We start from the raw sequence: 144,179 nt of genomic DNA on the forward strand, positions 1-144,179 counted from the left end.
TGAGAAGAGATCATCTCGGCAGCTGGCTGAGATAAAAGCTGTTAGCTGCGGAGGTACAGCGTCAGGAGAGGGTGTACTTTATTTCAAGTCCATCACAGTGACTGAAGGGGGAAGTTCATACTTGCCAACTCTCCCTGATTGTCAGGGAGACTCCCTGAAATAGTTGCAATCTCTCTGAATCCCTGAAGAGTCCAGCAATCTCCTTGATTGCACCTTACCCCCATTATGTAGCTGTTATATACTTGAAAAAAAAAGTAACAAATTTGAGATATATACATGCAAATGATATAATCAGTGCCATTTCCCTGCATTGGTTATAAGGCACAATGATCCCTATGGCTACATTCATTTTAATATAAGGTTTCTTGTGGGCACTTATATGGAACCCCTTGTAATACACATGAGCGAGCCCTAGCCCAGTGTGTTTTCATCAACAAATAGATCTTACTAACTGCTTTAGGGCTCATTTATATTGGGCTGAAAGTAAATTTTATGACACGCCCCTCAGATGTAGCAGTACACGCCCACTTTACCGCCGCGCTCATAGGTGTTGCTTTCACAAGTTTCCTGAAATGCTTTTTCAAAAGTAGGCAATTATGGGGAAGTTACCATACTTCACTAAAGCATACCTCCCAACATGACCCTCTCCAGGAGGGACACAATACTCTGGTCCTGGACTTCCCTGGTAAGAGGCGGGGCTACAGCACAATTCAAAATTCAAATAGGGGTGCCACACCAACTGTCATTTCACACGCTGCCAAACACCACTGGCTGGGACTCACTGGCATTTGGTGTGACTCTCCTATTTGAATTTTGGACTGTGCTGCAGCCCCACCCCTGGAGCCACCATCAATCATAAATTACCAGGGAAGTCCAGGAAAAGAGCATTGTGTCCCTCCTGGAGAGGGTCATGTTGAGAGGTATGCTAAAGCCCTTATATTAAATTAGCACACTGAAATCCTATAAGTGACAGAGCTGGGGGAGTAATCAATCTGAGTTGTAACAGAGCAGTGGAGCCTAGCCTTGTTCTTCCACCTATGGATACTCAGTAGCGTCACAAGGGTGGGTGCGGGCCTCACACGGGTGTCACCCGCCAAGGGGTGACATCAAGGTGCAGACTCCCCCTCAGTGACAGGAGCCGGGTGCTGCACTGTATAATTATGCAGCTCTCGGCTCCTGACACTGTGAGGGAGCCAGCCGGCACTAAACGCACCTCCGGCACCCCACCCCACCCCCTGCCTCCAGGCCATGTCCCTTCCTGTGAGGCCATGCCCCCTTTTGTGACACCGTGGGAAGGGACGCCACTGTGGATACTGTATTCATGCCAGCTGCAGGGAGCTCCTTACTGAGACTAAAATATAAAGAAGGGAACTAAATATATCAACTTATACAGTAACTAGAAGGCCAAATATATCTACACAAAACTACCAGATAACTGCATACATTGGAGCAGCAGTTGCAAACCTAACTGAAATTGGTTAATAAGTGTGATTATAAGTTTAGATCACTCTGAAATATAAATGTGCCTTCTGTAATATCAACTGTAAAAGCTCAATGTTGGTACAGTATTCTGACTCCATTTCTGCAGTAACACAAAGTATTTAGGCATACTTACCAACTTTTGATCTGTCCTAACCAGGAGAAGCCCGGGGAGAGGCAGCAGTCGAGCAGTGATGGGGGCTGGACAAGACCATTTGCATTATTAGCCCCCCCCTTGTGGTAAAATCCCGTAAATTATGCATAGTTTAATAGGGGGCGTGGCCAAATGACACGATTATCAAAGAATCGCATCATTAAGCCTCGCCCCTTAATGATGGACCACCGATTTCAGGTAAGTTTCTACCCACTTCACTAGGAAGTGGGCAGGATGCGGGACGAGTGCCTACACTTCTGGGGGTGCGGGGGGCTACCTGAAAAATTGGAAGCCCCCCGCGACTTCCTGGAGTGTAGGCATGTATGTATTTAGGATCTCAGATTTCTGTTGCATCAAAAGGAACCCCTTAGAGATTTTAAGTCCTTTATCACCCAGAATCTATAACATCTACAGTAGGAAGAAGGGAACCACTTGTTATTTTGGGACCTTATTTCCTTCTGTATACAGCTAACAGTTAAAGTTACAGTACCAACGGTATTAAGAAGTGGTAACTTTTATGGAGACATTGAAAGGTTATTTTAGGAGTTTCCTTGTGTTTTGGGACTCACGAATTCTGAGTGAGACTGTTATTTTTACCTTATTATAGACTCAGGTTCATGCTACTACTTTGCTCAAAATTTGTGGGTCAATTTTGATCTGAAATTGCACTATTAATACTGTTTGCTAATATTGTCGGTGCAAAGAAATATTGTCATTGTTGTGTCAAAAGAATACTTATAAATGTTTAAAGAGTGGTCGAAGTGGGAATTTGGAAGTGGGGGTATGGAAAATATAAGGTTGTACCTACAGTATGTGCGCGCCTGAGGCGTGCGGCAGGGAAAGGGGCGTAGCCATTTAAAAGGGGTGTGCACCTTTCTCCTCAGTGTAGTGTACCACATCATAGTACCCCTTATAAACATTATGCCACAGAAGTAGTGCCCCTTATAGTGTTCACAGTAGTAGCGCCCCCTTTGCAATGCCCACAGTAGTGCCCCCTATGCAGTGCCCACAGTAGTAGTGCCCTCTATACTTTCCCCACAATAGTAGTGCCCTCTATACATTGTCCACAGTAGTAGTGCCCACTATACATTGCCCAAAGTAGTAGTGCCCTCTATACATTGCCCACAATAGTCATGCCCCTTGTAGTAGTGCCCATTATACATTGCCCACAATAGTAGTAGGGCTCATGAAAAATCAAACCACAGATTTGCCACCCCCCCACCTAACACCCTTCTCCCCTTATTAAAAATAATGCCCTACACACACACACTCACTACAAAATGAAAAATAATGCCACAAATACCCTCTCATTATACATCTGTCTTCCCTTTTTATTAAAATGTATGGTTCAAATCTATTCTTCCTTCCTTCCTCCCTCCCTCATTGCAAATAGTATAGTAGACCTCAGATCTATGAGACGACCTAACAATAGACCCTACTGTACTTACCCTGCTGCAATCTCTTGTTGTCTTGTCCTACAGCCTTCTGAATTCTGATTGGTGGTAGCTCCAGCCATCCACCAATCAGTGTGGGGAGACAACCCACTACTTTGATTGGGGGATGGGGGACTAGAGCCATCCACCAATCAGCATTCTGGCAAACACACCTGGATGCTGCGGCTGCAGGACAGCTATGTGACAGGCGGCAGGGAGACAGAGAGCTCACTGGCTGCTTTCACTGAACGGAGCGGTCCGGGAGCTTCTTCTCTCTGTCTCCCGGGTTTGTCCTCCACTGAGCGGTGTCAGTCAGTGTAGCGGACGGAGGCCTGTAGTTTTCTCTCTCAGCGCTGTGGCTGTAGCCACGCCTTCGCCCTTGATCTGCTCCTTGGAAGTTAGTTAGAAAAAAAAGTAGTGCTTTAAGTGCCGGTATGTCATACCTTTGCATACCGGCACACTTCGAGCACTGCATTTAAATACTGTATACATCATGTCTCTGTGGAGTATTTACTAACCTGTATTGGAGAGGCTTGTTATATCCGAAAAGAAGAGATCCTGCAAGGAGATAAAGAAGGTTTAAACTGTTAAGACCCCTTACTGTATACCACACTATTACACCACACACTATACTACACTAACTTCCTTTTGGCACCTGAGTTCGGGTTTACCCAAGCAGACCCAATTAATACATTTAGCTTGGATGGAGGCACTGGAGAATCCGCAAAGTACATTCTGTTACGGTAACTAACTCCGTTGAAAAAGGGGGTTACATAAATATCACCAAATCGGGGCAAGAGACTAGAAACATGGGACCAGGGGCGTCCCCTCTCTTCCCCTCCCCTCCATCTTACCTAAGCGGCCAGGGCACAGACTGTCAGGGGCTGTATTGTATAGTAATAGTCTGCACAGCTCCTGCACCGTACGGAAGGGGAAGTGTAATGTGCAGTGTTTTATCTTAAAGACCGCACATTACACCTCCTCCTCTGTGCGGTGCAGCCTATTACTATAAAGCTGCACAGCCCTGACAGTCCGCGGCCGCTACGCCATTGAAATGTTTTTTTGGGGGCGAGCCGCCCCCTTGTCCCACCCGCCCCTTTTTGGGATGACAGGGCATTCCCCTCAAAATAGAACAGTGCCGATTAAATCAGGTCAGTTGGGATGTATGGTGGGAATTGGTATGAAATACCGCCGACCGCATGTCCGGCGGTTCAATTCCCGTCAGCGGCAGCCCGACAGGAGCAGAGTGCGACGCAGCGGAAGCCCGACAGCGCTGGAAATCCCGATCGTGGATAGGTAAGCATCCACTAATCTAACCCCCCTAACCCTAACCCTCCTTAGGGGTGCCTAACCCTAACTTCCCCCCCAAGTGCCTAACCCTAATCCCCCCTCTAAGTGCCTAACCCTAAGTCCCCCCCGGGGTGCCTAACCCTAACCCTCCCTCCCCCTAGCCTAACCCTAACCCTCCCGGGGGGGTGCCTAACCCTAAGTCCCCCCCGGGAGCCCTAAACCTAACCCTCCCCCACCCTGCGGCTGTCCGCGCGCGGCGCCCGGCATCACTACGATCGTGATGCCGGGCGCCGGTCTCCCGGCGTCGGGGAAATGCGGACGTCTACATCTAGACGCCTGGCATTTCACCCTTGCAGGGATAAGACAGTCGGGAAGCCGGCTGCTGGTATTTAGGCAGTCGGCTTCCCGATTGCCTCCCGTATGGTGTAACGGTGAACATTTTAGCTCACTATAACAATGGGGATAGCTGATTTGGCAAAAAAACCTACTTACAGCAAGTAAATAATATCATTCATCTTCTGTCCGCTGATGGAATTTATTTGAATTATAGCTACTGTAACTAACACAGGAATGTCCTAAAACTTAATGCATAATCTATTATGAAACACAGTAACAGGGTTAAAAAAACTAAAGATGAATAATAATATTTTCCATGAATACCCAGTTAACCGAGAAAGAGGGAAACAAGAAAACGCTCTTTTCTCACATACAGCCAGAAATGTGCATTAAAATCTATTCATGCAAGAAAAGGAGCAGTGTAAAAATCACAGCATTTAAAATCAGCTTATGCGGCACAAACTTAGCCAATTCTATAATTTATCAAGCGTTGTTATAAATGTCATAGTTTCCAGCCGCTGTCGGAAGCCTGCCAAGGTCAGTTGTGGAGAAGAGGGAAGAGGAGATGTATCATTTATAACTGACCTGACACTGGTCAACTTTCCAGTGGGAAGAGAACCTGTCACTGGGATGCCTGGTGCCAACGCACTTGGCACAGTATGTAGTTACCAAAATACTAAAAATAGGCTTCTCTGTGACCCTGGTGTCCCAGGAGAGAGTATATGATATAGCATAAATTGTATGCACCATGCTTTGTCCCCCAGATGAATTTGGGTGGAAGTGAGCATGGCCGAGTCTGTTCACACCAATAGGTCATCTAGGGCACCATGGCTTAGAGGGCACCTAAAGCACTGAAAGTGACATCCAGTAATAGCCTGCCACTTGTGGGTGTTGGATGAGATCGCTCTGCGCTGCCTCCTCCTGTGTTGCTGGGACCCCGTAGTGCTGAAGTCGCTTCACAGCGCAACCTCCGACCTGGCCAGTCTGAATGTGCTACTGCACACGTGCTGCATCTCTGCGCATTTTAAGCTAAAAGATTCAACTTATTGCCACCTGCACTGACATCAGCGGCCACTCCGGGACTTTTATGTGAGCTCACGATGGGATTTTCGGCCACCAGGGGACTTTGCTTGGAGCTGCACTTCATATGGAGCCTCACTAAGGAACACCTCTCTCTATGCTGCACATTGGTAAATAGTATTCCTTCACAATAACGTGCAGTATTAGGACGTCAGTAAGCCCATTCAGCTTGTATTATGTTTGGGCTGTAATAATTATACACATAGGCCCGTATTCAATTTGAGCTGAGCCGCGATACTTTTTTGGCTCTGGACTTTTTGCAGGTGGAAAAGTATCGCGCGCATGCCTGTGTATCGCTGTATTCAATTTGAAAGTAGGTGAAAACAGGACCCGCGAAACTTAAACAAGCGGAAAGTACTGTCAGTTTTGGGGAAATCAGCCTGAGACCCCCCAAAAGATGCTCTGACATGGGGGTTCACCATGGTACCCCCGATATGGCTTGCTGAAGGTATTTAGTGTTTTTAAACAGGCTCTCTAGCTGCTAAATAGCGTTTTTATATATGTGATGCTGAATAGTATTCCGGGGTTTTTTTTGCAGAAAATAACAGCAAATTTGGGGTACTTGTAAATCGGGGCCAGCATATTTTAAGGTTGCTAAAGTTAAGCTGAAAAAATTGTGAAAAATCCACCTGCCGCAAGCACTTGCAATGAAAAAAAAACACCTGGGGCATACTTGGGGACCCCCCCAGAGTCAAGTTCGCTAGTTTTTAACTTTGTCCCCCAACATTTTTTTTCGCCCCCAAATTCAAAGTGATTTTTTGGGGTGTCCTTAAGTGTTTTTTTTTTATTTTTTGACACAGTTTGCCTTTGGTGGACTGTCTGAAGGCTGCACGGGGGTTCCCGCAACGTTGCACCCCAAAACCCCAAAACTTTTTTCCGCCTGCTATTCATAGGCGAATCTTTTTTGCCTATTACATTGCATTCACTTTCCGCCTAGGTGGAAAGTCTTTCAAATTGCATACGGAGTAAGATCAAAACAGGCTCGAAAATGACGTCATCGGCGAAAAGTTTTTTGCCAAAAACACGCAAAAACAGGCTTTTCGCTCCAAATTGAATACGGGCCAAAGCCGGAGCTAACAGTGCATTTAATTGTTATTTTTTAAACAGCCGTTTTTCAGGACATTTATTGTTTGATACCCAGTGGCGCCCCTCCACTGGGTGACACCCGGTGCGGTTAGCAGCAAAGTAGTTTGTGTGGTCTTGCAGGTCGGAGGCGTGGCCTCACTGGTAGGGGGAGTGGCACTTTGGTGTCACACCCCTCTTGTGACGCCACTATTGATACCATTTACATTTTTAATTGACAAACATATCTTTTAAGTACACATTTGTATGTTTTGCATTGTGCGATCATTTGTGGGTCATTAAATGGTAATTTATTCACACGTGTCTTGATTTATTTTCTGTCATGCCAGTACTTTTTCTTTTGTAACCATCACAGTGCCTCACATTGATTTTTGATTAATCACTTTCAATATTTGTTTAAAGAGTGTCCATGGACTCACAATTTTTGAGATACAAAAACATTTTCCATGTAAAAAGTACCAATTACTAGCACCTGAAAATTCTGGTATTTTAAACTCAAGTTTGTCAATAGATTATGGGCCCAGGAGACCAAGAAAGCAGCTTCAGTGATATGGAATAAAAGAATGTGAGTGAGCATAGAAAAGGCCTTTATTATTTCTAAGGGTGAAAATGTACATTTCAGAATCCAGTATGAACTTTGCCAAGTTAGTGTGTTCAGAAAAATTCACCATGCATTTAAAAAGTTATGGAAGGTCACTAGCGATCCTGGGGATAACCCCAAACCAGATGATGTGGTTAGAGCCATGGGGACCATAGGCTTAGCTGTAGGACATCATGTATAATTCATCAGTCACGGGAAGGTGACAGCACACATAACGTGGATAGCTTTGTAGATGTCTTATGAAGACAAAGGCTTAATGAAAGGAATCAACCTGAGGCACACTCTGTACTGTAAGCTATTCGTGTCCAAGAATGTGAATGAATATATAGATAGGATGCTGTCTATATCTCAGCAATTGACATCAGTAGGCATCCAAGTAGATGATGAGCTTGCAATGGCAATACTCCAAAACCTTACACCAGAGTATGGTTTCTTAGTAGTAGCTTTGCAGTTATGTACTGTACTATCAATGGTGATGGTATGAGATAAGCTACTGCAGTTTCAAGAGCGTGTTCCTGTTGAGACTAATGCTGAGAATAGCTTCAAGTGTCACAAAATAGGACATAAGGCCTCAGAATGAAGAGCAAGTGAACCAAGTGGTACTTCATCATGCACACATGACAGAAAGAATGTGACAGTATTAAATGTACTGTAGCTGGTAGTCACCACAGAGATTGCTGGCACATGGAATCAGGAGCCACAAGGCACTTCAGCTATAATCAAAGTTAGTTCAAGTCACTAAGCTATGCCAAAAGTCAGGACAATTACTGTGCACATGAGGATCGAGGGCAAAACACTTATCACTGACATAGAAGATCTACTATTTGTGACTTTTCTAGACACCAATCTAATTGTCATCAGTTTGCTGGAGAAGAAGGGATAAGAGGTTGAATTCACAAACGGACGGTGTGCTGTGTACAATAAAATAGGGACTGTAATTGCAACGGCAACCCAGTGCCAACAACTGTACAGACACTGAGGAGTGTTGTGCGATGACGGCTTCAAATTCCAACCAGTCCATGGAGGCTTGTTTGAATGGAGGGCCTGGATCTGCAGCTCCACCCATCCCATTGTTAATCCGGCCCTGGTGCCGGAATCCTAGTCTGAATGTGCTACTGTGCATGCGTGACAACTCCATGAGTCTTCAGCTCCATGGTCCATACAGGAAAGATGTGTCCCCAAAAGTCTCCTCAGAGAGACTGCTTTTATTACAGGAAAGACCCTGCACACGCCACTGTGTCACCACTGCTGTATATATAGGTGTTTGAAACTCTACTGCTATCACTGTTTGTATGTATACAGGTATGTGCTCCCCTATACACACACCACCTGCATTGACCCTGAATGTTCCTGGCTGGATCTGCAGAACCTTCTGTATCATGTATCTACTGTGTTAACCCTGTGCTATTCTGCAACTCATTCTACTGGGTTATATAAACCTCAACCTGTTTAAGTTATTCGATGTTTGGACTGACCTCCATCACACATTCCTGGCACCAGAACAGGATAGTATTGCCGGCGGCTGTATAGCCACCGGTTCAAATCCCAACAGCAGCTGGCCGAAGGGAGGAAATCCCAACAGCGGAGGTAAGTACAGCTAATCCCCCCCCCCTAACCCTCCTTTAGGGGTGCCTAACCATAGCCTCCCCCAAGTGCCTAACCCTAACCCCCTTTTAGTGCCTAAACCTAATTCCCCCTTCCTAAACCCTAAACCTAACACTCCCAGGGGTGCCTAACCCTAACCCCCCCTTCCCCTAGCCTAACCCTTCCCGGGAGGTGCCTAACCCTAAGTCCCCCCAGGGAGCCCTAAACCTAACCCCCCCCCCCACAGCTAAGACGACGGGCACCCGTAAATTACCTCTTTTGGGTCCGCGTCATTCTGCATTCCGGCATCGGGATTGTGACCGGCGGTCACATAACTACATCCTGCTGGCACCAATATCGACATCTATAGTATCTGCCAATAGCGGCCACCGGCATGATTGCGGCAAGATAGTCACTAGATTTAAGGCAGCAAATAGTTTTACACTAAAACCAGCTGCAGTGCCGGATGATTAGGTAGAATGCTTCTAAGTTGCCCTTGGACCTTCTGCACAGACACAGCATTGGTCCTGTAGAATCCCCAAAGAATATGCAGAATCAGCTCTTCCATTAGACCACTGGCAGGACATATGCCCCTTCCCCTCATTCAGTGGAGTGAATAGGAAACATTTATTCTCCATACTTGCAAGGCTGGGACGCTTTGAGGTTCCTCCTGGCTGAATGGTTGTCAACGCAACCTGGTGGGTTACAAAGTTCCCCCATTTGTAGAAGTTGTTTTCATAATGTATTTTCTTTCAATTGCCATAGGTCACCTTAAGGCAAGGAGCCCCATCCTCACCTACCTGCTAGCCTCGGGTATACCGCATGTGAACAACAAGATATCAAATGCGTAAGGTTTATATGCGTTCTCAGTGGCGTAACTACTGCGCCCATGGTGGCTTGGGGGCGTGGAGGCTTGTGGGGGGACGTGGCTGCAGATTCCATGCGGACTAGCCGTCCGCATGAAATCTGCAGAAAACAGCCCTCCCAAAATGGCCGCCGCCAAGGAGGAGACATATGCTAGAGGTCCTACTGGAGCGTCCTACCTCTAGCATATGTCAGTCGCCCAGGCAGGGCGGTAGTGTGGATGGCAGATAAGTGCTGTCCGCACTACACTACTAGCAACAAACACATAGCCGCCGGCGCCGGCAGCTGTATGTTTGTTTTAGCAGCCGATGAGAGTCTGTCAGACTCTCATCTGCTGCTGCGCCCACTGCGGGAGCTGGGCTTCCGGCTCAGTCATGACGTCTCTCCCATCATGCAGAGCGGGCCGGCCCGGGAGGAAGCTGCACGGAGGAGCATGCCAGAGCGGGGATCAAGGTAAGCAGAGATTTCTTTCCTTTGTGTGTGTGTGTGTGTCTGGCCGGGGGTGGGAACTGCACTGCTGGGGGGACTATCACTAAGGGCACTGCTGGGGGGGAGGACGAACTACTACCACTAAGGACACTGCTGGGGGGGAGGATTGACTACTACTAAGGTCACTGGGGGGGACTACTACTACTAAGGGCACTGCTGGGGGGGAGGACTACTACTAAGGGCACTGGGGGGGACTGCTACCACTAAGGGCACTGCTGGGAGGAGGACGGATTACTACTAAGGGCACTGCTGGGGGGGACTACTACTAAGGGCACTGCTGGAGGGCACTACTACTAAGGGCACTACTACTAAGAGCACTGGTGGGGGTACTACTAGGAGCACTGCACACTGGTGGGACCACTACTGGGGGACACTGCATAGAGGGGGATTACTACTAGGGTCACTGCTGGGAGGACTACTAATGGGGGCACTGCTGGGGGGGACTACTACTGGGGGCACTGCTGGGGGGGACTACTACTGGGGGCATTGTTGGGGGGGACTACAACTGGGGGCATTGTTGGGGGGGGACTGCAACTGGGGGCACTGCTGGACTACTGGGGGGGACTACTACTGGGGGGCATTGCTGGGGGGGACTACTACTGGGGGCACTGCTGGGGGGACTACTACTGGGGGCACTGCACTAATGGGACCACAACTGAGGGCACTGCATAGGTGGGGATTACTGCTGGGGGCACTGCATAGGTGGGGGACTACTACTGGGGGCATAGCTGGGGGAGGACTACTACTGGAGGCTCTGCTGGGGGGGACTACTACTGGGGGCACTGCTGGGGGGTTAGGACTGGGGGCACTATATAAGGGGGACTACTACTGGGGGCATTATGTAAGGGGCACTGCATAGGGGGACCACTACCTGGGGCACTGCATAGGGGGACCACTACTGGGGGCACTGTATAAGACCCCTGACAACGAGCAGGTAATTTAAAAGTAATTAGAAGCCTTACTGTGGGACATACAATGGTGTCTGGGGGCAAATATGTAAGTGGCACTTTGGTAATAGACATTACAGTGTGTGGCATAATGTTTAATGGGCATTATGGTGTGTGAAATAATGTGTAAGGGGCATTATGGTGTGTTGCATAATGTGTAATGGGCATTACTACAAGGAGGTAAAATACTGTAAACTGTCTAGGGGGGGTGGGGGCACATTTTTAACTTTATAGTTTATAGTTACGCCACTGTGTGTTCCCACAAGATGATTACATTTGTGTCCTTTGACACAACCACAACACCACAGTTTTGAGGTTTTAGCTAAATCTGCTGAGTAATAATCTATTACTGTATATCTGTGTTTTGCAAAGGTTATTCTGTGTTTTAGAGTATAGTGTACTGAGGCATTTGAGAAACTGCCATTTCCATAGTTATAGCCAAAGAGTTGCTGCAGCGGCAAAGATAAAGAAGACTGTTTAACTACTGGGAAAAAGTTTTTGCCCATTGCATTTGCCTATTAATTTACTGTATTGCTAACTACAGTGTTGAAATTGCTAATTCCTTTTGTGCTGCAATCTCCTGATATACTGTATGTACTGTATGGTGATCATTATTTTCATACAGTGATCTGTCCTGGACCCATGTCCTCCTACCCCCTTTAATAAATCTATTTGATCATTCTATTTACCAAGGATGTCACATTGGGGGAAATTCAATTGAACGCGATACTGAATAGCGACGGGAGGGACTCCCAAAGCTATTCAATACACTGCACTGTTTGGTCGCTGTTTGGTCGCATCCCCTGGGGATACGAAGAGAGATCCGACCAATGTGCCGGGCGCGCAGCTATTTTTCTGCATAGCACTGCGCTAACAACCGTGCGCCCGGCACTTTGGTCAGGGAATGCAGGTTAACGCGCCTTAACACCCTTGTTAAGGCGCGATAGGTGGGTTAACTGGCAATTCTCTGACCACACAGTGCAGTATATTGAATAGCTTCAGGAGTCCCTCCCATCGCTATTCAATAGTGCGTTCAATTGAATTCCCCCATTATGTCATGTTACTGTGTGCCTGGGACTTGCCTCTCTGCTACAGCCTGAGGCGAATAAACCTCATTGAGTCACTGGTGACCGGGTCCCAGTGTAGGATGGGATGTCAGCTGACTGGAGCCATGGAGGACATCACCAGAGCCCCGATCACTGCAGGTAAGTTTAATTAAGTGAGGGAAGTCGTGATTGCCGTGGGCTGGGCTTAGTGGCGGGGGCCGGGCTTAGCGGCGGGACTTAACGGTGGCCTGTCCGCGTATGTGTGGGCACTTGTCATGGTATTTTTTGCGAAAATACCGTGATTAGTGTGCGGAGGGGATTTGCAGTGACAGAGCTTTATCGCAAGCTCTGTCCCTGCAAGGGATTTTTAGTAAATCCCTGTGATATTGCCTGAATTCGCAATGCGAATTCAGTCAGTAATATCACACTACAATCAGCATTCAAAATGCGGATTGTAGTAAATAGAGTCCTAAGTGCTCAGTACACCAGCTATGGTGGTGGCGTTATTAATGACAGATGAAGGCACTGCTGAGGGCAGCACAGTTGGTGTAATGGTTAGCATTACCGCCTTACAGCACTGAGGTTTTGATTCCCACTACAGTCCTAACTGTGTGGAGTTTGTATATTCTCCCTGTGCCTGCGTTGGTTTCCTCCGGGTACTCCGGTTTCCTCCCACACTCCAAAAATATACAGTTAGGTTATTTGGCTCACAGCAAAAATTAACCCTATTGTGTAAGTGTGTGTGAGCATGTGGTAGGGAATATAGATTGTAAGCTCCACTGGGACAGGGATTTAAGTGAATGGACAAATATTCTCTGTAAAGCGCTGCGGAATATGTGTGCGCTATATAAATAACTGGTAATAAATGAATAATAAGTCTCTGATTTCTCCATGGTCTGCCCTTTCATACACTTTGGAGCCCCAACATCACTGCCTCATAAACTTAGCCGAATGTTGGAAAGTACAGTACTATCATCATTGCTACTTAAAGGCGATATGACCATACTTAAGAAACTAAATGATAAAATGCTTGTTTGGGAAGCGCTTAGAAGTGCAGGACTGAATGTTTATGTAGCCATATGTGGGAGTAATTAGGAATAAGAGTAGATGATAAATCTTACTGCACGCAGCCACATTACGGCTGTACACAGTAAGATGTTGAACCAGCTCTAATAGGAGGAACATATGTTACAGCCCTATTACTCATGCAGGACTACTTTACCCCTCATTTGATTTGCAAAAGTAATATTTATACAAAGTGAGGTGTTTTGACTACGTTAACTGGGGCACATACTTTATTAGTTCCCTGTGCTTAAAGGATTACAAATGTCAGGATTACAATCTATCAAGCTCTATGTTCCAAATGAGATTCAGCGTGGTCATAATATATTGTGATTTGCAAAGGATTATGTATTGATCTTTAAAGTAAAATGGGACAGTAAATCCATAAAAATAGCACAAAATGTCACGTAAATGTGCAGTGTAGCCGTGCGTGTCGAGCTGCAGCGTTCGGAGAGTAACTTGAGGCATCAGCTAGAGCAAATCTGCTGAAATTAGTTACGCAACGAGATCATCTATAGATTAAAAAAAAAAAAAATCAATTTTATTAATATGAAAATGATGAACTCCAGAGAGGTTACTATTATAGACAATCGTTTCCAGGATCATTGGGCCTCTGCTCTGCGTATGAAGATTTTCCGAATGTGAAGGTTTATACTCACGTTGTAGGCCACAGTCTGGACTGCGGAATGGGTATTGTACAAACTGTCATTGATTACAGATGAGAAAATCGATTAGAGCGATTCTTAAATTGGATTCAGTGAATCCTTTTTTTTTTCATTTGGACCACATTGAGTCAACAAAACAAGAAAAAGGTTTTACAAAAAATATTAATAATATGAATAAAGTAATTGGGAAGCACCAGCTCTGGGAGGGTGGGTGTCAGGGACGTTCAGTCAGGGTAGGCAGGGGAAGCAGAGCCTCCCCTGTCATACTCCTGAGATTTGTGATTAGAATAATACAAAGAAGATATTTATAACTTATAAACATCTTCTTTGTTTATTGTAATCATTTTTATAGTTAACACTCACCAGCTTTGTGGAGCTCCCTGGGACATGGAGACAAGAGATGAGGCAGCAACAGCTCAGCCTCGCTTCTGTATAGTCAGACACTGCTTGCAGAGCTGGGGGTGGGGCCCCACCACGGGCAGTAAGCTGCACAGAAAGAGAGCTAATAGAGGCATGCCTCTGAATATGGGGGCATGCCTTGAGCACTGATGAACACCTTGGATGTGTCACATGACCAGGAAGTGCACTGCTTTGTTTAGAGATCAGAGCTCAGTCAGCAGCTGCAAGAGAAGACACAGTGATGCAGGTAGGAAAATCAATAGACACTGAAGCTTAGTGTAGTGAGGGGAGAGTTATAGCGAGTAGGGGGTGAAACAGGCTCCAAGCACTCAGACTCATCTCCATGTGTGCCTCCCCAGCCATTGATCTCACCACACAGCACTGGTGGGCGTTTTTATTGGCCCACCCTCCTGTTCATGGCCACACCAATCGCTGCCTTGTGCTCCCCCAGTGCCACCCATTTGAAAAGGCGGAATGTTTATATTAGGCAGCAAGATCCAATGAACAATTCTGGGATGAGAGGTGCAAATTATTCACAGTAGACATTTCTCCAACACCAAAAGAATCGATTATAAAGTTGCCCCACATGGAGCAAGAACTACAGCAGTTACTGGGAGTCCAGGTGCAAAAGTATATTTTGTGTACCCTTCCTTACCTTCTTTTCCATTCTCCTCTCCATAAGAAGTCCGGGGAATAGTTGCAGCTGGCCAATTTGGGGGCAGGGGCAGGCTTTTTACATCATTAGACTCTGCTCCATCAAACGCAGTTAAATTGTGGGTCTGTGGGGAGGGAGCAGGGATAGAACTGTGTGATTTGCGTTATTATAGCTCTGCCCCCTTCATACAGACCCACAATGTCAGGTATTATCACTCCACCCTGCCCACATTCCCAGGAAGTGGACAAGATGCGGGAGGTATGTCCCCTGGGACCCACTCTTCCGGGGTCCAGGGGACATACCAGAAAAATCGGGAGTCTCCCACACATTCCTGGAGATTAGGTAAGTATGCCTTATACCCTCTCACCTCTATCCCAAACAACAGAAAACAATAGTACCCTTTTATCTGTTTATTTCAGGTCTAAAAAAAACAAAACCCCCCATATATTATTTGTATATATGCAGATAGAGTGACCAGTGCAATCCCATAGATATCACATATCATAAGTCTTATCAAAATATCTCAGTAAAGTATGCAAGAGATCATTTTTGTTTTTTTAAGATTAATATGTAAATGTGGCCGCTCCTTGGTGCTCCAGTCTGTCAGCTAGAGGTGATTTAAGTAGGAAGACGCTGCAAGGACTTAGGTTAGTAAGGAAATAACTGGATTTATTGACTGTATATCAATGCTTTGCACTCACAGGTACTGTAACTTCTCAAATATTTTGAAAAAGGTCCCGGTGAGGTTGATGTACTGTAAATAATAAATCCACTTTATTAAAGCTACTGTACCTACACACCCTCAGGGCTTCCCTTCTCTTCTGTTTTATAAAATTACCAACATTCTCCTTAGACTAATTATACACAAGGAGTAAAAGATATCATTATAGTTATCCCTTGTGTATAAGAAGAAATCATTAATATCCACTGACATACAGTATATGCTATTCAATCCAGGCATAAATTAAAAATTGTCACTCTGCGTAACCAACAATGTAAAGGCACACATCCACTAGAAGACAGGCAAACGTCCGCAATATTACGACATTGTAATCGTGCAGTCGTTTGTCAGTCTGTGATGAGCCTACACTGAACGAGCAGTCGGTCAGTACAGGCTCATCAATCATCTGCTAACATGTTGAACCTGATGTTATCGTCAGGTTGTACAACATGTTTGCCCGATGATAGATGTCTAAATGACCAACGGGAGCGCGCATCGCTGGTCGTTTTAGACATTTTTTTAAATTATCTGCAAACAATCTACAGACGATTAATGAACGATTCAACGATAACGATATCGTTATCGATCATTCGCTCAATTTAATCGTCTAGTGGATGTGTGCCTTTAGTTCTGTCAAATCTACAGCAAGCGACCTCGTTGCTGCACTGCTTGTTCCTTCTCCATTCTTCAAGAATTCTTAGAGGGGTTTAGCAAAATTTTAAGTACATTTTTGACTCACCATAATAGCCACCTTTTGCAGATATACTGTTAAAGCTGGATCCACTCATGGTTTTCATTCTACAAAGGAAATCAAATACTGTTCTTCCCAACACTGTTGCAGAAGTTCCCATAAATTTGTTGCACATGTAGGTTGCTTCTGTCCCGTTCATCCCAAACCAGCTCCATGAGGTTTAAGGGGCAGATGTCCTAAGCCTCGCAGAGAGATAAAGTGAAGAGAGATAAAGTACCAACCAATCAGCTCCTAAATGTCTTGTTACAGGCTAGATTTGAAAAATGGCAGCTGGGAGCTGATTGGCTGGTACTTTATCTCTCTCCAAGTTTTGATGCATCACCCCCAATGTCTGGATACTATGATGGTCATTCCATGATATGAAGCCTACCGTCTTAGGGCTCTATGGGGTTTCTATTTACTAAGCCTTGGAGAGAGAAAAAGTTGACGGAGATAAAGTACCAACCAATCAGCTCCTAACTGTCATTTTCCAAACACAGCCTGTACAGTGACAGTTAGGAGCTGATTGGTTGGTACTTTATCTCTGTCATGTTTATCTCTCTCCAAGGCTTAGTAAATAGACCCCTATGTATCAAGCAGTGAATAGCGTGCTTGGGGTGTCTTCAGGGGGCTGCTTGTTCCTCATCCTCCCCAAACTTTCTGCATTTGCCTCCCTGTGTCCCCAGGGGCCCTCCCTCTGCTTATCCCCCTTCCCATGCTGTTTCTTCCTCTCCCCAGACTTCTGTACCTGGAGCTCCGGCTTTACACCCTATGTTTTTCCCTATGTCTCTTTCACTACCCCTATCTACCATTCATCTGTCCTATCCTCCCTCCCTTTTGCCATCCTACTCTTTTCCTTACTGGACACCAGCTCTTGCAACCACATTCCCCCTGGCAATGCGTATACCCTCCTTCCCCAGTGGTGTCTCAATGGCCCCTGAACGTGGCCCAGTCAGGGCCGATGCAATGGTTTCCAAGCACCCAAGGCAAAGCTCCATAGTACTGGCCCTGCTCCCCCCAATATCCTCTCACCCAACCACTCCCATAAAGACTTGACGATTTTATGCTATTGTGCTGCGCACACTGTCCTTGAAAATTAAACTGAACATATAATGAACGTCAGAGGAACATCTCAGCTGTATTCAGTATATCCACCTGTCCATGGTATAGCTCAATGTAATCAGACTTCTCAAGGTAAAAGACAATTTATGAGTTTAAAGGAAAATGAATCCTTCTGTGTAAGCAATAATTCAATTTGTTTAGGCAATTAGATACTCCTACAATATTCTGCACATAGTAATGACATCAATGGAAATTAGGCATTTTTAACATATACTGTATTCAGAGGTAGAAAGCCAGCCAACATATCAGTGTCAGGGCTCTATTTATTAACATTATTTTTACTAAAATAAAGTGAAAAAGGGTGTTTTCACACCCTTTTCACATTATTTTAGTATCACCTACAGTTACTAAAGCGTAATTGGAGTACAATTCGCAAAATTCTGCTCCAACCCCTAAGTATCACTTATTTTTAGTAAGCAGATAGCATTTCCCATAATTGTAATGGGAAATGCGATCTGTGTGCAAGTAACTAAAAATCAATTGTGAAAAAATACCGGGAAAAGCCCTGTGATAATAACGTCACCTGGAGGTGGCATTATCCAGGGTCTCCCCCGGTTACCGGACTCCTGCTCTGCTATAAAGGGGAGAGCAGATCCCGTAGCCAGCCCCAGTAATCAGCTGTGTGGTCTAAACAGACCACACGCTGATTCACTGTAAAAAAAAGTTAAAAAAAAGGTAAAACCCCCCCAAACTTACCTGATTCCAGGGACTGGAGTCCGGGGCTCCGGCTGATGTCCTCTCTCCGGTCAGCTAGTCTCCCATGCTGCACTGTGGCCCGGTCATCACATGACAGGGTCCCAGTGCAGTATGGGATGTCAGCTGACCGGAGGACATGGAGGACATCACCGGAGCCCGGATCGTGCAGGTAGGTGTAATTAAGGGAGACTGGGGGTCACAGGGGGCGGGGCTTGATGACAGGGGCGGGACTTAGCGCCGGGGGGGGGGTAGCAGCAGCAGCCGGTCGGCGCATGTGTGGGGCACTTGTCACAGTATTTTTTTGTGAAAATACCGTGACTAGTGTGCGGAAGGGATTCGCAGGGACAGAGCTTTATCGCAAGCTCTGTCCCTGCAAGGGATTTGTAGTAAATCCCTGTGATATTGCCTGAATACGCAATGCAAATTCACTCGGTCTACTTTACCAATGTGGCTACAATCTACTTTACTAATCTACAAACTACAATCTACTTTACCAATGTGGCTTGTAGTAAATAGAGCCCATAGACTGGTATATACAGTAGTTAAATAAACATCACTAAGGTATATGCTATTTCCAGCAATATACATACTGTATATTAGGGGTGAGCGGGTTCGGTTTTACTCGGATTTACTCGGTTCTTATCGCCACTTTACCGCAAATTCGGATTTATTATATTGGCTATCCAAAACACATGATAGGCGATAGCCAATAAAATGCTGTTTAAAGATCCGAGTAAATCCGAGTAAAACCGAACCCGCTCACCCCTACTGTATATGCACTTCTTATAACTTAAATAGGTAAATTTGTTTATATGTCACAGTGAAAGGTAAATTGAAATAGAGGGCCTTATTCAGCAGCGATGACCGGGAATCTGCGCAGACGCCTGTCCCGTTCTGCGCATGTGCAGAACTTGTCTGCGATCCCACACGCAGACTGCCATTGATTGACAGTCTGCTGCCATTCGTGGGCGGGGAGGGGGCGGTGATGGCCTCCGTTTCCTCAAAGATGTGTCAATGCCGTTGGGGGGGGGAGGTAAGAGACCAGGATCTCCTTCGGCCCATGGGTCCCATTAGCCGGCCGATGTTTTGCAGAGCATCAGATGCTGCGTTGGACAACGCAGCTCGGATAAGTAATGCAGCAGGAGGCGTGACCTACTGCGCATTACCATATCTGCAAGGATCGCACTTGCAAAGCTGGTGGGAGCTTCAGTGCCAGTCGCTGTGCGCTGTCAGCACATGGAAGCGGAGAGCGGTCCAACAATGTCTCTGATTTCAGGAAGTTGAAGCTGCATGCATACTAATAGCAGAAGTGCCCCCTCTCACTGATAATCCCATCCCCCAAACCAGCCCCCCCCCAGCTCCACTTACCTGTTCCTGTATCTTGCAGTCTCAGAAAGCATATTCCGCGCTGCTGGTGAGGACTCGGAGGATGAACCACTGGGCAGTGTAGGGGAAGATTCCTGCACAGCTGTGGCCCACCTCTTGAATGGTAGGAGATGCTAACTGCCAGACACCTTGCCTGTCTGCTCTGATGTCCCTGCGATCATGATGGACAGTAGGGGCAAAATTTAAATGGGTGGGGGAGCTAATGTGCAGCAAATGAAGAAAGGGGAGAAGCAAGGTCAGGGGGTTGTGCAGCGCTGGCCTCAATACAGCACATGACAGGTCAGTCATGTGACTGTTGGTGATGTGGCCAGTCTGCTCTGGACCAGGAAGGAGAAAAGTGCAGGCAAGGGTAACTGGCGGGTAAGATTTGCTACCGCTGCCAATATTATGTAGATGAAGGATGTCTCTCTCAGAGACATCCTTCATTTATGGTGTTGGCAGACTCAACGGCGCCCTCACAGGAGCAAACACCCTAAGCAGCTGCCTAAAGCTGACTAATGGTAGCGCTGGTCCTGGGCCCAGTCACCTTTTCAGCCCCCGTGAGGTCCTTTTACCTGGCTGCTACCCCTACATCCTCTACATTGCTGCTCCTTGCCGAGGTCCTGCTCCCACCCCAGAGCCCCCGCCCTGACCACCTCCACGCCTTCCGTTGCTCCACAGGTTTCGGTTGTTAGTCCTGTTTCTCTAGTTTCAGATGCTGACTCCATGTCATTTGGTGGTTCTGAGGTCGGTGCATTTTGTGTTGCTGGTGCTTTGATGCGCGTCAAGGTGGCCCCTCTATGTGTTGAGATGGCCCCTCCGCGGGATGTAGATAACATGGCGATCCCCACTCCACCTGGAGGTGGTGAGTATGGTCTGCTTGGTGTTTATAATTCCATGTCTGTATCTAGCCCTAGTTCACATTTTTCAGGTTCCCCGGAGTGGCCGCGCAAGAATGAAGTATCCCTTGAGGAGCCATTTTGAAGACAGCGCAGTAGTGCACTCCACTGCAATGACTCCCCAAGCTTTATCCACCTCAGCGTTTGGCCTGTTACGGAAACAGACTGAGGTGAGAGGAGGGGGGGGGGGAGAGAGGAGAGGGGGGGTGATTGGGAGATGTTTGCTTACCTGCTGTAGTCGAGTTGGTCCGGTGCTGCACATGCACTGTCTACGGCTCTCAGTCACAGCTGGCACTGGTGCAGCTGTCACTCAGCGCACCATCAGCGGGTAATCAGTGGCGTCTGTCACCTCACCACTTCAGTGATAACACTTTGCCCAGCCTCTCACTGCACACCTGCGGTACCTGGTTGCACTGTACTCCTCCGCCTCAACTGCACACAAGCAATCACAAACACACTGTCCTGTTGATGACTTGTCTCAGTTTTCGTGTGTAATGGCTCCACCTGGGGGCCGCCTCTAATATTGCAATGTCCATGGGGTTCTGTCAGAGCCAGGGCTATCACATCGCCACCCCTTAAGTGCTGGCCCTTAGCTGACGTATTTGGTGTTGCAGCAGAAACAACATCAGTGGTAGATGTCTATTTTAGTGTACAAATGTTCTTACTGCTTTTCATTTTTGATGACAGCTCTATAAAAAAAATGCTCAAATAACCGCCACCGTATAGTAGAAAATATTATGCATGACATTAGTGTCAAGTGGGGCATGAAGGAATACATTTATTATTCTGAGTAAATAGTATTTCAGGCTCCTGCTACTCATCAGGGAGGTATAACATCAGCACCATAGCATAAAATGCCATGATATGCACTTATCTCCTTTTGATAGATACTCCCCAGAGAAATTCTAACTTCATTTCGGAATACTTTTGGACAAATTCCTGTATGGAGAAGGTAAACTCTTGCGCTTACAGAGCAGCAGACACATACACTGCAGTACATTGTTAATAACACGTTTAAAAGGCCAAATAATGGCTGAATCGGTTATAGATTTCCCCCCCAGGCCTTGCAAACTTCCAAACAACCTGGTATTTTGCAAAAGATTAAACTTGGGTCCTGAGGCATTAGAAAAATCTTCCTAAAAAGCACTATTTGCACACTCTGGGCTCTCTCGTTAATCTGGAACCCAATGTACCTTAAAATGAAAACCATTCTGCAAGGAAATCTGAGTTTTTGGCAAGGATTCAGCCAAAGCCTTGTACAGCCTTGGCCAAAAGTTTTGAGAATGTCACAAGTATTGGTTTTCACAAAGTTTGCTGCTTCAGTGTTTTTAGACCTTTTTGTCAGATGTTACTACGGTATACTGAAATAAAATTACAAGCATTTCATAAGTGTCAAAGGTTTTTATTGACAATTACATTAAGTGTGTGCAAAGAGTAAATTTTTGCAGTGTTGACCCTTTTCAAGACCTCTGCAATTCGCCCTGTCATGCTGTCAATCAACTTCTAGGTCACATACTGACTGATGGCTGCCCATTCTTGCCTAATCAATGCTTGGAGTTTGTCAGAATTTGTGGGTTTTTGTTTGTCCACCCGCCTCTTGAGGATTGGCCACAAGTTCTCAATGGGATTAAGGTCTGGGGAGTTTCCTGGCGATGGACCCAAAATTTTGATGTGTTGTTCCCCAAGCCACTTAGTTATCACTTTTGCCTTATGGCAAGGTGATCCATCATGCTGGAAAATGCATTGTTGTCACCAAACTGTTCTTGGATGGTTGGGAGAAGTTGCTCTTGGAGGATGTTTTGGTACCATTCTTTATTCATGGCTGTGTTCTTAGTCAAAATTGTGAGTGATCCCACTCCCTAGGCTGAGAAGCAACCCCACAGAATGGTCTCAGGATGCTTTACTGTTGTCATGTTAGTATGCTCCTCTAAATCAGGCATTATTAGGGGGTATATTTACTAAAGTGAGAGTTTTTAGGAGTGGAGATGTTGCCCATAGCAACCAATCAGATTCTAGCTATTATCTTCAAGAAGGTGCTAGTCAAATGTTAAGTATAATCTGATTGGTTGCTATGGTCAACATCTCCACTTCTAAAAACTCTCACTTTAGTAAATTTACCCCTAGATGTATATATACTGTTACCCAAGTCCAGTGTCAGACTGGGGCATAAAGGGCCCACCGGGGAAATGCAGTGATAGGGGCCCATGCTTAAGGGGTGTGGTCATCCACCAGAGGGGATGTGACCAGCCACCACAGTGGCTTGGCAAACCATTTGGCAAATATTGGTTATTTTAGAAGAAAACCAAGAAACAATGATTTTCAGTGGTCCTGCTCAACAAGGTAACTGACCCCCAATAGAGTAACAATGTACAATTCAGTGCACAGTCTGGAACATGACCTCTAGGGAAAGGGGTGGGGCCCCCAGGCAGTGGGGCCCACCGGGGATTTTCCCTGTATGCCTGTGGGCCAGTCCGACCCTGCCCAAGTTGGCTTCTTCATGTATTGTTACATTTCCATATGTGTAATTATGGATCTCTGTGTACAGAACTACTATCCAGCTTTCCCATTTACTCTAGTCCTCCCTGTGTTGTTTAAATAGATGAGAAACAATTTAGCATATTTATAATGGGTACAGGGTGCGCAGTGGGCCCCTGGGGCTCACCATGCACTTGTAATAGTTGTGTGCTGTGCAGTAAGTAACCCCTATGTAATCTGCCTGTGGTGCCATTTTACGGGCGATATTGTCAGAAAGATGATGCCAGCGGAGGGATTAACCCAGACTCTTGCACTGTGCCAGCCAGAGCCTTTGCTATCTTCTGCGCAATGCCGGATTATGGTAGGGTAGCTGAGCGATTGCTCTGTGGCCCCAACATACAGGGGCCGTCACAAATAGCATCAGGAGTTGGGGGGTGCCGGGACCTGAGGGGGCGGCTCGTGGGGGCTGTCTGAGACAAAAATGCTTATCATGCTTACTGCTAGCGATGGCCGTAGATTTTATTAGACGTGGTTACCGCTGCACCAGCTATTATTTATGTATACCTGCTGCAGCCTTCTCCTCTCTGGCTGTCATCAGTGTCATCAGCTGACTCTTCCCGCTCCTCCCCTCTCACACAACCAATTATGCAAGCTCCGCCTCCCAGGCTGTACAAGAAGAAGAACGAGGAGTTGAGTGAGCAGGAGTCAGCCAGGCATGCAAGGAAACTTACCAATGGCTTCTTGGTGTGTGATTGAGCTATTGGGTGCTGGGGAAGAATGGGTGCCGGGGAAGAATTGGTGATGGGCAGGGAGTTAATGGGTGTGTGGTTTAATGGGTCTATAGGGGGGGTTAATGAGTGCTGTGGGTAAATGGTACTGAGAGGGGGGTTAATGGCTGCTGGGAGTGAATGGATTGAGTGCTGAGAGTGAATATTAATCCATATTAATAGATGCTGGGTGGAGAGATTAATGGATGCTGAGAGGGGGTTAATGGATGCTGAGAGTGGATAAATAGATGCTGGGTGGGGGGGAGAGGTTAATGGGTGCTGAAAGGGGGGTTAACAAGTTCTGGCGGTGAATTGACTAATAGGTGCCTGGGGTGAATTAATTAATGGGTGCTGGGTGGGGGAAGGATAAAGGGTGCTGTCAGTGTGGACAAATGTGTTAATGGGTGCTGTGAGGGTGAATTGATTAATGGATTCTTACAGAGGAATGGGTCATTGGATGCTGAATGAGGGAAGGAACCGGATGCCGAGTAGAGGTGAATTAGTAAATGAGGTTGATGGGGGGGGGGGGCGAAGGTTAATAGGCATATTGGGTGCTCTGGTTCTACAACAAAGTGTAATACATTAACAGACTGGATGTACGTATGAAATATGACTCCCAGCGACTCACTCACTTTGGTACACATGTAAGTGTGGTTTTATATAAATGGATTAAAAGAGGATACCGAGGAATTAGGAGCTGATCATAACCTTTGCCTAGGGCACTTAGAGACCTCGCATCGACCCTGGGTATGGGGGCACGCTGCAACTACCCATTTCAAATGTCTGCAGTTCCCTATTAACCACTTAACTGATGATTTTTCCAGCAAAACCGGTCAGAAATTGCCGAGTCCGCGGGAGAGTGTTATGAAACACCCCTGTATAAGACTCCTACTGAGATCTTCTGCCTATAACAACAACCCGTGGTTCCCAGAGAGTTGAATACACTCACTGGTACTTAGGCTGCCACCAGGTCTTAAGCTCAGGCAGTAGGGGCTTATACAATACCAGGTTGATCGCAGGATATTGGCTGGAGTAGATACAGATACTTTAAAATGTCAGGGTAATTGCAGAATCAGAACCAGCATCCACAGAGTTAATTGCAGGACAGTTAGTCTGCCTCCTTCACCCCCTAAAGTGTACCTGGTGTCTGAAGCTGCTGTAAAAAGGAAAGTCGCGATGATCGCTATGTTCCGGATGTTATAATTGTGAATTGACCCCCCCAACGCCACTGTATGTCCCCCCCCACCGCTGCCGCAGGTGTCCAGGCAGACTGCTGCTGCCCCCCTCCGCGCTGGCAGTGTCGCACACAGTGTCGCAGCCGCCTGTGTCAGTCCCGGTCTTCCCATGTTTGCCCGCTGCTCAGTGTCATCCCGGCCGTGGCCCTATTGCCATCCCGATTCATGTAACTTCCACCTTCCCGTGACTGCTGCTCCTCCTCCTCAAGTTCCCTCCGCCTGTAATTAAAGTTCCTCTGCCGCCACCCCTGCATAGGCTCAGTTGCTCTGAGGGAGCCAGTGACAGCCAGAGACGCCGAAGGTAAGTAAATACAGCTGGAGGGATCATTGTAGATGCCCCGGAATAGCCCTGCTGAAGCTATTTGGGGTACTTAAATGCTCTCATTAGCTGCTAAGTAGCGTCTTTGCACAAATGAAGAATAGCATTTAGCAGTTTTTTTCTGGTGAAAAATCGCAAAAGTGAGGTTTTAAAAAAATTTAAAAAACGCACCTTCAGCAAGCACCTGCAATCAAAAAACCACCTCGCCCATACTTGCAGCCCCCCCTAAAGTCTATTTTGCTAGTTTTTAAGTTTGTACCCCAACTTTGTACTTTTTTGCCCCCTTTTTCAAAGTCATTTTTGGGTGTTCTTTAAATATTTTTAGGAATTTTTTGACGCAGATAACCTTTGGGGACATGTCCTTAGGGTGCAGGGTGGTTTCCCCACCTTTGCACCCCAAAACCGCAATTCTGCACTTTTTTCCGCATGGTTTCATAGGCAAATCTTTTTCGCCTATGCCAACGCATTGACTTGCTGCCTAGGTGAAAAGTCTTTGGAAATGAATACGGGGATAAGTTTTCGCCTGGCAAAATGACGTCACCGGCGAAACTTTTTCACCAAAAACGGCTTTTCGCGTCTAATTGAATATGCCCCGTCTGGGTACACACCTAAAGATTTTCTGTCCAACACTCCAACTACATGATTGGTTGGAATGAAAACCTGGTAAGGTATGAAAGCAAATGACAATCAGCAAGTTGCTCCCAAATGACGGAAAATGGACAAAAACTGTTATTTGAACAAATTGTTTAGATCAGTGGTTCTCAAACTCGGGGCCTGATTCAGAGCCGCTCGCTCTGAATCAGGGCCGGGCTTATTTATTTTTGTAGCGGCCTCTCGCATAGCTGCGGGTGACCACTCACAGCTATAGCGAGAGGCCATGATGATGGTCGCGATGGTCTTGCGATGAGACCCTTGTGGTAGGGTCTCGTGGCCGCAAGCCCCAGAGAGATTTCGGCTCTAACAGAGCCGGAATCTCTCCACTGACATCACTCGTGATGTCAGTGGGGCCGCCCCCAAATGGCAGGCGTTCTCATGGGAACGCCTATGTTTGGACAGCCACCCCCTCGGCCCGCCCACCAAAGGGGGTGAGCTGTCACTCAACATCGACAGCTTTCCCCCTTTGGTGCGAGACCCGGAGCGACGGATTGCCCGTCGCTAGCCGGGTCTGGCGCATGCACACGACGGAGCCGGCTCCGTCATGCGCTGTGAGCCACCATCGACCCGGTTGCGAGCGCTCAGCGCTTGCGACCGGGTCTGAATCAGACCCTCAGTCCTCAGGACTCCACACAGTTCATGTTTTTCAGGTCACCCAGCAGGTGCACAAGTGAATTCATTACTCACTGACACATTTTAAAAGAATCACAGCTGGAGATAATTATTTCACTTGTGATTCTGTGAGGACACCTGGAAAACATGCACTGTTTGGGGTCCTGAGGACCGAGTTTGAGAACCTATAGTTTAGATCAAACATTTCACAAACTTGTCTGACGACCATTTTATTCTGTTTCCTGGCATTTAGGAGCAAATTGCTGATCATCAGTTACTCCCATACTTTACCAGATTTTCATTCCAACCAGGGCCGGACTGGGACTAAAAATAGGCCCTGGCATTTAAAGCACACAGGCCCACCTCGTGTCAGCATCTGGGTCCGGGCACAGACTCCTCCCCTTACTATTCCTGACTCCTCCCACCTTCCCATCTATGGCTATGCTCTTACAAATATAATTAATATTAGAACAGCATACAAGTGCACATCATTCTCTGTATTCAAACACACACAACACAGCTCACCCTGCAGGGGATTCATACATGTGCCATAGTCAGACATTTGGTTAGTTCTGTTAGCTAAAGCTGGCACTTCATTGGTGTGGGCCAAACACAGAGATGATTTTATGCACGATTTGGCTGATTGCGACACGTCAGAACGACAAATCGTGCAGTGTGTACCCTCAATGTCACTGATGATGCGTGGTCCTGCGCATCGTCGGCGCCATCACCCATCGGATCTGCTGCAGGTCTGACAAGCAATATAGGCCCTCATTCAGAGCCACTCGCAAACAGCAGTACGCTCGTTGCGTTCCGATGTTGACTAACCGCGCATGCGTCGGTGTAACACTGCGCATGTGCGTACGGCAGATTGCGAGTTTTTTTGGTCTCGTTCGTCAAATAGCGTACAGGAAGTGACATGTCAAATGTGATTGACAGAACAGGGCATTTTTGGGTGTTGACGGGGGTGGAGATGGAAAAACGCAGGCGTGGCGAGGCGTTTTTGGGGAGTACATACATTAGCAGATGCGAGCGTAAAATGTGTTCGGACCGACTCATACGTCACTGGATGATCCTCTTTCCCTTCAAAATGCTCGCACAGCTTAGGGTCTGGATTACTCGACCACATTGACGATGACCTTCTCCACCGTCCCGGGACTCCACGATGTTGTTGCGATTAATCGCGGGTGGTCAGAAAAGCAATTAGTGTTGGATTGAAAACCGGCTTGGTATGTGTTTTGAAATCAGTTTTGGGGATAGCACAAAAGCGTATGCAGGTGGAAATCATAGCTGCTAATGTCAGGATGACACAATCAATTTGCGTACATTTGTGGGGGTTTATTTTGGCCTCACTTTGGTGGTTAGGGCCTATTGTAACAATAATGTCATCATGTTTTAATTTTCTCACCTTTTTATTTTTGCCTGTTGAATTTGCCTCGTTATGTGATTTTTTAAACGTTCCTTAAAGAGCCCTTTTTTTTAAAAAATTGTTTGTTTGTTTTTGGCAAGTTTTTGCCTTTTGGGCCAGGATTAAATGTAACCCATTTGTACAATAATGTCACAATACAATGTCAGATTTTTGGCGTAAATTTATTGGTCAAACCAAAACTAAAATAATAAAAAATTTGGGGACATCTTTTTTTGGCAAAGATCATTTCCAAAATCAAACAAATTGGCCCAACATAACTGTAGACATAAACGTACAACAAAAAATTAAAAACATTTCACAAGAAAGGAGAGGGAAGTTTTGACCAGAAAGGAATATGAGCCAAGCACAGAAGGAGTGTGGGAAAAGTCGCCATTGCTGTCACCGTTTTTTCACCTGTTTGGATGGGGGAGGGAGGGCGCCAGACCGGGTCCGGGATGTCATCGGGCTGGCCTGTCCAGAGGCAGATGTTGTGGCCTCTGGACTAGGCACAGGGCTAGGCACATTTGGAGGATTGGCTGATGTTGTGCCAGAGGTGGAGGATCCTGATGTTCCGGCAGGAAGGGAGGTCGGCTCCACCATGTGCTGGCGAACGAGCTGCTCCAGGGCATTGGCGATGCGGATGTTGGCCCTTGTATTTTCCGCCAGGGCCTGACCAATGGTCACGTTGGCCGCAGCATTTTGCTCCAGGGCCTCAGCCACCCGTAGCAGACTGGCGTCCATCCTCTGCAGAATCTCCGTATGGAAATCCGATTTGAAATTGAGTTCTGTGAGGAGGGCCACTGCCTGCGAGGGGGATTGCCCTGGACTGGCTTCTGCAGGGTCCTCAGCCGGATGTACTGGTTCCTCCCCTGCAGAGCCAGCAGAAATTCGGCGGCCAAGGCTCCCCTCTGGAGCAGACTCATCCGCCTGTGTCTCTGTTAGGAAAAATGAGAAAAGACTCACATTAGAATCTACATATTGGCCCACTAACATTTCAGAGTTGGTGACATCAAAAGATTTACCTGGGACAACACGAGGAGCCGCAAAGTCTGGCATGTCCGTATCCATGTTGGACACGCCAAACACCTCCACAGGCTGCACACACCCCTGTGCAAGCTCTTCTAAATCCGTCAACTCCAATGACACAGGGGTGGGACCCCCACCTGTCCCCCTTGCATGCCTAGCCCTCTCCGGGAGTTTTTGCTTTAGGCGATATTTGAAGTCGGCCCATCTGTGGGAAAAAATGGAAGCCATTATCCTTTTGTTTAAAATGGTGTTTGTTTTTAGGGGGGGCAAGTGTTTACTTACCGCCGTTTGACATCCCGGGCTAGACGGACATAATCACCCACCCTATTGACAGCAACGGCTACCTCTTCCCACATTCTCCACTTCTGGCTTATACTCATATTCCTGTCTGCCTGTGGCAGGATGTCCACACACTTCTGAATCAAAACCTCCATCTCCTTTCTTGTGAAATGTGGCTGCCTTTTTTTTTTGGCAGCTTTGGCCGGAATACTGGGCCCAGCAGCCTCTTCCATGTCAGCCTCCTCACCTATTTGTGTAAATATTCAGATTTCTCAAATTCACAACTTGCCCAATCTTATGTTTCAAATTAATCATTGATACAAAATGCATGAAAGACTTACCGCCTGACTCTTGGCCATTGTTTCCCTGGTCTGTAGCCATGTCTGAGGTCCAAACAAGAAATACACCAGAATTTAAATGTGTTTTGGTGACATATTTATACATGCGTCCTTATTTTGCGGCCGCATCATTGATTGTGCGTTCCTATGATCCCTCCTTAATTTGTGCGGGAAACGAAACACTATTTATGGCTTGGTGTGTCTCGAGTCGAGGTGGCGTTTTTGGATTGTTGGAGGTTACCTTGGTTGGAGTTTCTTGTTTGCGGATAAAGGAGTTGGCGTTTGGAGTTTATTTTGTTTGCTAGATTTGCATTTTTATTTTCCGTTCTCTTTTTTGGTATATATTTTTTTGGCCTCGTTTCTTGATTTGGTAAGTTTTGTGAAGTCTAACTTTGGTACAATTGGTGTCTCATTGTGTTTCTTCTTGTTTTTAATTTTTGGATCCATAATTTCATATCTTTTAGCTTTTTTTTAATTTCTGACCCAAAGACCTTTTGATTTGGAATCTTATATATTTGCTCAAGGTAAGTCCATTTTTTATCTTGTATTTGCGAACTAATTAGCGCATTTTTACTACTTACTATTGTGACTTGTATTTGCGAACTAATTAGCGCATTTTTCTCAGTTTGTTTATTAACTTGTATTTGCGAACTAGTTAGCGCATTTTTAAATGCTTATTAATCCTGTTACATTTTTGGTGGTTGCCCATTGGCTTTTTTGGCTTACATTTCAACCCATTTTGATGTACTGTGTGCAATGTCGTTTTGCTCTTTGGCCAAATGTGTTTCGCATATTTTAAGTTTTGTCTATCACAAAATTTAGAAACATAAATGCACACACTAAAATTTTTCAAATTATTTTTTGGATTAATTTCAGTTTGGCCGTATCATGACAATACCCCGGCATGTAAGCAGCAATGGATGGTATCATCAAGCTAAGTTGTTCTTAATTTTCTTTTGGGGTGGGTCCAAAGCCTTACATTCCAATCTTGCCATTTCAGGTTGATCTTGGGCGGATTGTTCTGGCCATGCTCCCGGAAGCCGACCAACCTCAATCTCGTCCCAGGCGTAGGCATCGTAGGCGTGCAAGGCCCCAGATATTTCAAACACGTGTCACCCTTTTAGGAATGCCCGATGATGAGGTTTTAAGACGCTACCATCTTCCTCCCAAAATCATCATAGACACTCTCTCATTAATAGAGAGTGATCTTGAGCGGCAAATTGACAGTCCAACAGCAATACCACCACTTACGCAATTTATGGCGGTGTTACATTTCTGTGCCTCAGGATCGTTTCAAACAACGGTGGGAATAGTGGCGGGCATCTCACAATCCTCCTTTTCCAGGATCCTGAGGGCAGTGATGGAGGCACTTTTCAAGCACCTCCATCATTTTATTAAAATGCCTTTGGATATGGGTGCCCTTAGTGTGGCCAAGGCCAATTTTTACCAAATAGCTGGCTTCCCACACATCATAGGGGTTGTGGATGGTACTCACATACCACTTCAGCCTCCAGCACGGCTGGAGGCAATATTTCGCAACCGAAAACACTATCACTCCCTGAATGTAATGGTGGTATGTGATGCCTCCCTCCAGATCCTGTCCCTGAATGCAAAATTACCAGGAAGTGCACATGACTCCTTCGTCATCCGGCAATCAGGGATATGGCACAAATTAACCAACCTACAAGCTGGTGATGCGTGGCTTCTGGGTAAGTGTAGACCTTTAGTACATAACAATGTTAAGCTTGATACACAGTGATCCTGATGTTGTCTATTCTTTTTCACAGGAGACAGTGGATACCCTTGCATGCCCTAGCTGCTCACTCCTTATTTGGCTCCCACACCAGGTCCACAAAGTGAGTTTAATACCGCACTTACAGCCACCAGGCAAGTGGTGGAGCACTGTATCAGCCTTTTAAAAGGCCGATTCAGATGCCTCCACCACTCTGGTGGCGAGCTCATGTATTTGCCGGATATGGTTTCGAAAATTGTGGTCCTGTGTGGGATCTTTCACAACATCGCCATAAGGAGTGGTGTTCCAATGCAGCCAGAGGATGCCTTACCTGAGGATGGCCCCCCCGAGGTTGGTCGGAGGTCAGTATGTGGGGGGGGCCATACGCGATGAAGTGGTGGCCCGATATTTTAGGTAATTATTGACCAAACAACAGTGTGTATACCCAATGTGTTACGGTTTTTTAGCGTTCATCTTTTTTTATATTAATTCTTGCACCATCTTCTGTTTGTTTGCATAATCTTTGGCACTCCCACGATGACTACTTCCTGCTACCCTTCAAAAACCTTTATGTGGAAACTTCGGGAATATATTCTGACACCAATATTGCAACGCCATATTTTTGAAATCATGTGGGCATGGACCTTCGTCAACCAGTTCTTGATTTGTTGTGTGTTTGTTTCCTGTTTTTGGTATGTGGTGTATTTCTGATTATCACTGTGTGTTTTGTTTGTGAGTGACCACTTTGTATTTTGATTTCTGTTGTGAATAAATATTTGGAGAGTGTAATTTGTTTCCTTTTTGGGCACGTTAGAAGCAAGTGTAAACAAACTCCCAAACGTTAATTTTACCTAAGGGGTAACCCAGTAATGAAGCAAGTGGAGCTAAAATGTAATATGTTTTCGGGGTACTAACCGACACAACAAGGAATCCTGTACAATCAGTTGCCTTCGTAAGATTGTCCTAAGCAGTTTGGCCACCAAATAGGAACCTGAAAAATGGTGTAAACTATCATGTTGACCACCACAAAAAAGGAAAATGACATTGGTACTGGGAGGTGTTTCTTGTGCCTGTTTGCATTCAAAATACAACACACAATCTGTAGTGAGATTCTGTGGCAAACCTTGCTTGAAGAGTCTACTTATGTCAGTGTAAAGAATCTTGGATTTACTCCAAACGCATGAGACAGAGCTTGATTTAAAACTGATTTATTATGAAACAATTAGAAAAAAAAAAAAAAAAAAACTAATTCCTAAGGAGGACCAACAGATGGTCAAGGCCCTGCATAAGCCCGGTGACCTGCTCCCGCATACGGCCCACACAATTAAATATTTGTTCCCGACACCTCTGTTCCTCTGTGGGTGACAAAAGTTTGGGGATTAATAAATCGATAATGAAGCAACATTCTAAAAAAACACAAAACAAGCAAACCAAAACTTAAAAGCTTGTGGGCCAAAAAAACATTACACGGATAAAACCCAGAACCCCAAAATGTCGTAGGCCAAAAATACAAGGGCCCTAAAAAAAGGCACACAGGTGTGATATGTGTATGGTGACATCAGCAGGAACAGGTAAAGACAACCCCCAAAAATACCCTAAGGCGACAGAAAGCCCAAAAAAATGGGGACGACACATGATTACATACAAACAGTTTGTGGTGTCCAAAATAAAATTTCAAAACATACCGTTCTCCAAAACGCCAGAGCCAGAAGCCACTCCCTGGACCACCTCGGAGGTGGCTACATTCCCCAAACCTAGGGGCAAGGTGTTTGAGGAATCCTGGGAGGGGGTATTTGGAGGAGGGACGGATGGAGGAGAGGGGGAATTGGGCTGGAGGGGAAGTAGGCCTGAAATTTCGGCCACAGGGTCTGGGGAGGAGGGGGTAATTGACGAATTGGGGGTTGGAGAGAGGGGCCGGGACCGGCGTCTTGTCTGGCGATGCCGCCGTAGTGTTTGCTGTGCCCCTAAAAAATGAAAAAAAAAATTGTGGTTAGTTTCAACAGGAATCCAAAAAACAAAACAAAAAAAAATAAAATGACAATAGGACAGACATGAAAACATGCACATGCAGATATGACTACAATGACTCAATAGGACAGACATGAAAACATGCACATGCAGATATGACTACAATGACTCAATAGGACTGACATGAAAACATGCACATGCAGATATGACTACAATGACTCAATAGGACAGACATGAAAACATGCACATGCAGATATGACTACAATGACTCAATAGGACAGACATGAAAACATGCACATGCAGATATGACTACAATGACTCAATAGGACAGACATGAAAACATGCACATGCAGATATGACTACAATGACTCAATAGGACAGACATGAAAACATGCACACGCAGTTAGGGCCCACAAGATAAACTTGAAAACCACAGTCCAGAACACTTACTTTTCCGCAATCTGCATGCGAAAGCATGCCAGCAAGTGGGGCGTCCGCCGGTGCAGGTCTGACCACCTGCGCTCCAGCTGGCCAATATGTCGGCGTGAGCCAAAGGAGCGCAGGCGTCGACGTACCTCCGCATATGCGGAACGCTTTCACCTATTGGAGATGGGTGGAGGCTGACTGGTGATCCGCCTGTCCATCACCTCCGTCAGCACCAGCAGTTCGCGCCTGGCGAATGCGCCGGATCTCATGATGGCAATGGTGTTTTTTTGGCAAAATATTTTTAATAAAGCACCCCAAAAAAATTTGATTGGCTAATGTATTTGGGAAATTAACAGGACAAATTCTATTGGTTAGTGTATGAGTCATGTGTTCGACAGGGCCACAAATCTCTTGAGAGTTATGATAGGCTTGATGCAGTGACATGCGTAAGCAAATTTAAATAAAGAAATGAACCACAGAAAAATTGTGGGGAGACAAACAAATAGAACAATTGTTTAATTGGGGCTAACATGTCTTTTGAACAATAAAAGCGAAGGTTTCAGCCGTACGTATTCTGCGAGCAAATACAAACACGGACAAGATTAAAGTTTATTGCATTGTGTTGAAAAAAAAAAAACAATTAAGCTAATTGATACATTGCTTGACATGATACGATTGAGGGAGGTAGGCAGAAAAACGAGCAGGTCATCGGAATCTGACAGTCCCACTTCCGGTTTGTACTTGTGCGTGCGTTCCCTTCAAGCCATTTCGGGGATGTACGCTCACTATTTGGCACGCTCGTTAGTTAGAGGAGGGGTCGCCTGAGTTTGGGGCGGATTTTTAGCTGCGTACGAAAATACGAGCGAGTGCTTGAATTTAAATATTTTTTTACGTACGCCGAACGTACGTACGCCCACTTGCGAGTGGGTCTGAATCAGGGCCATAGTCAGCGAATGCCATGCTGCTGAATGCATCATGGCCCCCACTGTTGCTACTGTATGTCGCTCCCGACATTGCCAAGTGTATATACACTAGTAAGTGTGCATTGCAAAACATTAATATTTATCTAATTTAAATTAATTTAAACAACAGACGCTTGTTTAATATACTTGTTATTTTAAACATATTTTTTGGTAATGTCATTATTTCACTTATCATTTAATTATCCTTATAGATTCTATAATGTGTGGCCACTTCCAGCTTCTCTGTTCGGAAGAGGGGGGCAGCGTTAATCAAATGGCATCAGGGTAGGAAAGTATCACATCTGAAAAAATGTTTAGGCAGAAATGGCAGTTTTTCGGATGTGATACTTATGTAGATTCTGAACGATGAATACAACCGAAAATGTAGTAAATTCTAAACTAAATTAACACTAAACAATTTTAAGTCCCCAAAGAGTGATAAAAAGGATTCCACCATGCAAAGCATGGGGAAGCATTGCAGAATATCCCCAGTGAAAACTGTCACTGGAGATAGGGCCTGATTCAGCAGTGAACGCAAGATTCCCAACGATCGGGAATCTGCACGTGCACAGGACCCATTCTGCGATTGTGCAGAATGGGTCCTGCGTAGATACACGTGAATGCATGTGAATATGAGGCATTTAAGGGGCGGTGCGGGGGCTGTTACCAGAAATGGGGACGTGTATGCCCCTTTTTTGGTAGTGGCTAGCCCAGGATCTGCGTTGATCATGGCTTGCTCTGCTGGCAAGGAGGCCCAGAGCCGACCTTCAACCACCGATGGTCGCAATGGTGATTACGGCATATGACCTCCATCGCAGTGCTTGGATCACAAATGCAGCAGGGTGTGTCATACACCTCCAGCGCGTTTGCATTATTGCAAGAATCACAACGTAGTCAGCTTTGCAATTTTGATTCTTGCTGAATCAGACCCATAGTCTTCACTAGATAGAAGGGGGACTTTGAAAATAGGCAAAATCCCTAAAACTTGCATAAATATCTGGTTGTCCCATGAGGATGGAATAATGAGCCCGTTGATCGGGATGCCAGCGCTCAGAATGCTGATGCCGAAATCACGACACCAGTCAGAATCCCAGTACCAGCATCCTGACCGCTGACATCCCAACGGTAGGTAAGTATTGGGGCTAGGGTAAGGGTTAGGCACTAGGGGGAGGTATAGGGGGGACGGTTAAGGTTAGGCTGCGGAGGGGTAGGTTAGCCTACTTACCAGTAGGTGTCAGCATTGTAACCTAGTCAGGATACCGGTATCGGGATTCTGGGCGCCGGCATACTGTACTCAACCCATCCCATGATTTAGGGCTTTTTACCTTTGCTACATAGATGGCTATATTTAAGAATATATTTGTATTATTCATCTTTAAACTGAAAGTAGACAATCTGTTTAAAGTCTTAATTAAGCATCAATTCTGAATGGGGATAAAGGGCAATAAGTGACTGTCCTGCAAGTCTCTTTGGCAGTGGCGTAACTTCATCCCAGGTGCCCGGAGGCAAGAAACATTTTGGTGCCCCCCTCCCAAATCAAAATTTACCCCCCCGCGCTTCTGCCGCCCCCTATGCAGTCCCTTTTATACAATGCCCCCAGTAGTGGTCCCCCTATGCAGTGCCCGCCTATGTAGTACCCCCCAGTATTGGTCCCCCTATGCAGTGCCTCCAGTAGTGTTTCCCCTATGCAGTGCCCCCAGTAGTAAGCTCCCTGTATTGCTCCCAATAGTAAGGCCCCTGTAGTGCCCACAATAGTAAGGCCCCTGTAGTGCCCCCATATGATGCGCCAGTAGTACTGCCGCTGTAGTGCCCCCATATGATGCCCCCAGTAGTAAGGCCCCTGTAGTGCCCCCAGTAGTAAGGCCCTGTAAAGCCCCCTGTAGTGCCCCCATATGATGCCACCAGTAGTAAGGCCCCTGTAGCGCCCCCAGTAGCAAGCCCTCTGTAATAAGCCCCCTATAGTGCCCCTAGTAGTAAGCCCCCAGTATTAAGCCGCCAGTAGTAAGCCCCTGTAATGCCCTCAGTAGTAAGCCCCCAGTATTAAGCCCCCTGTAGTACCCCCAGTAGTAAGCCCGCAGTAGTAAGCCCCCTGTAATGCCCCCAGTAGTAAGCCCCCTGTAATGCCCCCAGTAGAAAGCCCCTTGTAGTGCCCCAGTAGTAAGCCCCCTGTAGTGCCCCCAGTAGAAAGCCCCTTGTAGTGCCCTCAGTAGGAAGCCCCCTGTAATGCCCCCAGTAGGAAGCCCCCAGTAGTAAGCCCCCTGTAGTGCCCCCAGTAGTAAGCCCCTGTAGTGCCCCCATATGATGTGCCAGTAGTACTGCCACTGTAGTGCCCCCATATGATGCCCCCAGTAGCAAGCCCTCTGTAATAAGCTCCCTATAGTACCCCTAGTAGTAAGCCCCCCGTATTAATGCCCCCAGTAGTAAGCCCCCTGTAATGCCCCCAGTAGTGCCCCCAGTAGAAAGCCCCTTGTAGTGCCCCAGTAGTAAGCCCCCTGTAGTGCCCCCAGTAGAAAGCCCCCTGTAATGCCCCCAGTAGAAAGCCCTCTGTAGTGCCCCCAGTAGTAAGCCCTCTGTAATGCCCCCAGTAGTAACCCCCTTGTAGTGCCCCCAGTAGTAAACCCCCTGTAGTGCCCTCAGTAGGAAGCCCATTGTAATGCCCCCAGTATTTAGCCCCCTGTAGTGCCCCCAGTAGGAAGCCCCCTGTAATGCCCCCAGTATTAAGCCCCCTGTAGTACACTTAGTAGGAAGTCCCCTGTAATGCCCCCAGTATTAAGCCCCCATGTAGTGCCCTCAGTAGTAAGCCCCCTGTGATGCCTCCAGTAGTAAGCCCCCTGTAGTGCCCCAAGTAATGCCCCCAGTATTAAGCCCCCTGTAGTGCCCCCAGTATTGTGCCCCCTGTAGTGCTCCCAGTATTGTGCCCCCTGTAATGCCCCCAGTATTGTGCCCCCTGTATTGTGCCCCCTGTAATGCCCCAGTATTGTGCCCCCAGTATTAAGCCCCCAGTATTGTGCCCCCTGTAGTGCTCCCAGTATTGTGCTCCCTGTAATGACCCCAGTATTGTGCCCCCTGTAATGCCCCCAGTATTGTGCCCCCTGTAATGCCCCCAGTATTAAACCCCCTGTAGTGCCCCCAGTATTGTGCCCCCCCCGCGCGCGTGCACACACACACATATACAAAAATAAAAAACTTACCTTCAACCCCGCTCCCGTGCTGCTGCCGTCCGTCCCCGGTGCCCACTCCTCCGGAACTATGGGAGTGACGTCATGACGTCACTCCCATAGTGCACTGTGGGACTCGGAGCTCAGTAGTGAGCTACGGCTGCCGCCGGGGGGGGGAGAGAAGGAGCGGGCGCCCACTGGTAACACACTCAGCGGGCGCCCGGCAAATGGAGGGTGCAGGGGGTGTGACTGCACCCCTTGCATCCTCCGTAGGTACGCCAATGGAGGTGGAGTGCCGATCAGCGGTGCTCATTCTCCATGCAGATCCTCCTCAGCAATAGCCGGCCCGGATGACAATGGACCCAGGTGCCCCCTTCAGGGTTGGCGCCCGGCGGCAAACGACTCCATTGTCTCCGGGAGTTCCGCCACTGTTCTTTGGTAACAAAAATGTTCCAGATAAATTTGATTTAAGTACAGAGTGATGATCTGAATGCTGTTTAATACCTTTTCATTTCAGTCTGAACAAATATCTATTTCAAGTAGATCATTTTATTTTATTACAACTTTTTGTAGTATGCTGATATGTATGTACTAACTAGAATCCCCGTCAGCTTAGGAAAGGCCTGTAATATTTGTAGCTAATTATAAAGACATTTCTCCGCCTGTTCCCATACTTGGAGCTAGCATCTTCATATGTCCCCTCCTGTTTCTTTGTCCATGATCAACTTGACAGAACTATTTAAAACACAGGTAGGGATTTTTCTGCTTCTAGATTATGTAATTAGTCCATGGACTAAACTCTAAAAATAAGTATAATGTGCATAACATACTCATGCAGCAACTGTTACATAATGCTTTTCTGAATCTGCTGTTGTGCTCTAAAATCTAAAAAAACAAAATAGTAAGGTAACACACAAGGCTCTCCAGCCTTTTAGATCAACAAATCCCATATTTGATTGTCTATGTTCCGATTGGCTGAGTGACAGTGTGTGATGTGTCACTCAGCCAATCGGAGCAATTCATACACTGTTGAGAAGATCCTGCTCCGTTCAGGTAACTTTTCAGTGTTGGAGCATTCTGCAAAGTTTAAACGAAGACTTCATAGGGGTGGGCCAGGCAAATTCAGTAAACTATAGTATAGCCTGTGACCAGCCCGCACCTGCATTGGCCCCGCCCCCGAGGTAGTGGGCGTAGCTACAAAGCGGGGAGGCGGGGCCAGTGCATGCGACCCTGAAGCTGTTTCTTTAGAAAAGACTGCTGCTGTTCGGCTGCCTTGGACCGGCCCATCTGGCCATCGGCCCTTCTGGCATATGCCAGAACTGCCAGATGGCCAGTCGGGTCCTGATTCCAACCAATCAACTAGTTGGATGGTTGGACAGAAAATCTTTACATGTGTAATTGTGTATGCACCTTTACTCTCCGTGAAAAATAGCAGTAATCTCCCTGACTCCTTAAAGAATCTAATAATCTCCCTAACTGCACCTTACTATGTGCTGTTATATACTTGAGGGAAACAAGAAATCAGATATATATATACACTCAAATGGAATAATCAGTGCCATTTTCCTTCAATAATTATTATAAGACACAATGATCCCTATGGCTGGTATACATACGAATTACTGCCGGACACAAGTCCGGCGGTTCAAATCCCGACAGCGGCAGGCCGATACGGCTGAAAATACCGATCGTCCCTAGGTAAGTATGAACTAACCTAACCTAACCCCCCTAGCCCTAACCCTCCTTAGGGGTGCCTAACCCTAACCTTCCACCCAGTGCCTAACCCTAATCCCCCCTCTAAGTGCCTAAACCTAACCCCCTTCCCCGTCGCCTAAACCTGTCCCCTGGGGAGGTGCCTAACCCTAAGTCCCCCCCGGGGGTGCCTAACCCTAACCCTCCCTACCCCTAGCCTAAACCTAACCTCCCGGGGGGGGTGCCTAACCCTAAGTCCCCCCGGGGAGCCCTAAACCTAACCCTCCCCCCTGCGGCTGTCCTCAGCGGCGCCTGGCATCACTTCAATCGGGATGCCGGGTGCCGGTCTCCCGGCGTCGCTAATATGACCGGCGTCTACATCTAACCGCCGGTCATTTCATTTGACAGTTCGGAAGCCGGCTTTTGGTATAATGTCAGCCGGCTTCCCGATTGCATACCCTATGGCTAAATACACAACACATGAGAAAGCCCTGAAAAGTATCAGTGTGTTTTCATCATCAAGTACTGTAGATCTTACTAATTGCTTTGGGGCACATTTACATTTGGATATAACTCAGGTTTATGACACGCCCCTCTGACATAGCAGTGCACGCCTATCACATATATGACACGCCCCTCAGATATAGCAGTACACGCCCACTTTACTGCCGCGGTCATAGGTGCTGCTTTCACAATCTTCCTGAAATGCTTTTTCAAGGAGGGAGAGGGGGTGCCGGCGTATCGGGCGGTCGGGCACCAGATCGTTCCGTGTGGGGACCGCCCGATATGTTTGCCATCGGATTGCACCATGTATAGGGGCCTTAGCAGTCATATATAGTGATTGCTAGTATTTTGCAAAGACAATCTTGATGCAATCAGGATCATATGTGATGTCTCCTGTGTGGATTTTAATTATATCTTACTTCTCCTAGGGGTTCCATGCAGCTTAAAGCGATCTATCCTCTTTATTGCTTTTTAAAAAAAATAATATTTCTGTTTTAATCATTTTCAATATGAGCTGCTTGTAATAAATTTCGATTTTCCTCATATTTTAATAATACTTCAATAATACTTTCTATCTACTTCTAGAAGGATTTTGTTGTGTTGGCATTGCAAATAAGCGATTTGTTTTCATGTAAAATAGTGAACTGTTATATTTTTCTTTTTCCTGTACGTAGACATTGCAATTTACAGTAATCCCCCTCTTATAACTGCCTTATGTGTTCCCATACCACGGTATATGGTTTGTCATGGTCTAAATTTAAAGAGAAAAAGGGGTCTATGGGCCTGATACAGACCCGCTCGCGAGCGCTATGTGCTCGCAAGCGGGTCGATGGTGGCCCAGTGCGCATGCGCACGACGGAGCCGGCTCCGTCGTGCGCATGCACGAGACCCGGATAGCGACGGTCAATCCGTTGCTCCGGGTCTCGTACCAAAGGGGGCGTGCTGTTGATGTTGAGTGACAGCACGTCCCCTTTGGTGGGTGGGCCGGGGGCTCGGCTGCCCAGACAGAGGCGTGACAAGTGACGTCAGTGGGAGTGCTTGCGGCTCTGTTAGAGCCCAAAGCACTCTAGGGCTTGCGGCAACGAGACCCTACCACAAGGGTCTCGTCGCAAGCCCGATGGTCTTGACCATCGCGACCATCATCCTGGCCGCTCGCTATAGCTGTGGGTGGTCACCCACAGCTATGCGAGCGGCCAGGAGGCCGCTCTAAAAAACAGAAGGACGTCTCTGATTCAGAGCGAGCGCTCTGTCAGAGCGTCCGGCTCTGAATCAGGGCCTATGTACTAAGCCTTGGAGAGAGATAAACTGGACGGAGATAATGTACCAACCAATCAGCTCCTAACTGTCATTTTTCAAAGACAGCGTGTAAAAGTGACAGTTAAGAGCTGATTGGTTGGTACTTTACTTCTGTCCACTTTATCACTCTCTAAGGGGTCTATTCATTATGTTAACTATTGGGTTCCGGGTAGACCCCAATAATAAACATCCCTACTCGCTGCGGTGAGGAGACAGCTGATCCTCATTATATAATATGCGGCATCCCTATGTTCTATGTGATACTGCTGCTGTATCTGCTTGCGAAATGCTGCGTTACAGTGCCACAGCCGCAGTAGCACAGAGAACATAAGCATGCCATATATCATTTTAATCAGCAGAAGCTGCTTGTGCATACTGTTCCCATCACTTTGCGAATAATTCGCAAATGTTGAGAGGAAAAGTCACACAAAAAGATGCTCAGGGCTACAGAGTCACACAGCGCTCACGCATATGTGTAACGTGACTTGTAGCGCATGGTGGATAGATGTATGTGGACACATCTGTATATCGGGTGTACACACTGGTTGATGGCCGGGACCATATATCATTCAATGGCTGTATGGACGATATATCGGCCAGGGCGTACCCAGCATTAGACTTTTTGAATGATGAAAAATAGAAGTGACCTCTGGATCAATCCTAGACCATTGAGCAGGAGAGGGAACATGGGCACACTATATAGCTGTGCTTGATAGATCCAGGGCCGGATTAAGGCTTGTGGGGGCCCCGGGGCAACTAAGTTGTGGGGGCCCCATCGATAAAATTGCTACGGCCCCACACAACGACTACTATACCCCTTGTCTCCGGACTCTCCACTGACCGGCAAAGATCGCAGTATACTACTTCATGTTCGCAACACTGCTGGGAACCGACTCCCAGCAGCATTACGTACATGATCTAGTACACTGATAGGAGCAAATGTAGGATTTTGAGTGGGGGGCTTAGAGAGAGGGAGGAAGGCAGGCAGAGGGAGGGGAGGGAGTGAGATATAGGTATACTAAGCTGTCTTCGGGTACATACCGCAGTTGATTACCGCGATATGTACCTAGAATATTGCAAATGACAGTTCTTCCGGTAAGAGCTGTCTTTTTGCGATGGCTCCAGACAGAGAAACTTCTGGGTTTAACACCCAGAAGTCCTTCCGGCATCCTTCTGCGCATGCGCAGAAGGCTGCAGGGAGTGATGGAAGGGATCCTATCGGATTCCTCCCAAGGGGGAGCGTCCTGAGAAGAAGCCCATAAGCTTCTATGGGGTAACGCCACATGAATATGCGTTACCCATTATGACGAAGCATTCCAGTGAGATAGATATGAGATAGATAGATAGAGATAGATATGAGATAGATAGATATGAGATAGATAGATAGATAGAGATAGATAGATAGATATGAGATAGATAGATATAGATAGATAGATAGATAGATAGATAGATAGATAGATAGATAGATGTGAGATATATAGATATGAGATAGATATGAGAGAGATAGATATGAGAGAGATAGATAGATATATATAGATAGATAGATATGAGATAGATAGATAGATAGATAGATAGATAGATAGATAGATAGATAGATAGATAGATAGATAGATATGAGATAGATAGATATGAGAGATATGAGATAGATAGATATGAGAGATAGATATGAGATAGATAGATATGATATAGATAGATAGATAGATAGATAGATAGATAGATAGATAGATAGATAGATAGATAGATGAGATTGATAGACAGACAGACAGACAGACAGATAGATATGAGATAGTGAAATACATGAGTAAATATGAGATAGATAGATATGAGATAGATGGATCGTTAGATAGATAGATAGATAGATAGATAGATAGATAGATAGATAGATAGATAGATAGATAGATAGATAGGGAGGAAGCTAGAGAGAAGTCATGAGCAAGTTAGAGAGGGGAGAGGGGGTGGGAGGGAGGAATGGACAGTCAAGCACATACTGTACATATTCTCCTACCTCCTCTATTTACAGCAACAAGCAGCAGGTAGGCTTCTAATGGGGGCAGACACTTCACGGCAATAGGCCCCGCCCCCTTTCAATACACCCGCGAATCGCGGCACTCTGACGGTGAGGGGGCGGGGCTTCCATCCTCTGCTGCTGTCACTCAGTGCAGTGCAGTGCTTTATGCTGCTGGGCCTGCCGGCTGTAATCGGGAGTCGGCCACGGAGAATGTTTGTGGCAGTGTGGGGGCCCCCAATGTGTGTGGGCCCCTGGACGACCGCCCCGTCCGCCCCGCCTATAATCCGGCCCTGGATAGATCTAGCGTACTGAGGAAGGATACAATTTCATCATCGCCATGTCTCTCTGTTCTCCTTTATGGTGGCTGATAAATTAAAGGGGAAGCCCGCACTTGTAGATTATTTTGTGCTGTCTGATGTTTAAAATCACCGGTCACAGCTCTCTTCTGCGACGTAGTGCCAGAGAACCTAGGCCCTGATAGAACTGGGGGTCATGGCCATCGGTGACTCAAGCTATTTCCTCCTTAGATTGAACGAACACAAGGACCAGAAAATTACAATGTGTTTGGTTATTTAGGGATGTAGTTACTATCCTGGCAATTGGGATGCAGGTGCTCAGAATACTGGCGCCGGAATCCCAAGAGCAGTCGGAATCTCGGCTCCGGAATCCTGACCGTCGACATCCCGATGGTAAGTATTAGGGTTTGAGGGAGGATTAGGTTTAGGGTTAGGCACTAGGGGGAGAGTTAGAGTTTAGCTGACCACACACTACACCAACTTACATCCAACCAGCCAACTAGTTGATTGGTTGGAATGCAAATCTGGTAAGGAATGGGAGTAACTGATGATCAGCAATTTGCTCCTAAATGCCAGAAAACAGATGAAAATGGTCGTCAGACAAGTTTGTTAAATGTTTGATCTAAACAGTTGGCTCAAACAACAGTTTTTGTCCATTTTCCGGCATTTGGGAGCAAATTGCTGATTTTCATTTACTTTCATACCTTACCAGGTTTTCATTCCAACCAATCAACAAATTGGCTGGTTGAATGTAAGTTGGACTAGTGTGCGGCCAGCTTTAGGCTGCAGGGAGAGAGGGATAGGGTTAGGCACTAGGGGGAGAGTTCGGCTGCAGGGATGGAGGGATAGGGTTAGGCTGCAGGGAGGGAGAGATAGGGTTAGGCTGCAGGGAGGCAGAGATAGGGTTAGGCTGCAGGGAGGGATAGGGTAGGGCTGCATGGAGGGAGAGATAGGGTTAGGCCGCAGGGATAGGGTTAGCCTGGAGGGAGGGATAGGGTTAGGCTGCAGGGAGGCAGAGATACGGTTAGGCTGCAGGGAGGGAGGGATAGGGTTAGGCCGCAGGGATAGGGTTAGGCTGCAGGGAGGGAGGGATAAGGTTATGCTGCAGGGAGGGATAGGGTTAGGCTGCAGGGAGGGAGGGATAGGGTTAGGCTGCAGGGAGGGAGGGATAGGGTTAGACTGCAAGGAGGGAGGGATAGGGTTAGGCTGCACGGAGGAAGAGATAGGGTTAGAGTGCAGGGAGGGAGGGATAGGGTTAGGCTGCAGGGAGGGAGGGATAGGGTTAGGCTGCACGGAGGAAGAGATAGGGTTAGGCTGCAGGGAGGGAGGGATAAGGTTAGGCTGCAGGGAGGGATAGGCTTAGGCTGCACGGAGGGAGGGATAGGGTTAGGCTGCACGGAGGGAGGGATAGGGTTAGGCTGCACGGAGGGAGAGATAGGGTTAGGCTGCAGGGAGGCAGAGATAGGGTTAGGCTGCACGGAGGGAGAGATAGGGTAGGGCTGCATGGAGGGAGAGATAGGGTTAGGCCGCAGGGATAGGGTTAGCCTGCAGGGAGGGAGGGATAGGGTTAGGCTGCAGGGAGGCAGAGATACGGTTAGGCTGCAGGGAGGGAGGGATAGGGTTAGGCCGCAGGGATAGGGTTAGGCTGCAGGGAGGGAGGGATAAGGTTATGCTGCAGGGAGGGATAGGGTTAGGCTGCAGGGAGGGATAGGGTTAGACTGCAAGGAGGGAGGGATAGGGTTAGGCTGCACGGAGGAAGAGATAGGGTTAGAGTGCAGGGAGGGAGGGATAGGGTTAGGCTGCAATAGGGTTAGGCTGCACGGAGGAAGAGATAGGGTTAGGCTGCAGGGAGGGAGGGATAGGGTTAGGCTGCAGGGAGGGAGGGATAGGCTTAGGCTGCACGGAGGGAGGGATAGGGTTAGGCTGCACGGAGGGATGGATAGGGTTAGGCTGCACGGAGGGAGAGATAGGGTTAGGCTGCACGGAGGGAGAGATAGTGTTAGGCTGCACGGAGGGAGAGATAGGGTTAGGCTGCACGGAGGGAGATATAGAGTTAGGCTGCAGGGAGGGAGGGATAGGGTTAGGCTGCAGGGAGGGAGGGTTAGAGTTAGGCCATGGGAAAGGTGGGTTAGGGGGAGGGTTAGGACACTTACCTGCAATGAGTGTGATTCTTACTGTCGGGATGCCGCTGTCGGTATTCTGCAAGTATCGCAGTTGCTAATATGCATGCAATCGTCTGATTGTTGCGTACTGGGCATGTGTATGCATCGCAGTGTGCGAATTAGCCACTGCGATTAGGACTGCGGTCGCAGTGACCACGCAGACCCGTCGCAGAGTGATTGACAGAAAGAGCCGTTTGTGGGTGGTAATGGGGGGGTGGTCGGCTAAACGTAGGCGTGTCAGTGCGTTTGCTGTTGCATGGGCGTGTAATAATTATCCACTGCAATGCCCTACGCAGCCTGAGGCCTCATACTGTAGCGTGCGAGTTAGCAATTTCTGAGTAAGGTCAGACCTTGTACAAGTGTGCGTGAGGCTGCGATGGTGCTCGATTGTGTCGATGTTTTCACAGTCTTGCTAAACATTACGGATGTGTGTAAGGTAAAGAGGGCGTCCTTATGTAGTGCTGCAGCGGCCTAGCGATCGCAATGGATTAGCATACTATCGCAGTTGAACTGCATGCATAATCGCTATTGCATTCACAGTTGCGGTTGGTAGTGAATTAGGCCCTGAGATGTTTGTAATAGAGCTGCAATGGCCATTCCTGGGAGACGACTGGGAGGCGTCTTGAAGGGAATGCAAAAAAAAAGGGCGTCTCATGGGCATGATATGGGAGGGTCAAAGGCATGCCAGTAAATGAGGTTGCATTCTCAAACGCAGAGACGCAGCTACAGAGGCCATGATTAGAGAGAGTTCAGAAAGAGACACTGCGCCAGCCAAAGGGTGTCATTAGTGTAGATGGTCAACGCACTGGTGCGCCAATGGTCCAACGGTGATTTTGCATGGTCCACTGGTATTGAAAAGTGGGCATCTCTGGGCTTACACTGTCCGGCGCTTGCATGTGCACAAGTTGAAGACGGAGACATTTATATATTTTCGCAGCAGTGAATCCAGAAGAAATCGCATCCGCTCATTTTACCAAATTTACCAACAGGCGATTTGAGGCTAAACGAGTTGGCCGATGGTGAAGCAGAACGAGATATCTCTCCCGAGTATCTCGTTTTGCAGGAGATTACTCACCCGAGATTGCAGAGTTTTCTCTCTGCAAATCTCTCCCGAGCTAGCAGCCTGCACATATCAGTGAGATATGTGCTTGCTGCTTGTGTGTTAAGACTTGTAAAAAAGGATTAAATGTTATTAAAAAATATGACGTGAGGTTCCCCGCCCCCCCCCCCCCCAAAAGACTAACCAGACCAGACTTGCCAGCCTGTCCTGGTTCTTAATTTACAGGGAAAAAATGTGTAGGGTTCCATTGTAAATTTAGGAACCAGCACCAGGCAGCAGGGACAGAGCTGGTTTTAAATATACGTAGAAAAAAAATGACGTGAGGTTCCACGTATATTTAAAACCAGCCCTGGACTCTTTCTATCAGGGGACTGATGCCACAGCCAGGGGTGCCCTTTCACCGGGCCCCCCAACCGCAGCATCAGTCCTGACGGGATGCAATCGGGATGCAAAGCCGGCTTCCCGATTGCTTTATCCCAGCGTGGGTTAAATGACAGGCATCTATATCTAGACGCCTGTCATTTTCCCGGTGCCGGTAGACAGGCGCCCGGCATCCCGATCTAAGGGATGCCGGGCGCCGCGAGCAGACAGCTGCGGGGGGGAGGGTTAGGTTTAGGGCACCCGGGGGGGAACTTAGGGTTAGGCACCCCCCCGGGGTAGGGTTAAGGTTAGTCTAGGGGAAAGGGGGTTAGGGTTAGGCAGCGGGGAAGGGGGGGTTAGGGTTAGGCACTTAGAGGCGGGATTAGGGTTAGGCACTTGGGGGGGATGTTAGGGTTAGACACCCCTAAGGAGGGTTAGGGGGCTTAGGTTAGGTTACTTTTTACTTACTTCAGGACGTTCGGGATTTCCAGCGCTGTCGGGCTGCCGCTGCCGGGATCTGTTCAGCTGTCAGACTGCCGCTACCGGGAATCGAACTGCCGGCGGTATTTCATACCGATTCCGTCCTGACCGCTAGTCAGCCCAGGCCAGGGATCCCTGGGGAGTTGAGTACCCCTCCAATAAAGGGTACCCTCCAGGGCACCCCTGGCCTAGGCTGATAGCCTGGGGCTATCCCCGCCATCCCTGGGTGGTGGGTTGATAGTGTAGGTGCCCTGGCTCTGGCATACATTCTCTTGAATATTTCTGATACAACTACATTTTCTTTTTGTTTTTGCTGTGTGATTATACAAGGATAATGAATTCATTGCCTGCGCCTTCATGTTGCTTTTTCTGTGCTGATTCATAAAAAGACTGATGTCTAATTTCAGACTTGATTGGCAGGATGTGAGGCTTTACACATGCAGCATAATACTGATGTAGACTGAAGTTGATCTTATGAGAGCATCATGTTAGTGCTGGGTAATACTAGATGACAGGTTGTACAGTGTCTTCATTGTAATATTCTAATGTCTTTTCAAACTGAAACCAAGTGTCATCTTAAATCGTTTTTCAACAACACTACATTAACTCCCTTCCTGGTAATAGTTATTTAAAGGGTGCAACCACTACCATTTTCTGCATTTTGTAGTTTCTCGACGCTGGTATGTTATTGGGGCCTCTGACAATCACCCTGGGCAACGCTCAGCTCTCTCCGCAGAAGAGGACATCCAACACGGCAGCTCTAACTGATAACTACAAATAAAATGGAAAACCACTGAAAAAGGAGTTATCCACTTTTGGATATCCGGAACCAGGGGCAAACACAATATTTCTACAGGGGCTTACCAAATGCACCATTCCACAATCCACATCCCTTGCTCTGAGGAGCATTGGAGCAAGGCTGGGAGTTTGGGGGAGCTGCAGAAAATCTAGTATTGGCCCTGTATGTACACACTGGTCTCCTTATACTGTATTACTAATTAACAATATAGATGGTCTATAAAAAAAATTACCATTATGTAAACATGTTTGTCTCCTATAAATAACATAAGTAGTCAGGAAAAAGTTAAACATCCCATAATAAATATACATACATAATATAATCAGTAGAAGACAGAACTGGGCTTTCTAAGCACACATTCTCCCACCTCATGCCTGTCTCTTCTGTCTCACAGCGGCTCACTGGTCTCTGTGGTCTGGTGCGTTGATTGAGAGCTCAGATTCACATACTGTGCAACAGACATGGCAAGCTGCTGTCATGGCACGTGCACCAGGTCCGTAACTAGGGTGGTGCGACCAGTGCTGCCGCACAGAGCGCAGGATGCCCTGGGGCGGAACCGGCCGCCACCACAATCTCTATTTGCCGTGTGCCCACATGTCACTAGCGGTGCACCCGGCTTCTTCCATGCAGTCCAGAGTCCGCCTCCCAGACAGATCCCTTGGCCAATGGCAACAGTGGTGCAAAGGCCAATAGCAGTGGAGGTCGGAGTGTGAGGCTGTGAGCGGAACAGAGGAGGCAGACACTAGTGGCATCAGCAGCTCAGGTACTGTCTCTGCATGCCCGCATGCCCCCCCTCCCGAAGAGTGGCACATTCAGTATCACCCCAATCCACACACTGAATATACATTTTCCAATGTAACGGTATACACTGTCCTCACTGCACTATAACCCTATGGTTACTGCCTAGATGCACTAAAGTATAGTGTTATTATCTTTTATTTATATGACACCATTGTGTGTCATAATGCATATAAGGGCACTACTAATGTGTGGAAATGTGTATTTAAGGGGCACTACTACAATGTGGCGTTATGTGTATAAGGGGCATTACTACTGTGTGGAATGTGAATAAGGGGCTCTACTGTGTGGCATAACGTGAATAAGGGGCTCTACTGTGTGGTATAACGTGAATAAGGGGCTCTACTGTGTGGTATAACGTGAATAAGGGGCTCTACTGTGTGGCATAACGTGAATAAGGGGCTCTACTGTGTGGTATTACGTGAATAAGGGGTACTGCTGACTGGTATAATGTGAATAAGGGGTACTGCTGTGCTGAATAAGGTTGCACTGCTGTGTATTGTAATTTGATTTGGTACTATTGTGTGACCACGCCCATACAGGCTGTCCCTGTTTAAAGTATGGTGTGTGTGTGAGGGGGGGGGGGGGGCGCCAATGCTCTTTCTGGCACAGGGCAACCAGGGCTGTCTCTGGACAAAGCAATGCCCTGGGGCCCCTACCCACCTATTGTGCCTCCAGTAGTAAGCCCCTTATATAGGGCCCCCAGTAGTAGTCCCCCCTATGCAGTGCCCCCGGTAGTGCTACCCCCTATGCAGTGCCCCTTATATAGTGGTACCCCCTATATAGTGCCCCCAGTAGTAGTCCCCCCATGCAGTGCCCCCAATAGTGGTACCCCTTATGCAGTGCCCTTTAAATAGTGGCCCCAGTTGTAGTCCCCCCCTATGCAGTACCACCAGTATTGCCGTTTATATAGAGCCCCCAGTAGTGGTCCCCTGATGCAGTGCCCCCAGTGGTAGTCCCCCCCATGCAGTGCCCATAGTAGTAGTCCCCTCCCATTGTAGTGCCCCTAGTAGTAGTTCCCCCCTTGTAGTGCTCCCAGTAGAGGTCCCCCCCTATACAGTGCCCCCAGTGGTAGTCCCCCCCTATGCAGTGCCCATAGTAGTAGTCCCCTCCCATTGTAGTGCCCCTAGTAGTAGCGCCCCTTGTAGTGCCCCTAGTAGTAGTCCACCCTTGTAGTGCCCCTAGTAGTAGTCCCCCTTTTGTAGTGCCCCTAGTAGTAGTTCCCCCCTTGTAGTGATCCCAGTAGAGGTCCCCCTATGCAGTGCCCCCAGTAGTGGTTCCCCGATGCAGTGCCCCTAGTAGTTGTCCCCCCCCTTGTAGTGCTCCCAGTAGTAGTCCAGCCCTTTTAGTGCCCCTAGTAGTAGTACCCTCCTTGTATTGCCCCCCAGTAGTGGTCCCCCCCTTGTAGTGCCCCCCAGTAGTGCCCCCCCAGTAGACACACACATAATAAAAAAACACTTACCTGAATCCCCGCTCCTGTGCCTCCATCCATCCTCCCGGGACGGCTCTCCCATTACCCACTGCGGGAGCCGGAAGATGGAGCTCACAGTGCATTATAAAAAAGAAAAGCATTTACCAACTGGCCACGGCTTCAGGGGGGCCCTTTGAAGCTTTAGGCCCTTGGGCAACTGCCCTAAAAGTCCCCTGGAAGAGATGGCCCTGAGGGCAACAAAATGTCTACTTACGGCTCTGGCATGCGCGATAGCTCTGTTCCGACCCTTATACTGCATGCAGTGGCTGCAGCTCTAGCAAATCGTATTATACAGCACTACTGCTTTATTGATCGGAGAGAGGGGAGGTTCTGGGCAACTTGAAACCCCCCTGTGTTTGCCTATAAGACCCTAATTTAAAGTGCATCTTATTCCTATGCAGCAAATGGAGGAAAGAGGGAGGATTCCCCACTTAACGAAGCCAGCTCGTTGCGTATACTTACAACATAGAAGGACTCTCTATTTAGCAGAGTTCCATAAAGCTCCATTAATAAGGAATATACAGAATCTAATACCTAATGTCATGAGCTGTAGTCACATTAGTGAAAATTAGCATCACAAAATGGTTCAAGATCCCAGCGTCATGGAAGGGTGGTCATCCCAAAACTCAGCCATTTATTACATGAGGGAAAATTATGGGAGGGGGGTATTACTCACAAAAGTTAATAACCAAACACAGTATGGTGGCTTTGTGAGACCTAATTATGTAATTAGGAGGCTTAAATGGTGCACCATATTCATTCAATACAGACAGCTCCAATTTCGATGTTAAAAATAAAAGAAGAATATATTGAAAAGGCTATGAAAATATATAATGCATTTAAAACAAGTAATCTGCTTAAATACAAAGAAGGTCATTTATCAGTGTCCAGAGAGAGACACACATAGAAAATTGATACAATTTGCATGCTTTTAGCTTTGCAGCTATTCAGCTGGCAAATGACTTATTGAGGCCGTTATGTTATTACAGATTCTTCTGCAGCAGGAAAAACAGTCCTTCGACATTTGACGTTGTTACTGTTTACAAAACCAATCTGTATTAATGCAGTGATAAATAATATTAGCTCCCTAAACAACTGCACAACACTTTTTCAAAATAAGAATAACTTTATAATTTCAGCGAACCGCAGGAGTGGCAGCTACATCGCTAGAGGAAAAGGTTTGATTTTAAAATTATCATTTGAAATTGTTGTAATATACCCAAAAAAACAGAAACACACGCATAACAGACATACAAGCACACACACACACACAAAAACATATTAAAGAAACCAAAATAATAAATTGTCATAATTAGAGATGATGCGCGGACTCCCATGTTTTAGTTTTGGGAAAACCTCAAATGTTATGGCTTTGGCAAAATCCACGCTAAAGTGCTTTGGGTATGCAGTCGGGAAGCCGGTGGACCTAGTCCCGACAGCCGGATTCCACACTGCTTTATCCCGGCGAGGGTTAAATAACCGGCATCTTCATCTAGACGCCTGTCATTTTACCGATGCCGGGAGGCCGGCGTCCGGCATCCCGACAGCCGCTCGGGGGGAGGGTTAGGTTTAGGGCTCCCGGGGGGGACTTAGGGTTAGGCACCCCCGGGAGGTTAGGGTTAGGCTAGGGGGAGGGAGAGTTAGGGTTAGGCACCCCCGGGGGGGAGGTTAGGGTTAGGCACCCCCCCCGGGGGACTTATGTTTAGGCGGCGGGGAAGGGGGGGTTAGGTTTAGGCACTTAGAGGGGGGTTTAGGGTTAGGCACTGGGGGGGAAGATTAGGGTTAGGCACCCCTAAGGGAGGGTTAGGGTTAGGGGGGGAATAGGTTAGTGAATACTTACCTGGGGACGATCAGGATTTTCATCCTGTTCGGGCTGCCACCATCGGGATTTGAACCGCCGGTCAAGTGCTTTGGTTCGGTTTTGTTTTCTTTACAATTGACATAAACAACTAAAATCATGTCATTTGGACCTGTTTACATGCAATTGAAAACCCATAATCTGGTTTTTAGATCCGAGATTCGAACTACTGGGTAGACCCGAGCCAGGACTCGGATTTACATGGAACCTCAAAAGTGATCTGACCCGGGACCCATAGTTCAGGTGTGTTCGGTTTACAGCAAACCCGAACCGCTCATCTCTAGTACTAATACTGGAAGATTATGGAGGAATGGGAAAAGCTCCAAAAATTGTCAATCAAAGGCTATTGGGTATATTTACCAAGAGGTGATAACCCCTTAATGCATTTTGGGTGGAGAAAGAGATTATTATCGCTTTTCTGATTTACCATCACTGATTTTTATACGTTTACCTATTTTATTGCTGTTTATTGCTGTCCCATCAATTACTTTCAGGATATTATTATGCTTATCTTATAAAGCTGTCAAAACCAGATTTTCTACACTAAAGTGTCCTTTGCATCTTGTGGACGTGCGCTAACTAACAAAACACCTCACGCTGCGCACTGCACATTCACGGCCATACTGACTCACTCATGCGCAATGCGTAAAAAGAAAGACCGGAGTTTCATCAATGCTTAACTCAGATGTCGCCCTTGCACAGGACCTTTGCATCGGGTGCAAATTTGTTAAATACCAGCACTGACGCATTCTTTATCTCTGCATGCTGAATGCTGAATGTGTGTTAGTGCAGAGAAAAAGGGCACAATGATAAATATATCACCTTAAAGAAAGACTTAAAGCTGCCCCTTGGTGGTGAGTGTTAGGTTCTGGGACTCAGCTGTTAGCCTGATACTCAGCCATCCATTCCAGCACCTCTTTAACAGCCAATTCTCCTTCCAGAAAATAATTTTAAATACCAGTATGTGCCAAAAGAGCTGATTGGATGGTTGCAGCATCCATTCAGCGCTCTCAATACAAAAAAGCAACCAGGTGGCAAACCCCAAAATTTCCCCTCTCCTGTCAGAAAAATTCACAGGGATGATAGTGTAGTGTACACATTAGACGATATTTAGGACGATCCGGTTGATCATTCCGATATGTCGGCCCGTCACCCGTCGGATCTCTGGGTACACATATCATTTAATAACAAGGCAGGAAATTACAGCGCTCTTGATCTTTTTTTGGGAATAGCCCCAAGCTGCTCCACTAATAGAGGTATCCTAACCTCTGTGAAAATATGCAATAGAAAAACAGTGGTGGTGCGCTTTGGGGCTATTTTAGTATAAATTATTATGTGTGTTTTAGTCAATATTGGCAATGTATTGTCCTGTGGTTGTTAATAATATAAAGTCCCAACTTTAAATCTGTAGGTAGGGTGTTCTTAGAAAATAGTTGAAAGGTCTGTATACAATCTTTATCCCTGACCGGGAAATGTCCATATATTTGTCCAAAATCCTGCTGCACTCTCATGGAGAAAAGATTATTGGACAGTCCTAGAACCTCCTCGTTCTCCTCTCCTCCTCAAACACAATATTGGTACAGTATCAGCTGATATTGACTGAGAACTGACACAGATTTCTTCTTAATTGGCAGGTAACCTCATTTCTGCAGATCATCTCATTTTTAATTATTTGAAAACTGAATAGATTACTAGTCCTAGTTCTTCTTAGCTTTGTGGCATTCACTGTTTGTTTATGTTAGGACATTTATTGCTAGCCATATTAGTGGGAGGGTATTGGGGAATGATTGGATTCATTGCATACACATGCAATCACTGACTATTTAAGTTCATAGCAAGGCTGAAGGCCCCTGGGCTGAGTAGTGCATAATTATTAGAAGTGCATAATTTGTAAAAGTGCATTTCTTACCGAATTCGGCATTATACTGGCATTAAACCGAAGTTAAACTGAAGGAGACCACTCTAACTTTAAACTATTCTTTAACACGAACATATGGACAAAGTAAAATCAAGAAATGTAAGTTCACGATATCTACACTACAAGCAACTGCTGTCTGCATCACCTGGACAATCTTCACTGGCCTCTGTTTGCTCACTATAAGAACTTACACCTGCTATTATTTGTACTGACTCGCTCGTTTCACAAACAACTCATAGCTTACTGTATTCAGTGCCAATTTTAGTATATGTATTAGAAATAATATCTTCCCACCTCTCTTCTTTTCCTAGCCTGTCATCTGTCTTCTAATTCAGTTTACTTTAATATTCCATTTCTCCTCTTTTCCTCTGCTCAATAATAGTTTGGAAATTTTGCAGGCACATTTTCCTCCATTGTACTATTACTTGCTTCTCTGCACTCATACTTTATTCCTACATCTAGTTTTCCTCCCCCTACCCAACTCTTCCACACCATTATCATGTGTACCTCTCCCTCCACTCACTGTCTACCTAATCCTCTGCTCTACACCCTATTTCCTCCTATATCATTTCCCCCTTGTCTCCTCCACCTCCTCCTTCCTTTATCTCCCTTCCTCTGTCTGCCGTCCTCCCTCTCCTCTCCCACTACTACACTTTCATTCTCTTCTACCCCTCCTTTGTCCTACTACCCCACTGATAATCCTTCCTCCAAACCTCCTCTCCATGTCACCCCATACCACCCCCATCATATTAAACTCCCTCCCTGCCAACCACCTACAGGCTCCCTTCCCAGCACTGGTCCCCACATAATCTCTCCACTACATTCATCTCGGCCACCCATATTAAACTCACCTTCTCGCTACAGCAACCCAAATAATCTAATTCACATTTCTCCCACAAACACTGTCCCTCTATCCTGTGCCCTCTGGAATGCCAGATCAGTATGTAACAAACTCGTACCCACCCATGACCCATTTTCATCTCTAAAAACTTGCATCTCCTAGCCATTACTGAAACCTGGATTTCACCCTCTGACACCACTTCCCCTGCTGCTCTCTCCACTGGGGTCTCATCTTCTCTCATACCCCTCGGCCTGGGGGTCGCCATGGTGGAGGGGTAGGGGTCCTTCTATCCCCCGGTTACTCCTACCAACTCCTACCCTCTGAACCATCTCTTACTTTCTCTACATTTGAGGTTCATGCTATATGCCTCTTCCAACCAGTTCACCTTAGAGTAGCTGTTATTTACCGTCCCCCTGGCCCTCCTTCCAAATTCATTGACAACTTCGCTTCCTGGCTTCCTCACTTTCTCTCCTCTGACCTTCCCTCTATTATCCTAGGTGACTTCAATATTCTTATTGATATCCCCACAGAAGCCTCTGCCTCCAAACTCCTCACCCTCATGTCTTCATTTGGTCTCTCCCAATGGACCTCCTCACCCTCTCATGTGAGTGGGCATTCGCTTGACCTGGTCTTTACACACCGCTGTGATATTTCTGATTACTCCAAATCTCCATTCCCTCTCTCAGACCATCACCTTCTCTCTTTTAACCTATCCCTCTCTCCTTCCCTTCCTCTACCTCCTTTGGCCACTATCACTAAGCATAACATTGATGCTATTGACACCGTTTCTTTTTCTTCCCAGCTTGACTCACTTCTCTCCCCTATCCTCTCTCTCTCTTCCCCTGAACAAGCCATTTCTCTATACAATACCTCCCTTACTTCTGCTCTGGACTCTGTTGCTCCGGCGATCACTATTCACCCCCGCAGATTTACACCTCAACCCTGGCATTCCAAATGCACCAGATACCTGCAAAAGTGTTCGCGAACTGCCGAGTGACAGTGGAGAAGATCACGCTCTAAGGCTGATTTTCTCCATTTCAAATTTCTGCTCTCATCATACAGTGCTGCCCTTTCCCTTTCTAAACAGTCATACTTCAAGAACCTCACCTCCTCTCAGTCCTCAAATCCCCAATGTCTCTTCACCACCTTCAACTCCCTCCTCCGCCCACCCCCTCCTCGCCTCCCCTCCTTGCTCTCTGCCCTTGATTTTGCTACCTACTTTACATCTAAAATTGACTCCATATGTCAGGACATCATATCCCACCAGTCCCCCTGCCATCCACCTCCTCTCTTCCCAGATCACCCCTCTCCTTCAATTTTACCGACTCTAACTTTCTTCTCCCCTGTATCTGGAGAGGAAGTCATGTCCCTCATCCAGTCCTCCCCCCCTTCCACCTCCCCCCTTGACCCTATCCCTTCATGTCTCCTCTGCTACCTCTCTCCTTCTGCCTGCTCCCATATTGCCCACCTCCTTAATCTCTCCCTATCATCAGGCACTGTCCCGTCTGCATTTAAACATGCCCTTGTCTCCCCCATACTAAAAAAAACCAACCCTTGATTCCAACACTCTCTCCAACTACCGTCCCATCTCTCTCCTCCCTTTTGCTTCCAAGCTCCTTGAGCATGCTGTTTTCAAGCACCTTACCACCTTTCTTTCCTCTCATTCCCTCCTTGACCCTTTTCAGTCTGGCTTCCGTTCTCTCCACTCCACTGAAACTGCCCTCACAAAAGTCAGCAATGACCTCCTTGCTGCTAAATCCAAGGGCCACTACTCTCTGCTCGTTCTCCTTGACCTTTCTGCTGCTTTTGACACTGTGGACCACCCTCTCCTTCTGCAAATCCTTCACTCCCTTGGTCTGCGTGACACTGCCCTCTCCTGGCTATCCTCCTACCTCTCTGACCGATCCTTCTCTGTCTCCTCTCATGACTCCTCTTCTCCCCCACAGCCTCTTACAGTGGGTGTTCCCCAAGGTTCTGTTCTTGGACCTCTCCTTTTCTCACTCTATACATCCTCACTAGGTGAACTCATCAGCTCTTTTGACCTCCAATATCATCTCTATGCTGATGATACTCAGATCTACCTTTCCTCCCCTGACCTCTTTCCCTCTCTCCTCACTCATGTCTCCAACTGTCTCTCTGCCATTTCTTCCAGAATGTCCCAGCAATTTCTTAAACTTAATATGTCTGAGCTAATCATCTTCCCTCCCCCCTACATAACCACACTTCCCACCATTTCTTTATCAATTGATGGCACAACTATCTCCTCTAGCCCCAAAGTGCGCTGTCTTGGAGTTATCCTGGACTCAACCCTCTCCTTCAAACCACATATCCAGAATCTCTCACAGTCCTGTCGCTTTCATCTTAAAAATATTTCCAAGATTAGACCCTTTCTCACCCAGGATGCCACTAAAACCCTCATACACTCATTGGTCATCTCCAGATTGGACTACTGTAACCTTCTCCTATCTGGCCTCCCCAAATCCCATCTCTCTCCTCTCCAGTCTATCCTTAATGCTGCTGCTCGGCTCATCTTCCTCTCAAAATGCTCTGCATCTGCCTCCCCTCTCCTACAAGCCCTCCACTGGCTCCCCTTCCCCTTTAGAACCCAATTTAAGGTTCTCACGCTCACTTACAAAGCCCTCAGCCATTCCTCTCCCATTTACATCTCTGATCTCATCTCCCTTCACTCTCCTGTCCGCCCTCTTCGTTCAGCAAATGCACGCCGCCTTTCATGCCAGCTGATTACTTCCTCCCACTCCCGCCTCCAAGATTTTGCCCGTGCTGCTCCCCACCTTTGGAACTCTCTACCACTTCCCATCAGACTCTCCACCTCTCTACAATCCTTCAAACGGGCTCTCAAGACCCACTATTTCATCAAAGCCTTCCAGCTCTCATCTTAACTTGCTGCTACATACTCCTTCCTCCCTGCCTACCCCATCTATGTCATCCCTGTTTGTCTGTCCCTCCCCCTTAGAATGTAAGCTCCTATGAGCAGGGCCCTCTACCCTCTTGTGCATCTCCTTACTATACCTTCATCTACTTCTTACTCTCTACCAGGGCACCGAACACTTGATTGCTTTGCATTGTTGCTTATCTGGGTGTTATGGTCGTGAATGTAGCAATGTACATTATCCATGTCCTGTAATGTATTGTATTGTACTGTACTGTAAGTCACTGTATATCAATCTATTTGTTTATGTACTTTGTAAGGCGCTGCAGAAAACTTGTGGCGCCATATAAATAAATAATAATAATAATAGTATCAGGGTCTTGGTGAACACGATAATGCAGGTAAGTAAGAATGGCTTGTACTTACCACATGTGGTGTGTAGTTCCAGCTGGTTCTCCTCGTCCCGTTGCTCGCTCAGGTAATGATGAGGGTGTTTGTACAGGTGTATGGATAATGTTGCTAGATAATGTAATGCACTACAGACTCCAGTCTGATAAAACACTTTTATTGCTGCAGATATTACACTTAGGGGTACACTTTTGAAAGTGAGAGTTTTTAGAAGAGAGTTTTAAAAGTGATGTTGCCCATAGCAACCAATCAGATTCTACTTAACATTTAACTAGCACCTCCTAGAAGATAATAGCTAGAATCTGATTGGTTGCTATGCTCAACATCACTTTTAAAACTCACTTCTAAAAACTTTAGTAAACTTACCCCTAAGACTCATCAGAGTCCGGGTGCTCTAAAAATCATCCTGTTTAAAGGATACATCATTCCTATAATTAAAGTTCCAAAGTATGCTATGCGCACATACAGTCTAATAGTCCTGTCTGTGAGGGGTGTGTTCCAACGCGTTTCATCCAGAGTTATGGACTTTTTAAATTTAATGTGTACCCAGCTTTAGAAACAGTCCACAACTCTTCTAACATTAAAAAAATACAAAACCAGATGCTAGACCTACTATTTAGACATATCTATTATGTAATACTGAGTGACAATACCTTAATGACAGCTCGCCTATCACAGATGGGGGAATACTGGATAACCGCCCAAGAAACAGAACAATCATAAACCTATCTGAGGAAGCCGCCGACGGGCCTGTGAGGCGAAGAAACGCGTTATTACTGCCCATCTGTGGGGGGCTGGAAAGTTAATACGGGTTGCTGCCTGATGAGATCCCCTGAGTTTTTCATGCTATAATGAGGTACACTGTGATTAGCTAAATGCCACTGCGGGACTGAACATACTGAAGAAACTGGCTAAGCAACAGGTGTATCTATAATACTATAAGCTCTCTATATATATATAATATATATATATATATATAATTATATATACACAAGGGACACCATCAGGGATCGAGTTCTGCGATTCAAAAATGTTATGCATGCATGCTACTTATACTATCCCTGCAATTTTTAACTAAATCCACAGTATAAAAATTTCCAAAATTGGAAACAATTGTTTTATCCTCGCTGGAAATCGTCTCCTTTTTTTTTTTAAAGCAACATAGTTACTACTGTATATTTGCTTTATATTCACATCCTATTGCTACAAGCAGATAGCAATAGTGCTACAAGCACCTGTTTACCATAAAAGGACACAAATTACAATATTCCTCAAAAGGAGCTATAGTTGGATTAATTCTCCGGACACACTTTTTTATACTTTTATTATTTTTTTGTCCATTTATATATTTTTTTCCCTTTGCATACACACTTCTTTTTGTTTATGGTGTAGGATACTCATATGATATTGCTGGTCATTTAGTATTTATTTTTATTATTCATTCTACAGTATATTCTTTTTTTCATTATATTGTCTGGTTTTTACATGCTAATATTTTGTATGTTTTATGCCATATTGTTTTTAATTGATGTATTAACAAGTAAAGTTACCTTTATATTGAATAGTGCCTTACACCTTTTTCTGTTAGATTCTTCTAACATTAGTTCTCTGTCATTTGGGGTTGGATGAAGTGATTTGTTTAATGAATTTACAGTACCACAATAACCCAAAATAAAATGGATGCCATCCAGTTGCATCTATTTAAAGTGGCAATATTTTTAAAGGCAAAATCAGGTTGGTTATGTAGGGGGTGAGGCGTCGGGCACCTTCTCACTGTATTTGTGAGAAGACTGCGGAGGGGATTTGCAAGCTCTGTCCCTGCAAGGATTTTTTTATAAATCCCTGTGATACTGTATTTCCTATATATCAAAATATCACATTACAATCGCATTTTAAATGCGGATTGTGGTAAATAGGGCCCATAGTAATATTAGTAAGCAATGGAAACAGGAATACCACAGTGCTTGGAGCCTCACTGTTTATTGTGCGCAGGCCCGCTGAGAGCCGCGGCGGGCCCGGGTAATAGGGGTTTGGCCTAATCGTGGGAGGCGTGGCCACGCCCCCTTCTCGAAAAAAAAAAGATTTGCAGCGCGACGAAGCGGCGCTGCGTGCTGGGGAGGGGGCGCTCTGGGCCCCCTCAGCCCTGCTCAAAGCCAGGGGGGGCATGATCAGTGTGATCGCCCCCCCCCCACAGGCATAGGAGACTGCTGTGGCAGCCACGAGCAGTCTCCACTGCAGCTCAGCACACGCTGTGTGCTGGGCTGCTGTGAGGGAGGGGGAGCGGCGATGGACCCGGCCCCCACCGGGCCCCTCAGGAAGCCCGGCCCCGGTAATCTGTACCCGCTCCCCCCCTCTCGGCGCCCCTGATTGTGCGTTATTTGTTACCAGCGGTTTCTGCAATATCTCCTGCGTTATAAGCTTGATAAATAGCATTTTTTTCTGAGTGATAATCATGTGGAAACTGCTGTTTAGTGGGGCAGATAGGATGATAAATTGGCCCCTCTGTGATGCAGCAGGTAGAGTGAAATGGGTATTATACATGATAATACATGATACAGTAATTATTATGCATGATAATTATTATACATGATAATACATGATACAGTCATTTTACAGAATACATGATAAAGTAATTATACATGATAATATATGATACAGTAAATATACATGATAATACATGATACAGTAATTATAAATGATAATATATGATACAGTAATTATTATACATGATAATACATGATACAGTAATTATATATGATAATTGCACTTTAATATTATTGAAAGTTGATTTGTATTTATTTTGGCATTAGGGGTTGGTATTATGCTTGTAATAAATACATTGATAATTCATTTCCAGAATTCTCTAATTAGGCATTTATGATTTATTTTAAACTTTGGCAAACGCTGCTGAGCACAATCGCCAACATAGGATTTCCACACCCCCCTCTGCCGATGCTTATTATCACTCCCACTAAGATAGGGGGAGAGGGGGGCAGTGATTTCTCTCACGTGGGGCACCAACATTAGTAGTTACGGCTTTGACCACAATGAGTCTTTGTGGATTTATCAGACCCGTAACTAGACTTTTTGGTGCCCTGTGCCAGAAAGAACATTGGCACCCCCCTCATTTTTCAAAGGAACATAATGCACCCAAAAAAGGGCCATGGCTTAATGGGGAAGGGCCAGGGAAGAGACAGGGGAGACCAGGAGATGCTGGGGATGAAATAGGAGGAAGCTATAAGTGAGAAGGATAATAAACAGAAATTTGACAGGCCCAAACAGCGCCCCCTGACCTGTGGTGCCCTGTGTGATAGCACCAGCCGCACTACCCTAGCTACGGCCCTGGGATTTATGCTTTGTGAGCATGTTCCAAGATAGTATATTACTGACATGTTGTTGCAAGAAATGATCATTAGATTTGTAATATTTGTAGCCAAAGAAAGTTATGTGGTTTTAATGACTTGTGCTGTGCTGAATACATTATTCATGCTCCACTGGGGATCTTTAACTAAATAGTCATATGGCTTTACAGGTCCTTTAGGTCAGTGCCCTATATTCAATTATTGGTATGCGGTCAGCAAGCCGGTGGTCGAAATGCAGACCGCCGGCTTCCCGACTGTCAAATCCCAGCATGGGACAAATGATAGAGGTCGAAATCCTGACGCCTGTCATTAGAGCTATGCCGGGAGCCCGACGCCTGGCACACCAAACGAAGGAGCGGACAGCCGTGCGCATGGGGGGGAAGTTAGGTTTAGGGACTTAGGGTTAGGCACCCCCTCGGGTGGGTTAGGCTATGGGAAGGCGAGGTTAGGGTTACGTACCCCCTGGGGAGGTAAGGGTTAGGCACCCCCGGTGAGGGTTAGGTTTAGGGAGCGAGGAAGGGGGGTTCAGTTTAGGCACCCCAGGGGAGAGGTCAGGGTTAGGCACTAGGGGAGGGTTAGCGTTATGCACCCCAAAGGGTGGGTTAGGGGGGGTAGGAGAAGGTTAGGGATAGTATAGTTACTTACCTTGTTGGCATCTTCACTCTTCTGTCTTCCGGCATCGGTATTACATCCACTGTGTTACGACCAGGGTTTCCCGGCATAGGGGACGATGGGTATTACCTGTGAGGGCACTGTGGCGTGGTCCTTCTGGCAGAGGGGCTGTTGTCTGGCAGCAGGCGTTGGCTGTGCGAGGTGTTCCACAGGCACTGTGTCATTCTGGCTGGGGTAAGCCTGGTGGTGTTTCAATTCCGTTCTGGTATGGGCGCCACCATCTTGCTTCTGGTCATGTGACTTAGTTGCTCCAATCCTGGCATGTCACATGCTCTCTCCAACCATTCACGATCCTGCACTGAGTACTTAAGGGAGTTCAGAGCTCTCCATAGTTGCCAGTGCAATGTGTTTCACAGTGCATGCTGTGAGAGAGTTCCTGTGCTTCTGAGACCTATCTGTTCCTGCGCTCGCCTGTGCTCTTGCTGGATCCCAGCTTCCAAGCAGCCTGCATCGCTTTAGTTTAAACCAATACAAAATGGTGTTCCTATATAGTGCACTCTTTATGAAGCTGCCAGTGGATCCTTATCGTGCAGTAGTGTTCACCTTCCACTCCCAAACAAAATATACAGACAAAATAATATCACCAAATGGAACTGGCGGCACTGGAATAATTTCACAAGATCTCAGTGTTTCAGCTCCTTCAATAGGAAATCTATAACTTAAGTTTAGAAAAAATAACACAATAGTGTAATCCAATAACAAATGATATAATATCATGCGTTCTCAATGGTTCTGCCTACCAGATGATGTGGTCTACATAAATAAGTAGACAATCAGGTATTTACAGAAAGGGACAACGATTTCATTCCATAGATGTTTTTTTTCACTTCTTCCTATTTCTCCCTTTCTTTCCATCCAATGTATATAGAAAAAATTCAAACATAGGGAATCCCATAGCGTAATACTGCATTTATTTAACAGACAGAAGTAACACAAAACAATAAAAAATAATAAATATGGGGAGTAGTGGCCTCTCACCAGATGGCATGGTCTACCAGATAACTCCAGTAGACAAATGAGCAGAAATCAGGATAAGTGTCGGGTGTCCCAAATATGTCTATCCGTCCATCTGTAAAATCCACATAAATTCCCCAATAAGGTTTTCCAAAGATGACCAACGCGTTTCGATACTTGCCAGTATGTATCTTTCTGAAGGCATAATTGAGAAACCTTCATAAACAGGGTTTTATTCCCCCTTTGTACATCAAAAAGTTATACCTAATGCCAGACACAGATCATCTAACCATTACCAACCTAACGTTATCACATAGATATTCCAGTCCATTTAATGCCACTCCGTATCTTCTTATGCATCGCTTTGCCTACTCCCAGCCTCCTGCTGGAACCACCCTGCACCTTCTATTAGCCCTCTCCCTGCCAAAAGACCTGAGTGTGCAGTTAACCCTGTCCCTACACTGCTCTCTGTTGGCTCATATCACAGCTGATCCAGTTTCCACACTGAGCCATCTCAGTACAACTCTCCACTTAACTCATCTGCTACTACTAATCAAATTACTCCATAACCTCTATGGATTTCATCTCACCAGTGTCAGTCACCAATCAGTAAACTGTCATCCTGTATTCAGCCTTGAAAAGAAAGTTTGGATTACAAAGACTTTTTAGTTCTGCCACTACCTGGACATTACCCATCCATACTTCACTACAGTTCTAGTCATCAATACCCTCTATATTTTGGACTTATTATCCGTGTACATGTCTGCAAGTTCACTCATTAAAAAAAACACTTTTCACTTTAAGTCTGTTCAGGTGTCTGCTCCCATTACCACCCCGGGTCCACAAATAACCCAGATCCTAACACTCTGGGCTCACATCCGGCAGTATGTCAAACCGATTCCCAATTATTAGCTATCCTTATTAAATAGCAGACTGCTGGGTCATGCCATTGATCAGTCTAACAAAATACAATCACTAATTTATTTATTCTTTAATGAAATAATAACTTTTATGGCTAGGAGAGATATTCACCCCCACCAAGAAAAGTCACCATGCTCATAATTGTATCAATGTGACAACATGTTTCACTACACCATGAAATTTACTCAGAATGTTTTAGCACTTTATATGGCTCATTAAAATTATCTTTCATCTGTCAGATGCAAGTTAAATGAAAGCAAGCACCTCATTGGTTGCTATGGTTCTAGTCACAGGGTCTCCCTTCTAATTCACAGCACATCCCTGCTAGTCACAGGGCATCCCTCCCAGTCGTATAAAGCATCCTATACCACCAGCATCCCTCTCACTGCATTTATATGTACAGTACACCATGTATCACAGAGCACCAATCATCATCACCATAACGAGCATCCTGCACAGATCATCCCTCCCGTACACAGACAGAGCACAAAAGCTGATCATTGCTCCAGTACACAGAGACAGAGCATTGCAGACTGCACACAGCAACATCTGGTACACATCCAGCATCCTGATTGGCTTGGGAGTGGGGGGCGTCAGGTTGTGGCCACTGCAGACCCATCGGCTCCTCCCACCGGTGTCTGACAGCCCCGAGGAAGAGGAGGGAGAGAGCCAGTATGAGTACCTGTCAGACAGCAGGAAGCGGCTGTACTCCTCCGTCTCCTCGGCACAGTACAGCGCGCGCGGGAGCCCCTGGGTACAGGGCCGGTGCAAGGTTTCTTGGCACCCTAGGCATTTCTTCAACCTTGCACCCTCCCCCCCTCTTGGATAGCTACACAAGCCCTTATGCAGTGCCCCTTATACAGTGCCCCCAGTAGTCATCCCCCTATGCAGTGCCCCTTATATAGTGCCCCAGGTAGTGGTCCCCCTATACAGTGCCCCTTATATAAAGCCCCCAGTAGTAGTCCCCGTTATATAGTGACCCAAGTACTAACCGTCCAGTAGTGCCCCCAGTAGTAGTCCCCCCATCAGTTTTTCCAGGAGTAGTCCTCACCCAGCAATGCCCCCAATAGTAGTCCCCATATGCAGTGCCCCAGTTAGTGGTCCCCCTATGCAGTGCCCCTTATATAGTGCCCCAGATAGTGGTCCCCATATGCAATGCCCCTCATATAATGCCGCCAGTAGTAGTCCCCCTTATATAGTGCCCCCAGTACTAACCCCCAGCAGTGCCCCAGTAGTAATCCCTCCCAGCAGTGCCTCCAGCAGTAGTCATCCACCTATGCAGTGCCCCCAGCAGTAATCTACACACAGCCCCTGCACCCAGGGGCTCCTGCAAGCGCTGTACTGTGCCGAGGAGACGGAGCCGCTTCCTGCTGTCTGACAGGTACTCATACTGGCTCTCTCTCCTCTTCCTCAGGGCTGTCAGACACCGGTGGGAGGAGCCTTGGAAAGTGATTAAGTGGAGACAGATAATGTGGAGAGAGGTAAAGTACCAACCAATCAGCTCCTAACTGTCATGTTACAGGCTGTGCTTGAAAAATTAGTTGGGAACTCATTGGTTGGTACTTTGTTTCTCTCCACTTTATCTCTCTCCAAGGTTTAGTGCATCTCATCCCTAAATTTTACTTTGTGTTCAGGAAGTGATGTTAACATGCTTACCTCTGTTGGGCCTGTCGAAGCTGAATAATTGGCTGAGACAAGTTCAGTTTAAAATTTAATCGTGGCGACGCCATCTTGCAAAAGGCCGCAAGACGACATCTTGAAAATGAGATCGCAAGACGCCATTTTGCGAAGGGCCGCCTAAGCGCCATTTTAGATAAACTCACATTTTAGTACATGTGGCGATAATACTAATAGCACCATGCATTTGCATCTTTCACCATTTCTCATACACACAATAATACACACAATTGCGCTGTTAACTAGTCGCATATTAGCAAAAGCATAGGACTTTGTATGAAACCGCTGTTTTATTAGCTTTATGCGCACGCATCTGCCCCAAGTTAACTAGCGTCCTTATATCAAACCCTGAATACCCACACATTACATATTCACACATAAGGTTCAATACGCTTTAAAGTGTATGATTTAAGTTGGTTCAGTTAGTTTAAATGCTGAGAAATAAAGATATTTGATAACTATGGTATTATACATGCTAAACAAGTCATGTTTGGAGTTGTACTGATGCATACTCTTTTTACAGTATTCCGGTGTTATCGGTGGGGAGATTGCATCATACATTCATGAGTTATGGATCGCAGAGCCTACAAACAACAAAATGTATATTTTAGGAACAACTGTTAGGATGTTGCAGGGGGCGTGAAGAGGAAGATCCCCAGCTATTAGAGGCAGGGAGAGTCTATTTGAATTAGCCTGTTAAATGTGATGTAACAGATGCTTCTCCCCTGGGAACCAATGACACCAGCAACAAACTTCCCTATTGTCCTGTTTATTCTGGGGGGGTATAAATATGTGTGCACGAACGCTGGTTCTCAGTCTTCGTGCTGAACGCTGTATGACTAGGGGTCTCTTGCTGATGCCTATCTCCGGGTCCGGAAGCGCCTGCGTATGTATACTGTACTTGGGTCTGTATAATTTTCCTTTTGCACCTAAATTGTGTCTTGATCAATTGCGTGTAACTGTCTGAACTTTTACCTGAATAACACTTGTGCTTTGGAACCACAGATTCCAAGTCTAAGTCTTTATTTATGGTATGACTGCGTACGCAAATTAGCGTCATCCTTAGAGGTTTATAGGAAGGGTTTTAGAAGGTACAGGCAGAGGTATATAGAGGTTCTGATCCAGTATCGCTAGTTGGGGTCTCGTAGTGAAGTCACTTACCTGCTCACACGGTACATACGTCTATCGATATTTCAGAAAAGGGTGCAGTGGCCACATGCAGGGTTTGCCTGCAACCGCTTTGTGCTGAAAGATCGCTATCCATCTCCGTGTGAATCAAGGAAGCTGACTAGAATCCAGGGACAAGAGAGGAAAAAGTTTGTTTTCCTCTGTTGATAGAACCTTACTTTTAAAGGGGTGTCGCAGTACTGAGTACGCGGCTAAGTCGCAGGTTTGCGCATAGCAAAGACGCACATTTGCATACGCAGTTAAAAAGCCATTATACGGTTGTGTGGTAGTCGCATTATTGTGTATGTGACTGGTCGCACAATAGCGTATACGTACTTCCGGTTGTGCTGCCACGTGTTTGAACAAAGCCATTGAGGTTTACATTTTTTTTTTCTATTACCAATATCTGGGTTAACGTGTATTTTTCTCCGCAGGAAAAAAGTGTGCAACAGTGAATATTTGTTGAACAAAGTTAAGGGTATCGTATGATCCTTAAAGGCTAGGTGCAAGGGTTAGTCTAGCCGCTCGGTAAGCAGCTTTACCGTTCTATACACAGTAGCAGGTGTACATGTTGTCTTTGTTGTAGAGAGGTGCGTGAGAGTAGAAGACATATAAACTCTCATAGGTGTGGAAATCTTATCCGGGTGTGAAAGTTGCCTTTTTCAAATCTTATCCAGGTGTGGAAGTTGCCTTACTAAATCTTATCCAGGTGTGTGGGCGCCGCCGACTTAAATCGTCCACAGGTAAGTGAAAGAGTCTTGATTGTCTTTCACTGTTTAAATCTTTATTGAAAAGCGTAGGAGTTGTCTCAGAATGGGAGCCACGCAAACAGTAGAGATGTTAGGCAATGATGTGCTGCTAATGGAGGCGCCGATCGGATCGGCCCGTCGTATCATGCATACCAAGTACGGTACTTATGCAATAAGGTATTGTGATTTATGGTTTAATATGACGAGGAAGAGTGTTAGACCGTTTCCCAGAATTGGTAGTTTCGATAAAAATGTGTTAGACAATGTCCGTGATCACATCAGTTTGATGCGCTCCCGAGAGAAAAAGGTTAAATATTTTGAATGTTTAAAAATGTGGCAGCATGAGGGGGATGCGTGGCTTAAAAATGTGCAAGCGACGCAAACTAGCGTCGTGAGCGCATTGCCAGAAAATGCATCCGCAACGCTGAATTGCAATACGGGCGAGCCGCAAATTGGCTCGCACGTGCGGCAAGGTAGCGTTGTGGAGAGTATTGCCAGCAGTTCACGCTCACCTTTCCCACCTTATGTGGATGGAGGTGCAAGTACAGTTACCAAAAATACCCATAAAAATGTAACAAGCAACTTGTACCCTCTCTTAAGCAACTGTAAACAAAATGTTCATGATGCGGATGATGAGCCTATTGTAATGTCTGCCATTTCCCATGCTGTGCAGATAATAGATGTTGCATCACCACAATCACGGGTGGTGCCGCCATCTCCATCGGTAACAGCAAGGGAAGTGTTAATGCCCTCTGCACCCGTAGAGGAAGTTGTTCATACCATATGCAGCAGCAGCAGCAGACTAAACCCCCAGCCAGGTAGCCAGGTCAAAGGTAGCAGCGCTACCGGTCTGCATCCCATTCGGACAAATAACTGTTCCAAATGGAAATGCAGGCGCGAATGGTATAGTGCCCACGAGGGAAGTAGTAATGCATTGTCCTTGGACAAGAGCAGAACTAAATTCCATCATAAATGATTTCCCCGATCCCAAAAAGGAATTAGCCAAATGTCAAAGATTTTTGAGAAATTTGGGTAGTTCACATGAGCCCACTAATAAAGATTGGCGTGTGGTGTTAAGGGCCTGTCTGCCACGCAATACCGAAGTGACAAAATTTATCACGGATTGTGTATTGGATGGTGACGTTCCCTTAACAGACCAAGTAAACCAAGGTAACATTTCCCGCATTGTAACTCATTTGGGTATATATTTTCCAGTAGTAGTTAACTGGAACAAAATTTTCACCATTAAACAGAAAGAGAGTGAGACTGCAGAAGATTACTGCGATCAGGCTCTGCAGGCTATCACCCAGTACACTGGGATAGAAGATATTAAAGATAGCACTCACCACAGGGGAATGATAGTTACGGTACTTGTGGATGGTCTGAAAGAGAGTTTAAAAACTCGGGTTCAGACCTCACAGCCTGGCTGGCGGGGACTTACAATAGATACCATCATAGAAACCGCCATTGAACATGATAAAAACATCTCCAAAAAGAAAGAAGACCAGAGCGAAAAACTAATGGCTGTCAGTATACAAGCTCTGGAGGGAATGACGGTAACATCACAGCCAACAAACACACTTGCACTTGCACACACTCACTTCTGAACAAGTATGTGCTCTCATTAACCCCACTCAATAACAAACACAACTCTATCCCACTAACCCGATGCAACCACAGGTCCCAGGCTATCCACCAACTTCTTATCCCCCACAATACCCTTACCCTCCCTATCCTTACCCATATCCACCACCTTTACCCTCTGCGCAAACCTCACAACACCACATGTCTTCACCCGAAACACAAACCTGTTTTAACTGTAAACAAACAGGACACTTAAGTAGAAACTGTACAGTAAAAGGAGTAGGGATCCCACATCAGGGAAGACCTAGATATCCCCATAAGGGATATGCACAGAGGCCAGCAAATGTTCAGCAGGCACCAGCTCCAATTGTAGCCGTAAATGCTTTATTGGAGAATGGTAGCCAACGCTAGGGGTCAGGTCATACCTGTAGTCTACAGATGGTCAGGTTAACGGGAAGTACTAGGGAAGAACCGGTCATGATGGTTGATGTAGCTGGTACTGAATATCCTTTTCTTGTAGACACAGGGGCGACCAGGTCGGTGATAAAATCTCCCGTTAATTTGCAGGTGACCAACGAGACAGTACCAACAATGGGTGTAACAGGTAAAGTGGAATATTATCCTTTAACAAAGTCCACAGAGGTTACTATTGGGCCGTTGCATACCAGGCATTCTTTTCTTCTGGCTCCTGCGGATCCTACTAACCTACTGGGCAGAGACTTGTTATGTAAGATGGGATGTGTTATATATTGCACCCCCGATGGTGTATTTTTAGATATCCTCAAAGGATAATGTATCACTCTACAGTTTTAAATGAAACTCCATCACAGGTAGATGAAATGTTGTCCCTAATTCCAGATTCCCTTTGGACTAAAGATGGACAGGACACTGGATTAATGGCAAACATAAGCCCAGTAATGGTAAATTTAAAAAGCGGAAGGCAAGCTCCAAAAATTCCCCAGTACCCACTAAAGCAGGAGGTAGAATTAGGGTTTTCCAATAATTCAGCGATTATTGCAACAGGGAATTTTAGTTCGTACAGCTAGTGTAGCCAACAGACCCATCTTTCCAGTGAAGAAGAGTGGTGGGAGGGGTTAAAGGCTGGTACAAGACCTTAGAGGTGTTAATAAGGTAGTAGAGAGCCAATTCCCCGTAGTGCCGAATCGAGCTGTCATTTTGATGCAAATCCCACCAAATGCAACCTGTTTCACTGTCATTGACCTCTTCTCAGCTTTCTTCTCTGTGCCTCTCCATTCTGACTGTCAGTATCTATTCGCCTTTACATACAGAGGTTTACAATACACATGGACACGATTACCCCAAGGTTTCATAGGCAGCCCCAGTATTTTCTCCCAGGCATTGCACAACTGTTTACAATCTTTTCAACCTGCCAATGGATCTGTTCTAATTCAATATGTGGATGATTTATTGCTATGTTCTGACTCGTTTATGTCATGTTTGAATGATACTAAACTTTTGTTACTTCATCTCTCACAAACAGGACACAAGGTGGCTAAGGACAAACTACAGCCGTGCGAATCCAGAGTAAAATATATGGGACACTGCCTAACCCAGGGATTACGACACCTTACAACAGATAGAATCCAGGCCATACAAAACATGACACTGCCGCAGAATCAACAGCAAATTCATACCTTCTTGGGAATGTGTGGATACTGTAGAATGTGGATACCAGGTTTTTCTATTTTGGCCTTACCTTTACAGGAATTAGTCTCTTCCTCAAAGCCCGATCGTGTCATACACACAGAGGAATCAGAACAGGCTTTCCTTAATCTTAAGGATAGTCTGACAAGAGCTCCTGCATTGGGAATACCTGATTATGAAAAACCTTTTGATTTGTATTATACGGAAGCCGATGGTTGTGCTGCAGGTGTCCTTACACAAAAACATGGTGATGCCAGTAGGCCCGTAGCATACTACAGTGCCCAATTGGACACGGTAGCAAGATCACTCCCCACCTATTTGAGAAGTGTAGCAGTTACCGCTTTATTGGTGAGTAAAAGTGAGGACGTAGTATTGGGCCATGATATGATTGTCTACACTCCCCATGCTGTATCTGCTCTGTTGAACTCAGCTCAAACCAGACACGTCTCCTCGGCTAGGTTTACCAAATGGGAACTAGCTCTAATTGCTCCTGCAAATATTACTGTTAAACATTGCAGTACGCTGAATCCAGCAACATACCTACCATATGTACAACATGATGTACAAAGGGTGGAAGGAGAGGAGTTGCTGGCGGGAGGTGAGTTCGGCAGACATAATGATACGCACGATTGTATGACACATCTGAATCAGACCTTTACTGCTAGACCTGACATACATGACATACCTTTAGAGAATGTGGATGTAACTTTTTATACGGATGGGAGTTGTCATAGACAAACAGACACAGGTGAATTATGTACAGGTTATGCTGTTGTAAATGACACAGACATCATAGAAGCTAAACCTCTTGGTCCTCCTCACTCAGCCCAGGTGGTAGAGTTAGTAGCACTGACTAGAGCATGTGAACTGGCAGCAGGCAAATCTGCTAACATTTACACTGACTCGAGGTACACGTTTGAGGTGGTGCACGATTTTGGGGCTCTATGGCGTCTGAGAAATTTTATGACAGCAGCAGGCACACCAGTTGCACATTCCCGACACATAAAACATCTTTTAGAAGCAATCCAACTGCCCAAAGCAGTGGCAGTAATTAAATGCAAAGCCCACACAAGTGAGGATGACCCGGTGTCACTGGGCAACAACAGAGCTGATGAAGCTGCAAAATGGGCAGCAGAGTTAAAAATGTTTCCTCCAACTGAAACAATTATGTCATTTCAAACTATTGATATGCTGAAATTAATTGAGATGCAAAATTTGTGTTTAATTCAGGAAAAATCCATTTGGAAGTCCAAGGGATGTGGGCAAGAGTCCTCTGGGCTCTGGAGGGACGGACATGGTAAGCCAGTAGCCCCCAAGGCATATCACCCCAGCCTGGCTGAGGCAGCACACGGCTTGACTCATCTGGGTAAACAGGCTATGTGCAAGTTGGTGAGGGCATACAGTTGCATACCAGGTTTTTCTTCACAAGCAGAGAAGATAGCGATGTCCTGTCTGACCTGCTTGAGAAAGAACATAGGGAAAGCGATCCCTACCGAACCTTCCCACATTCCACCGACCGATGTACCTTTCCAGGTGATACAAATTGATTTCATCCAATTACCACCCTGCAGGAACCAAGTATGTATTAGTGTGCACAAACGTATTTTCTAACTGGGTTGAGGCTTACCCAGCGGCCACTAATACTGCTGCATTTACTGCCAAGAAAATAGTTCAGGAATTTGTATGCAGGTACGGTATCCCTAAAATCATCGAGAGTGATAGGGGTACCCATTTCACAGGTGATGTTTTTCAAAATATGTGTAAGCTGATGGGTATTAATAGCTGACTTCACACCCCCTACTGACCGCAAGCCAGTGCCAAGGTAGAGAGGATGAACGGGACTATTAAAAATAAGCTAAGTAAAATCATGGCAGAGACGACTAGGATGGCCAGAAGTGTTACCTTTGGTCCTACATAGCATAAGGACCACTCCTAGACCTCCTCTGAATCTGTCCCCATTTGAAATATTGTTCGGTAGACAACCTCATTTGATTATAAGTCCACAGGAAGATCTAAAGGGTAACAATGAGGTAACTGTGAAGTATCTTATATCAATGAGTAAGCAGTTAAAGCAACAGCAGCAGAAACTGAAATTGTTGTCTAATGATATGCCTGAAACTAACTGTCATGATGTTGAACCAGGAGAATATGTAATGATCAGAAATTTCTTGCGTTCAGGTTGTTTGACTGATCGGTGGGAAGGTCCGTACCAGGTGCTGCTGACAAGTACTACATCTTTGAAGGTGGCCGAGAGAGATACCTGGGTCCATTCCACTCACTGCAAAAAGGTCAATCAACCGGTGGAGAAACAAGTCGGAGACAAAGCTGATAGCGTGGACCTGTCGCTCGCGAGCTTGTTCCGGGAGGATTGAAAATGTCGTAGTAAGATACCTGGACTGAGAGAAATTTGCAGGTCTTGTTGTGACAATGGACGGGCCTGCTGTGTTCATTTTCATTTTCTCTTTTAGAGTGTTCACCATCCTGGTCAGTCCGGGGATATCCAGTGTCTGTGATGGGGGACCGATTGAGGAAACGGGAGCTGATGGCAGTGCTGATGGAGTGGAATCAAGAGGAGTGCAATGCCAATCAGGGGAGTGTCTTTCCAATCTTAGTACTGTTATTGTTAAAAGAGCTGTCATTATGGATACTCGGGGAAGGCGTGGAGGGTTATCGTCTGAAGATTCCTGTATTTGTGAGTTTTGAGGGTCCCTAGTTGATGAGAACTGTATCCAATGGTGCCAACCTAAATATAATCCGTACTGGGGTTGGTATCATCATAGCATGGTAGGCAAAGTGTTAAAATCAAACTGATTGCTGGGTGTGTTCACATGTGCCCCAGGGACAGCATAACGTAGGGTTGGTGCCATTCCCGCTGAATATCACGGAAATTTTAGAATTGCAAAAAGGGAAAACATTGGATGGAAAATTCCTCTCATCCAAACCACCTCATTTCAAACTCTATCAATTCCAAGTAGATAGATCACTTTTGTGTTTAAACATAACCAACCCCAATAAACCCGGGAGTTGGGAAGTGACGGGGAATAATCAGACAATGACCTTCTCACAAAGAGCTGATAATGAGTCCATAAACCATGATCTGCTGCTCTCCATTAAGTCTGGTGGGAAACATTTTAGGTACCGATATACATTGAGTTCCACCAAAGAAATTATTGGTAATGTGCCAAATGGTTATTGTGCTAAAATAATACAGCCAGAAACTTGCATGTACCAGATGGAAGAACCAGAAATAGGATTGTTTGCAAGGGAAATGTGCTTAATGATAATGATGCATACCATTCCTTATGTTCTCCCTGATAATGTATATTTCATCTGTGGAAGAAAAGCGTATAAATGGCTCTCCCCGAGTTCCGAAGGTTTGTGTTACCTGGGAAGAGTAGTCCCACAAGTTATGACCCTCACACATGTTGAAATGCTGGGTATACATAAAAACACACCATCACCATATCTTCACACACAATATGAACACAGAGGCAAAAGAAATATGGTACCTGGTGATATGCATAAAGCCACTCAGTTAATCAGTGAGACAACTGGCTTTCAAGTTCTGGTCACATTGGACCCCACCAGGATCACTCGGGGTACATTAAATTTTAGATATATCCAGGAACTTGCTAAATTAATAGATAATATCACCAAGATGTACGATGACACATTCAGGTATACAGGGAGAGAATTGCAAGCGTACAAGAAAGAACTGGTGCAACACAGGCTAATGTTGAATTATTTAACTGCTGTTACTGGAGGGTATTGCATAACATTGGCCACCCAATTTGGAGTAAAATGTTGCACCTATGTCACCAATGATACCAGCGACCCTAAGGAGGTGATAGACTGGAAGATGGATGAAATTCTGCAGCTAAAGTGGGAATTTCGCAAGAACCATAATGCTTCAGTGGCTGATGTAGGGGAAAAGATAGAAGGATGGGTGTCATGGCTGAACCCAGTGAAATGGTTCTCAGGTCTAGGGGAATGGGTCCAGGAAGTGATCGCCAGCATAGGCAAATTCTTAATCCTTATACTGATTGTCATCATAATAATTGGCATATGCGTCCGGTGTGTTCCTATTGTGTTAAAGTGTGGAAAATGTAAAAACAGAGTGAAACGAAAGAATGAATCTATGATGGTGGTCAGTAATGACAATATGTATACCGAGGTAAATATAGAATTGCATTACAACCCTGAACTAGGAAATACAATCGTTTGATGTATTATATTTAGACATGTATTATTGAAATGTTATTCATAGAACACCTCAGATAATGTAAAGTCTCAATTCCCCTTCAAGACTGCTATTATAAGCCTGGTGCATTCCCACACCTTTCACATGATCTTCCAAGATCCGCGGTGTGCGGTACTTTTATGTCCCCACCCAGAGACACATTATTGATGGATAAAGAACCACCTTGTGCCATCCCATAATAACACCAAATAATATGTAAATGTAAGCCTAAATTAAATTCTAATAGCAGATTGTGATAGCATGTTGTTTGCTATCAAAGGGTGGACTGTCGAAGCTGAATAATTGGCTGAGACAAGTTCAGTTTAAAATTTAATCGCGGTGACACCATCTTGCGAATGGCCGCAAGACGCCATCTTGAAAATGAGATCGCAAGACGCCATTTTGCGAATGGCCGCCTAAGTGCCATTTTAGATAAACTCACATTTTATTACATGTGGCGATAATACTAATAGCACCATGCATTTGCATCTTTCACCATTTCTCATACACACATTAATACACACAATTGCGCTGTTAACTAGTCGCATATTAGCAAATGCATAGGACTTTGTATGAAACTGCTGTTTTATTAGCTTTATGCGCACGCATCTGCCCCAAGTTAACTAGTGTCCTTATATCAAACCCTGAATACCCACACATTACATATTCACACATAAGGTTCTATACACTTTAAAGTGTATGATTTAAGTTGGTTCAGTTAGTTTAAATGCTGAAAAATAAAGATATTTGATAACTAAGGTATTATACATGCTAAACAAGTCATGTTTGGAGTTGTACTGATGCGTACTCTTTTTACAGTATTCCGGTGTTATCGGTGGGGAGATCGCATCATGCATTCTCGAGTTATGGATCGCAGAGCCTACAAGCATCAAAATGTATATTTTAGGAACAACTGTTAGGATGTTGCAGGGGGCATGAAGAGGAAGATCCCCAGCTGTTAGAGGCAGGGAGAGTCTATTTGAACTATCCTGTTAAATGTGCTGTAACAGATGCTTCTCCCCTGGGAACCAATGACACCAGCAACAAACTTCCCTATTGTTCTGTTTATTCTGGGGGGGTATAAATATGTGTGCACGAACGCTGGTTCTCAGTCTTCATGCTGAACGCTGTATGACTAGGGGTCTCTTGCTGATGCCTATCTCCGGGTCCGGAAGCGCCTGCGTATGTATACTGTACTTGAGTCTGTATAATTTTCCTTTTGCGCCTAAATTGTGTCTTGATCAATTGCGTGTAACTGTCTGAACTTTTACCTGAATATCACTTGTGCTTAGGAACCACAGATTCCACGTCTAAGTCTTTATTTATGGTATGACTGCGTATGCAAATTAGCGTCATCCTTAGAGGTTTATAGGAAGGGTTTTAGAAGGTACAGGCAGAGGTATATAGAGGTTCTGATCCAGTATCGTTAGGCCGGGATGTACTAATGGGGAAAATGCATCCCCAAATGTACTAAGCACCAGAATGCGATGCAATCTGGTGCTTCGTCCTGTTGCCCATTAGAAGCTTATGGGCTTCTTATCGGGATGCTCCTGGCTGGGAGGGATCCGATTGGATCCCTCCCATCACCCCCCCCCCCCCCGTGACCTTCTGTGCATGCAGAAGAACGCCAGAGTGACTTCTGGTTGTTAAACCCGGAAGTCCCTCTTCCAAAGCCATTGCAAAGGACAGCTCTTATCGAGAGAGCTGTCCATTGCAATATTCTTGGGACATGCCACGGTAATGAACCGCGGTATGTACCCATAGTCAGGGGGGATGTACCGCATCACAGACGCATTGCTTAGTACATCCTGCCCTTGGAGAGCTGTAGTTGAAAGCACCCATTGCAAATAAGTTTGCACTGCACATGCGCAGTCAGATCGCTACGCATGCACAGTTGTGCGCCTGAGTCAAAACCACTTTTTATTAATCACCGGGATGAGCTTATATTGTAGGTAAGGAGATACATATTTTAGTACAGATATCAAAATGTTCCCCTGTGGGAGAGGTCCAGAGGGGAGATGCAGCTGTGGTGGACAAGGCTGGACACTACTTGTCCTTAGGCTCCACCCCCACACAACATAATACCACAATTCTCCATAAAAAGGAGGCCGGGCCAAGGTGACTCAATTTTCTAAAAGTTGCGTCATTGTGCACCCCATCCCATCCATTGCACTAGGAAGCGTAATGATGTCCTAAGCTTAGGGGGTGGACCACCAGCACTAGGAAGTGCAAGACTGTGTGTCGTAAACTAATTTGTGGGCATTACTGTGTGGCGTAACATGAATAAGGAGCACTACTGAGGATAGGGAGGGGTTCCATAGCATACATGGGCATTACTACTGATAAAGTGAAGAATCATGTAGAAGCATGACTCCATTTTGTGTTCAAATGCTAAGAAGAAATTATATTCTGTGTGAGATATTGTGCCTTAGAAGGGCCTCATTCCTTATCTATCAATTCTAGCTCTTAGGAATGTATTCATGTTGAAATAAATTATGTTAGTTTATTTAAACTAGGGATGTGCAGGAATGATGATGTTTGTTCATGCAAGATAACGTTTTGCCTCTTTCTGAATCCCGTTTTTTGGAGGGAAAAATCCGAACTCAGCGTGCAAATTCGAACCTATCCAAGCCTGCACATCCCTAATTTAGACTATAGTAGAGTGTATTCATCCTTTGTATTCAAGTCTGAGTTATATGACAGAAAAGATAAGAGATTATATGGTCCTATTGAAAAAAATGGTGTATGTTGTCAAGAGACTGCCTTATACCAACGATGTATTGTCTCTAAGATTAGGCATAGCTAATAAATCCCTTGAGAGAGTTCATAGATTTATAGCTTTAGATAGTAGTACTAATATTTGTTTATTGATAAGTTAGGCAAAACGGCCATCTACTGACGATGTATGTAATGCTTGGAATATGCTAAATATATTAATATATATTTGAATTAGGTAGATAAGAAAATTTGTTGCACATGTGCAGCCTAGATTTCTTTGTCTCTATGTTAATTTGAGTGCTATAAAATAATCCGTCTGTCCAAAATAAAGGCAGAGTGGTTTTGGAAACACACAGGTCTTGTTGTTTCCCATCATTCTCCGGCCGTAAAATGCATTGTGTTAACTGGTGGCTGACCATTGTATGTGAGCTGTGGAGGATAAAGGGTCTATTAAGATCAGCGTTATCACTACCCAGAGCTTAGGGGGGCCCATCTTCCCTGTCAAAGTTACATGTGTTATATAATTTTTTCATTGAGTGGTACAAAGGGGCCCTTACAAACCTTTACTATGGGGCCCATCTTCCCTGTCAAAGTTACATGTGTTATATACATTTTTCATTGAGTGGTACAAAGGGGCCCTTACAAACCTTTACTATGGGGCCTACAAATACCTAGTTACACACCATGGCTGCAGGGTGGCGTCCCAGTCACCCTGCTAACCAGATGCACACCCCTAGTTATGGCCCTGACGGACACTGCACACATGTGCATGCGCGGTGTCAGAAACTGTGGAGGAGTCTTTTGAAAACATGAAAGCATCCTGCAATGTGGCCGGGAAGTAAGTCAAAGGGATAGTACTTTATCTAAAGCGCTGTCCCTGTACAAATTGTTAGTACATAGTGGGGGATCATCAAATAAAATGATTATTCACGCTACAATATGGATTGATAATAGTCACGCCACTGCCAAAGACAAATAGGAAAACCAACAATGCATGAGAAAAATTAATGAGAAAAAGAGGGATAAAGCTATTTTTGTCGAGCACTTGGATTACATATTTTAAGGGGACAGCTAAAAATAGCCTGCTGACAATACGAATATTATGTGCTGCAAGTCACATTCCTAATTGTTTTAATGGAAATAGCAATTCTTTCTCCGTATTTAGAAAGTGCTGGGTCTGTAACATCCTAAGCCAGCTGCCCTGACAAATTCAATGTATGCCAAGACGGATTTCCTTTGTATAAAGTTTTATCGACATTCTGCAGTCAGCGGCAGAGGAACAATACGTACAGGAGCTGTACAGAACAACTGGCTGCAGTATCAAAGCATTCTCCCTTCTCTCGCACCTTCATCATAGCCAGGGAGAAAAAGAAAAGACAGATATAAATGTCTGAAAGACGCAATTTCTTGCTTGGTATTTTTTTTGTCTCCAAGCTGCAGATCCAATAGGGGAGGGGGCTTAGACACAGGTGGTGGACACTGTTGCTAAAAATGGATTTGGTAAAGTTCCTTAGCTGGGACACTGTAAAAACACAGTTTCATTTATTCAATTCTTCCTGCTATATTTTGCTGTCTTACCCGATTTATATCACCTCATAATTTTTTTTTTTAAGGACGCCCCAGGAAGTTCTAAGCCGTGGTTTCCCTGGTAACCATCTTCCCTTCTCTTCCTTTCGGTAAACTCGTCCAATCTTGCTGTCCCATCGAGTCCTCATGAAAACGCGGGCATATTACATACGTCGGTAACCAATTGCTACAGACTGCACTTAACTACAGGAATCTCTCTCTTTCTCGGTCAGCAGGGGTACTCTGCGTTCCGGTGGTGATTTAAATTGTGGTGACTTAAATTGCGCATTTCATTATATTGCTTGTCACTGCCGCTCCCCTGTGGATTAGAAGTAGACAACTGATTATTATACACAAACCAGTGCATGTCAGACTAATAAAGAAGATTGATTGCTTTTCTGTTTTGTAATTGTCCAGAAGTATTCCACACACCCTGATTCATGCAGGTAGGGGTCTGCTGGCTGGCAGCCATATTAGTAAAGAGATGTATGCCGACCCCCAGGTTTTAGTTTTGGATCCGGATTCATCTTTGTGTTTTGGTTTTGGATCCGGATTCATCTTTGTGTTTTGGTTTTGGATCCGGATTCATCTTTGTGTTTTGGTTTTGGATCCGGATTCATCTTTGTGGTTTGGTTTTGGATCCGGATTCATCTTTGTGTTTTGGTTTTGGATCCGGATTCATCTTTGTGTTTTGGTTTTGGATCTGTGTTTAAGAAAAATAAATAAATAAACAAAACAGTTAAATGATGTAATTTTGACCTGTTTACATGCAGTCCAAAACCTGTGTTCAGTTTTAAAATCCGAGTTCCGAAACGCGGGAAGATCCGAACCAGAACTCGGTACCCCAAAGTGATTCCGAACTCTGACTCTTTTAGACTGGGAACCCCTAAATTTGGTTGTTGTCGGTTCTCTGTGAACCGAACCTGCACATCTCTACATACTCTATTAGATGCCTTGGTTAAATGGTCGTTAAAAAAAGAATTCAATAGGTATACTGTACGCATACTTCCCAACTGTCCCGCTTTTCGTAGGGCAGTCCTGCCGTCAGGAAGTCTGTCACAGTTCGCAGTGGGGCTTGGAAGTGTTGCCGCGTTGAACGTTGTGGAGACAGGTGGTTCCTCAGCGTGTGGCATTATAATATAAAGGGCATTTGGGAGGTATGCTGTATGTAGATTCAGCTCATCAGGTGTCATTCTTTTATAGATTTACAAACAGGAAGTGTGGTGTACATAGAAATAATTACTTTCACCATTATTATAACCTTATCTCAAATACATTATATTCACTTAGAAAAGTTCCTGACAGGTTCACAGCCAGTGCAGTGTTCGGTTGACCTGCACATGAGTTGCTGGCTGCCCCCTAGTAACTTGCCCTGGGCTCCCTACAGTTCCTAATACATCCATAGGACTCGACGGGGCATCAGCAACCTGCATTAGTGACAGCCTAGCTTTAAACTCCTGCAAAGCCCAACACGTACTATGAAATCACATAAGTCTATGGCACCCATATGTGGAATCATAGCTATGGTCTATGCAGCCCAGTAAGATGTGGGGGATATATCTAGTGTAACATTTATATACTGTGACGTTAGGCCCTAATATATGTATCAGGATGACAGCAGGCTGGGTATGACCTGATAGCAGATTATCGGGGTGACAGCAGGCTGGGTATGACCTGATAGCAGAGTATCGGCAGTGGCAAATGCAGGATTTTGAAAGGGGGGTTTCCAAATAAATATTATCCTCCCACCCCCGGGAAAAACATACAGCAGGCACCTGGCATTATCTAATAAATATGGTCCCCCCCCCCCCCACCTCCCAGGAAAAACATACAGCAGGCACCTCGCATCATCTAATAAATATGGTCCCCCCCCCACCTCCCAGGAAAAACATGCAGGAGGCACCTGGCATCATCTAAATATTATCCTGCCCCCCACCCCCTCCCCCCTGGGAAAAATTTACAGCAGACACATGAAGCAGTTAAATGGCATAATTTAATACATATTATCCCCTGCCGTGCCACTCACTCACCCGCCCGCACCCCCCCCCAGCATATACAAACAGCAGGCCGTCGCCCACCCGCAAGACCCGGCGCCCCTCCCTTCCCCTGCATAGACACACAGCAGTCACCTTATACAGTAAATATCCGGTTGCGTGCACCCCCACCTATGTCTTCCGGCTCCGGGACTCCACAGCGCTGGCAGTTGTGGACACTGGACAGTGTCCAGGCGGCAGGTGCTCTCATCCGATCATGGTGCCCCGGCCTATCGGAACTGACTGGGAGGGGCTTGCGCACTGCAACTCCCCCTACAGCCAGCCCAGGCAGTGTCTCTTAAAAAAAAAAAAAATTGTTCAGCTGCCGGCCGGCTATGGGTACTCGGAAATCCCCCCTGTGTGCGCGTGTGATCAGGGTGACAGCAGCTGGGTATGACCTGATAGAAGAGTATCAAGACGACTGCAGGCTGGGTATGACCTGATAGCAGAGTATCGGAGTGACAGCAGGCTGGGTATGACCTGATAGCAGAGTATAGAGGTGACAGCAGGCTGGGTATGACCTGATAGCAGAGTATCGGAGTGACAGCAGGCTGGGTATGACCTGATAGCAGAGTATCGGGGTGACAGCAGGCTGGGTATGACCTGATAGAGTATCGGGGTGACAGCAGGCTGGGTATGCCCTGATAGCAGAGTAAGACGACAGCAGGCTGGGTATGACCTGATAGAGTATTGGGATGACAGCAGGCTGGGTATGACCTGATAGCAGATTATCAGGGTGACAGCAGGCTGGGTATGCCCTGACAGCAGAGTACCAAGACGACAGCAGGCTGGGTATGACCTGATAGCAGATTATCGGGGTGACAGCAGGCTGGGTATGACCTGATAGCAGAGTATCGGGGTGACAGCAGGCTGGGTATGACCTGATAGCATTGTATCGGGGTGACTGCAGTCTGGGTATGACCTGATAGCAGATTATCGGGGTGACAGCAGGCTGGGTATGACCTGATAGCAGAGTATCGGGGTGACAGCAGGCTGGGTATGACCTGATAGCAGTGCATCGGGGTCACAGCAGGCTGGGTATGACCTGATAGCAGATTATTGGGGTGACAGCAGGCTGGGTATGACCTGATAGCAGAGTATCGGGGTGACAGCAGGCTGGGTATAACCTGATAGCAGATTATCGGGGTGACAGCAGGCTGGGTATGACCTGATAGCAGAGTATCGGGGTGACAGCAGGCTGGGTATGACCTGATAGCAGAGTATCGGGGGGTGACAGCAGGCTGGGTATTTATTTATTTTTTACCAGTTATTTATATAGCGCACATCTCAGATGGTCGCGATTGTTTCGATGGTGACACCAGGCTGCTACCTGGGTCGAAGCGCTGGGATCACTCAAATGCAACAAGGAGGTGTGTGACACCTCCTTCTGCATTTGCATTTTAAATGGACGGAATTGCAGAGCCGCGTGTGTGTGGCTGTGCAATTCCGTCCACCTCTGAATCAGGCCCTAAGGCAATATCATATTTAGTTCTGTTTTCTGGATCTAGTTCTCATAGGCAAACGCTGGGGGGGTTTCCGTCTTAGAAACCCCCCTTCCCAGCCCACACCATGACCACAATAGAAATAGTAATATAATAGAATTTTACTAGTGCTGCATGTTCTTCTCAGTATCATAAATGAAATTATTAGCACCACCTGTGGATCTTTTAACATGTATCAGCCAGTAATAAATAACCTGTGCACCAATTAGGGGGATCTGGAAAACATGCATTGTTAAGGGTGCACTGCTATAGAGCCCAATATGTACATATATGTCCAGGGCAGTGCTAGGTTCTTCTGCTGCTCCCCCAGACTCCTGGACTTGCTCCCATGCTCTGGAATGGTGCCCATATCTAAAATAAACACATTCAGCTCTGACAGGATGACCCTACTGACGCATTTATTGGCTTACTGTGATCTGTGGTCCTGTATATGCTGGAATTATTACACACAATACACTTTGTATGACGCATATTAAAGCTGGATAAGTGGTAATTATGCTCTCTTCATGGACTGGCCACACTCACTCTAAAATCACGCATTTGGAAACCCAATTCTCTAGAAATCCTGCCTTTGCCACTGGTTCTATATCAAATGTAATAATCAGGAGCAGGGCTGGCGCTACTGTTAGGCAGCTTTTGGCAGCGGCAAAACAGCAGCGGCATTGTGTAGAGCTGTGTCCCACTGGGAACACATCTCAATTGGCGGCGGCGTTGGCATGTAGCCGGGAAGGAGCATCAGGTGTCGTCTACACTGCAGTTTAAAGTAAGCACTGGCTGCCAGACAATCGCGGCTCGCGGACCGCCAGCCAAAGAGAAGCTGCAAAGTGGAAGGTGCAGGGAGTGATATGGGTACAGGGGCTGAAGGGAGGAGGTGGATTCAAATCTCCATACCCCCATCTCTACATTCCTAAAATCCCACTTCAAGCACTGTATATATATATATATATATATATATATATATATATACACACAATGGCCACCTCTATCCCACTCTGGAAGTGGGGGCGCTAGGCTGAAGCTTTGCCTAGGGTGCTGATAGACCTTGCCCTGAGCAGGAGCTTCATCACCTTCCAGTTCAGGTTTTGGTACACTGTGTTAGCAGATACTGTAGCAAGAGTCAGGCAACAGCAAGGTCAGGTATTCGTAGCAAGTCCGGTACAAAGTAGTAAGCAGGTAAAAGGAACAGACACGAGAAAGGTCAAGAGTCACTGCCAAAGTCGGAACATAGAAGATCGAAGCAGAGGGGTGTGCAAGCACAATACAAAGTAACACTGGTAATCACCTAGCACTGAATGCTAGGTCTGTCCTTGCTTTAGAGTGCTGAAAGGTGTTGATAGGCTATAAAAGACAATCTGCACATATTCAGTTTGATTTAAACAACGACGGGGACTCACAATTCATAAGTCTTCTTTCTTCTCAGCATGCCGGCAATTTTACTAAAATTATGTGACCCAAATCACTTAGCCAGTCTCTCATAGTGTCACACAAGGACAGGGAAAGGGATATGGGAAATCGCTAATCGGTGGATACAACTTGACAATAACGTAACAACAAATGCACATACATCTATCTAAATATATTGTAGGCTTATCCGCTACACTTATTGATTTTGTGCCCAAGTTTTTAATAATCTTTCAAGTGTGAACTGCTACAATCCAGGTAAGTATGTACAGCAGATATTCCAGAAACAGTCCTTTCAAGCCCTACTAAATATACTCCTACGTGCTTCATCCTAATAAGCACACACGCCATCAGAGGAAATACGATGACTATCTCACATGCCTAAAAATGACCCAATCACTATCATGTGCATAATTGCCCCATTGTGATTGGAGCACAGAACATATGGAGAACTAATATAGTAGATAGTCGCTCATGCTGAGGGGTCTATTTACTAAGCCTTGGATGGGGATAAAGGGATCTATTTACTAAGCTGTGTTAGGAGATAAAGTGAACGGGGATAAAGTACCAGCCAATCAGCTTCTAACTGTCATGTCACAGGCTGTGTTTGAAAAGTGACAGTTAGGAGCTGATTGATACTTTGGGGTCTATGGGCCTGATTCAGAGCCGCTCGTAAGCGGCAGCTCGTTCGCTCCGAGCGATGTTTGCCCAACTGCGCATGCGTACGGATCGTTATACGCATGCGGGAACCAGTCAGTGCGGTCGAAATTCATGTGCTCGCAAAATAGCGAATGCCTGATAATTTGAGTGACAGAAAGAGGCGTATGTGGGTGGTAACAGGGGAAGGTGCTTGAAAACAGGGAGTGGAGATCCGATCGCAGGCGTGCTTAAAGGTCAAAATGGGCGTTTTATGGGTGTGCATAATTAATACAGCAGCGTCACTGACCACGTCACTGGGTTATTTTATAGCCTGAACTGCTCGCAAGATTGTGGTAGCAAAAACCAACCACAAGAATAGCGAGCAGTTCATACACTGGTCAATGTACTCGATTAATCTAATAAATAGCGGACATGACGTAGGATGCGAGCGGCCAGGAGGCGTATTTATCCAAAAAACGTCCGCAAGTTTTGTTCGCTCGTTCAGACCTAGAGGCATGAACAGACCGCAAAGAGCGAACGGTTCATTTGAATAGCCAGCCCTATTTTCTGGACGAGCGAGCACTAATTGCGTCCGGCTCTGAATCAGGCCCAATGTACTAAGCCTTGGGTGGATATAAAGTGAACAGAGATAAAGTACCAGCCAATCAGCTCCTAACTGTCATGTCACAGGCTGTGTTTGAAAAATGGCAGTTAGGAGCTGGTTGGCTGGTACCTTATCTCTGTTCACTTTATCTCCATCCAAAGCTTAGAAAATAGACCCCTTTATCTCCAGCCAAGACCCCTAAGTGATGTGATGGGCCTTTGGGAGGTCAGTATTGCTGGTCCCCTTACAGTATCTCATACCTGTATTTAGCATTGTTTGCATAGTTTCCACAGTTAATTTACTTAGCAAAATCATTACAACACTTTCAATCTAAAAACAGGTACATCAACACTTTCCTATATAAATGATAAAGAATACTGAAACAAACAAGCACAAATACTGTATCACCTCAAGCGATACTAGAACTATGGATAATTTAAAAAGCAAGTTTACAAGGTGACATTGCAATCGCTGCAAACATAATTGGTTATTGGTCTATTATGTAATGAAAGTGGAGGAACAAATGTCATATTATTGAAGCAAAAGCAAAAAAATAAATAAATCACTAAGCTCATTTGAATACTGAACCAACTCTGCAGTTTAACCCTTTACCATCCTTACACAGAAAGCGTATTCATCGTCCGAAGTAGATTGCAGTACTGTCTAGAGCAAAATGCCTTATGGGCTGGAGAAACATATGTAATGGTGGAGGTGCAGTCATTACAGTATGTCGACATTTAATGTCAATGGCATGATGTTGACATTGTTGAAATTACTATATAATTTTTGGTCCCGCACCAGTATCGGTATGTGTTAATTGTCAACTTTCATTTAACATAGAAAGAGATTATTCTTCGATCCAAAACTCCAATTTTATGGTTTCTGATAGAACTGATTATACAGATATAGGCCTTCATTCAGACCCGGTCGCAAGCGCTGAGCACTCACAACCGAGTCGATGTTAAGGCCCTGCGCACGTGCAGCGGCCGCACTGCGAGTGCGCAACCCCCCGGAGCAAGGGAGAAATTCTCTCGCTCCAGAGCTCACTACAAAAGGGGCGGAACGCCTGCCGTTTTGTGAGCGGCTGCACTGACATCAGCAGTGATGTAAGTGGGGAGCTTCCAGCTCGATCACAGCAGGAAGCTCCCTGGGGCTTGCGGTTGCCGAGACCCAACCTTAGGGTCTCATCACAAGCCCCGATGGTCGCGATGGTCTTGACCATTGCGACCATCAACCTGGTCGGTCACTAAAGCTGTGGGTGGTAACCCACAGCTTAGCTAGCGACCAGGAGGCCGCACTTGAAACATGAAGCGGCCGCCCTCATTCAGAGAGAGCGCTCACTTCTTGCGACCATCTCTGAATGTGGGCCATAGTTAGGTATCTTAGAGGTGCTACCTTTTGCGCTGTAAACAATTATCTATATATTCAAAGAAGAAAAAGCAGAGTCTATATCATGGGGCACTCTTTGGATCAGTATTGTAATGGTCTATTTGTCTCTGTAAATTAATATATAAAATTCAATACATCTTTATTAATTATATTATTAAAATAATGTGTTCACAAAAGAGGCAAAATGTTGAATAAAATCACAGATAATATAGATAATTAGATTGTGAAATATAATTATTAGAGAAGTGCTATTAAACTTCCCTTTCATCGCTGGTCAAATAATAATATTTTCTCTGTCTATTAATTAGTCTATATCAAACTTTGATCTCTCTGGTGGAGTTAAATGACTGTGCATTTTAATGTATTCTAATATTTTACTCCAGTCCTATATATTATGTTATTGTTCCATCATGTATTTATGCAGTCAATAATTTACCTGATGGCCACATTATAATACCTAGTATCAGTATTCTGTTTCAATTGAAGTTTACCACGCTGCAGATTTGGGTCCAAATCCTACAGTGTTATGTATTCAATTACATACAGACGTTTCTTTTTTTATTGCTTCTCTCGTATATTAGGTAAATGTATCATATTATGTATCCACCAGGTCTAATCCCCTCATGCTACGGTTTACTTAGGGCAGCTGCAGATAGGAGACAGCCTCTTCAGCTTTTTCCCCTCCCTCCCTCCCAATTTTTTAGTTTTTGCCTATTTTTGATGTCGCCTTTTCTCTTTTTCTTTGGCGTTGGGCAGGAAAGAACTACAGCCGGAAGGTCAGTGAGCTGATTAATAGGTCATTCTCCTGTGACTGATTGTCCCTGCTGGGGTCAGCAGCTTTGGTTGGCTAACTGTGCGTTGGAAGGTATGGGAGAGTCTCATGTGACCTATGGACTTGCTGAGCGGGCAATTGGCCCTGCAAGTTTTTCTAGTCATCTGATTTGGTAGTCACTGACCTCTGATGGCTGCTGTTTCTTTCGGCTGCCACCATAGTTAAGTTATTGATTGATTGATAATTAATAAAAAGGACTGACCAGTTTAAACGCCACATCTGTCTCCCTGTCATTTTTCTTAGAATAAGTTCATGTTTGGAAATGCTTATATATGCATTAAGTTAATGTACTAGTGTCAATTGCCTGTAGGGCGTTTAAAAGTGATGTCACAAAACAGCCTACTGCACTTCTTTGAATCATTGAATGTGAAGGATGCTACTTTGAAAAAGAAAAATGTTCGTATCCGGTGGAGTCATATTTACCAATCAGCCCTCGTACCATAATGGTCATGTAACACAAGAGACCACTTTGGGGATGGAGCCTATCTCTTTACGTCCCGGTACTATTTGCATAATTTTAGACCCTCCTCCTCCCTGCAGAGCCTGTGACTCCCATCCTGGCCACTTCACTAGGATACTGTCAATATCCCGGTGGCCGTGACGTTGGCGCTGATATTACCGTTGCTGGAATCCGGACGCCTCTCACAATACTGTCACCGGCATCCCGACCGCTGGGATACCGAAGGTAAGTAGTGGGGTGGGGGGGAGGGTTAGGTTTAGGGATTAGGTTTAGGCACTAGGGGGACGGTTAGGGTTAGGCACTAAGGAGGGTGGGTTAGGGTGTGGGGAGGCGGAGGTTAAGTTCAGCCACTAGGGGGCAAGGGCGTATCTATAATGGGTGCAAGGTGTGTGGGGGAAAAACACAGGCCTCTGGGTCCAGGGGAGCCCACACCACACACCCTGCACCAATATTTCTAAAACTTACTTCTGGCCGTCGCAACCCAAAGTCTACTGCTGCTGCGCTGCGCTCATTGCTCTGCCAGCTGCCAGAGAGATAGGAGGGGGCCCCGGACAGAGACTACACACAGGCCCCCTCCCCTCTTAATACACCCCTGCTACGGGGGGGAGGTTAGGGTTAGGCACCAAAGACAGAGGGTTAGGGTAGGGGAGGGCTAGCATACTGAATAACAAGTGTTGGTATGCTAGCCCTGCTGGGATGTCGGTGTCGGGATTCCAACAGCCGGGATCTGACTGCCGGCATCCCATACCCAACCCGGGTGGGATGCAGGAGATCTGCCCACTATGCCCGGGGACTCATGGTTGCCGACATTCTGGCTGCTCCTTCCGGGAGCGAGCAGCCAGATCGGCATAGCAGGTGGCGTGGCCGAGCTGGGGCTTGAAGCTTGACAGCTTACTGTCATTTGAGGGTGGAGCGGGGGGGCGGGCCACACGATCACATCATTTTGGCCCCGCCCCCGCTACAAAATGACGATATTATGTCACCTTGCCCCCCTCCCAGGTTATCGTGGGGGGGTTGCGAGGGGTGGTCGGCTGCTGGGAGGTTTGCCTGCCTTTCCGGGGGGTTGGGAGTGGCACACGATTTTCGGGAGGGTGGGCAAGTATGAGGGGACTACCAGAAAAATCTGGAGTCTCCCAGTAGGTAATTAGGATATATGTCCTGTTCGTCCCTCTGTCCAGCACGGCAAAGCACTGTGGTCCCTTACATGTCAACAATATTAATAATAACAGTAATAATAGTGACAATGTGAGGCATCTGATGGGTCGTTAATACGAGTGTAATCCAGCACTCTTTGGAGTTTAGAGGAAAACAGTATTTTGTCAGCAGAGTATAAAGTCCCCGATACTGGGCACAGAAGTCAGGGGCTTTTTTTTAAAGTATTGAATGAGCAATATCTGCAAACAGCTGCAGAATGACATCCTGGAGCATTGTTCTATTGTCAGTCACAGCAGCTTTCAAGAGTAGTATAAATGTACAATCACATCACACAGCTTCCCACTGCCTCAGGCCTAGCTCTGTCCATTAACAATTCATCAGCATCTCTGGTAGGCTTGGTAAGCGAGAGAGGTAATCATCAGCAATGGGTATGTCATCATCAGGTATACAGTGACTTCTAATATCATTTGCCTGACCATTCCCTGAGAGGGTTTGTAAGATGCGCTTGTCTTGTAGTGCTGTCACAGTGCTGTCACACTGCTCGCAATGTAGAGATACGTGCAGCCTGTCAGTGGGATGTAGTTATATTGCTGGTGGACGGGATGCCGAGCGTTGATATACCGCCGCTGGAATCCCACCGACCGGCATAATACCGACGACATCACGATTGAGGTATTGGCATCCCGAACCACCAGAATGCCGAACGTCCAGGACGGGTAAGTATCTTCTTGTCCCCGGGGAAGGAGGGGTTAGGTTTAAGCACCAGCACAGGGAAAATTAGGGTTAGGCACCCCCCCGGAAGGGTTAGGGTTAGGCTTCTGGGAGGGGGGTTAGGATTAGACACCCCCGGGTGCAGGTTAGGGTAAGGCCCCCCCGGGGAGGTTCGGATGAGGTACCACCAAGGGAGGGTTAGTGTTAGGGATAACGTACTTACCTTCCCTCGTCGGCATTTTCAGCAGTCGAGCTTCCAAGGTCGGGATTTGAACCGCCGGTATTTCATACCCATCCCCTGTGAATATCCGGCATCCTCTACTGCAATAATCAATTTACTTGTCAAAGCTGGAAATGTCAGTTTTGGATTCAGCTATAGTTTCACCCATCTTCTCCCTTAGTTCAATCTGAAATTGCTGCTCTCAATCCAGTTAAGTGTATGGCACCAGGGGCAAACGCAGGATTTCTCAAGGGGGGTTTAGAAATACTTAATAAAGAAGAGGCCATAATAATAAGCTCTCAACAAGCTATAGCCTGCCTCATACCAAGTGCAGTGCGTGTAATACTGTATGTCAGTCATATACAGGGTGCTATGTGCTCGCAACCGGGTCGATGGTGGCCCAGAGTGCACGCTCCGTCATGCACATGCGCGAGACCCGGATAGCGACGGGCAATCCGTCACTCCAGGTCTCGCACCAAAGGGGGCGTGCTGTCGATGTTGAGTGACAGCACGCCCCTTTTGGTGGGCGGGCCGCGGGGGGTGGCTGCCCAGACGGAAGCGTTCCCATGAGAACGCCTACCGTCTGGGGGCGGCCCCACTGACATCACAAGTGATGTCAGTGGGAGAGCTTTCGGCTCTGTTAGAGCCGAAAGCTCTCTGGGGCTTGCGGCAACGAGACCCTACCACAAGGGTCTCGTCGCAAGCCCGATGGTCGCGATGGTCTTGACATCGCGACCATCTTCCTGGCTGCTCGCATTAGCTGTGGGTGGCAACCCACAGCAATGCAGGAGGCCAGGAGGCCGCTCCATTAAAAAAAAAAAAAGACGCCCTGATTTAGAGCGAGCGCTCTGTCAGAGCGTCCGGCTCTGAATCAGGGCCAGAGGTCACGGCCGGATATACCTGGAAAAAAAATCCAGTCAAACTATTTTTTTCTGACTCTATTTTACTGTATTGGTCTTAATCATTTACACTGAATTTAAACATGAGGTTCTTGCAATAAGCAGGCCTCAGATACGCTCACAGTTTGGAAAGTACATGTTATAGCTGAGATCACACTGAGCTGTCCTATATTTCCCCTGTTCTCTGCACTGAAGTCTCTCTACCCTGGAGATAGCAGGAGCTTGCATCGCCTTCTGCCAGCGAGGAGCGCTGAGCAGCGGGGGATTACAGTCACGTAATGCTTGGCAGGAGAGGATGATCTTGCTGGGTACACTTTTACTGTGCATTCCTCGCTAAATTAACTACCACTCAGATGGGGTAATTTGTACAGATGATGAAATGTGTCATTAAACGCGGCACATCTCTGCTCTCCGTTGGTAACAGGATCACAGGAAATGTAAAAGAAAAGTGCAAATTTTATGCTGCCATATTTGATGACAAATGGTAAAAATCTGCTGATATTTGCTACAATCCAATATTCCAAATCATGGGTCACAAACCGAAATATAATTGTGTATGACTTGGTACTATATTAATCTCACCTGCATACGATCATACATATTATTTGAACAACTACAGCACACTCTAGACATGGGGCCTGATTCAAAGATGTACGCAAAATCGGTTGGTTTGCGTACATGTTCGATATTTATGAGTCTATGCATGCGCAGGACCCGTCCTGCGCTGTCCTTTGCGAATGAAGGGCTTCCGGGTCTATGACCCAGAAGTCCCTCTGGCGTCCTTCTGCGCATGCACAGAAGGATGTTCGTCGTGATTCCGATTGAATCCCTGCCAGGGGGAGGCCGCAAAGAGAAGCTCATAGGCTTCTATTAGGCAACGCCATCTGAAGATGGCAATGCATCAAAGCATCCCATCCCATCTGTTACATACATTATGGACTTACACCCTCATTTGTTTTGTATGTGCTCATCAGGGCCATAGCTAGGGTAGTGCGGCCGGTGCCATGGCACAGGGCACCATAGGTCAGGGGGCGCTGTTTGGGCCTGTCAAATTTCTGTTTATTATCATTCTTGCTTGTAGCTTCCTCTTATTTCATCCCCAGCATCTCCTGGCCTCTCCTATCTCTTCCCTGGCCCTTCCCCATGAGACCATGACCCTTTTTTGAGTGCATTATGTCCCTCTGAAAAATGACGGGGGCGCCAATGCTTTCTGGCACAGGGCACCAAAAAGTCTAGTTACGGCTCTGGTGCTCATCTAAGGTGGTGGAGATTATTGCTATTTAATGTAAAATCTTCGAGCAGCGTGAGGTTGCTTGGAGAGGAAGAGTAGCACTTGCAGAGCCCTTACTGAGCCCCGGATTGGTAATTACAGTGCAACTAAAAACTGCGTTGCCACGAAAAGTGGCTATACTGAACTTTAGGTAGTGTACGTAATTATTAAACAGACCCTGTAACTTTCTAATGTATGAATACCTAGACACTCACTGACTGGCTCAAATAAACATTATTTTCTGCACATTGCTATCACTACTCAATCTGTCTTTCCTATTTGATTGAAGCCCTTTTCAACTAGAAACCTCAGACGTCATATTAATATTATAGCATTGACCATCAGTTACCTGAGTGCATATTTATCAACACTTTCAATTGCCAGAATGTGACGTAGTGCTACTGTATACTAGAGATGTTCGCCGGACCATTTTTGCTGGTTTTGGATCTAAGGGCCTGATTCAAACCCGCTCGCTAGATGCTTTCACACGCTAGATGCATATGCAAACTTTGGCAGGGCAAGCGATCACACGGCAAGGCATTAGCACGCCCACTATGTCTCGGCTTGCGATCGCTTTGTGTATCCAGACGCCCACCAACCTGTCTTAAGACGCCCACTTGCGCACGTCATCTCCAGGAAGTGTATGTAACCATCGGTACATCGAGTACCATCGGGAAGCGAACGCAGCAATTGTGGCTGACCATACCCTACTGCAAGCACTGCGAGTGATTCAGTGTGAAATACAACCAGGTGACGTGTACTATGACGCAGCCTCTTAATTATGCATGCCTCTGAAATGGCGTTAAGACTCTCCGGCACGCCTGCGTTTGCACCTCCACTCCCCGCGTTTTTAGCGGCCAGCCCCTATCACCACCCACAAACGCCTTCTCCCATTACTCATTCTGCCTGGCTGTCTACGGGCGATGAACGTATGCTTCCCGATCGCTCGCACTGTTTCGCGCACGTGCATTGCAATGCGCAAATGCGAACAATCGCTTGGCTGCGTGCAAACGCATCCTAACGAGCGGGTCTGAATCAGGTGCTAAGTCCTCAGCTGTTTGGGTTAGGGTTTTGCCAAACCACTGTGACTGGTTTTGGTTTTGTATTTTTTTCCAAAAATGTAAAAAAGAAAGCTAAAATCACATCATTTGAGCCTTTTTTTTTTAACCTCAATAATATTAATTTCCACTCATTTCCAGTCAATTTTGACCACCTCACAGCTCACAATATTGTTCTCATACAGTTTAGGCCAAAAGGTTGCACCGAGATACCTGGCTGACTAAGCAAAGCGACAGCAGTGGGCGGAACAAACATGTGGCAGTTCAACTTCCAACATGGAAGCTTGGCTCACACTGCGTGGAGTAGTCAGACCACTTTTACACACTACAGGGTACTGTGGTGCAGTACGCTCTAGTACCTCAGAGCAGAACCACAGAACAGTAGAAATACTTTTAATTACATTTTTTTTACTTTTTCATTTTTTTTTTTACTTGTTAATTTCTTTGAAAACTTTTTATTTTTTTTACTTTTTTAAATTTTTTAAGGTTTTTATATTTTGATAAAGTTTTTAACAGCTTGTGGATGGACACACTGACAGCAGTACAGCCCCTTAGATGGACACACTGACAGCAGCACAGCCCTGATGGACACCGCAGAGCAGAAAAGCAGAACGCAGCACACGGCAGCGTGACTGGAATTAAATGGCACCGAGTCGCAGCCACGGTGCCTTTTATAGAATCCAAAAGCCGCAAGATTCCGGCGCCGGGAGAATGACGTTCGGTCTCGATGTGAAATCCGAGCCTGGCGGGAACACTCAAGCCAGAGCTCGGGTTAGACTCGGATTCCAGAGTTCGGAGCGGTTCGGTTTTAAGGTAATCCGAACAGCTCATCTCTACTTTTTACCAGAAAACTTTCTGCTAACAGGGAACAAGCGGCGTGTTTGCAATTTGTATCTAATTACCTTTTAATTATTTGTCGTGACTGATGTTTTAAGCAGCAGTTGACTGCTATTGTGACTGGGGGCTACAAAGAAACATTTAGAAGCAGTGAGCTATTTAATGACACAAAGCTGGTGCAGGTTTATGCTGATCTGGGAGCTGCAGTCTCATTGCATATCTGTTATACCATTTATAAAAAAAAACAATTCTGTCATTGTTGGCCAAGGACTGATTGGAAACTGATCTTGCGAACAACCTTCCTAAACAATTCTGTGTAATTTGCTGTACTGAGGGCCTGATTCAGCAAGGAATGCAGTTGCTTATACGCACGCAATCGGCCGATTGTTGTGTTCTGCGCACGCATATGCATCGCAGTGCGTGAACTGGCCACTGCGATCGGGACCCATGGCAGAGTGGCTGACAGGAAGTGATGTTTGTGGGTGGTGACGGGGGGGGGGGGTGGTCGGCCGAACGCAAGCATGCCAGTGCGTTCACACACCGTTTCAGGGGCGTTCATAAATTATCCACTGCGAAGCCGTACGCAGTGTGCTGTCTCATAGCGTGCGTGGCTGTTAGCAATTCCTGAATAAGGTCAGGGCTTGTGCAAGTGTGCGTATGGATCCGATGGTACTCGATTGTATCGATGGTTTCGCTATTCTGCTAAGTATTACGGCTGTGCGTATGGTAAAGAGGGAGGCCTTATCTGGTGCTGAGATTGCATTGAAACGCAGTGGTTTGGCGTGCTATCGCAGTTGAACTGCGTGCGTATGCAGGATTGCGATCCGTAGTGAATCAGGCCCTGAATGGCTACTCTGACGGTCCAGAATGTCAAAGAGACGCCTAGATTTCAATGAGCTCTCCAGGGATCCCACATGATTGGCCGACATTCCCATATTCCATTCACTTCTGTAGTAAAGTTGGCTTGGCTGTGATGATGCAATTGGCTGTGAATCCCTGATGGCTCCAAGGCTGGCAATTATGCTGAAAGGTCAGGTTTGCACTGTGACAAGGTTACTTACTAAAAGTACTTTTATTCAGATTCCTGGACAGGAGGCAGGGCCAAAACCTTGGTAGGGTTACAAGCATTTTATTTGTCAAATTTCAATCAATTTTCTTACCAGCCATTCCTGATTTCAGCGGGGACAGTCCCGTTTTTCGGGCACTGCTCCGCTGTTCCACCCACGGAACGAAGTGTCCGGCGGGTGGTTGGAAAGTTGGCCCCGGAGAAGAATAGATGCCGCGCGGGGAGAGGGCTGGGGGCAGCCCAGCTACTGACGTAGTGCCATACAGACACCCCCCCAAATAACGTCATGTAGGGTGTGTGGCCTATGGTGATTAGGACACGCGCCTTTTCGGAGGTTTGTGGTGTCCGGGTTCCTCTCTGCACAGGGCGCGGCTACTGCTGGAGCCAGCCCTGTTCACATGCCCCTTTATATTCCATCAGAGAACCCCCACATGCCCATCATATGCCATCTGTACTCCAAATGCCCATTCATACTGTATGCCATCAGATTAAAGAGAGGACAATCCAGATCAGATGCACAGACTGTGTCTGTTTGGAGCATCATAAGGATGCTCCAGCGGCATCGCAGCAGTGATCCTGGCGAATGGCACCCTGCTAGACAGGAGCAAGGGATGTGGGGCAGCAACGGTGCCAACCTCAGAACCCTATGCTCTGTATGGTTGGACACTCCAAGTTACAGCCATGGGACAAACACAGGTTCAGAATGATAAGACAAGCCAAAGGCCACAGTCACAAGCACAGATTCACAATGGAGAGACAGGCTGTGATTGGGGTCTCAGGCAGAATTTCACAAGGGTAATACAGGGTTCAGTACATTGAAATTCAGGCAGAAAGCCATTAACAAATAACGCTTTAGCTCAGAAATGACCTGATACTCTGGCACGAGTGTGGTACACAGAGTGAGTTTAAATTAGATGGACAATCAAATCTTGGCGCCAAGGGGTCTATGGGATGCAGTCAGGAAGCCGACGGTCGAAATGCCGACCGCCGGCTTCCCGACTGTCTAATCTCGGCAGGGGTCTAATGACAGGTGTCGAAATCCCGACGCCTGTAATTTTACCTATTCCGGGAGCCCGACACCTGGCATTCCGATCGAAGGTAAGCCGAGCGCGGAGGGTTAGGTTAGGGGCTCCCGGAGGGGGATTTAGGATTAGGCAACCCCCCAGGGAGGGTTAGGCTAGGGTAAGGGGGGGGTTAGGGTTAGGCACCCCCGGGGGTAGATTAAGGCCAGGCACCCCCCCGGGAGACAAGTTTAGGCTGCGGGGAAGGGTGGGTTAGGTTTAGACACTTACAGGGAGGGTTAGGGTTAGGCACCTCTAAAGGAGGATTAGGGAGGGGGGATTAGGTTAGTAATAGTTTAAATACTTAACTGTCGGGATCTTCCGGCATCGGGATTTGAACCGCCGGATGTATTTCCTACCAATCCCGGGCCTATTCCTCATCTCTTATTTTTCACTAAAGCATGTGAAAATTAACATTTTCACATACTTTTGTAAAAAATAAATGTCAGAGCCATTCATCAAGTTCCAAAAAAGCATTTTTTTCGGAACTTGATGGTGTTACTGTACGCCACCCAGAGATGGCGTACAGCCACCTATAGTCTTTACAGGCTGCTGTTTACACAGCAACCTGTGCAGATTTACATGCCAGCCACAGCAGATCCCTCCAGCTATGTCTCCCTCCTTACCTCCGGCGGCGCTGGTTTCCAAGCGGGTCCTCTTGTGCTGCAGCTTACTTGCAGTGGCGGGGGTGTTGAGCTGGTGGACACCGACGGGGTAGAGTGGTGAGTGTCACTGGCGGCCAGTGGGGGAAGAGCAGTCGCTGGGAAGGGGTCAGACACCGGGGGAGGCTGAGCTGTGACGGATACCGGTGGGGAAGCGGAAGAGTAGTGAGTGGCAGTGGTGGTCGGTGGGGGAAGGGCGACTGCGAGGTGACAGACACAGGACAGCATTTACATGCAGTGGCGGCCGCAGGGGGGGAAGGGTTTTTGAAATGAGAGAGACACCGGCTCGGAAAGTGGTTAGAGGCGAGCAGCAGTGACGGCCGTCGGGGAAGTGTGGCCGTGCGGGGGCTGTGACAGGAGGTGGGGGTGTCTGGGAGAGGGAAGACGGAGCAGTGGCTGTGGGCTGGGAGAGGAGAGACAGGGCACAGGCTGCAGGCTGGGAGAGGAGAGACACAGGGCACGGGCTGCAGGCTGGAAGCGGAGACAAAACAGCAAACAGCAGCTTCAATTTTATGTTTGCTGTTTTGAGAGGCATGAATGAGCCAGCATTTGGAGGGCATGCTGGCTCTTGTAGTGCTAATTGGAGTTCACAGGAGTGACTCCCAGGTAAGCTGGCTCTCAATTTGGATGTATTTCTGTATGTGCCTTTACCATGAGGTCTTACAATAGATAATTACATGGACCAGAGTGGGCACTATTATCATTTAGTGTAGGGACTGCCGGTATCAGAGAAGCCGTGAAGTGGCCTGGCAGCTTACCATGTACTTGCATTCAACAAATATCTCTGAATTTCTATTACCATATAGTTTTCATGTACTATTGAAGGTACAATTTAGTGTGCTGGATATCTAGGGGACACTCCCCTTTTAGTTTTTCTGTTTAGTATGACCCCTCCTTTTCATGCACCTGAAGAGTATTGCCAAATTGATTGAGCAGCTTCCATTTTCTGTTTGCTCATAAGTGGCTGTATAGGGGGTGCACGCTTCTGTATGCTGCGCTGTACTTGCTGTATAGGCTGTCCAGACTCACAAGTAAATGTGTATAGGGGGTGCACCCTGCTGTATGCTTTGCTGTACTCTGCTTTTTTGGCTGTGCTGTTTCCATAAGACATTCACTTGCATATAAGCCCTGTGACTCTACGATGTTTGAATAGAGCTGCGCCTGCGGCATAAAATGTTTTTATTAAATAATTGGATTGTTTGTACTGTTTGGTGCACTTTGTTTATGTGCTATATGAACCCTGTGGCTCCAGTCCATGCAGGAATAGAGCTGCGCTATCAAAAAAATAAATTCAATAATTGTAACGTTTGGTGTGCTTTGTTCATGTACAGATATAAGCCTTGTGACTCCATGCAGTGTGAGCCATGTGCCATGTTTGAAGTTGAACTTCAAACATGTGACATGTGCCGCCCACTGCTGTCGCTTAGCTTAGTCAGCCAGCTAGCTCGGTGCAACCTTTTGGCCTAAACTGGATGAAAACAATATTGTGAGGTGGTCAAAATTGACTAAAAATGAATGGAAATTAATGTTATTGAGCTTAATAATGCTCTAGGAACAAAAAAGGCTCAATATATGTGATTTTAGCTTTTTTTGTAAATTATTGGGAAAAATCAAAACCAGTCACAGCGTTTTGGCAAAACCAGAACCGGACAATGAATTAGAACCAAAACCAGCAAAAACGGTCCTGCGCACATCTCTAATAATATTAAACCAACTGGCAGAATTCAAAGAGTTCTACAAAAATTGGTTTGAAAACTTTATTTTAATAAATCATTAATATAAGCGTTCATCAGACACATAAAAATAGAATAAAAATAAATATTTTACAATAGTGGAGATAACAGCAATAAATGAGAAAGTTGCTGCACAACAATAATTAATTTGTTCAGCTGCAAAGAATGACAGTATGTCCCATAAGGCAAACTACTGAAGGAATTATCAGAACAGCGTGTATTCACAAAATAGCTGACCCTCCAAAAATATCAGCCTTGGAAATCTGCTAATAAGTAGCAATTACGGGACTAAATCATGAGATGTTTGAATTATGCAAGGTCAGTAGATATATGGAGTTGAGTGGCCAGCTTGCCTCCTTTTTAATGTATGCAGCTAGCAAAATCCCAAAGAGTGGCAAATTAAGATATTACTTGGAGGCCGTCTGTGATATTAATGCTTACTGATGAGCTGTTCTTATTGCTGCTCCAACGAGACAAAAAAGTCTCCCCTGGTGAAATGCGTCAGGATTAGCTCAGAGGTGCAGCAAGAAGGAGAACAGCTGGCCAGTAGGCACACATGTGACAGACAAGCACTCAGATTACATCCGCTCTTACTACTGTTTTGACTTTGTTTATTGCATAAATTAAAGAGGAGGTATGATTGACACTGACCACCATCATTCTGAAGTATAACAGTTGGACCCAACCTTCTATAAATCCTGCATTTGACTCTGGGTAGCTTTCTGTAACAGACATTAGTGCACCTGCACAGCAATGCCCTTGCCAGCCATCCAGGATGGGTTAAGAGTGATTATTTTTATTTTGCAAAAGTGAAGTGTGTGAGGGGCTGAGAGGTGGGTACTAGGTGGGAAAAGAGGAGCTTTATGCTACAGTTTTGACTAGGGCCCCGAGAAACCTTTACAAGGCTCTGCACATTGCACTGCTAGGGATGAAATGCAAACTTTTTGCCATACAGGTCAAATACTGCTGCACACAAATACTGCTCCACTCTATTGCTGCACTGTATTTTACAATTGGCTTAAAAGTAGAGCTGTGCAGCTTGGTTTTCCTTAAAAATGAACACACCCGGGGGCAAATGTACTAAGTTCTGGAAAATGATAAAGTGGAAAGTGATAAAATACCAGCCACGCAACCCCTGTCATGTTTTAAGCACAGCCTGTAACATGACAGTTAGAAGCTGATTGGTTGGTACTTTATCACTCTCCAATTTATCATTTTCCAGAGCTTAGTAAATTCCCCCCCCCCCTGAACTTAGGGATTTTGAGTTGAATCAAGACCCGGCTCTGATCAGTTTTGGGGTTCCTAGTAGAAACTAGTTGCGGCTCGGGCTTGCTGTTAGTTCGGAACTCTAAAACTGAATCTTGGTTTAGGATTGCATGTAAACATGTTCAAATTACATTTGGACCTGATTTTAGATGTTTTTATCAAATTTAAAACAATCCAAAAATAAAACCAGAATTGAACCGAAACACTTGAGCAAACACAAAACCATCCACGTCTGTAGATGTGTACAGTATGTATGAATGTAAGTGTAATAAAGTTGTACCTTCACGGTATGTGAGTCTGGTCTTTATTTCAATATTTCTTTTGAAAGGGTCCCACGGCTGTGGCATTACACACCAGCTAGGAAGAGTCCGGTTCTTTTTTTTTTTTAAATAAGGGAGACCCCTATTCATTTTGTGCCTCGTATTTTCAAAACCAGTACTGCCTCACTGAGCCTGGTGCTGGTTGAAGAAAATACGGGGGAACCTTACGTTCTTTTTCTCCCCGTATTTTCACAACCAGGACCCTCTCAGAAGAGCCCGGTGCTGGTTGTACATCTAGGGGAGAGGCCCACATAATTTTCTCTCATTTTACACTTTTAATAGTTTTTTTCACACAGAAGCATGCATGGATCTCACTGATCTATGCATGTATCTGTGTAACTGGCACCTGCTCATGCTAAAATCGCCAGCATGAAGCAGGTCTATTATTTTGGGGCTTTTGTGTTTGATTTGGTGTTAGATTTCAAAATCGAACATTGATAAATCAGGGTATTCTATGTTGGTCTATGTAAAAGTATCGATGTTTAGACAATATTCGATTTTGAAGGGGATTTGGTTTTGTATTCGATTCCACATTTGATTTTGACTTTAGTAATTCTCTGATGCTCAAAACCGAATGCAAAATCACCCAAAACACAAAATCGACCAAAACACAAAATCGACCAAACTCGAACTTTGATAAATATACCCCTTGGATACTAAATTGTCAGTGGCCAATCTGGGCTGGATAATGAATAGGCTCCTGTGTCATCTAACAGGTGTAAAGCAGGGTACACACTACACGATAACTTGAGCGATTTGGACAATTCCGACGCATCGACATGACAAATCAGTCAAATCGAGCAGTGTGTACCCACTATCATGATGCCGTTGTGCGCTCCCATGGTTCGTCCATCGCGTCCTCATATCTTTTGTACATGTCGAAAGATCTAAGGATGTTGCTAGCGATGCAATGCTGCCGAATGCAGAATGGCCCCCTCTACATCCCCCCCGCCATTGCTCAGTCGCTCCTGGCATCGGCCAAGTGTGCACGCACTTCCCGACGCCGGCACCCCGATGGACCGTTGCACATGATAGTAAAAATCAGACAGTAGTGATAATTTCTTGGCGCTCAAATATACTTGAAAAAATTTTAAAATAAAATTATAGGCATTTTATTTTAGACATAAACAGCATAAAACATATAAAATCCACAGATAATAAAGTGCTATGTGGTCCTGGGTGTTAAAACATAGTCCTGAATAATATTGCACAAAATCCAAAGTGCTGGTTTAGATAAACATGAAATGAAAGACAGGATCCTACCCAGCAGAGAATATGGAGCCACAGGATGTTGTTAAAATACAGGGTACATCCGGATTACCCTGTATAGGCTCCACAAGATTTCATCCAGAAAGGCAGGATCGTCTCCCAAGTTGGTCCAAATGAGGGTACAGCATGCAGGATCCACCAACGTGTTTCGAGCAACTGTGGGGCTCTTTGTCAAGGTGTAGATCTTCAGCATGCTTCCTATCTTCCTTTATACCCCAGCTAAGTGAAAAAAATGACAAAATGCCGCGAACCGGAAGTGCGCGGCCGTCAACTTCCGGTTTGAGGTCCATGTGCTTCAGCGTGTATACCGGAAGTGCGTCATCCCGCAACTTCCGGTTTTTGTTCAAACGGTGATAGTACATAGAGATTTTGATAAATTGTTCAGTGAGGAAAATCCCAGAATGTTTTTCTAAGGATTCTTGACCATATGTTCAATGGAGGCTCGAATAGTAGATCAATACCTCAAATAGATATAAAAAGCAATTAGTGATATAACTTGAATAAACATATAAATGAAGAATAATAAATATCATACATGTAAAATAAGGACAGTTACAGAAACCATTTTAATTCAAAGTCCTTGTTGAGACCTCTAGGTAATAATGTTTTTAAATTAAAAATCCACTGCATTTCTCTTTGTGCAAGACGACTTTCAATGTCTCTATTTTTCCAAGAGCTTTTAATGCAGTCTATTGCCATAAACCTTTTAATATGATTAGGAGAACAATTATGAATTTTTTTTAAATGTTCCGATAGAGAATGTGTCTCCAATCCCTTTTTGATATTTCGAATGTGTTCACTCATACGTGTTTTAAGGGCTCTGGATGTTCTGCCAATATAAGTCAAACCACATATACATTCGATTGAATAAATAACATTGATAGAATGGCAGGTTAGAAATTGAGAGATAGAGAATTCTTTATTGTTCATATGGAACGTAGATATTTTTGCTTCTGTGCTTTTGACTGTTCTGCACATGTTGCAGACCCCACATTGATGAAATCCTTTGGTTCTAATTCTCGTTTGATTTTCTATATCTAGAGTACTTTTCACAAGTTTATTTTTTAGATTGTCAGCTTTTCTATAGATGAATTTTGGATACATAGGTAACATTGGATTAAGAATATTATCTTTTTTTAAAATATGCCAGTGACGTTTAAAAGACTTTTCTAAAAGTTTAAAATGAGATCCATATCTAGTAATAAAAGCAAAGTCCAAGTTTTGTGCGTTTTCTTTCCTTTTATGAGTAAGCAACGTATCTCTATTTAAAGCAATAGTATCCTCTTTGATTTTCTCAAGATTTTCAGGATCATATCCTCTTGCGATAAAATTATGACTCATTTCTTCAATTTGTTCTTTGCATATTTCATCTTCTGTACAGTTGCGTTTAACTCTTAGGAATTTACTTTTTGGGACACCTTCTAGCCATCTGGTAAGATGTTCGCTCGTTTTGTCGATATAGCTGTTAGTGTCAGTAGCTTTTTTGTAGCATTTAGTTTGTATGGTCCCATTTTTTATATAAATATTTAAATCTAAAAAGTTGATCTCTTTGTTACTAATATTAAAACTCAATTTAATGTTCAAAGAATTAGTGTTCAAAGAACTACAGAAACTTTCCAAATCTTCTTTGTTGCCTTTCCAGAAGAAAATGATGTCATCTATGTATCTGTGCCAGGACACCAGGTTCTTACCCCAAGCCGGATGATGCCAAACGGTGTCCTCCTCCCACTTCGCCAAAAACAAATTGGCATAGCTTGGGGCGCACCTGGTGCCCATGGCTGTGCCAATCATTTGAAGATAATAGTTGTTATAAAAAAATAATTATTATGTAAAATAAAATTGATACCATCTTCCAAGAATTTTTTCTTTTTTGGTTCCAGTGTCGAAATTTCCAAAAAATGTCTTATAGCTTCCAAACCCTTAATGTGGTCAATAATAGTATATAAAGAAGATACGTCTGCAGACACCATAAACATATCTTCTGTCCATGTAACACTGTTCAGTTTATTTAAAGTGTCAGTGGTGTCCTTAAGGTAGGAGGGATTGGAAATAACTATAGGTTGTAAATAAAAATCAATGTATGATGATAAATTACTAGTGATACTGTTGACACCAGAGATGATTGGTCGTCCTGGAGGGGCTTTTTCATCCTTATGGACTTTTGGTAGTAAATAAATAGTGGGAGTTAAAGGATTTTGAATCTCCAAAAATAAACGTTCCTGATGTGTTATGGATAGGGTTTGTTCTGCTGTTTCCAGGAGGGTATGTAGACTTTGGGTGATACGTGATGTTGGATCAACCTTAAGTTTCTTATATGTTGCAGTTTGTAACTGTTTGAAAATCTCCTGTTCATACCATGTCCTATCCATGATAACTCTACTTCCTCCTTTGTCAGAAGGTTTTATGATTATAGTTTTATCCTTCTGTAGGTTTGTCAAAGCTTTTCTTTCTTTGGCCGTAAGGTTCCATTTTCTGATATATTTTTTCTTTTCAATATTTTCCAAATCGTCCAGAACCAATTTGCTGAAGCTTTCTACAAAAGGTCCTTTTACGTGGGCTGGATAGAAGTTAGATTTTTTCTTGAATTTTGTGTTGGTTATATTAATATCCTGTTCTTGTGTTGAAAAAAACTTTTATAAAGTAAGTTTCCTTATGTATCTTTGAACGTCAATGAACGACTGAAAGGCATTCAATATTATTCAGGACTATGTTTTAACACCCAGGACCACATAGCACTTTATTATCTGTGGATTTTATATGTTTTATGCTGTTTATGTCTAAAATAAAATGCCTATAATTTTATTTTAACATTTTTTTCAAGTATATTTGAGCGCCAAGAAATTATCACTACTGTCTGATTTTTACTACATTATGTTGTGGGATTTGGGAATCCCACATTGTGTTTAATTTCACAGGCAGACTCTGAGCATTTTGTGCGCTAAGAGGAGTTCTATATTATTATAGATCTATTTTACCTTTCCCTATTAGATCATCCTCAAAGCAGCAGAAATGTTCTCCCATTTTAATGATAGAGAAAATATCGTCAAGTCAGCCTTTTACCTTGATTTTAAAGAAGTCGATGTAACGGATGATAATATTGAATCTGCAATGTCCAGTATGAGTAAATGTTTACTAAAAGAAAACAAATTATGGTGGGAGATTGCAGCATTAGAAAGATATCAAGTTGAGAAAATCATTCCTAAAGGATTACAAATAAAGAAAACACCATCCTTTGGTGAAACATCACTAGAATTCAATAAGGAGTGGAACATAATTTTGAACCACTGCTCATTTTCACTAATAGATCTTATTATTAAGGAACGAAAAAAGGATCTGAAAATTTTAAATGAAAGGATTGGAATTCTGAATTCATTGATACATTGAACAAATGGAGGAATGTATAGAATTGAAAAAAATGATTGAAATTAAAATCGAAAATAACACAAGAAAATTGATAAATAAAAAATGGAAAAAATTTCAACGTGATTTCAATTTCCTTAAAATAGTAAATATCAATAACACCAAAAAACTAAAAAAGGTAAAAAGGAAAAGAAAACACAATACGAAGATTCTCCACCTACATTAACTCACAGATCTAGGAGAAAATTACCCAATCATAAAGAATATGTATATAGAGAAGAATTAGGACAGGATGAAGGGAGGAGAAACCACAATTCTTTCCATACTTTCAATCCTTCTAATTTTAGAAAGAGAAATAATCGACCAGATAATTACGGAAATTGGCACACACCTAAACGTACATGGAGACCTTCAATAAGGGATATGCATGGCCGGGACATTCAAACTTCAAATAGATACAAGCCTTTGGAAGAAGGCTTTGAACCCACAAGAAGTCCTTTTTTAGAAGGAGGAAGGCGACATTGGAAAAATCGATATTAAATCACCAAAGAACTAGAAGAGGAAAGAGGGGGGGGCAAAAAGAAAAAAAGAAAAAAGAATAAAAAAAGTAGCACAGCACAACCTGTTGATAAACATTCAGATAATCTACCTTGCCGGATCTTTAATTTAAGCTCTAGAACCCTCACTGAGGAAGAAGAAAAAGTACTTCAGATGGGCTTGAAATTTGCCCCTACAAGTAAAATGAATGCCTTTCAATCGTTCATTGACGTTCAAAGATACATAAGGAAACTTACTTTAAAAAAGTTTTTTTCAACACAAGAACAGGATATTAATATAACCAACACAAAATTCAAGAAAAAATCTAACTTCTATCCAGCCCACGTAAAAGGACCTTTTGTAGAAAGCTTCAGCAAATTGGTTCTGGACAATTTGGAAAATATTGAAAAGAAAAAATATATCAGAAAATGGAACCTCACGGCCAAAGAAAGAAAAGCTTTGACAAACCTACAGAAGGATAAAACTATAATCATAAAACCTTCTGACAAAGGAGGAAGTATAGTTATCATGGATAGGACATGGTATGAACAGGAGATTTTCAAACAGTTACAAACTGCAACATATAAGAAACTTAAGGTTGATCCAACATCACGTATCACCCAAAGTCTACATACCCTCCTGGAAACAGCAAAACAAACCCTATCCATAACACATCAGGAACGTTTATTTTTGGAGATTCAAAATCCTTTAACTCCCACTATTTATTTACTACCAAAAGTCCATAAGGATGAAAAAGCCCCTCCAGGACGACCAATCATCTCTGGTGTCAACAGTATCACTAGTAATTTATCATCATACATTGATTTTTATTTACAACCTATAGTTATTTCCAATCCCTCCTACCTTAAGGACACCACTGACACTTTAAATAAACTGAATAGTGTTACATGGACAGAAGATATGTTTATGGTGTCTGCAGACATATCTTCTTTATATACTATTATTGACCACATTAAGGGTTTGGAAGCTATAAGACATTTTCTGGAAATTTCGACACTGGAACCAAAAAAGAAAAAATTCTTGGAAGATGGTATCAATTTTATTTTACATAATAATTATTTTTTTATAACAACTATTATCTTCAAATGATTGGCACAGCCATGGGCACCAGGTTCGCCCCAAGCTATGCCAATTTGTTTTTGGCGAAGTGGGAGGAGGACACCGTTTGGCATCATCCGGCTTGGGGTAAGAACCTGGTGTCCTGGCACAAATACATAGATGACATCATTTTCTTCTGGAAAGGCAACAAAGAAGATTTGGAAAGTTTCTGTAGTTCTTTGAACACTAATTCTTTGAACATTAAATTGAGTTTTAATATTAGTAACAAAGAGATCAACTTTTTAGATTTAAATATTTATATAAAAATGGGACCATACAAACTAAATGCTACAAAAAAGCTACTGACACTAACAGCTATATCGACAAAACGAGCGAACATCTTACCAGATGGCTAGAAGGTGTCCCAAAAAGTCAATTCCTAAGAGTTAAACGCAACTGTACAGAAGATGAAATATGCAAAGAACAAATTGAAGAAATGAGTCATAATTTTATCGCAAGAGGATATGATCCTGAAAATCTTGAGAAAATCAAAGAGGATACTATTGCTTTAAATAGAGATACGTTGCTTACTCATAAAAGGAAAGAAAACGCACAAAACTTGGACTTTGCTTTTATTACTAGATATGGATCTCATTTTAAACTTTTAGAAAAGTCTTTTAAACGTCACTGGCATATTTTAAAAAAAGATAATATTCTTAATCCAATGTTACCTATGTATCCAAAATTCATCTATAGAAAAGCTGACAATCTAAAAAATAAACTTGTGAAAAGTACTCTAGATATAGAAAATCAAACGAGAATTAGAACCAAAGGATTTCATCAATGTTGGGTCTGCAACATGTGCAGAACAGTCAAAAGCACAGAAGCAAAAATATCTACGTTCCATATGAACAATAAAGAATTCTCTATCTCTCAATTTCTAACCTGCCATTCTACCAATGTTATTTATTCAATCGAATGTATATGTGGTTTGACTTATATTGGCAGAACATCCAGAGCCCTTAAAACACGTATGAGTGAACACATTCGAAATATCAAAAAGGGATTGGAGACACATTCTCTATCGGAACATTTAAAAAAAATTCATAATTGTTCTCCTAATCATATTAAAAGGTTTATGGCAATAGACTGCATTAAAAGCTCTTGGAAAAATAGAGACATTGAAAGTCGTCTTGCACAAAGAGAAATGCAGTGGATTTTTAATTTAAAAACATTATTACCTAGAGGTCTCAACAAGGACTTTGAATTAAAATGGTTTCTGTAACTGTCCTTATTTTACATGTATGATATTTATTATTCTTCATTTATATGTTTATTCAAGTTATATCACTAATTGCTTTTTATATCTATTTGAGGTATTGATCTACTATTCGAGCCTCCATTGAACATATGGTCAAGAATCCTTAGAAAAACATTTTGGGATTTTCCTCACTGAACAATTTATCAAAATCTCTATGTACTATCACCGTTTGAACAAAAACCGGAAGTTGCGGGATGACGCACTTCCGGTATACACGCTGAAGCACATGGACCTCAAACCGGAAGTTGACGGCCGCGCACTTCCGGTTCGCGGCATTTTCGTCAATTTTTTCACTTAGCTGGGGTATAAAGGAAGATAGGAAGCATGCTGAAGATCTACACCTTGACAAAGAGCCCCACAGTTGCTCGAAACGCGTTGGTGGATCCTGCATGCTGTACCTTCATTTGGACCAACTTGGGAGACGATCCTGCCTTTCTGGATGAAATCTTGTGGAGCCTATACAGGGTAATCCGGATGTACCCTGTATTTTAACAACATCCTGTGGCTCCATATTCTCTGCTGGGTAGGATCCTGTCTTTCATTTCATGTTTATCTAAACCAGCACTTTGGATTTTGTGCAATATTATTCAGGACTATGTTTTAACACCCAGGACCACATAGCACTTTATTATCTGTGGATTTTATATGTTTTATGCTGTTTATGTCTAAAATAAAATGCCTATAATTTTATTTTAACATTTTTTCAAGTATATTTGAGCGCCAAGAAATTATCACTACTGTCTGATTTTTACTACTTTATGTTGTGGGATTTGGGAATCCCACATTGTGTTTAATTTCACCGGCAGACTCTGAGCATTTTGTGCGCTAAGAGGAGTTCTATATTATTATAGATCCGTTGCACATGATAGATCGGCTGGGTACACATCATCTAATGTGTACAGAGATTAAGTTACACTATGAGTGACATGTATCCAGGCTTGGACTGGGCACCGGGGATTCGGGTAATTCCCCGGTGGGCCACACTGATGGTAGGCCATGCCCATTTCTAAAAGTGGGTGGGGCTTGGTAGGCCACATTCGGGGGGGGGGTGCTGCTTCCTAGCCGGGCCAGCTGAAGATACAGACTGACAGGGCTGTCTCCTGGGGCCCCCAGCCGCCATCTGTTGCTGATAAAAAAAAGATCCCCTGGCCTTACCTGACTATGACTTGGTGGGCAGGGGGCAGGGCCACCAGAAGGGGTGGAGTCACTTCCCTGTGAGAGGAAGATCTGAGGATTAGGAAAGCAGCAGGTTAGTAGTGCTAGAGGTGTCAGGGAGTTTCAGTTCGATCTGTGTGAGGGGGCTGTGATGCTGTATGAGGGGCCAGTGTGATCTGTAAAGGGGAGGGCTGATGTGTGAGGGGACAGTGTGATCTGTGAGGGGGTGCTGCTGTGTGGGTACAGGGTAATCCGTGAGGGGCTGCTGTGTGAGGGGACAGTGTAATCTGTGATGGGGGACTTGTGTGTGAGGGGAACGTGTAATCTTTGACGGGGGGCTGCTGTGTGAGGGGACAGTGTGATCTGTGAGAGGGTGCTGTGTGATCTGTGAGAGGGTGCTGTGTGATCTGTGAGAGGGTGCTGTGTGAGAAGGCAGTGTGATCTGTGAAGGGGTGCTGTGTGATCTGTGAGAGGGGGCTGTGTGAGAGGGGGCTGTGTGATCTGTGAGAGGGTGCTGTGTGATCTGTGAGAGGGGGCTGTGTGAGAAGGCAGTGTGATCTGTGAGAGGGGGCTGTGTGAGAAGGCTGTGTGATCTGTGAGAGGGTGCTGTGTGAAAAGGCTGTGTGATCTTTGAGGGGGGGGCTGTGTAAGGAGGCAGTGTGATCTGTGAAAGGGTGCTGTGTGAGAAGGCAGTGTGATCTGTGAGGGGGGCTGTGTGAAGAGGCAGTTTGATCTGTGAGAGGGTGCTGTGTGAGAAGGCTGTGTGATCTGTGAGAGCGTGCTGTGTGAAAAGGCTGTGTGATCTGTGAGGGGGGGCTGTGTGAAAAGGCTGTGTGATCTGTGAGGGGGTGCTGTGTGATCTGTGAGAGGGTGCTGTGTGATAAGGCTGTGTGATCTGTGAGAGGGTGCTGTGTGAAAAGGCTGTGTGATCTGTGAGGGGGGGGCTGTGTGAGCAGGCAGTGTGATCTGTGAGGGGGATGTGTGAGGAGCCAGTGTGATCTGCGAGAGGGTGCTGTGTGATCTGTGAGAGGGTGCTGTGTGAGAAGGCAGTGTGATGTGTGAGAGGGTGCTGTGTGATCTGTGAGGGGGGGCTGTGTAAGGAGACAGTGTGATCTGTAAGTGGGTGCTGCGTGAGGGGCCAGTGTGATCTGTGAGGGGAGCAGCATGTGCGTGAGGCTATGGGGACAGCATGTGTGTATGTGAGGCTATGGGGGCAGTATGTATGTAAGGCTATGGGAGGCAGCATGTGTGTGTATGTGTACGGCTCCATTTGGTCTAGAACCAGCCAGTGTCCAGCATGTATGTGTCTGCCCTCCAAGCCTGTTATCAGATGTACAGTATAGGAGGGGTATAAGCAGCATGTACAGGAGGGGAATAAGTAACAAGTATCATACTTGCTGACTATCTAGCTGCTCCTTCCTGCTCCTGGTGGGCCCTTCATGTACCAGTCCAGCACTGCATGTACCTGTGGCAGGGTGAGAGTGTACATACTATAACTTGAGTTGCCACATCCAAACACGTACTGATCTAAACAAACTAAATCTGGCCATACATCAGACCAACTTTCCTCCAACCAACTTCTCTCCAACTTGTGATGTCACAGAAGCAGGCGGACAGGTTCTGCCAACTTCTTCATGGTTTGAATAATTTTTTTTTTTTTAAAGAAGACATTTTTTTTGCCCATCTATTTTTTATTTTAAATAGTTTGGATTACTTTTGTACAGTGGGACCAGGCAAGTATGAAGGATTAAAGTAAGGCATGTGCTGTGTACGCCAAGGACCCAAACCAGGAAGCGGTGTGATGGCATAAGCCATCATGCTGCTCCCAGCTCTTCGCCGGGCCGAGCTCTCATCAGACCCCGTCTCCTGGCAACAGCAGAATGGTAAATTCCAAAATATTAATGTTCAAGTGGGTGATTGTGGGGAAGTGATTGCGGGTGGACGGGTGATCGCAAGGGAGGGTGCGGGCTGGGGAGACTGATGGTGCCGCTGCAGGTGGTAACTGCAGGGGAGGCAGAGCTTGGTGCGGGCATGTGGCACTGAAGGTGCTTTTGCTGGTGGTGCTATGGGGCTTATCTATATAGGGGTTCATTATATACACACACTGACACTATACAGGGTTCCATATACACACTCAGGGGCGTAGTAAGAGAGGAGGGGGCATGTGTGCATTCCCCGTCCGGGACCCCCTCCTCTCTCCCCGGCGTTTGGCAGCTGACTGACCACAGCAGTAGACTCTGGGCACTAGTCTGTTTTCCCGGCATTTTGCGCAAGCGCAGTGGTGAAATCATCGGGAAAATGGCAGCTGCATCATTTTCCCAGTGATTTCCCCACTGCGCATGCGCAAAATGCCGGGAAAATGGCCACCATGACCATTTTCCAGGCATGTTGCGCAGGACTGCTACATCCGACGCGGGACTTCGGAGACATACGTATTATAAAATATGGGTGCAGGATGTGCGGTGGGGCCCCCCTGGACCCAGAGGCTTGTGTGCGCCGCACACCCTGCGCCGCACACCCCACCCCTGTACACACTGACACTACACAAGGGTCCATATACACACTGACACTATACAGTAGTCCATATACACAGAGTGACACTATACGAGGTTTCACATACAGGAAATAGACCCAGCATGGTGCTGGAACATAGGCGTCTTTATAATGGGTGCAAGGTGTGCGGTGCACACGGGTCCCTGGGTCCAGGGGGGCCACACACCGCACAAACTACACTCATAGTTAATAATAAACTTCTCCGCTGATTCTGAAGTGCTGCGGCGGCCATTTTTCCAATGATCTGCGCATTCCCCCTAGACTAGAATGATTAGCAGGAAACTAGTGGGGAAACACTGAACAGGTTTGATTTTCCCAACTAGTTGGATTGACCGTTTTTCGAGTGATTATCGTTTGCTCCCACACACTGCCCAATTATCATTCCAACCAGCCAACTTATCGTTCTGAATGTATGACCTGCTTAACATAGCAATGTTCAAGGATATTTTAGTGTTACGTCAATGTAAGGTATAGTGCACAGAATGATTTTGCAGAAGCAAAGCATTATAGAGAGACATCTGTTACACTTTAACCCCACAGATGTTTAATAATCAAAAAAGAATCTCATCCAAATGTTGTCATTCTCAATTAAATATCATTAGTTGACAGATAGAGAACATGTTTAAACTCCATCAATTCTTGGCTGTATGTAGCAAATACTTAAGGGAAATCTCACATTGTAACATAATGTCGGTGTCCATTATAATCACGTCAGCAATGAAAGGTCTGGTGCAGTAGTGAAAAACATATTTTTCTGTGATTGGTTATAGTATCCTGTATGGCCTTTGTTACATAGCGGGGACTGTATGTTAGTGACATCATAGCACAGGAGTACAGCGGATTGGTCCATGATAGCTGGGTCCCTGATGACATGGTACCACCATCCACTCAGATTATCTTGCTGACTAGATAATGTTTTTGCTGCATCAATGAGATTTGGTTAAGTTAAGCAAAGAAAGGAATATACTAAATACACAGCAGGTTGCTGATGTTTTACATATTTGTATTCCCAGGTCTTCATATCTATAAAGGGTGCAGGGTGTGCGGTGCACACGGGTCCCTGGGTCCAGGGGGGGGGGGGCAACACAGAACACCCTGCACCCATTTATTAAATACTTACCTCTCCGGAGTCCCGCGTCGGCAGTACCATAGCTCTACAAATCGCCTGGAAAATGGCTGCCGCGGCCATTATCCCATTTTTTGAACAGGCGCAGTTAAGAGATCACCAGAAAAATGGCTGCCGCGGCCATTATCCCAATTTTTGAACAGGCGCAGTTAAGAGATCACCGGAAAAATGGCTGCCGCGCCATTTTTCTGATGACCTGCACATGCGCAGTAGAAGGGCAGAGCAGGTCTGTCAGAATCTTAAATCACTGCACCCCGCACCACACCTCGCAGGCAATAGAGATTATAATGATGATATGAAGCCTTGCAATGAGTAACTCATCCTCCCCATATCAGCACAAACAGAGGGCCTGATTCAGAGCCGCTCGTAAGCGGCCGCTCGTTCGCTCCGAGCAATGTTCGCACATATGCGTATGGGTCGTAATACGCATGGGCCAACCAGTCAGTGCGGTCGGAAATCGAGCGCTTGCAAAATAGCGAGTGCCTGCAAATTTGAGTGACAGGATGAGGCGTTTGTGGGTGGTAACAGGGGAAGGTGCTTGAAAACGGGGAGTGGTGATCCGAACGCAGGCGTGCCAAACGGTCAAAACGGGCATTTTAAGGGTGTGCATAATTAACAAAGCAGCGTCATCGACCACGTCACTTGGTTGTTTCTTAGCCTGAACTGTTCACATGACTGCGGTAGGAAAATCCTACCACAAGCACTGCGAGCAGTTCAGATGCCTTTCGATGTACTCGATTAATCAAATAAATAGCGGAGATGACGTAGGATGCGAGCGGCCAGGGGGCGTCTTTACAAAATAGCGAGCGCATGTTTCGTTCGCTCGCTCAGACATAGAGGCGTCAACAGACCGCAAAGAGTGAGCGCTCAATTTAAATAGCCGGCCCCTTTTTCTGAACGAGCGAGCGCAAATAGCGTCTGGCTCTGAATCAGGCCCTCTGTTTGCAAACATTGACTTCTATTTAAACAATCTCTTGCATGCAACAGAAGGGTAGGCAAAATTGTCCTTGTTTGTGCACAAACTAACGGAAGGTTATTCTTGCTTCACACTTTCCAGTGTGTGTGAATGTTATGTAATATGTATGCCTGCATTTAACCCCTTGTTTCGCAGTCTGATCTGAAGTTCCAGCATTCCTGCTCAAATAAAACTTTGCTTGTTGAAAATGTACAATAAGAATTGTATTTCTAATTGCTGAACCATAATAATTGTCATAAAACTTGATATTTACATTATTATTTGAAAATAAATTCTTGCATTGTGTGTAAATTCCCTTGGTAAAATACTTTTGTTGCCTGTAATAACGCCTGACGACTGACAAGAACCAAGGGATAAACCAGACGGGTAAGGTGCCCTTTGTGTCACACCACACTTGGGGTCGTTAGTAAAAAGTGGTTATCACATGAACACTGACCACTCCCACCAGTGTCAGTGATGTCGATGTCACTTCTGTAGAGTTCTGGCATAACACACATCTATCTACAGTCTCCACACACTTTTGTTATTTCCCATACTTACAGAAGACACTTGTCATGCATGCTTTTTATGTTCAGGCACCTGGGCAGGCTGCTTCATTACTTTGAGTGTAGACAAGCTTTGGATTCCTTTTGTGTAATATATATACATATATAATAAACACACAAATACACACACACTAGCATACAAAGCTGCATGCACTGCTCCAATAGAGTCTAAAGGGGTGCTTCATTAGAGACACTATGGTCCAAATATAAATCCAAAGAGATGGACACTCACCACTGTTGTAGTAGGATCAGCAAAGTCTTTACTCGTAGACATCCATAAAGTCAGTCGACGTTTCAGTCAATGCATACGACCTTTGTCAAGACAACTCCATAGCCTCCACATAAGCCCACTACCCCAACTCACTATGAGCCAACTTATATAGGACTCCCAATCAGCGTTCAACTCCACCCACTGGCCAAACAGGAAGCCAAGTGGTCACATATAATTAATCCCTGTAACAGAGTCAAAATACAACGTAAATACGCGATATCTATCACCCCCGAACCAGCATGGCGGCGATGAACACTAAAGAGAGACAAACTGTCTCTATCACAGTCAGAAATCAGCATGCTGCAGCAAGCTAGCAACAACCGGAAGCGACAAGCGTTCCACGCTGGAAGGTATTGCCACCATTCCAACAAGTACCTGGATGTGAAATATATCAACGATGTCTGGTAAACATTAATTAACCTACTGGTATCTAGGCAACAATAAAGGGTGCCTGGCAACCACCATAACATAAGCCATATAAAAACATATTGCAAATAAACAAATTCAATCAGGTATAACACACAAAATAGAACAACAAGTCAGCCCATAGGAGGGATCTCATAAGAACATAATATAACACCTGTGATAACTTGGGGTAATTAGCTCACTAGATTGGGGTCAGTGGTGCAGTGATTAGGTGCAGAATTAGAGTCCACACATGGCATTCCAGTAAAATAAAGAAAATGGTGCTTTACTTCAGCATGGTAATCAGGAAACAGAGAAAACAACAAACAACCTAGCCCTCTCTTAGGGCACTAGCTCACTTCTTGAACCCTCTCTATCAAGGTGCAGCTAGTCTGCCAATAAAGTCTCTGCCTGCTTCTCTGCAGGTCTATTGCCAGCTCCAACCTGGCTTGGCTTGCACAGCTATACAAACACCATCAGTCTTTGTAGCCTTCCCTGTATCCTCCAGGTATACAGAAGGCCCTGGCTTCCTCCCAGTTGCTTCAATGTCACACAGTCTGAGAGGTTTATGGTCCCCCCTTGCCTCCTGCAAGGTCCAGCCACAGGCCTCCTGGCCCCCAATGGCTTGCTCAGCTTCACTGGGCTATCTGGCTGCCACAGTCCCACATAGACTGCCTCCAACAGCAGCCTGACTGGTCTGCCTCCTTATCAGCCCACACCTGAGCTCTCCCCACAAGGCAGCCACAGGTGTATCACAACTTAGTATTAATACCCTGTGTGGGAGAATCTCTCCAACCCCACACAGAATCTGCTGCTCACCACGCCATCTCTGGTGACACTGCCACACACTACATACCAATATTACATATAAATCAAAAACAAGACAAATAAAAAATTATATCAAAACAATGAAAAAAAAATAATGGAAAAAATAGAAAAAATATAGAAAAGTAAAAATAAAAATATTATAAAAAATTGCATATGTTGTATGAACAGAATTAATACATATGGATAACTATGGAATTAGCAATGTGACAGTCATTATGGGGCCTATTCATCATCACTTAAGTTTTACAAAAGCAGGTAAAAATGCACATTTGCACCTGCAATTGGAAAAATTAAGTTATCGGGCCATTCATCAAGAAGGTAAAGCAGGAGATATCACAGATATCTCCTACTTACCTTCTTTTTGCAGAATAGCCCTCTGTCACCATACACTAGTATCACAGATATCTCCTACTTACCTTCTTTTTGCAGAATAGCCCTCTGTCACCATACACTAGTATCACAGATATCTCCTACTTACCTTCTTTTTGCAGAATAGCCCTCTGTCACCATACACTAGTATCACAGATGTCTCCTACTTACCTTCTTTTTGCAGAATAGCCCTCTGTCACCATACACTAGTATCACAGATATCTCCTACTTACCTTCTTTTTGCAGAATAGCCCTCTGTCACCATACACTAGTATCACAGATATATCCTACTTACCTTCTTTTTGCAGAATAGCCCTCTGTCACCATACACTAGTATCACAGATATCTCCTACTTACCTTCTTTTTGCAGAATAGCCTACTGTCCCCATACACTAGTATCACAGATATCTCCTACTTACCTTCTTTTTGCAGAATGGCCCGCTGTCCCCATACACTAGTATCACAGATATCTCCTACTTACCTTCTTTTTGCAGAATGGCCCGCTGTCCCCATACACTAGTATCACAGATATCTCCTACTTACCTTTTCTTTGCAGAATAGCCTTCTGTCCCCATACACTAGTATCACAGATATCTCCTACTTACCTTCCTCTGGCGGAATGGCCGCTGTCCCCATACACTAGTATCACAGATATCTCCTACTTACCTTCTTTTTGCAGAATAGCCCTCTGTCACCATACACTAGTATCACAGATATCTCCTACTTACCTTCCTCTGGCGGAATGGCCCACTGTCCCCATACACTAGTATGGGGACAGAATTCTTCAAGCTCCAAAAATATAATGTTTTCGGAGCTTGACTGCGGGAGCATTCACCATCTCCAATGGTGAATGCTCCTGCTCCGGACTCACAAACCACTCCTTCCCTATGGGAAGGAGGTCCTTTCGGATCCCGCCGCCCCTCTCCGGCTCCTTCTGCTCGAATGTCGGGGACTCATTTGCACATGCGTGACCTGTAGGTCGCGCATGCGCAGTCCCGTCACTGCTCCGAAAGGAGAAGTGAAAAGATTCACTGCTCCAAAAAGCAGCAGTGAAGTCGCTTGTGGGGACAACTGACTTTGCATCAGCTGTCACTGCGCAAGAGCAATGATGAATTTCTCCGGAAGCCACGGTGAGTAAGAATGCTAATTATTGGGGTAATTAACTTCATGAATAGGCCCCTAAGTATTGAACAGAGCAATCTCAATCAAGAAAGCAAAATGAACACCAAATTATAAAAGTGCCACAATATGCAGGCTGAGGTGGTCTGTCAGGAAGAGAAAGATGTCTCAAAAGTTTAGAAATTATAGGCAGACTTGTGACATAGTTGGAGTTGGGCTGCCACGATGAGTCACTGTGGGCCTTCATAGGGATTCTTTCAGTACTCACTGTGCAGTCACATTTCAATCATGTTCTCCAACAAGATTCTTGGAACAAGAATATAGAAACTAAATTATGTATCATCGCAGAGGAAGTAGCTTGTAACTGTCATTTCAAAGACTGTGCTAGATACATGACAGTGGGAAGCGCATTGGTTGCTTAGGGCAACTTCTCCACTTCATCATTCTCCAAGGCTTGAAAAATCTCCCCCTGTAGGAGAACCGAATAAATAATTTTCATCATAAAATGAATTATTTGGTGATCTCCGTAAAATATGATGGCTGTGAGAGTGTGGATCCATTAAGCCAAATTTTCTGAAACTCGATCCTCAAGACCCTAAACAGTGCATGTTTTTCGGATTGCCTAGTTGGTGCACATGTATATACTTCTCTATTGTTACTGCCGGGACTCTATAGTGCCGAAGGTGCATAACCCCGCAACTTCTGACCGCAGTGTGCAACTGCATATTCCTGGCTTTACCGCGCAACTTCAGCTCTGTCTTTCACAGAGGAAGGAAGTGCCCCTGAGAGTCTCCACAGGAAGACAGCCCTCATATACAGGTGATTTTGATATGACCTATTGGTGTAGAACCTGAGTGATTGCAATAGGTACTAGTGGTATGTGTAATGGAGGTTAGTCCACACAGCAGTTGCTTAACAAGGCTCACAGGTTTATCGGTAACAACGGTATCAGTGGTAATACAGTTACATGGTAATGAAGGGTGAATAGTGATGGTAACAGTGGTAATACACTTACATGGTAATGAAGGGAGAATAGTGATGGTAATAGCGGTAATACACTTACATGGTAATGAAGGCTGAATAGTGAAGGTAACAGCGGTAATACACTTACATGTTAATGAAGGGTGAATAGTGATGGTGACAGCGGTAATACACTTACATGGTAATGAAGGGAGAATAGTGATGGTAATAGCGGTAATCCACTTACATGGTAATGAAGGATGAATAGTGATGGTGACAGCGGTAATACACTTACATGGTAATGAAGGGTGAATAGTGATGGTAACAGCAGTAATACGCTTACATGGTAATGAAGGGTGAATAGTGATGGTAACAGCGGTAATACACTTACATGGTAATGAAGGGTGAATAGTGATGGTAACAGCGGTAATACACTTACATGGTAATGAAGGGTGAATAGTGATAGTAACAGCGGTAACACACTTACATGGTAATGAAGGTTGAATAGTGATGGTAACAGCGGTAATACACTTACATGGTAATGAAGGGTGAATAGTGATGGTAATGCGGTAATACACTTACATGGTAATGAAGGGTGAATAGTGATGGTAACAGCGGTAATACACTTACATGGTAATGAAGGGTGAATAGTGATGGTAACAGCAGTAATACACTTACATGGTAATGAAGGGTGAATAGTGATGGTATCAGTGGTAATACACTTACATGGTAATGAAGGGTGAATAGTGATGGTAACAGCGGTAATACGCTTACATGGTAATGAAGGGTGAATAGTGATGGTAACAGCGGTAATACACTTACATGGTTATGAAGGGTGAATAGTGATAGTAACAGCGGTAACACACTTACATGGTAATGAAGGTTGAATAGTGATGGTAACAGCGGTAATACACTTACATGGTAATGAAGGGTGAATAGTGATGGTAATGCGGTAATACACTTACATGATAATGAAGGGTGAATAGTGATGGTAACAGCGGTAATACACTTACATGGTAATGAAGGGTGAATAGTGATAGTATCAGTGGTAATACACTTACATGGTAATGAAGGGTGAATAGTGATGGTGACAGCGGTAATACACTTACATGGTAATGAAGGATGAATAGTGATGGTGACAGCGGTAATACACTTACATGGTAATGAAGGGTGAATAGTGATGGTAACAGCGGTAATACACTTACATGGTAATGAAGGGTGAATAGTGATGGTAACAGCGGTAATACGCTTACATGGTAATGAAGGGTGAATAGTGATGGTAACAGCGGTAATACGCTTACATGGTAATGAAGGGTGAATAGTGATGGTAACAGCGGTAATACACTTACATGGTAATGAAGGGTGAATAGTGATAGTAACAGCGGTAACACACTTACATGGTAATGAAGGTTGAATAGTGATGGTAGCAGCGGTAATACACTTACATGGTAATGAAGGGTGAATAGTGATGGTAATGCGGTAATACACTTACATGGTAATGAAGGGTGAATAGTGATGGTAACAGCGGAAATACACTTACATGGTAATGAAGGGTGAATAGTGATGGTAACAGCGGTAATACACTTACATGGTAATGAAGGGTGAATAGTGATGGTATCAGTGGTAATACACTTACATGGTAATGAAGGGTGAATAGTGATGGTAACAGCGGTAATACGCTTACATGGTAATGAAGGGTGAATAGTGATGGTAACAGCGGTAATACACTTACATGGTTATGAAGGGTGAATAGTGATAGTAACAGCGGTAACACACTTACATGGTAATGAAGGTTGAATAGTGATGGCAACAGCGGTAATACACTTACATGGTAATGAAGGGTGAATAGTGATGGTAATGTGGTAATAGACTTACATGGTAATGAAGGGTGAATAGTGATGGTAACAGCGGTAATACACTTACATGGTAATGAAGGGTGAATAGTGATGGTAACAGCAGTAATACACTTACATGGTAATGAAGGGTGAATAGTGATGGTATCAGTGGTAATACACTTACATGGTAATGAAGGGTGAATAGTGATGGTAACAGCGGTAACACACTTACATGGTAATGAAGGGTGAATAGTGATGGTAACAGCGGTAATACACTTACATGGTAATGAAGGGTGAATAGTGATGGTAACAGCGGTAATACACTTACATGGTAATGAAGGGTGAATAGTGATGGTAACAGCGGTAAAACACTTACATGGTAATGAAGGGTGAATAGTGAGGGTAACAGCGGTAATACACGTACATGGTAATGAAGGGTGAATAGTGATGGTAACAGCGGTAACACACTTACATGGTAATGAAGGGTGAATAGTGATGGTAACAGCGGTAACACACTTACATGGTAATGAAGGGTGAATAGTGATGGTAACAGCGGTAACACACTTACATGGTAATGAAGGGTGAATAGTGATGGTAACAGCGGTAATACACTTACATGGTAATGAAGGGTGAATAGTGATGGTAACAGCGGTAATACACTTACATGGTAATGAAGGGTGAATAGTGATGGTAACAGTGGTAATACACTTACATGGTAATGAAGGGTGAATAGTGATGGTAACAGAGGTAATACACTTACATGGTAATGAAGGGTGAATAGTGATGGTAACAGCGGTAATACACTTACATGGTAATGAAGGGTGAATAGTGATGGTAACAGCGGTAATACACTTACATGGTAATGAAGGGTGAATAGTGATGGTGACAGTGGTTATACACTTACATGGTAATGAAGGGTGAATAGTGATGGTGACAGCGGTAATACACTTACATGGTAATGAAGGGTGAATAGTGATGGTAACAGCAGTAATACACTTACATGGTAATGAAGGGTGAATAGTGATGGTAACAGCGGTAATACACTTACATGGTAATGAAGGGTGAATAGTGATGGTAACAGCAGTAATACGCTTACATGGCAATGAAGGGTGAATAGTGATGGTAACAGCGGTAATACACTTACATGGTAATGAAGGGTGAATAGTGATAGTAACAGCAGTAACACACTTACATGGTAATGAAGGTTGAATAGTGATGGTAACAGCTGTAATACACTAACATGGTAATGAAGGGTGAATAGTGATGGTAATGCGGTAATACATTTACATGGTAATGAAGGGTGAATAGTGATGGTAACACCGGTAATACACTTATATGGTAATGAAGGGTGAATAGTGATGGTAACAGCAGTAATACACTTACATGGTAATGAAGGGTGAATAGTGATGGTATCAGTGGTAATACACTTACATGGTAATGAAGGGTGAATAGTGATGGTAACAGCAGTAATACGCTTACATGGTAATGAAGGGTGAATAGTGATGGTAACAGCGGTAATACACTTACATGGTTATGAAGGGTGAATAGTGATAGTAACAGCGGTAACACACTTACATGGTAATGAAGGTTGAATAGTGATGGCAACAGCGGTAACCGGTAATACACTTACATGGTAATGAAGGGTGAATAGTGATGGTAATGCGGTAATAGACTTACATGGTAATGAAGGGTGAATAGTGATGGTAACAGCGGTAATACACTTACATGGTAATGAAGGGTGAATAGTGATGGTAACAGCAGTAATACACTTACATGGTAATGAAGGGTGAATAGTGATGGTATCAGTGGTAATACACTTACATGGTAATGAAGGGTGAATAGTGATGGTAACAGCGGTAACACACTTACATGGTAATGAAGGGTGAATAGTGATGGTAACAGCGGTAATACACTTACATGGTAATGAAGGGTGAATAGTGATGGTAACAGCGGTAATACACGTACATGGTAATGAAGGGTGAATAGTGATGGTAACAGCGGTAACACACTTACATGGTAATGAAGGGTGAATAGAGATGGTAACAGCGGTAACACACTTACATGGTAATGAAGGGTGAATAGTGATGGTAACAGCGGTAATACACTTACATGGTAATGAAGGGTGAATAGTGATGGTAACAGCGGTAATACACTTACATGGTAATGAAGGGTGAATAGTGATGGTAACAGCGGTAATACACTTACATGGTAATGAAGGGTGAATAGTGATGGTAACAGTGGTAATACACTTACATGGTAATGAAGGGTGAATAGTGATGGTAACAGAGGTAATACACTTACATGGTAATGAAGGGTGAATAGTGATGGTAACAGCGGTAATACACTTACAGGGTAATGAAGGTTAAGGAATCTATATTAGAACCTCTATACACTCCTTCCTATACCTTCTAATATCCTGCCTATACCTTCTAAGGATGACGCTAATTTGAGTACGCAATCATACAGTAAATAAAGACTTCAGACCTGGAATCTGTGGTTCCAAAGCACAAGTATTATTCAAGTAAAAGTACAGTCAGTTACACGCTATTGATCCAGACACAATTCGGCGCAAAGGAATTATACAGACCCAAGTATACTATACATATGCAGTGCTTCCGGACCAGATGTTAGGCATCAGCAAGAAACCCCTTCATCAATCAGTATTCAGCAAGAAGACTAAGACCCAGTGTTGGAACACACATATTTATACCCCCCAGAAATAGACAACACAATAGAGAAGTTTGTTGCTGATGCCATTGGTTCCCAAGGGGGATACATCTGTTACAGAGCATTTAACAGGCTGATTCAAATAGACACAACCTAGCATCCAACAACTGAGGGTCTCTGGTTTCCCGCCCCATGTAACATCCTAACAGTTGTTCATATTATATACATTTTGTTGCTTGAAGTCTCTGCGGTCCATAAGTTGAGAATGCATGATGCGATCTCCACACCGATAATACCGGAATTCTCTTGAAAGAGTACGCATCAGTACAAAATCAAACACGGCTTACTTAGCATGTATAAAACCTTAGTTACCAAATGATCTTTATTTCACAGCATTTATACTAAATGAACGAACATAAATCTTATCCCTTAAAGCTTATGGAACCTTGTATGTGGATATGTAATGTGTGAGTATGCGGGGTTTGATATAAAGACGCTAGTTAACTTGGAGCAGATGCGTGCGCATAAAGCTAATGAACAGCGTTTTCATATAGGATCTTATGCATACGCTAATATGCGATTAGTTACCAGTGCAATTGTGCGTATTAATGTGTGTATGAGAAATGGTGCACTTACATCTCACTTAAACTAAGAGAACACCTAGCAGTGTGGAATGCTGATCTTTATAGTTCCACATGCCCCCCTCTCATAGCAGCCCCATCCTTCCCAGGCTCAAAAGTAAAGTCCATTGTTCTCCCAGACTCTTGTGTAAATACAAATTAGCACAGCTACAAGACCCAAAACCTAAGATAACACTCTTGGCTTTGAAGATATTTTTATTGCAGGAAGCCTGCTAATGTAAGGTGTGTATTCGAGCAGGGCCACCTGGAGTGAGAGCAGACCTTGTATCCAGGAAGCTTGTCTACACAGGCTAGTTGTCACGTGGCCATTTGTTCTGTTCAGCTAATGCAATATATCCTTTAGGGGAATTATAATAATATACACTTTATCCAGAGCACCGAAACTGCGTAAAGTCATGAAATGGGCTGTTGGTGAATCGCCGTAACTTATGGCGATGGTCACAGATGCAATTGCATGATGCTAATAGTAATATCGCCACATGTACTAAAGAGTGAGTTTATCTAAAATGGCGCTTCAGCGGTCATTCGCAAAATGGCGTCTTGCGGCCAGTCGCAAGATGGTGTTGCTGCGATTCAATTTTAAACTGATCTTGTCTCAGCCAATAATCCAGCTTCGACAAGGGTGAATAGTGATAGTAACAGTGGTAATACACTTACATGGTAATGAAGGGTGAATAGTGATGATAACAGCAGTAATACACTTACATGGTAATGAAGGGTGAATAGTGACGGTAACAGTGGTAATACACTTACATGGTAATGAAGGTTGAATAGTGATGGTAACAGCGGTAATACACTTACATGGTAATGAAGGTTGAATAGTGATGGTAACAGCGGTAATACACTTACATGGTAATGAAGGGTGAATAGTGATGGTAACAGCGGTAATACACTTACATGGTAATGAAGGGTGAATAGTGATGGTAACAGCGGTAATACACTTACATGGTAATGAAGGGTGAATAGTGATGGTAACAGAGGTAATACACTTACATGGTAATGAAGGGTGAATAGTGATGGTAACAGCGGTAATACACTTACAGGGTAATGAAGGTTAAGGAATCTATATTAGAACCTCTATACACTCCTTCCTATACCTTCTAATATCCTGCCTATACCTTCTAAGGATGACGCTAATTTGAGTACGCAATCATACAGTAAATAAAGACTTCAGACCTGGAATCTGTGGTTCCAAAGCACAAGTATTATTCAAGTAAAAGTACAGTCAGTTACACGCTATTGATCCAGACACAATTCGGCGCAAAGGAATTATACAGACCCAAGTATACTATACATATGCAGTGCTTCCGGACCAGATGTTAGGCATCAGCAAGAAACCCCTTCATCAATCAGTATTCAGCAAGAAGACTAAGACCCAGTGTTGGAACACACATATTTATACCCCCCAGAAATAGACAACACAATAGAGAAGTTTGTTGCTGATGCCATTGGTTCCCAAGGGGGATACATCTGTTACAGAGCATTTAACAGGCTGATTCAAATAGACACAACCTAGCATCCAACAACTGAGGGTCTCTGGTTTCCCGCCCCATGTAACATCCTAACAGTTGTTCATATTATATACATTTTGTTGCTTGAAGTCTCTGCGGTCCATAAGTTGAGAATGCATGATGCGATCTCCACACCGATAATACCGGAATTCTCTTGAAAGAGTACGCATCAGTACAAAACCAAACACGGCTTACTTAGCATGTATAAAACCTTAGTTACCAAATGATCTTTATTTCACAGCATTTATACTAAATGAACGAACATAAATCTTATCCCTTAAAGCTTATGGAACCTTGTATGTGGATATGTAATGTGTGAGTATGCGGGGTTTGATATAAAGACGCTAGTTAACTTGGAGCAGATGCGTGCGCATAAAGCTAATGAACAGCGTTTTCATATAGGATCTTATGCATACGCTAATATGCGATTAGTTACCAGTGCAATTGTGCGTATTAATGTGTGTATGAGAAATGGTGCACTTACATCTCACTTAAACTAAGAGAACACCTAGCAGTGTGGAATGCTGATCTTTATAGTTCCACATGCCCCCCTCTCATAGCAGCCCCATCCTTCCCAGGCTCAAAAGTAAAGTCCTTTGTTCTCCCAGACTCTTGTGTAAATACAAATTAGCACAGCTACAAGACCCAAAACCTAAGATAACACTCTTGGCTTTGAAGATATTTTTATTGCAGGAAGCCTGCTAATGTAAGGTGTGTATTCGAGCAGGGCCACCTGGAGTGAGAGCAGACCTTGTATCCAGGAAGCTTGTCTACACAGGCTAGTTGTCACGTGGCCATTTGTTCTGTTCAGCTAATGCAATATATCCTTTAGGGGAATTATAATAATATACACTTTATCCAGAGCACCGAAACTACGTAAAGTCATGAAATGGGCTGTTGGTGAATCGCCGTAACTTATGGCGATGGTCACAGATGCAATTGCATGATGCTAATAGTAATATCGCCACATGTACTAAAGAGTGAGTTTATCTAAAATGGCGCTTCAGCGGTCATTCGCAAAATGGCGTCTTGCGGCCAGTCGCAAGATGGTGTTGCTGCGATTCAATTTTAAACTGATCTTGTCTCAGCCAATAATCCAGCTTCGACAAGGGTGAATAGTGATAGTAACAGTGGTAATACACTTACATGGTAATGAAGGGTGAATAGTGATGATAACAGCAGTAATACACTTACATGGTAATGAAGGGTGAATAGTGACGGTAACAGTGGTAATACACTTACATGGTAATGAAGGTTGAATAGTGATGGTAACAGCAGTAATACACTTACATGGTAATGAAGGTTGAATAGTGATAGTAACAGTGGTAATACACATACATGGTAATGAAGGGTGAATAGTGATGGTAACAGCAGTAATACACTTACATGTAATGAAGGATGAATAGTGATGGTAACAGTGGTAATACACTTACATGGTAATGAAGGTTGAATAGTGATGGTAACAGCGGTAATACACTTACATGGTAATGAAGGGTGAATAGTGATGGTAACAGCGGTAATACACTTACATGGCAATGAAGGGTGAATAGTTATGGTAATGCGGTAATACACTTATGGTAATAAAGGGTGAATAGTGATAGTAACAGCGGTTAATACACTTACATGGTAAAGAAGGGTGAATAGTGATGGTAACAGCGGTAATACACTTACATGGTAAAGAAGGGTGAATAGTGATGGTAACAGTGGTAATACACTTACATGGTAATGAAGGTTGAATAGTTATGGTAACAGTGGTAATACACTTACATGGTAATGAAGGGTGAATAGTGATGGTAACAGTGGTAATACACTTACATGGTAATGAAGGGTGAATAGTGATGGTAACAGCGGTAATACACTTACATGGTAATGAAGGGTAAGGAATCTATATTACAACCTCTATACACTCCTTCCTATACCTTCTAATATCCTGCCTATACCTTCTAAGGATGACGCTAATTTGCATACGCAGTCATACATTAAATAAAGGACTTCAGACCTGGAATCTGTGGTTCCAAAGCACAAGTATTATTCAAGTAAAAGTACAGTCAGTTACACGCTATTGATCCAGACACAATTCGGCGCAAAGGAATTATACAGACCCAAGTATACTATACATATGCAGTGCTTCCGGACCAGATGTTAGGCATCAGCAAGAAACCCCTTCATCAATCAGTATTCAGCAAGAAGACTAAGACCCAGTGTTGGAACACACATATTTATACCCCCCAGAAATAGACAACACAATAGAGAAGTTTGTTGCTGATGCCATTGGTTCCCAAGGGGGATACATCTGTTACAGAGCATTTAACAGGCTGATTCAAATAGACACAACCTAGCATCCAACAACTGAGGGTCTCTGGTTTCCCGCCCCATGTAACATCCTAACAGTTGTTCATATTATATACATTTTGTTGCTTGAAGTCTCTGCGGTCCATAAGTTGAGAATGCATGATGCGATCTCCACACCGATAATACCGGAATTCTCTTGAAAGAGTACGCATCAGTACAATACCAAACACGGCATACTTAGCATGTATAAAACCTTAGTTACCAAATAATCTTTATTTCACAGCATTTATACTAAATGAACGAACATAAATCTTATCCCTTAAAGCTTATGGAACCTTGTATGTGGATATGTAATGTGTGAGTATGCGGGGTTTGATATAAAGACGCTAGTTAACTTGAAGCAGATGCGTGCGCATAAAGCTAATGAACAGCGTTTTCATATAGGATCTTATGCATTCGCTAATATGCGATTAGTTACCAGCGCAATTGTGCGTATTAATGTGTGTATGAGAAATGGTGCCCTTACATCTCACTTAAACTAAGTGAACACCTAGCAGTGTGGAATGCTGATCTTTATAGTTCCACACGCCCCCCTCTCTCAGCAGCCCCCACCCTTCCCAGGCTCAAAAGTAAAGTCCTTTGTTCTCCCAGACTCTTGTGTAAATGCAAATTAGCACAGCTACAAGACCCAAAACCTAAGATAACACTCTTGGCTTTGAAGATATTTTTATTGCAGGAAGCCTGCTAATGTAAGGTGTGTATTCGAGCAGGGCCACCTGGAGTGAGAGCAGACCTTGTATCCAGGAAGCTTGTCTACACAGGCTAGTTGTCACGTGGCCATTTGTTCTGTTCAGCTAATGCAATATATCCTTTAGGGGAATTATAATAATATACACTTTATCCAGAGCACCGAAACTACGTAAAGTCATGAAATGGGCTGTTGGTGAATCGCCGTAACTTATGGCGATGGTCACAGATGCAATTGCATGATGCTAATAGTAATATCGCCACATGTACTAAAGAGTGAGTTTATCTAAAATGGCGCTTCAGCGGTCATTCGCAAAATGGCGTCTTGCGGCCAGTCGCAAGATGGTGTTGCTGCGATTCAATTTTAAACTGATCTTGTCTCAGCCAATAATCCAGCTTCGACAAGGGTGAATAGTGATAGTAACAGTGGTAATACACTTACATGGTAATGAAGGGTGAATAGTGATGATAACAGCAGTAATACACTTACATGGTAATGAAGGGTGAATAGTGACGGTAACAGTGGTAATACACTTACATGGTAATGAAGGTTGAATAGTGATGGTAACAGCGGTAATACACTTACATGGTAATGAAGGTTGAATAGTGATGGTAACAGCGGTAATACACTTACATGGTAATGAAGGGTGAATAGTGATGGTAACAGCGGTAATACACTTACATGGTAATGAAGGGTGAATAGTGATGGTAACAGCGGTAATACACTTACATGGTAATGAAGGGTGAATAGTGATGGTAACAGAGGTAATACACTTACATGGTAATGAAGGGTGAATAGTGATGGTAACAGCGGTAATACACTTACAGGGTAATGAAGGTTAAGGAATCTATATTAGAACCTCTATACACTCCTTCCTATACCTTCTAATATCCTGCCTATACCTTCTAAGGATGACGCTAATTTGAGTACGCAATCATACAGTAAATAAAGACTTCAGACCTGGAATCTGTGGTTCCAAAGCACAAGTATTATTCAAGTAAAAGTACAGTCAGTTACACGCTATTGATCCAGACACAATTCGGCGCAAAGGAATTATACAGACCCAAGTATACTATACATATGCAGTGCTTCCGGACCAGATGTTAGGCATCAGCAAGAAACCCCTTCATCAATCAGTATTCAGCAAGAAGACTAAGGCCCAGTGTTGGAACACACATATTTATACCCCCCAGAAATAGACAACACAATAGAGAAGTTTGTTGCTGATGCCATTGGTTCCCAAGGGGGATACATCTGTTACAGAGCATTTAACAGGCTGATTCAAATAGACACAACCTAGCATCCAACAACTGAGGGTCTCTGGTTTCCCGCCCCATGTAACATCCTAACAGTTGTTCATATTATATACATTTTGTTGCTTGAAGTCTCTGCGGTCCATAAGTTGAGAATGCATGATGCGATCTCCACACCGATAATACCGGAATTCTCTTGAAAGAGTACGCATCAGTACAAAACCAAACACGGCTTACTTAGCATGTATAAAACCTTAGTTACCAAATGATCTTTATTTCACAGCATTTATACTAAATGAACGAACATAAATCTTATCCCTTAAAGCTTATGGAACCTTGTATGTGGATATGTAATGTGTGAGTATGCGGGGTTTGATATAAAGACGCTAGTTAACTTGGAGCAGATGCGTGCGCATAAAGCTAATGAACAGCGTTTTCATATAGGATCTTATGCATACGCTAATATGCGATTAGTTACCAGTGCAATTGTGCGTATTAATGTGTGTATGAGAAATGGTGCACTTACATCTCACTTAAACTAAGAGAACACCTAGCAGTGTGGAATGCTGATCTTTATAGTTCCACATGCCCCCCTCTCATAGCAGCCCCATCCTTCCCAGGCTCAAAAGTAAAGTCCTTTGTTCTCCCAGACTCTTGTGTAAATACAAATTAGCACAGCTACAAGACCCAAAACCTAAGATAACACTCTTGGCTTTGAAGATATTTTTATTGCAGGAAGCCTGCTAATGTAAGGTGTGTATTCGAGCAGGGCCACCTGGAGTGAGAGCAGACCTTGTATCCAGGAAGCTTGTCTACACAGGCTAGTTGTCACGTGGCCATTTGTTCTGTTCAGCTAATGCAATATATCCTTTAGGGGAATTATAATAATATACACTTTATCCAGAGCACCGAAACTACGTAAAGTCATGAAATGGGCTGTTGGTGAATCGCCGTAACTTATGGCGATGGTCACAGATGCAATTGCATGATGCTAATAGTAATATCGCCACATGTACTAAAGAGTGAGTTTATCTAAAATGGCGCTTCAGCGGTCATTCGCAAAATGGAGTCTTGCGGCCAGTCGCAAGATGGTGTTGCTGCGATTCAATTTTAAACTGATCTTGTCTCAGCCAATAATCCAGCTTCGACAAGGGTGAATAGTGATAGTAACAGTGGTAATACACTTACATGGTAATGAAGGGTGAATAGTGATGATAACAGCAGTAATACACTTACATGGTAATGAAGGGTGAATAGTGACGGTAACAGTGGTAATACACTTACATGGTAATGAAGGTTGAATAGTGATGGTAACAGCGGTAATACACTTACATGGTAATGAAGGTTGAATAGTGATAGTAACAGTGGTAATACACATACATGGTAATGAAGGGTGAATAGTGATGGTAACAGCGGTAATACACTTACATGTAATGAAGGATGAATAGTGATGGTAACAGTGGTAATACACTTACATGGTAATGAAGGTTGAATAGTGATGGTAACAGCGGTAATACACTTACATGGTAATGAAGGGTGAATAGTGATGGTAACAGCGGTAATACACTTACATGGCAATGAAGGGTGAATAGTTATGGTAATGCGGTAATACACTTACATGGTAATAAAGGGTGAATAGTGATAGTAACAGCGGTAATACACTTACATGGTAAAGAAGGGTGAATAGTGATGGTAACAGCGGTAATACACTTACATGGTAAAGAAGGGTGAATAGTGATGGTAACAGTGGTAATACACTTACATGGTAATGAAGGTTGAATAGTTATGGTAACAGTGGTAATACACTTACATGGTAATGAAGGGTGAATAGTGATGGTAACAGTGGTAATACACTTACATGGTAATGAAGGGTGAATAGTGATGGTAACAGCGGTAATACACTTACATGGTAATGAAGGGTAAGGAATCTATATTACAACCTCTATACACTCCTTCCTATACCTTCTAATATCCTGCCTATACCTTCTAAGGATGACGCTAATTTGCATACGCAGTCATACATTAAATAAAGACTTCAGACCTGGAATCTGTGGTTCCAAAGCACAAGTATTATTCAAGTAAAAGTACAGTCAGTTACATGCTATTGATCCAGACACAATTCGGCGCAAAGGAATTATACAGACCCAAGTATACTATACATATGCAGTGCTTCCGGACCAGATGTTAGGCATCAGCAAGAAACCCCTTCATCAATCAGTATTCAGCAAGAAGACTAAGACCCAGTGTTGGAACACACATATTTATACCCCCCAGAAATAGACAACACAATAGAGAAGTTTGTTGCTGATGCCATTGGTTCCCAAGGGGGATACATCTGTTACAGAGCATTTAACAGGCTGATTCAAATAGACACAACCTAGCATCCAACAACTGAGGGTCTCTGGTTTCCCGCCCCATGTAACATCCTAACAGTTGTTCATATTATATACATTTTCTTGCTTGAAGTCTCTGCGGTCCATAAGTTGAGAATGCATGATGCGATCTCCACACCGATAATACCGGAATTCTCTTGAAAGAGTACGCATCAGTACAATACCAAACACGGCATACTTAGCATGTATAAAACCTTAGTTACCAAATAATCTTTATTTCACAGCATTTATACTAAATGAACGAACATAAATCTTATCCCTTAAAGCTTATGGAACCTTGTATGTGGATATGTAATGTGTGAGTATGCGGGGTTTGATATAAAGACGCTAGTTAACTTGAAGCAGATGCGTGCGCATAAAGCTAATGAACAGCGTTTTCATATAGGATCTTATGCATTCGCTAATATGCGATTAGTTACCAGCGCAATTGTGCGTATTAATGTGTGTATGAGAAATGGTGCCCTTACATCTCACTTAAACTAAGTGAACACCTAGCAGTGTGGAATGCTGATCTTTATAGTTCCACACGCCCCCCTCTCTCAGCAGCCCCCACCCTTCCCAGGCTCAAAAGTAAAGTCCTTTGTTCTCCCAGACTCTTGTGTAAATGCAAATTAGCACAGCTACAAGACCCAAAACCTAAGATAACACTTTTGGCTTTGAAGGTATTTTTATTGCAGGAAGCCTGCTAATGTAAGGTGTGTATTCGAGCAGGGCCACCTGGAGTGAGAGCAGACGTTGTATTCAGGAAGCTTGTCTACACAGGCTAGTTGTCACGTGGCCATTTGCTCTGTTAAGCTAATGCAATATATCCTTTAGGGGAATTATAATAATATACACTTTATCCAGAGCACCCAAACTACGTAAAGTCATGAAATGGGCTTTTGGTGAATCGCCGTAACTTATGGCGATGGTCTCAGATGCAATTGCATGATGCTAATAGTAATATCGCCACATGTACTAAAGAGTGAGTTTATCTAAAATGGCGCTTCAGCGGTCATTTGCAAAATGGCGTCTTGCGGCCAGTCGCAAGATGGTGTTGCTGCGATTCAATTTTAAACTGATCTTGTCTCAGCCAATAATCCAGCTTCGACAAGGGTGAATAGTGATAGTAACAGCGGTAATACACTTACATGGTAATGAAGGGTGAATAGTGATGGTAACAGCGGTAATACACTTACATGGTAATGAAGGTTGAATAGTGATGGTAACAGCGGTAATACACTTACATGGTAATGAAGGATGAATAGTGATGGTAACAGTGGTAATACACTTACATGGTAATGAAGGTTGAATAGTGATGGTAACAGCAGTAATACACTTACATGGTAATGAAGGGGGAATAGTGGTGGTAACAGCGGTAATACACTTATATGGTAATGAAGGGTGAATAGTGATGGTAACAGCGGTAATACACTTACATGGTAATGAAGGGGGAATAGTGGTGGTAACAGCGGTAATACACTTACATGGTAATGAAGGGTGAATAGTGATGGTAATGCGGTAATACACTTACATGGTAATGAAGGGTGAATAGTGATGGTAACAGCGGTAATACACTTACATGGTAATGAAGGGTGAATAGTGATGGTAACAGCGGTAATACACTTACATGGTAATGAATGGTGCATAGTGATGTTAACAGCGGTAATACACTTACATGGTAATGAAGGGGGAATAGTGATGGTAACAGAGGTAATACACTTACATGGTAATGAAGGGTGAATAGTGATGGTAACAGTGGTAATACACTTACATGGTAATGAAGGGTACACTTACATGGTAATGAATGGTGCATAGTGATGTTAACAGCGGTAATACACTTACATGGTAATGAAGGGGGAATAGTGATGGTAACAGTGGTAATACACTTACATGGTAATGAAGGGTGCATAGTGATGGTAACAGCAGTAATACACTTACATGGAAATGAAGGGTGAATAGTGATGGTAACAGCAGTAATACACTTACATGGTAATGAAGGGTGAATAGTGATGGTAACAACAGTAATACACTTACATGGTAATGAAGGGTGAATAGTGATGGTAACAGTGGTAATACACTTACATGGTAATGAAGGGTGAATAGTGATGGTAACAGCAGTAATACACTTACATGGTAATGAAGGGTGAATAGTGATGGTAACAGCAGTAATACACTTACATGGTAATGAAGGGTGAATAGTGATGGTAACAGCAGTAATACACTTACATGGTAATGAAGGGTGCATAGTGATGGTAACAGCAGTAATACACTTACATGGTAATGAAGGGTGAATAGTGATGGTAATGCGGTAATACACATACATGGTAATGAAGGTTGAATAGTGATGGTAACAGCGGTAATACACTTACATGGTAATGAAGGGTGAATAGTGATGGTAACAGTGGTAATACACTTACATGGTAATGAAGGTTGAATAGTGATGGTAACAGTGGTAATACACTTACATGGTAATGAAGGGTGAATAGTGATGGTAACAGCGGTAATACACTTACATGGTAATGAAGGATGAATAGTGATGGTAACAGCGGTAATACACTTACATGGTAATGAAGGGTGAATAGTGATGGTAACAGCGGTAATACACTTACATGGTAATGAAGGGTGAATAGTGATGGTGACAGCGATAATACACTTACATGGTAATGAAGGGTGAATAGTGATGGAAACAGCGGTAATACACTTACATGGTAATGAAGGGTGAATAGTGATAGTAACAGTGGTAATACGCTTACATGGTAATGAAGGATGAATAGTGATGGTGACAGCGGTAATACACTTACATGGTAATGAAGGATGAATAGTGATGGTAACAGCGGTAATACACTTACATGTTAATGAAGGATGAATAGTGATGGTAACAGCGGTAATACACTTACATGGTAATGAAGGGTGAATAGTGATGGTGACAGCGGTAATGCACTTACATGGTATTGAAGGGTGAATAGTGATGGTGACAGCGGTAATACGCTTACATGGTAATGAAGGCTGAATAGTGATGGTGACAACGGTAATGCACTTACATAGTAATGAAGGGTGAATAGTGATGGTAACAGCGGTAATACACTTACATGGTAATGAAGGATGAATAGTGATGGTAACAGCGGTAATACACTTACATGGTAATGAAGGGTGAATAGTGATGGTAACAGCGGTAATACACTTACATGGTAATGAAGGGTGAATAGTGATGGTAACAGTGGTAATACACTTACATGGTAATGAAGGGGGAATAGTGGTGGTAACAGCTGTAATACACTTACATGGTAATGATGGGTGAATAGTGATGGTAACAGCGGTAATACACTTACATGGTAATGAAGGGGGAATAGTGGTGGTAACAGCGGTAATACCCTTACATGGTAATGAAGGGTGAATAGTGATGGCAAGAGCGGTAATACACTTACATGGTAATGAAGGGTGAATAGTGATGGTAACAGCGGTAATACACTTACATGGTAAAGAAGGGTGAATAGTGATGGTAACAGCGGTAATACACTTACATGGTAATGAAGGGTGAATAGTGATGGTAATGCGGTAATACACTTACATGGTAATGATGGGTGCATAGTGATGGTAACAGCGGTAATACACTTACATGGTAATGAAGGGTGAATAGTGATGGTAACAGCGGTAATACACTTACATGGTAATGAAGGGTGAATAGTGATGGTAACAGCGGTAATACACTTACATGGTAATGAAGGGTGAATAATGATGGTAACAGTGGTAATACACTTACATGGTAATGAAGGGTGAATAGTGATGGTAATGCGGTAATACACTTACATGGTAATGAAGGGTGCATAGTGATGGTAACAGCGGTAATACACTTACATGGTAATGAAGGGTGAATAGTGATGGAAATGCTGTAATACACTTACATGGTAATGAAGGGTGAATAGTGATGGTAACAGCGGTAATACACTTACATGGTAATGAAGGGTGCATAGTGAAGGTAACAGTGGTAATACACTTACATGGTAATGAAGGGTGAATAGTGATGGTAATGCGGTAATACACTTACATGGTAATGAAGGGTGAATAGTGATGGTAACAGCGGTAATACACTTACATGGTAATGAAGGGTGAATAGTGATGGTAACAGCGGTAATACACTTACATGGTAATGAAGGGTGAATAGTGATGGTAATGCGGTAATACACTTACATGGTAATGAAGGGTGAATAGTGATGGTAACAGCGGTAATACACTTACATGGTAATGAAGGGTGAATAGTGATGGTAACAGTCAAAGACGTAACTAGACTTTTGGTGCCATGTGCCAGAAAGAGCATTGCCCCACCCCCCCCCTGCGGTGCCCTGTGCCACGGCACCGGCCCCACTACCCTAGCTACGACCCTGGTAACAGTGGTAATACACTTACATGGTAATGATGGGTGAATAGTGATGGTAACAGTGGTAATACACTTACATGGTAATGAAGGGGGAATAGTGATGGTAACAGAGGTAATACACTTACATGGTAATGAAGGGTGAATAGTGATGGTAACAGCGGTAATACATATACATGGTAATGAAGGGTAAATAGTGATGGTAACAGCGGTAATACACTTACATGGTAATGATGGGTGCATAGTGATGGTAACGTGGCAATAGGTCTCACCCTCAGAGGAGCTAAGTACTGTGCACAGTACTGCGACACTCAACACATTAGGTGGCGCAGATCGCACATGCGCAGTACACAGGTGTCTCACGGAAGTATGCCTGCCCTTGGGGTGGTACTCTGCTAAAGACAGAGCACCCTAATACGAATACCACTCCCACCACCGATGGAAATGCCATCGGACCTCTATTTAACCAACAATTGTGGAGGCTTCCTACTCAGTTAATCTGTTGCTAGCTGCTTCTAGCAATTCAACAGTTGTCGCTTAACCTCTATCCCCATTGCGCAGACCGGGCATCACAGACAACCACACAGTTCGCTGAGACCGCTCCTGTTTTTAGCATCTAACAATAGATGTAGCGTCACCCTAGCAGTCTAATAATCTCTTCAAAGACTGGGTTTTAGAGTATATATGAAATAAACTAATAAAGAATGCTTTATTGCTTTATTTACAAAATAAGTGCAATGCTTAGTTAATAAGAATGCTACAAAGAAAAATGGTTACAGAGTACATACAGTACATTTATAGCAATTTACAAATAAAAAAAGGTGTAAACTTACAGATACATAGATACATCTGTCCAGAATGAACGGTAAGAAATGCATGAAGTGCAGGTTAAACTTTTACGCAACATTGACCCATCAGTTTGAACGCAGAACAAAGGACTCCAATACCTTTTATCAGCAGAGCATCACACCTAGGATGATGTCTATGACCCTCCCAGACTGCTAAATCTGTTTTTAATTTAAAATCCAATAATTCATCATAACGTCCCCTGTGGAAGGATTACCTTAAATATGGGGGTTCACCTTCATTTTCCTTATTTTAACTATCATATGAGTATAAATTTCATGTGTTTGTGATGTTGTTGATATATCTAATATCTCTGAAACTATACTTCGGAATGATTTGAAAATCACAACTAACCTGCGAATAGGCGTGATACCTCGTTATGGAAAGTTAGCCGCTCCTAGTGATTAGAGAGAGATTCATTTTCTATCCAAAACCTCATAAACTACTTTTTAATCTCTGCTCTCTGTGTATTCACATGTAAGGTCAGACGTCATACACATTGGTTTGCCCAGTCTTTGTTTATACCTGCAGATGCCTGCTGTGTATGGTTTCCTGCTTCACAGGCCTAACTAATACACCAAACTAATACACCTTATGTAATTAGGTTCCTGGTCATAGGATGCTCTCAGAGAGGGGTTGGGTATGGGAAACCGTCAGTCAGGTAGTTGGCTGTCAAAACACAGACAGCGGCATCCCGATGCTCAGAATCCCGACAGAGGCTAGGTAAGTATCCTAACCCTCCCCCTTCACCCCCTAACCCTCCCTCCCGCACCCTAACTCTCCCTGTTAGTGCCTAAATGTAACCCTCCCCTCTTCACTCCCTAACCCTCCCTTTCTTAATGCCAACCCTCCCCTCAGCACCCTAACCCTCCCTGTTAGTGCCTAAATGTAACCCTCCCTCCCTTAGTACCTAGCCCTAACCTCCCCTCAGTGGTGCCTAAACCTAACCACTCCTGTCCGCAGCCTAACCCTAACCACCCCCTCCCTCAGCTTAACCCCCCTGTGGTGCCTAAACCTAACCCCCCCTGTCCGCAGCCTAACCCTAACTCCCCCGTAGTGCCTAAGCCTCTCTTATGATTAGGATGCCAGCTGTCAGGATTCTGGCATCAGAATCTCAACTGATATCGGGATTCCGGCGCCAGTGTTCTGCCCGTGGGTCAGGATAGCGGTGCCGGCATCCCGATCGTTTGTAAATTCACAACATCCCTCAGAGAGATACATCCTAATAACCTCTACATATTCTCCCCTGAGTGGAATCAGCATGCTAATGAACTTTACATATCCTCCCCTGAGTGGAATCAGCATGCTAATAAACTCTACATATTCTCCCCTGAGAGGAATCAGCATGCTAATGACCTCTACATATCCTCCCCTGAGAGGAATCAGCATGCTAATAGCCTCTACATATTCTCCCCTGAGAGGAATCAGCATGCTAATGACATCTACATATCCTCCCCTGAGAGGAATCAGCATGCTAATGACCTCCACATATCCTCCCCTGAGAGGAATCAGCATGCTAATGATGTCTACATATCCTCCCCTGAGTGGAATCAGCATGCTAATGACGTCTACATATCCTCCCTGAGTGGAATCAGCATGCTAATGACCTCTACATATCCTCCCCTGAGAGGAATCAGCATGCTAATGACGTCTACATATCCTCCCCTGAGTGGAATCAGCATGCTAATGACATCTACATATCCTCCCCTGAGAGGAATCAGCATGCTAATGACCTCTACATATCCTCCCCTGAGAGGAATCAGCATGCTAATGACATCTACATATCCTCCCCTGAGAGTAATCAGCATCCTAATAGCCTCTACATATTCTCCCCTGAGTGGAATCAGCATGCTAATGACATCTACATATCCTCCCCTGAGAGTAATCAGCATGCTAATGACATCTACATATCCTCCCCTGAGAGGAATCAGCATGCTAATGACATCTACATATCCTCCCCTGAGAGTAATCAGCATGCTAATGACATCTACATATCCTCCCCTGAGAGTAATCAGCATGCTAATGATGTCTACATATTCTCCCCTGAGTGGAATCAGCATGCTAATGACATCTACATATCCTCCCCTGAGAGGAATCAGCATGCTAATGACATCTACATATCCTCCCCTGAGAGGAATCAGCATGCTAATGACATCTACATATCCTCCCCTGAGTGGAATCAGCATGCTAATGACATCTACATATCCTCCCCTGAGAGGAATCAGCATGCTAATGACCACTACATATCCTCCCCTGAGAGGAATCAGCATGCTAATGACATCTACATATCCTCCCCTGAGAGGAATCAGCATGCTAATGACATCTACATATCCTCCCCTGAGTGGAATCAGCATGCTAATGACAACTACATATCCTCCCCTGAGAGGAATCAGCATGCTAATGACATCTACATATCCTCCCCTGAGAGGAATCAGCATGCTAATGACATCTACATATCCTCCCCTGAGAGGAATCAGCATGCTAATGACATCTACATATCCTCCCCTGAGAGGAATCAGCATGCTAATGACATCTACATATCCTCCCCTGAGAGGAATCAGCATGCTAATGACATCTACATATCCTCCCCTGAGAGGAATCAGCATGCTAATGACATCTACATATCCTCCCCTGAGTGGAATCAGCATGCTAATGACATCTACATATCCTCCCCTGAGAGGAATCAGCATGCTAATGACATCTACATATCCTCCCCTGAGAGGAATCAGCATGCTAATGAACTCTACATATCCTCCCCTGAGTGGAATCAGCATGCTAATGACATCTACATATCCTCCCCTGAGTGGAATCAGCATGCTAATGAACTCTACATATCCTCCCCTGAGTGGAATCAGCATGCTAATGACATCTACATATCCTCCCCTGAGTGGAATCAGCATGCTAATGACCTCTACATATCCTCCCCTGAGAGGAATCAGCATGCTAATGAAAACCTTGTCTTGCCTTTTAATTCCGTTAAGGCCCCTATACACCTACACGATTTCGGGCTGATTGTACGATTTTCGACAAGTCACAAGATGGATCTTGTGAAAATCGTGTCTTTTCTTAGTAAGATCAGATCCGATGCTCCTAGAATCGGATCTTATGATCAGATGTGCAGCACATATGCTCCATCTTATCGTGTCCAGATCATGCCGTTTACTTTGTTCATGCGATACATCGTGTGGCATTTCAATGACTGTTTCCCTTATGAGCCTGTGAGACACATGATCGATCTTACGACAGACCGTGTGCTAAAGAAAAACAACAAACGTGCTGCCGGGACTGCCAGGGAGCTCAGGGGAGTCGTAGGAAAATCGTATATGAATCGGATCTTATGCTGGTCGTCTAGGTGTATGGGCCCTATTACCTGGGCTATTACGACAGGACTTTAACCAAAATGCATTACTGCCCTGTACACGTCAAAAGAATAGTTATCACGTGAGTCATAAGAAATTAGCATCCTATTATTCTGTGAGGGGCCAGAGTTTTAACAACAAATTAATAAGAAACAAACTCACTGTATCATATGAAAACTATAATAATAATAATGTGCCATATCGCTATATTCCTCACAATGCCAATTGCTGAGATACAGACAGCATCTTGCCAATATGTACTCGTTCATGTCTCTGCATGCACTCAGCTTAGCACGGTACAGCGTGCGCTCCAGGCAGGCTTGGACTGGCCCACAGGGGTACAGGGGAAATCCCCGGTGGGCCCCACGGCCTAAGGGCCCACCCCCTCTTCAAGGTGTCAGGTTCCAGACCTCAAATTATACATTGTTACTCTATTAGATGGTCAGTTATCTGGTGGACCAGTACCACTGATCAATATGGGTGATTGGTTCCCTTCTATAGAATCTACACCTATTGATTAGCCAAGCATTTTGGGCGACTGGCCACACCCCCTCTGATGGATAACCACACCCCTTAAGCATGGGCCCCTACCACTGCATTCCCCAGTAGGCCTTTCATGCTCCAGTCCGACACTGGCTCCAGGTTTATTTTCATGAGACCCTTTATCTGCACACACTGCTTCCAGGGGATCCGCATCTGCACAGTACTGCCACACTTAGAAACTCAGTAAGTTGCACAGGTCGTGCATGTGCAGTGTAGAAAGGTTTCCTTGTGAAAAACAAGTGTAAGTGCAGCTCACTTCTAACAAACATACATAAGAGCCTGTTTGCAATGGATTGCAGGTGAATTGCAATGTCTTATACACAATGGGCCTGTTCCAGCACAGATCGCAATTGCAACCGCGTACGCAGATGAGCCGATTGTTGCGTACTGCGCTTCCACCGCTCTGCGAATGTGCGGCAATCGCACTGCAATTACGCACGGAGACAGGAATCCACCCCAGAGTGAATGACAGGCCATGAGCGTTTGGGGGTGGTGACGGGGGAGTGGGTGTAGAAACTCAGGCGTGTCTGTCCATTTGAACACCGTTGCAGGGGCGTGCATAAATTACCCATTGCAGTTGCCTACACAGCTTGCGCGCTCACTGCGCGCGACGAGACTTGCAGTTTCTGCGATGGGTCAGAGCTGCTGTAATTGCGCCTGACAGGCCGATGTGCTCCGATGTTATCGATGTATACGCAGGACTGCGAGGTATTACCGATGTGAGAAGGCAGCAGTGGGCGTCTCTATGCTGGCTGAGCTGTGACAGACATTACCATATTTTCCCAGCAGCATTGCGTGCGATTACGCAGCTGGGATCACAGTTGCGATCCGTGCTGAATCAGGCCCATTGACAATAGACTCTTTGCAGTTTGCACTGTATAGCAGTTGCTAACAAACACTTAGGGGTCTATTTACTAAGCAGTGTTAGGAGACAGAGTGAAAAGTGATAAGGTGCCAGCCAATCAGCTCCCAACTGTCATTTTTCAAACACAGCCTGTGAGATGGCAGTTAAGAGCTGATTGGCTGGCACCTTATCACTTTTCACTCTGTCTTCTAACACTGCTTAGTAACTAGACCCCTTACTGTCTTACACAGTGACAAAGAGTCCTGCAGGCTCTTACACCCTTCCTTCCCACCCCCTCCATCTACCTCTCTCTAATGGCGTCTATTAAAGCGCAACTACAGCCCACGCCATCTTCATACACTGTGTGAAATGGCGCCTGATCACGAGAAAGGGACTCTTACTGTATATGCAACCCAAAAAATGCGCAATCCGAGATTTCCGGGAAAATTAAATTTTGCCTCGTTTTGAGATCCGAACATTGCGGGTAGATCCCAGCCGGAACCCTGTTCTCCTCTGAAACCCCAAGTTTGGGTGTGAACCGCTCATCCTAGTTTATAACTGTCCTTTACTGCTGCTCAGACAAGTGGCAATAGCTCATTTATTTTTCGAAATAAAGGACAACACACATATGTACTTAGTATATGTATTTAGCCTTCCCATTGCGATAGAGGAAAGTATAAGCACAGACAATGAGAGTACACAGAAAAAACACAGCTTTATAGACCTATTCCCCCGTGGATTGTCTTTGGCAGTCGGTCATTGCTAAACACTGCAGTTATGTTCTGCTACCAAACATTTAAAACAATCAAGGAGCCATCAGTAAACAGACTTAGTGAATGTGCTACTCCCGAGCATGGCTGAGGTCAATCAATCACACTTCACAGGGAGGGCAAAGTAGGGTTCGCCATTCAGAAGCACTGTAGCTGTAGATTGGTGCTTACAAATAAAATTGCACTAAAATTCCCTCTGAGTCAGCTCATTTAGTTGCTGTCTATAGGATGTTTCAATTGGCGAGGGGGAATTCTCACTCTGCACATTTAGCCGTTATGATAGATCTGGATTGCCCTGCCAAGATAGACAGCCAAAACTGCACGTTTAGGGGGAGAGAGTGAGTCTACAGCGCAGTTCCCTGAATCCAGCTGTATATTCTCCTGACATCAGTGGAGCGTACAGTAAATGCCATCCCGACAGTGGTTCTATTCGTTCTATTAATGTAATGTAAAATCTCTCCATGCTCCCCTTACAAATTATCAGCATGCAGCAAACTTGCGAGATAACAGATACAGTAGCATATGGAAAGTCATTTGTTCTGTAAGGTTCTGCTGATGATGCCGATTGTGGTATCCTCCTGAGAACTTGCGTGCAAAACAAAAAGCCAAACCTGCGGAGTTAATAAATCTACCACCATGAGCCATTTCGCCAAGTACAAGATATTCTCCTCACAAACAGCCCACGATTCCTTCAGCAAGTGACCAGGGCTAAATTATTATTGAGGTAAATAGAGGTGTTTTTTTGTTTTACACATCAATTAAAGAGGTGTCGAAGTCGGATAATTGGATATGATCGCTTGCAATTATTATCTGATGATTTAGTCGTCTATGGTCTGATGACGAATTGCTTGGACGCTACTCCGTGTCTGCGCAATTCGTATACATACAAATATATGTTTATATTACTTAGAGTGTGGAAAACAGGTTTAATGTGTATGTCTGTGGGTGTTTGCATATGTTTTGAGAGACTCCACATG

Source organism: Taudactylus pleione, unplaced genomic scaffold (assembly GCF_031769625.1).
Source record: "Taudactylus pleione unplaced genomic scaffold, aTauple2 ptg000292l, whole genome shotgun sequence".
In the NCBI taxonomy this organism is placed as follows: domain Eukaryota; kingdom Metazoa; phylum Chordata; class Amphibia; order Anura; family Myobatrachidae; genus Taudactylus; species Taudactylus pleione.